General features: G+C 44.7%; 2 protein-coding genes across 3 annotated transcripts; both read right to left on the bottom strand.

Moving 5' to 3' along the window:
- Positions 1-3627: 3627 nt before the first annotated feature.
- On the bottom strand, positions 3628-97916 carry LOC140126525 (ranaspumin-like). Of its 2 annotated transcripts, XM_072146064.1 has the most exons (17): positions 97687-97916; positions 96179-96359; positions 95997-96058; positions 94994-95053; positions 92282-92338; positions 92136-92186; positions 88282-88347; positions 84925-84972; positions 73519-73563; positions 58201-58248; positions 57611-57655; positions 32579-32629; positions 30327-30377; positions 16808-16855; positions 16667-16697; positions 5250-5306; positions 3628-4087 (listed from the first exon to the last, which is right to left on the bottom strand). In XM_072146064.1, exons 2-16 carry the CDS (start codon positions 96264-96266, stop codon positions 5290-5292), a joined length of 768 nt encoding a protein of 255 aa, XP_072002165.1. In that variant the 5' UTR covers positions 96267-96359; positions 97687-97916; the 3' UTR covers positions 3628-4087; positions 5250-5289. The 2 variants fall into 2 exon arrangements, with proteins under 2 accessions (XP_072002165.1, XP_072002166.1); XM_072146065.1 differs by lacking the exon at positions 97687-97916 and having other exon boundaries at positions 96179-96371.
- On the bottom strand, positions 67609-70819 carry LOC140126522 (uncharacterized). Its single transcript, XM_072146062.1, has 2 exons — positions 68872-70819; positions 67609-68631 (listed from the first exon to the last, which is right to left on the bottom strand). Exons 1-2 carry the CDS (start codon positions 69782-69784, stop codon positions 67916-67918), a joined length of 1629 nt encoding a protein of 542 aa, XP_072002163.1. The 5' UTR covers positions 69785-70819; the 3' UTR covers positions 67609-67915.
- Positions 97917-121228: the final 23312 nt, after the last annotated feature.

The following is a 121228-nucleotide window of genomic DNA, read 5'->3' as shown; positions in this document are numbered from 1 at the left end:
CAGAGACTGTGATAGAGCAGCAGGAAAGCGATCACACTCCAGCTGACTGCTGCTTCACCGGTCACTGAAGTCTCTGCACAGGTTTCGGGCAGGGCCCTTCTCCTCCATCAGCCGACAAAGAACAACCCACCGGGAACCTTTCCCATAGAAAACATTGAGTCCGCCACTCCCTCCTGCTGGGCTGCGCTGCTATGAATGGATGCAGGAGGTGTGACGTCATGAGCCATAGAGGCATGTGTTACAGACACGGAGGATATTGATAGTACGGAGGATATTGCTAGCCACCGGCAGATCAACTGCTTGTGGGTGATTCGGGCGAATGCCAAAATCACCAACAGCTGTTTTGCCGCCTCCTTCAGGGCTCCGCATCTGCCATCTGAGGCAAAATTTTCATCCCTCCTCATGGCAGATGTGGCCCTGCCTGTACCATTTTATGCTCTTCTTTCTCTTAGCAGTTAGCAGTGTATCTGAAATTCCATACAAAGACCATAGATAAGAAAAGCTTGCTAAGGATAATCTCTTTCCATATCTAGGTAAAATTTTCCTTGGTGATTCAACTCAGGAGATTAGACTATCCATGGACTGTCTTTAAAGAGCTAAGTAATTGGAAACATTGGGGCAGATTTACTTACCCGGTCCTGTCCCTATCCCGCAGTGCTTCATCCGACGAGGATTCTGGTCCGGCGCGATTCACGTAACTCATGCGCCCGAGTTCCTGCATCCATCGCTTCTGCTCCGTGGTCCACCGGGGTTCACCTGCTTCTTCCCGGTGCATGTGAGTGCATGATCTTGCAACACAATTTGCTGTTTAAATTCTGCAGTTTGTCCGAATCCTTCGGGTTGTCCGACGGCCACGCCCCCGATTTCTGCCGCATGCAAGCCGGCGCCGATGCAACACAATCCGATTGGGTGTGGCAAAAACCCGGGGCAATTTGGCGTAAAACGGAAATAATCGCGAAAACCCGACGAAAGTGCGGCGTTCGGACCCTTTATGTGCCCCATTATCTGCTTCCTGTCAGTGGAGAACAATGCCACTTTCACTGTGTGCTCCAAATTAGACCTCTACTTTATTCTTTGTGTCAGTACATTCACCGAGATACTAAATTTATATAGTTTTGGCATTTGTAGATACCTTTAAAAAAGCTTAGCAAAAAAATTATTTTCTCCACAATATTCTGACAAACATAAACTTCTCATATTTTGGTGTATGAAGCTGGGCATGTTTTCATTTTTTGCAGGATGACCTGAAGTTTTTATTTATGCCATTTTGGGACCTATACACCCTTTTGATCAACGTTTATTCAAATATTTATGGGTTGGTGAAAAAGTGCCAATTCAGACATTTGCACAGAGCCTGACATTCAACCCGTCAGCAGGGAAAAATAAGGATGTTTCCGAAACATAGAAAAAAATCACAGAAAGGTAGAAACATCTAAAAAATAACTTTTAATAGATCCCTTTTAAAAAAGGAAACAAACTGTCTCCAAATAGACAACCAACATATACGTAACAACGCTAGTTAAAGGGGTATTCTCATCTGGGCATTCACATTCAGTTTCACTAATCTTCCATATATAAACATTTCTTCAATTGGATGTTATTAAAAAAAATGTTCCTGTGTGAAGATAATTTCCTATAAACATAGCCATGTTGTCCCTTAGAAACGAGATGGCTTCCTCGGTTACGACCACGTCACACTCTGGCAGCGGTGGCCAGACATGCTCTATAGAGTCCTGCCGGACCACCAGGATTCAGCAGTCATTACTACAGTACGGGTGTAGGACCTGCAGTAACTCCTGGACATTTCGTATACAAAAACTTTTTGTTTATCTGTGCAATCTCTCAGGCAGAGGTGGCCATATCCGGGGAAGCCATCTCGTTTCTAAGCGATAAAATGACTACATTTATGAGAAATTATCTTCACACAGGAACATTTTTTTTAATAACATCTAATTGAAGAAATGTTTATATATGGCAGATTTATCAAAATGAATGTAAATGCCCAGACGAGAATACTCCTTTAAGTCCTGGTACCTGTTAATTATTTATGAAAGGTCTCCATGCCAGGACATAACATGCTCGATTACACTATTTTCGGTATCCTATGGTATTGTTGCCACAATAGGATACATAAACTACTGGACCACTTAACCCTACGCGTTTCGCCGTTCTCACATAGCGGCTCCTCAGGGGTCTAAATGTGGGGAGGTAGAACCAAAAAAAACGGGTCCTCACACAAACTAATAGTGTATACAAGAAAGATAATTAAGATAAATTGAATCAAATCCGATTACAAGTCAGACATTTGGAAATGTTTTTTCTGTGAAAGTGTTAAAAACATGAGATATTATATTTTAGTAGATCTGAAATTTAAGGACACATTAGGGATACTTAATGGGGCACATTTACTTATCCGGTCGACAGAGTTCACCCTAAGTGCATTGTCCGACCGGAATGTACTTTGCCGCCATTAACTAATATTGTGCGCCCGATATCCTGCATGTGTGGCTTCCCCGCTCAGGTCTGACGGAGTTCACCATCTTCTTCCCGTGGGATGTAAGGACATTGGTTGCAACACAATTTGAATGTTAAGTCCCGCTCTGAGTCTGAATCAGTCGGATCGTCTGACGGCCCGGCTTACCCCCTCCCCCATTTCTGTCGCATGAAAGCCGGTGCAAAATTTGCTGGCTTGCGACACAATCCCCTGCTAAGTACCTGCCCCAGCGGCGCACATCCCAAACAATGTCGGGAAGTCAGACGAAAATAAGCCCCAATATGTTTATGATCTTACTTGTTTCTTTTTATTTGTGTTGGGGTGATATAAATGTTTACATTTTTAAAAACTTTTTTACATATTTTATTTTTAGCCCCAGGGCAGTGGTGACAAACCTGACAAGACTCAGGGCATCCTCCCCAAGTTCCAGGCATCCCAGGACATGTTCATTGCAATTTTAAAGCAACACACCCATAGCTCCCTGGGCCTGCAAGAAGAGTGAGAACATGGAACATGTAGACAGGGTTAGCTGATCATTTGAGCTCCTGAAGGTCCTTGGATTGTAGTTGCTTGGAGGCCTGGAAATAACTTCTAACCATAAATTGGATTCCCCCTCCAAATAGCTGCTTGAATTGCTATGTTGGCACTTGAGTTTTGAGTTCCAGTTTGAACACTCGGGAATGAATTTATCATACGCTGGAGCTCGTATAATAAAGGCCACACCCTCCATTTTGCAGCAGATACATGGCCTCTATGCCAGGTTTTAAGTAAAAAATATTTGTTCGCAGATTTTAAAAATTACACAGGCACAGGGCAGGAAACCCCATGCCAGACCACTCCGTCGGTGGCCGCTTCACACCATGCCCGCATGGCATGAAGGTGGTGTAGCCACAAAAATAATCGCCAGAAATGTTGATTATTTCAGTTCTTTTACACCAGTTCTTCTACACCGGAATTACATGGCTGTTTTCTTTTTATCTCTATGTAAACCTAAAATCTAAGTTCTAAATCTAGACCAGCGTGGTGATGTTTCCAGTGGATCATAGTTTTTTTTTCTTATCAGTACGGCCCCTTCAGTTTATTACATTATCATAATATTTATTATATCTGTTAAATGCAAAGAGAAGAAAATATGACAGTTGCCATGCTGCGCTTTTATTGGTCTACTGAAAGTACAGAAATTCATGAAGATAATAACAGGAGTAGTTTTCATGGAGACACACATTGTAGCAGATAGATCTATGGATTTTTCTAGTTACATTAGCCAACTAATAGGAGGTGAAAGGTAAGACTGGACAGATTAGTATAACTTTGCAGTGTCTTCTAGATACTTTTGATAAAACTGTCCCAATACATTGTTACAAGCCAGCGATGTGATTGTATAATCCTCAGGAAAATTTATAGACATCACAACATTGTGTTACATGCCACAAACTGGATCCTACAAAGTAATATTTTCAGACACTTGTATTAAAGTTGCAGAGAAGACATTTTGGCTATGAGGATATCCATGTGCGTCTGAAGAAGCAGTTTGTGACAATATCATTTTTTAAATTGGGGAGACGACCTTCATGTAGTAGATTAACACGGCAACTAAGTGTAAAAGAAAGAATTACAAATATTTAAGATAATTTAGAATAAATATGAATAAATATATGCAATGCTAGCTCAGGGCTGTTTTAATGCATTGATTGATCCAGGTTATAGGTTACAGGGTGGGCAGCCCGAGGGAAAATCTAATGTACAGGATAATTACCGTGTATACTCGAGTATAAGCTGACACAAGTATAAGCCGAGACCCCTAATTTTACCACCAAAAACTGGGAAAACGTATTGACTCGAGTATAAGCCAAGGGTGAGAGATGCAATGGTCACAGCCCCCCCCCCCAGTATATAGCCAGCAAGTCCCAAGTAGTATATAGCGAGCCAGCTCCCATTAGTATATAGCCAGCCAGCCCCATGTAGTATACAGCCAGCCAGCCCCCTGTAGCATACAGCCATCCTGCCCCCTGTAGCATACAGCCAGCCTGCCCCCAGTAATATACAGCCAGCCTACCCCCAGTAATATACTGCCAGCCCAGCCTGCCCCCAGTAGTATACTGCCAGCCTGCCCCCTGTAGTATACAGCCAGCCCAGCCTGCCCCCTCTAGTATACAGCCAGCCCAGCCTTCCCCCAGTAGTATACAGCCATCCCCCTGTAGTATACAGCCAGTCCACCCAGCCCCCTGCAGTATACAGCCAGCCCACCCAATAAACTTATATATTCACCCTCCGGTGGCCTAGATGCTCAGCGTGGCTCCTCTTCTGTCTTCCCAACAGCTTCTCTTTATTCTTTGGTCTTCCGTACGGCCGGCAGGGGCGCGGCCATGTTACCTTCCTGGCCGGCGCATACTATGACATCATCAGCGGTCACATCATAGTGTGCGCCGGACACTAAGATAACATGGCCGCGTCCCTGCCGGCTGTACAGAACACCGAAGAAAGAAGAGGAGCCGTGAGGAAGACAGAAGAGGAGCCGCGCCGACATCGGGAAGGCCCGCTGAGCATTAGGGCCGCCGGAGGCTGAGTATATACGTTTATTTTTTCATTGATTTGTGTATAATCCAAGGTGAGGTTTTTCAGCACATTTTTTTGTGCTGAAAAACTCGGCTTATACACGAGTATGTATGTTAATACTTGTACTGTGCTGTGCCCATATATATAGGTTAAAGGGAACCTGTCATCATGATTTATACTCGACTTCGCCGCCACTAACCTGTTATCAAGGACATTGGCAGATTCACAATGATGTCCTTCTAGACGGCAGGAGTCTCTGTATTAGGCAAAGAACAAGAAAAACCTATAAATGTTGCATAAAAATTACCTGAAATGCTGTATTCACATATATCAATTGTCATAAGTTTTTTTAGCCCCAAATCGGTATCTCTTCATCAGTTTTTATATTGCTTGTGCTGATTTTAGGTAAAAAAAAACCATGCCACTGATATATGTAAATGCCCCGTAACCCCTTAAGGACGCAGGGTATTTCCGCTCATATCTTGCTCTCCATCTTCAAAATCCATAACTTTTTCATTTTTCCGTGTACAGAGCTGTGTGAGGGCTTATTTTGTGCGTAACAAATTTTACTTTCCTGTGATGTTATTTATTATTCCCTGCCATCTAGTGGGAAGCCGGAAAAAAATTCCAGATGTGGAAAAATTGAAAAAAACCCTCATGTGCGTCACGTTCTTGTGGGCTCAGTTTTTACAACTTTGACTCTTCACTTCAAATAACACCTGTACTTTATTCTTTGGTTCGGTACGATCGCGGTAATACCAAATTTATACAGGTTTTATGGCGTTTTAATACATTTTCAAAAAATTAACTAATGTGTACTAAAAAGAAAAAAAGATTTTGCCATCTTCTGAAGCTAATAACTTTTTCATACTTTGGCGCACGGAGCTGTATGATGTGTCATTTTTTGCGAAATGAGCCGATGTTTTCACTGCTAACATTTTGAGGACTGTGCGACATTTTGATAAATTTTTTTTACATTTTTTATGTCATGTAAAAAGGTGTAAAAGTCGCATTTCAGCCATTTCCTGTCTCGGAGGTCACCGCCGGCCGTAACCGTTTTTATATTTTGATAGATCGGGCATTTTGGGACGCGGCACTACCTAATGTGTCTGTAATTTTTACAGTTTATTATGTTTTATATCCGTTCTAGGGAAAGGGGGGTTATTTGAACTTTTAATATTTAATTAATTTTTTTTTTCTTTTTTTTTTCACTATTTCTTAGACCCTCTAAGGTACATTAACCCTAGATGGTCAAATCGCTCCTACCATATACTGCAATACAACTATATCGCAGTTTATGGCATTTCTGCAAAGTATACATTACAATGAGCCACAGGCAGAAACCATGTAGCCTCGGGTCAAACGAAGACCCGAGGGTACCATGGCAACCGATCGCCGCTCCCCCCATGCCGTTCAGGGGAACGGCGATCGGAGGTAAGATGGCGGCGCCCAGTGCATAGAAAAGGTTAACACCCGCGATCGGGTGACAGCGAAGGGTCTTTGCTGCGATATGCAGCAAAGCCCATCTCTGTATGAAGAAGGCTAAGCCCGTGAGCCTTCTTCATACACCCTTCATAGCTCCATGACGGATATATCCGCCACGGACCGTGAAGGGGTTAAGGAGTCAAAGTGTTGGAGAAAAGTAATACATGTTTTACCCCCCCGGACTTACTTAATAACCAAGTACATTCAGCATCTGCCACCCTGACTTGTGATTGATTATAATTAACTGGTATATGACTGTGGTTTTCACAGTTCATAAACTTTGACTGTTAGGCCCTTTTCACACTTGCGTTTTTCACGTGCGTTCTCTGCACGTGCTTTTGACGTGCAGAACTTGCATTGCACTCTAACCCATTGTAATCAATGGGCTTTTTCAGACTTGCATTTTTTATCTCGGCATGCTCTACTTTTGCAAGTCACGCGCGTGAAAAAAGGAACCATACAAGTCTATGGAGACGCATCAAAAACGCATTGCACTCTGAGACACATGACGTGTGGATATGGGATGGACCCCCACTTTATTTTAAAACAGTGTATGGAACACGGTGTATGGAAAAAATACACAACCACATAACGTAATGGGTGAAATGGCCACAGCTTTATTTGAATCACAGGAATAAAACAATCAGAGGAGGAGTCAGGTGACATGCTAGGGGTGGGATTCCCCAATACCCCAATCTAAAGTTGCCTGACATACAGCCCCCGGCCAGACATCAACAAAGGGGGGCGGCACGCTCTGGCTTGCCATTCTAGCAGAGCCAGTACACTTTAAGGGCACCAATGACCCTGGTGAAGATTATCCATTGTGTGCTTCAACACCGTGCCCGCCCCTGGCTGCTTTTACCATTACCAGAGCCTTGAGGCTGGCCACTTCCAAAGCTCAGGCTGTTGACCACCATGAGCTTTTACATCCTCTATAAGTTAAATTAGTCCACCAATAACTTGCCTGCACCTTCCACCTGACTCCTCCACCGCAAAATCAAAGCTGCGACAGATAACAAAATGCCATACTTTGACTCCCATTCTATTTTTTTTTTTTTTTTTTTTAATACATATTCTTTTATTTATTTGTTTTTAATTTTATATCTACATTTTTATTTAGATATTTCTTTCTTCTTCCATTTTAAAGCCAGGAGCATAACATTGAGAATTTTTAATCTCCAGGCAGAAACTTTAAATATGTGCAACCTCCGACTCACAAAGAGTCATCCCACAGCGCTCAGGAGAGGAAAAACCCCCTTTGGAGGAAACCTCTAGGGAACCATGGCTGAAGGATCACCCTTCCCCTGGGCTTAGGAGGATAACGCCAACTTCATCTCATCAACAGTCAATTAAGAAATTTACATGGTACAAGATAAACAGTGTCAAAGTTCAAAAAACAAACGGACAATCATTTTCATAGAATTATACATGTAATTGGTAAATAACCAGTTGTAAATTAATGATAGTAAAGGGCGGGTGGGAGGGACATGTTTCTTTCTGTGCTTCTAGAGAGAGAAAGAGAAAGAGAGATACAGGACAGGGAGTGACATCTACCCCTAAGCCCCTCCCCTCTTACATCACTACACTATCCCACCCACTCTGTACTTTTAACAAGGACCATCATCTTACATCAATACTATCATCTAAATTCAGTCGTTATAGGTCCCCCCCTTACCACCGTCATGTTCCTGCTTCGCCTATGGCTCCGCTGTTGTCATGACGTGTGGATATGGGATGGACCCCCACTTTATTTTAAAACAGTGTATGGAACACGGTGTATGGAAAAAATACACAACCACATAAAGTAATGGGTGAAATGGCCACAGCTTTATTTGAATCACAGGAATAAAACAATCAGAGGAGGAGTCAGGTGACATGCTAGGGGTGGGATTCCCCAATACCCCAATCTAAAGTTGCCTGACATACAGCCCCCGGCCAGACATCAACAAAGGGGGGCGGCACACTCTGGCTTGCCATTCTAGCAGAGCCAGTACACTTTAAGGGCACCAATGACCCTGGTGAAGATTATCCATTGTGTGCTTCAACACCGTGCCCGCCCCTGGCTGCTTTTACCATTACCAGAGCCTTGAGGCTGGCCACTTCCAAAGCTCAGGCTGTTGACCACCATGAGCTTTTACATCCTCTATAAGTTAAATTAGTCCACCAATAACTTGCCTGCACCTTCCACCTGACTCCTCCACCGCCACAAAGAGGCCATTTGACACCTTAAATGGACTCGACCGCCACCAAACAACAAAAATCCCATCAATGGGAATGCAATGGGTTAACGAATAAAGTGTTGAGAAAATTACAAATACAATCCACATGCACAAAGTGGTAAAAACATTGCTAAACTCTAAACTTCTACAGATATACCAAACCGTGTCCAACAATATAGTGAAGCAGGATACCGTACAACCATGATGTGGAATAACTGCCCTCGGAACTAGATATATTCTGAAAAGACTAAGTACTAGACACCAAAAGCGTAGATTTATCTCCCCACCGAGTGGGAATATTGCTTACTGTATCTCCAGTATCTAGAGAACCACTAGTCATACTTCAATATATGTATCATGCATCAATACTATTGACAGAACAGACATGAAGAGGATAGGTAAAGAAGAAGAACGTTTACTTCTGTGCTCAGCTAATGCATAGGTAAGGGGGGGGGGGCAACCCCACTATGTGTCATAGCGTATGCACTGCCACGGCATAGCCCCTGACAAAATGTTCAAAATGCTGTGCGGTGTCTTCGCTCTTTTTTTTTTTTTTTTTTTTTTTTTTTTATATATATATAGTATTAGAATAACATAGTGAGCTTAGCCGAGATATACTCATCTCAAGCCTTATAGCAAACCAATGTAAAATTTATTTTGTAGTTGGCCTAGCACCAGCTCCATCTTGCTCCAATACAGAATACAGCGCAATAGCGGGCAAGTACTTGACAACAGAACAGCAAAGGCTTGTCCATTTTGACAACTAACTTCGCCCGGTATAATACTAAATAAATGTAACTTTGCTCAAAAAACACGCTCAGCGTGCAGAGAAACCACAACTACCATATCCACAAGCCGCAACCTCCTGGCAAGCGGCGAGAGCAGAATGTGGCCATATCAAGCCAAATCCATAAATATAATTTTTTGCTCAAAAACACGCTCAGCGTGTAGAGAAACCACACCTGCCATATCCACAAGCCGCAACCTCCTGGCAAATGGCGAGAGCAGAATGTGGCCATATCAAGCCAAATCCATAAATATAATTTTTTGCTCAAAAACACGCTCAGCGTGTAGAGAAACCATAACTACCATATCCACAAGCCGCAACCTCCTGGCAAGTGGCGAGAGCAGAATGTGGCCATATCAAACCAAATTCATAAATATAATTTTTTTTGCTCAAAAACACGCTCAGCGTGTAGAGAAACCACACCTGCCATATCCACAAGCCGCAACCTCCTGGCAAATGGCGAGAGCAGAATGTGGCCATATCAAGCCAAATCCATAAATATAATTTTTTGCTCAAAAACACGCTCAGCGTGTAGAGAAACCATAACTACCATATCCACAAGCCGCAACCTCCTGGCAAGTGGCGAGAGCAGAATGTGGCCATATCAAGCCAAATCCATAAATATAATTTTTTGCTCAAAAACACGCTCAGCGTGTAGAGAAACCATAACTACCATATCCACAAGCCGCAACCTCCTGGCAAGTGGCGAGAGCAGAATGTGGCCATATCAAGCCAAATCCATAAATATAATTTTTTTTGCTCAAAAACACGCTCAGCGTGTAGAGAAACCACACCTGCCATATCCACAAGCCGCAACCTCCTGGCAAGCGGCGAGAGCAGAATGTGGCCATATCAAGCCAAATCCATAAATATAATTTTTTGCTCAAAAAAACACGCTCAGCGTGTAGAGAAACCATAACTACCATATCCACAAGCCGCAACCTCCTGGCAAGTGGTGATATACAATGCACGCACAGCGTACAAAACCAACACTCTAGTGATCCACCAGCCGCTATCCTCTTAGCTAGTGGCGTAACTAGGTGTGGATAACCGAACCAGAACCATCTTCTCAGGGACCGCCCCTTAGAGAAGTGCATATATGTCTCCACATATAATCCACTAGCCACCAACCTCCAAGCTAGTGGTGTAACCAGGTGTGGAGAACTTGTCTCCCATAAACCATAATTACGCGCACAGCGCGCGAGAGCCACATCCCCAGCTCCACATAGCCGCCAACCTCCTAGCTAAGTGGCGAAAGAAGATGTGGCCCTAGACCAACCATTGGAGACAGTAACATCAACCACACATAAGACATTATATAAATGTACCAAGGGCCTGGATATATAGGATCCATTTATCTTACAGAATTAGGTGCAGCAGTAACACTGACCATGTGTCTGGCTAATTCTCCAGCCATTTCATGGGGCTAAATGTAATGTAACATTACAATGCTAATTCACCATTATAGTCTGAGGTGGCATGTAACCCCCTCAGTATTGTACCATGTACCACTCATGTAATCTAGAGTGTGTATATATATATATATATATATATGAGTGCACATAAGGTATACATGGACAGTCCATAATATAGAAGCCACAAATAAAGGCTAGTTATATATATATATATATATATGTAAGATACAGCCTGATCCATAACTACAATAAAGCAGTGATATGGAAGTCATGTACACTGCACCAGGCACATAAGCATCTGAATGCAACATGTGGTGACTATATAGCAATGACCTGGGATGGGCTACTATAGAATCCGTATGTATATCAGTGACATGGAGGTTTTATTCAGATAGCTAAACTCCCCATATCCAGCCACTACAATTACTCAGGTCAATGCTGGGCCATATAGACCAGGAATGTGGGGGACCTGCACCTATCATGGTCAGTAAATCACAGTAAGGTGTAGGCCACCAAGACTATAGAGAACCGAGATTATAAAAGACTAGTAATAATGCAGCCTCCATCTGTGATCCTGTACATGTGCTCTCTCTGGGCAGCTCCTCTCTCCCTAGTGTATAATACATGTAACCTCCCCATAACAAGCAGAGTAATGGTGGACATCTGCCCTCAGTCTCTATCCAAAAGGACAGAACTCCTGAAGAAGCTCCAGTATGGAACTTGTGATTGCTCTGCCATATCTGTGCCACGAGGATTCGTACTAAAATAGCCATGTGTACCTGTGTCATGAAGGTATAAATGTAACCTTAAACCGTATACAAGAGGTCATTACAGGCAGTCCCCGGGTTACATACAAGATAGGGACTGTAGGTTTGTTCTTAAGTTGAATTTGTATGTAAGTCGAAACTGTATACTTTATAATTGTAGTTCCCGACAATTTTTTTTTTTTTCCCCAGTGACAATTGGAGTTTCAAATTTTTTTGCTGTAATAGGACCAAGAATTATCAATAAAGCTTCATTGCAGACAATTTTAAGCTGATTATTGCAATCTGGGACTATTTTAAAGCATCCAGAGAGCTTCACCAGAGGTCACAGTGGGCAGAGGGGTCCGTCTGTAACTATGGGTTGTCTGTAAGTCGGGTGTCCTTAAGTAGGGGACCGCCTGTACCCTCATGTAAATTAGTGATATATGCAATGAGTGAGGTAAGTACACACTCATCACTAAACCTCATATAAATCAGTGATATGTACAGTGTGTGAGGTAAGTACACCTTCATATAAATTAGCGATATGTACAGTGTGCGAGGTAAGTACACCCTCATATAAATCAGCGATATGTACAGTATGTGAGGTAAGTACACCCTCATATATATCAGTGATATGTACAGTATGTGAGGTAAGTACACCCTCAAGTAATTCAGTGACCTCATATAAATCAGAGATAAGTACTGAGTGTGAGGTAGGTACATTCTCATATAAATCAGTGATATGTACAGTATGTGCGGTAAGTACACCCTCATATAGATCAGTGATATGTACAGTGTATGAGGTAACTACATCCTCATATACACCAGTGATATGTACAGTTTATGAGGTAACTACACCCTCATATATATCCGTGATATGTACAGTGTATGAGGTAACTACACCCTCATATATATCAGTGATATGTAAAGTGTATGAGGTAAGTACACCCTCATATAAATCAGTGATATGTACAGTTTATGAGGTAACTATATCCTCATATATATCAGTGATATGTACAGTGTATGAGGTAACTACACCCTCATATATATCAGTGATATGTACAGTGTATGAGGTAAGTACACCCTCATAGTGAGGTATAATCTGACAGATATCGCCGCCATAGCTGCAGGGTATAAGATGGCAGGGAGCAGACTCCTGAGGAGACTTGGCGGCTTCTTACATCCATGTGCACATGACATGAGGTAATGCTGCTCCCCTGTAACATTACCAGTCATATCTACAGTGTGTGAGTATAATCATACACATATCACAGACATCACTGCAGGGTATACTATAGCTAGGAGCAGACTCCTGAGGACACATGGCTGAGGAAACATGGCGGCTTCTTACATACCTTCAGCCATGTGCACATTACATGAGGTAATGCTGCTCCCCTGTAACATTACCAGTCATATCCCAGTGTGGGGTTATAAGCTCACACATATATCATAGCCAAAGCTGCCATGCGTGAGATAGCTGGGAGCAGGTACATGAGGAGACATGGAGACATGAACTCCTGTGGTAATGATTAATTCCTGAGGTAAAATCCTCTCATATATGATGTGTAAGCTGAGTCTACCCTGGTACATGATGTGTGAGGTGTATGTGGTGACAGCAGAGTGATATAAAGTGGTAACCCCAGTGTTATACCTTCTGAGTCTGTCAGACATGTTTCTTTCTGTGCTTCTAGAGAGAGAAAGAGAAAGAGAGATACAGGACAGGGAGTGACATCTACCCCTAAGCCCCTCCCCTCTTACATCACTACACTATCCCACCCACTCTGTACTTTTAACAAGGACCATCATCTTACATCAATACTATCATCTAAATTCAGTCGTTATAGGTCCCCCCCTTACCACCGTCATGTTCCTGCTTCGCCTATGGCTCCGCTGTTGTCATGCAAGTGCAATGCGTTTTTCATGCATCAATTGCCATAGAAAAGATAGAGCTCAACCCTGAGTCCTTTCACGCGCATTACCTGCGCGTGAAAAACGCATTAAAATTGCATTGAAAACGTGCGTGAAAAACTGAGACACTGAACAAACTCTGACTGAAAACTGATTGCACTCTGATGCAAATTGTCAGTTTTTCACTGACCAAACCCTGATCGCTCCCTGATCAAATTCTGACGTGATCTGCAACGCAAGTGTGGAAGGGGCCTAAATAGTACAGGTTTGTGATCAGGTGTGTAACTAGGAGAGGATGGGCCCCATAGCAGATTTCTAAAAAATCCCCCCCACATTCTGTTATAAAAAGAAATATATTTGTATACTCACACATATACAATCACACATTCATGCACTTTTAAACACATTTATGCATTCATATATAAATTTCTACACTTTTACATACAGTATATACAAATCAGATATAATTGCATTAGTATATATATTAGTATACACTAGTATACATTAGTCATTAGTATATACACTCACCGGCCACTTTATTAGGTACACCATGCTAGTAACGGGTTGGACCCCCTTTTGCCTTCAGAACTGCCTCAATTCTTCATGGCATAGATTCAACAAGGTGCTGGAAGCATTCCTCAGAGATTTTGGTACATATTGACATGATGGCATCACACAGTTGCCGCAGATTTGTCGGCTGCACATCCATGATGCGAATCTCCCGTTCCACCACATCCCAAAGATGCTCTATTGGATTGAGATCTGGTGACTGTGGAGGCCATTTGAGTACAGTGACCTCATTGTCATGTTCAAGAAACCAGTCTGAGATGATTCCAGCTTTATGACATGGCGCATTATCCTGCTGAAAGTAGCCATCAGATGTTAGGTACATTGTGGTCATAAAGGGATGGACATGGTCAGCAACAATACTCAGGTAGGCTGTGGCGTTGCAACGATGCTCAATTGGTACCAAGGGGCCCAAAGAGTGCCAAGAAAATATTCCCCACACTATGACACCACCAGCCTGAACCATTGATACAAGGCAGGATGGATCCATGCTTTCATGTTGTTGACGCCAAATTCTGACCCTACCATCCGAATGTCGCAGCAGAAATCGAGACTCATCAGACCAGGCAACGTTTTTCCAATCTTCTACTGTCCAATTTCGATGAGCTTGTGCAAATTGTAGCCTCAGTTTCCTGTTCTTAGCTGAAAGGAGTGGCACCGGTGTGGTCTTCTGCTGCTGTAGCCCATCTGCCTCAAAGTTTGACGTACTGTGCGTTCAGAGATGCTCTTCTGCCTACCTTGGTTGTAACGGGTGGCGATTTGAGTCACTGTTGCCTTTCTATCAGCTTGAACCAGTCTGCCCATTCTCCTCTGACCTCTGGCATCAACAAGGCATTTCTGCCCACAGAACTGCCGCTCACTGGATGTTTTTTCTTTTTCGGACCATTCTCTGTAAACCCTAGAGATGGTTGTGCGTGAAAATCCCAGTAGATCAGCAGTTTCTGAAATACTCAGACCAGCCCTTCTGGCACCAACAACCATGCCACGTTCAAAGGCACTCAAATCACCTTTCTTCCCCATGCTGATGCTCGGTTTGAACTGCAGGAGATTGTCTTGACCATGTCTACATGCCTAAATGTACTGAGTTGCCGCCATGTGATTGGCTGATTAGAAATTAAGTGTTAATGAGCAGTTGGACAGGTGTACCTAATAAAGTGGCCGGTGAGTGTACATACATCATTTAATTACACACACATCATATATGCACATGTATACAGTATAAACATACTATAACGGCCCTCCCCAAGCCCCAGCCCCAGCACACTGGTCCAGCAAATAAAAAAATAAACTAAGTACTCACCGGCTCCTCTTCTCCCCTCTTCTATCTTCAGCTATAGTGCTATCCAGCTCTGTGTGCTTTGCCTGCAAACACAATAGGGCACATATACTTACCTGGGCCTTGCGCGATCCCGGATCCGGAATGTCTGACGAGGATGAAGTCTGATGCAATTCACTATGAGCGTACGCCCGATATCGTGCATGTGTCGCTTCTCCGATCAGGTCCGCCGAAGATCACCTTCTTCTTCCTGGTGCATGTAAGTGCTTGGCTTGCGACACAATTGTAAATGTTAAATCCAGCGCGTCGGCCGACAGCCTGCCCCCGATTTGTGTTGAGTGACGCGATGGCGTCACAATCCCCGACGCGATCCCCAAAAAGTCGAGAAACCTGATGAAAATGTGGCCGTGGGACCCTTAGTAAATAAGCCCCACTATGTTCATAATTCAGCTTTTTGCTGTGGATTTTTTTCCTAATGTGTGTATGAGATTATCAAAAGCTACAATACACAGCTACTGTCTAAGACCACATGCACACAAGTGCAATATACGGGCCGCTAGCAATGGGCTGTGTGCCGTTACTTGAAGCCCGTCTGTCATTGGCTGGTGAACATGCACAAAGACATGCACCAGTCTATGCTGGTGTGTTCTAGCCACCGTTTCTGCAGCTACTTCACAGCACACAAATAAGGTCATGTGCATGAGACGTTACACTGTGAATTTGTAAAAGCTACACTGCAAATCCATAGATAATACATAACGTTTGAACAGAAAAATCCTTTGCATGTAAGGGGCTCCGGCCATAAATTGCCAATGGTGCCCGGCCTATCCTAGCTACTCCCCTGAAGGGAGAGGCAGCAATTCTATGTAAGGTGAAAATTTGGGTCTGTATATGCACAGGTGTCAGTTAAACATTTGTTGTCGGGCTCAGACATTTGTAGCTTTAAGTTTTAAGTAGGGCCTCATGCACAAGACTGAATGTCTGCTCAATCCCGTCCACTGCAAACTTTGTACAGAAGTGGCGTTCTTGCGATATTATAAAATATAATGGAAGGACATCCCGTCTGCAGGCCGGATTGCAGCTTCAGCAATGTATTAACTGTAACAGTCTAATAAGAAGGTCTCAACTGCCTCTTATTATTCCACATATACATATTATTTCAGGCATATGTATAGATTGGAAATATTAAAAATATAGAAAGAAACCTACTTACCAGGTAATGGAAGTGGAAGTAATATTTCCACCTACAAAATAGAAAAATGTATTAGTAATCTAAGATTGAGATATATAGATAGATAGATAGATAGATAGATAGATATATCCATAGATTACAAAAAGAGATGAAGAAACTTACTGCAACACAGAGAACATTTATGATAATGTCTCCTAATAGTGTGCCATTCTGTAAAAATAAAAATGGATAAAATAATGCATAAGACAGAGAATCTCTAAAGGTATTGATAAAAACATCGGAACATTTGAAAGATTTCCAATGTTATTGTGTAAAACACTTACTGAAAGTGAGGTCTTAAGTAGATATTTCTATATTAGGTACATGATATTGGATATTTGGTCCAAAATACAGTCTCTGTGATGTTAGGAGCCGCTGTGTTCTGTGCAGGGAAGGAAGACACTTCTCCACTTTATTTTATAATGGATGACCCTGTTTGGGTTTGAAGAGTGCCCCCGACTTTAACCCCTTAGCGCTCCGCGCCGTAGCTGTACTGCGCAGCTTCCGACGATTAGCGCTCAGCGCTGCACAGCTACGGCGCGAGCGCATAGGATTTTAGAATTGTCACCACGTCTCGCGACGTTGTGACATCGGGACGAGATTTGGGTGACAGAGGCAGCAGGAGTTCCTGTCTCCGTCACCCGACCAATCAAATCGGTCCCGCCCGCCGATCGCCGTGATTGGCCAGTCAAACCTGACTGGCCAATTACAGCGATTTTGGGCTAAAAAACTTGGTTTTAGCCCCTTCCTCTTCCTCCAGCGGCACCATCCCTATCTGTTTTTTCCTGTGTCCTGTGTGTTCCCTGTGTGATCGCCTTGTGTGATCCCACGTGTCTTCCGTTTTTCCCTGTCTGTCCCTTCTGAACCCAAACGCACTTTTCAGTGCGCTGTGTTAGCGTTGTTCTGCACTGGACGCACTTTTCAGTGCGCCGTGTGAATAGCGCTGCACAGAATCTTTAGCAGTCTTAGCGGTAGTTAGTTTGTCTTAGGGCAAGCTAGGTGCATTTGTAGCGCCTTTTTGCGCGGTGCACATAGGTTTTTTTTCGGTGCCTGGTAATATTTTTTTCCAGAGCGCCCGTACGTAGCTACTTTTTGTGTGTGCCATCTGTGCGGCTGGTCCGTGTGGTTTGGTGTGCATTATCTTTTTTTTTGTGTGCTATCTGTGCGGCTTGTCCGTGTAGTTTAGTGCGCATTATTTTTTTTGTGTGCTATCTGTGCGGCTTCTCCGTGTAGTTTAGTGCGCATTATTTTTTTTTGTGTGCTATCTGCGCGGCTTGTCCGTGTAGTTTAGTGCGCATTATTTTTTGTGTGCCATCTGTGCGGCTGGTCCGTGTGGTTTGGTGTGCATTATCTTTTTTTTTTTGTGTGCTATCTGTGCGGCTTGTCCGTGTAGTTTAGTGCGCATTATTTTTTGTGTGCTATCTGTGCGGCTTGTCCGTGTAGTTTAGTGCGCATTATTTTTGGTGTGTGCTATCTGTGCGGCTTGTCCGTGTAGTTTGGTGCGCATTATCTTTTTTTTTTTTGTGTGCTATCTGTGCGGCTTGTCCGTGTAGTTTAGTGCACATTATTTTTTGTGTGTGCCATCTGTGCGGCTTGTCCGTGTAGTTTGGTGTGCATTATCTTTTTTTTTTTTTTGTGTGCTATCTGTGCGGCTTGTCCGTGTAGTTTAGTGCACATTATTTTTTGTGTGTGCCATCTGTGCGGCTTGTCCGTGTAGTTTGGTGTGCATTATATTTTTTTTTTTGTGTGCCTGCTAGACGGTTTATCCGTGTAGTTTGGTGCACATTATCTAATTTTTCTAGTTCTCTATTTTTTTGTGTGCAATGTCTCAGAAGACGTACACCGTGTTGGAGGCATATAACATGCTTGCCTCTGACACCGAGTCAGCTAGTGGGGATGATGGTCCCTTTTACCTATCATCATCCTCCTGCTCATCTTCCAGTGACCTGGAAGGACCCCCAAGAAGGCGCCGTAGGGTTCCAGGGACATCTGCAGGAGAAGTGCCTGGGACTTCTGCAGGAGAAGTGCCTGGGACTTCTGCAGGAGAAGTGCCTGGGACTTCTGCAGGAGAAGTTTCTGGGACTTCTGCAGGAGAAGCGTCTGGGGCTTCCACTGACCCCACATGGGTAGCCCCAGATAATTATACCCCTCAGGTCCCTGACTTTTTGGGCCATCCTGGAATTAACTTTGACACGACAGGGCTCAGAGCTGTGGACTTTTTTAAGTTTTTTTTTGATGAGGAGCTGTTGAATTTAATTGTAGTCCAGACCAATCTCTATGCTGCACAACATATTGCCCAAAACCCCACGTCCTTTTATGCACAACCCTACAGGTGGACCCCTGTCACTGCAGCAGAGATGCACAAGTATTGGGGCATAATACTCCTTATGGGGATAGTAAAGAAGCCTTCAATCAGGGACTACTGGAGCACAGACATTCTGTACCACACCCCCATGTTCCGCATGGCAATGAGCAGGATGCGCTTTGAAGCCATCCATAAGTTTTTGCACTACACTGACAACACACAGTGCCCACCCAGAGGTGACCCCAGTTATGATCGGTTATTTAAGGTCAGGCCCATATTAGATCATTTTAGTGCCAAGTTTGCCCAGGCATATACCCCCGCCAAACATGTGAGCATAGACGAGTCCCTAGTACAATTCAAAGGGAGACTTCACTTCCGCCAGTACCTGCCCAATAAGAGGGCAAGGTATGGTGTGAAGATGTATAAGCTGTGCGAAAGTTCATCAGGGTACACATACAAGTTCAGGATATATGAAGGGAAGGACTCCACTATAGTGCCCCCAGAATGCCCCCCCTTCCTGGGTGTTACAGGGAAGATAGTGTGGGATTTAGTGCACCCACTGCTGGACCAGGGCTACCACCTCTACCTGGACAATTTCTACACCAGCACCACCCTGTTCAAGTACCTCACTTCCAGAAATACTGCGGCATGCGGCACTGTACGCAGAAATCAGAGAGGTCTCCCTAAGTCGCTGCTTGGGCAAAAACTTAAAAGGCACGAAAGCAGGGCACTATGCAGCGACTCTGTATTGTGTGTTAAGTACAAGGACAAGAGAGAAGTCCTTGTATTAACCACAATACATGAGCACACCACCACCCCTGTCCCAGTACGAGGTGCCAGTACAGAAACCCCCAAGCCAGACTGTATTTTAGATTATAACAAATACATGGGAGGGGTGGACTTGTCTGACCAGGTGCTTCAGCCGTACAATGCCATGCGGAAGTCGAGGGTGTGGTACAAGAAGCTGGCCGTGCACATGATGCAGATGGCATTGTATAATGCTTATGTGCTGCATCGATATGCCGGCCAGAGGGGAACTTTCCTGGAATTTCAAGAGGTGGTAATAAAGTACTTTCTTTTTGGAGACCAGGAAGGGGGGAGTGCTAGCACATCTGGAAGTGAGGCCCCAACACGTATTGTACCAGGGCAGCACTTTCCAGGAGTAGTTCCCCAAACAGCCAGCAAGGGAAGGACACAGAAGAGGTGCAGGGTGTGCTCCAAAAATGGCATTCGGAAGGACACCATTCATCACTGTGAGACATGCCCAGAAAAACCAGGGTTATGTATGAAAGATTGCTTCCGAATTTATCATACATCCCTGGATTTTTAGAGTACTCTGTTGCTACCCTGACGCACAGCTTATACATCATGCCACATGCCGCACCTTCCCTTCTAAGCCCTGCCATGTGCCCAGCCTGTAGATTACTGTCCCGTATGCTTTACCCGGGAAAACATGCATCATGATTTTTAGGGTGTTTGTCTCCCATGGCAGCAGCTGGGCACAAAATGACATAATAGATATTTTTTACTATGCACTATCCATTATGCACTTTTTCAGGGGTCCACCTGTGGGGTTAAAATGCTAATATACCCCTAGATTAATTCATGGAAGGGTGTAGTTTCCAAAATAGGGTCAGTTCTTAGGGATTTCTACTGTACTGGCCCCTATTGGCATCTACAAATCTTTCATGATGCCAAAAAGAAAAAAAAAATGTACAATGTCTGTGCTCCAACAAGTTATTCCCTTTTGAGCCCTACCGTGTCTCCATCCTACAGATTATTGCCTCCTATGGGGTATTGCCCTAACCGGGGTAACCCGCAGAATGATTTTTGATGTGTTTTTCCCCAGTGGCATGAGTTGGGCAAAATACTTTTGTCACTTCAATGGCATATTTGATAAATTGCAATACAATTGTTTCTCTGCACTACTCACTTTGTATTAAATTTTAGCCAGCACCTTAGGGGTTAAAATGCTCATACAAGCCTACATACATTCTTTGAGGGGTGCCCTTTCCAAAATGGGTTCACTACTTGGGGGTTTCTATTGTACTGGTACCTCGGGGGTACCCCCCATTACCAATCTAGTGAAAACGAAGCTTGAAAACCAAAATTGTGCTTCTTTCTTCCTGACCCCTGCAGTGTGCCCAGCCTGTAAATTATTGGCACATGTGTGGTATTGCTGTATTTGGGACAACCCGCAGAATGATTTTTGGGGTGTTTGTCTAAAGTGGCATGGGTTGGGCACAGTACACGAGGCACTAAAATGACATTTTTGAGATAAAAACACAATTTTTACTCTGCACCCTTTACTTTGCATTCAATTTTGGCCAGCGTGTTGGGGGTTAAAATGCTCATACAAGCCTACATACATTCTTTGAGGGGTGCCCTTTCCAAAATGGGTTCACTACTTGGGGGTTTCTATTGTACTGGTACCTCGGGGGTACCCCCCATTACCAATCTAGTGAAAACGAAGCTTGAAAACCAAAATTGTGCTTCTTTCTTCCTGACCCCTGCCGTGTGCCCAGCCTGTAAATTATTGGCACATGTGTGGTATTTCCGTACTCGGGACAACCCGCAGAATGATTTTTGGGGTGTTTGTCTAAAGTGGCATGGGTTGGGCACAGTATATGTGGCACTAAAATGACATTTTTGAGATAAAAACGCAATTTTTACTCTGCACCATTTACTCTACATTCAATTTTGACCAGCGTGTCGGGGGTTAAAATGCTCACCACAACCACCGATAATCAAAATTTCACTCCTTCCGTTCTCATCCCTTCTGTGTGCCCAGCCTGTAAATTATTGGCACATGTGTGGTATTGCCGTACTCGGGACAACCCGCAGAATGATTTTTGGGGTGTTTGTCTGAAGTGGCATGAGTTGGGCACAGTATATGAGGCACTAAAATGACATTTTTGAGATAAAAACGCAATTTTTACTCTGCACCATTTACTTTGCATTAAATTTTGACCAGTGTGTCGGGGGTTAAAATGCTCACCACAACCACCGATAAATTCTTTGAGGGGTCTAGTTTCCGTAATGGTATCATTTATTGGGGGTTTCTATTGCACTGGCACCTCACGGGCCCTGCCAACATGACATGGCACTCCAAATCCAAACGTGTGAAAACGGAGCTGGAAAATCAAAATTTCACTCCTTCCGTTCTCATCCCTTCTGTGTGCCCAGCCTGTAAATTATTGGCACATGTGTGGTATTGCCGTACTCGGGACAACCCGCAGAATGATTTTTGGGGTGTTTGTCTAAAGTGGCATGGGTTGGGCACAGTATATGAGGCACTAAAATGACATTTTTGAGATAAAAACGCAATTTTTACTCTGCACCATTTACTTTGCATTAAATTTTGACCAGCGTGTCGGGGGTTAAAATGCTCACCACAACCACCGATAAATTCTTTGAGGGGTCTAGTTTCCGAAATGGTGACATTTTGGGGGGTTTTCTATTGTACTTTTACTACAGGGGCTCTTCAATTACACTGTGGCACCACAAAATATTTGCAGCCAAATTGGCTTTCCAAATTCCCAGTATCGCTAACTCTGTTCTGGACATCGCTGTGCGGGGAAACAGCAGCTGACATCCACATGTCTGGTATCGCCGTACTCGGAAGAAGCAGGGCAAGAAATTAGGAATATATATTTACCTCAAATTCCTTCTGAATGTATCCATTTTAGGGCTAAATTGGAAAGATTGAAATCCAAAATTGAAATTTCAAAATTTCCACTCCATTTTCATATGCTTCCGGAAAAATAATTAAAGGGTTAACAGACTTCTTAAATGCTGATTTGAATAGGTTGAGATGTTAGGTTCATAAAATGGTGTTACTTGTGGGGGTATATAGTACATAAGCCTTTATACGGCACTTCCAAACTGAATTGATCACCAAAAAGTTCGCATTTTTCAAATTTCAAGAAAATCTGAGAAGTTGCTACTAAAACTTCAAACCTTCTCACATCCATAAAAAAAATGGAAACTTAAAACAAATAATGGATATAAAAAGAAGACCAATGGCAAAAGGTTTCTATAAAAAAAAATTTGTGGTATCACTTTTTGTCTAAAAAGTATAACATTTGAAACTTTGAAAATAGTCATTTTTTTCAAATTTTTCCTAAATTTTTGAATTTTTACCCCCCAAAAAAGGAACGGATCACCGAAATGACACTACTAACATAAACTACAATGTCTCACGAGAAAACAATCTCAAAATCACAGAGATATCTTAAAGCGTTGAAAAGTTATTACCACAGGAAGAGACACTGGTCAAATTTCAAAAAAAAGTTGCGAGCCTTAACCTGCAAACAGGCTGCGTCCTTAAGGGGTTAATAAGGAGGCACGGACTGGGATGTGGGTTTACAAAGGGTTAAAACTGGCCATTAGGGGTACGGTGCACTTTAAAAGGGGGGAGGTGTGACTGATCCCTCCTCCGGCTATATACTCCTCCTTCCCCCTGTATTATATAGTTGCCTGCGGGCCCAGGGGTGTACCTAGCCTTTCTGCTGCCTGAGGCGAACTTCAGAAAGACGCCCCCCCCCTTACCGCGACATATACAGTGGGATACATTGTGAATTCTCTCACCATATCATTACAATAGAGAAAATGCAGTGTGAACACGGCCTTATCTGCAGTACAAATTACACTTGGTAGCGGTAGCATTTGATATTCCATGCTGTGTGCTGGAAAAGTGGAGATAAATTCCATTTGCAAAACAACTGACACAAAAAAACGCAATTGCGACCTTTTCTTGTGGGCTGTTTTACAGCTGTCACTGTGCACCCCAAATTATATCTCCCCTTTAATCTTTGGGTCAATAAGATCAGGGAGATTCCAAATATGCTAACATATATGTAGGACCATTTCATACTTATGGAGCTTTAATACCATTTTAGAGATCCTACATCCAAATGATTGCTTTTTATTAACATTTTTATTCATGGCAAAATAGTTAGGACAATATATAGATGCAGTAGGGCTAAGTCGGTCAGGTGTAGTAGAGCTAAGTCGGTCAGGTGTAGTAGAGCTGAGTCGGTCAGGTGTAGTAGAGCTGAGTCGGTCAGGTGTAGAAGAGCTAAGTCGGTCAGGTGTAGTAGAAGTCTGAGTCGGTCAGGTGTAGTAGAAGTCTGAGTCGGTCAGGTGTAGTAGAAGTCTGAGTCGGTCAGGTGTAGTAGAAGTCTGAGTCGGTCAGGTGTAGTAGAAGTCTGAGTCGGTCAGGAGTAGTAGAAGTCTGAGTCGGTCAGGAGTAGTAGAAGTCTGAGTCGGTCAGGTGTAGTAGAAGTCTGAGTCGGTCAGGTGTAGTAGAAGTCTGAGTCGGTCAGGTGTAGTAGAAGTCTGAGTCGGTCAGGTGTAGTAGAAGTCTGAGTTGGTCAGGTGTAGTAGAAGTCTGAGTTGGTCAGGTGTAGTAGGGCTGAGACGGTCAGGTGTAGTAGAGCTGAGTTGGTCAGGTGTAGTAGAGCTGAGTTACACACATACAGTATATACACAAATAGACAGCATAAACATATATATTCACACTTCTACAGTATAGACACTCATGCAGCATGCATATACAGATATATATATACACCCTTCTAAAAATATAAAAAAGTACATACATTTGCTGGCAGTGTGCTGGCAACGCTGGGCCACAGATGAGAAAGACTTGGCGGGCGGCTGCGGATGGGCGGGCCTAACGTCCGCGTCTGGAACGGGTGCGGCGCGCTGCGGATGAGAAGTGGCCGGCGGCTATAGGTGGAAAAGCGGAGTGGCCGGCGGCCTATGGGATTAGCGCGCCGACTTGCCGCGAATGAGAAGGACGGGCAGCAGCCCGCGATGGAGGGGGCGGCGGCTGCAGATGTATAGCAGACCAGGCTGCAGAGGGAACGAGCGCGCAAGGCAGGAACAGGTGGGCCGGGCCGCGGAACGGAGGGGCCGGGCAGCCGCTGATGTGAAGGGCGGGCCCAGCCGAAGATCACATGGTTGGGCGGCTGCACATGTAAAGGGCGGGCCCGGCCACAGATGACATGGGGAGGCCGGGCTGTCGCGGATGAAGAAGGCAGGTCTGGCGCGGCGCCCCCGGATTAGATGGGCGGGCGCCAATTCAGGCCCCCTGTTGTTACGCCTCTGGGAGCCGGCTAGGAGAGGTATGATGGGGGGGAGGCTCTCCTCCTGCAGTCACAGGCAGCCAGGACGTGTCTGCACATTGTACAGTGACACGTCCTAGCTGAAAATGCCGCCCTTCACAACCAGCAGGAGGCGTGCCGCCTGAGGCGAGAATCTCAACTCGCCTCATGGTAGGTGCGCCCCTGTGCGGGCCCCCTCCTAGTTACTCTTTGTCTGCGCCTTGTATCTGAATTTGCCTTGCCTTTCCTGAATGTTGTGGTTTTTGTGTTGATGGTTTAGTATTTTGTAGTAAATATTCAAGTCACAGCTGGCGGAACTTTAGAAGATCATTTTGGAGTATTGCGTGTGCCGGGTGCGAGTCCGTCTGGGCAGACCGCTTCAGTGCACTCTTCTGGAGAGAAGAACATTGTGAAATAATGATTGTGAAAAAAAGTAAAAAAAAAAAGCTGTGACCTTCTACCATCCAAAAGGAAGTAGTCAGCCTCAAGTTATTTGTAAGATTTATATAGTTTTTTATGGTTATTTTTATAAGAGGTTTGTTAATTGGGTATATCCTTGTAAGTGACATTATGGCTTTAGGGTAACTATGCTGCTTTCCTACCACCAGGCTTTTTAGTTCCAGCAGAGAGAAATCTTAATGCTTCAACATACAAATATATTTTAGAGTATTGTAGCTTCCAACTATATGGAATCAATTTGTGGGATGTCACATGTGATTGTTGCAAATAGCACCCGTTCCTTGTCAGGGTCTATCTGGTGAGCCTGCGCAACTTAGCCAGAAGCTAATTCTAGGAAAACTTCGTAATTACAGCTGTAGCCACTGCAAGAGTTAGACTGTGAGATGTTACTGTCCAATGATGTTCTTGTAAAGCAAGCTGGAAGCTGATTGGAGAAGTGCTACCACCTGACCAAGGGAATATATAAAACCCTGGTGGATGAGAGCACATGGTCTTGGATTCCAGTCAGTAGAAAGAGAAGCAGGTCCAGTGTGCAGCTCCCTGCAGTGCTGCCCACCAGACCCACTATCAGGCAGAGGAGGTACGTCAGGCTGCTGCCTGATACCTGAGGGCAAGCCAGGAGACTTAGGTCCCAGAGCAGAGGCCCCCATTTCGACTCAGCTCCATCCCAACCAGCCCAGCAGTTCCAACCAGGCTGAGAGAACCTTCCTGCAGACCAGCTCTCACCAGCTTGCCGAATCGGCTGCTAAACTTGCTGTTTATCATCACCAGGCTGTTGTCTGCTGTTGAATAAAGAACTGTAAGTTGATTTGCACAATGTTGCTGCTTCCAGGCCACCAAGAAAAGGCTAGGTCCTGGTGGGGGATGTTGCAAATGGATGACTTTGGTTTGCAGAAACCTGACTGGCCTCCATTGCCCCATGTCCTCATTCAACCTATTGAACAACTTTAAACCCATGGACACACCTTAAAACCTTGCAGAAAGCCATCCCAGCAAACCTGTTTGAGATGTTAAAGTGCTTTAGACACTTCTATCATCGGTTATTACATGGTATTGTAGTTTATATAGTTAACTATAGGTTTTAGCTAAAATATGTTGATGAAATGACTGAAGAGAATATTGTATGTGTGTATGTCCTTTGCAGATGTGCAGGATAGTTGTGTGAGAATGCACATGTACTCTACCTTTAAAAACATAGTATACTGGACTTCAATGGTGAGACATGTGCTACAGTGGTATGGAGCAACATCCAGATGTGGCACAATGAACACATAGAAATAAAGGATAGATTGTACATGCAAATAGGCCCAATACCCTCGGACAGTGTTCCCGAACCTTTTTGTACCTGGGGATCTACAGCACCCAACATTTTTTACCAGGGACTGGGTAATCCTTTTACCATGCTCCCTGTAAAATAAAAAGTGCCTTAGAAATAGTCCCCTGGTCTACTGCCTCCCTTCACTAATAACATGCCCAGCAGCGACCTCCCTAACTAATAACATATCCAGCAGCAGCCTCCCCTCACTAACAACATGTCCAGCAGCGGCCTTCCTCACTAATAACATGTCCAGCAGCGGCCTCCCTTCAATTATAACATGTCCAGCAGTCTCCCCTCACTAATAAAATGTCCACAGCAGCCTCCACGCCATTAATGAAATGTCCTCAGCAGCCTCTCCCACATTAATGAAAAGTCCAAAGCAGAGCTCCCTAAAGCAATGCCCTCAGCAATGCTCCCTCCATAAATTGCCCCCAGCATTGCTCCCCCATAAAATGCCCCCAGCAGTGCTGCCACCCACAAAATGTCCCCAGCAATGCTGCCACACACAAAATGTCCCCAGCAATGCTGTCACCCGCAAAATTTCCCCAGCAGAGCTACCACCAGCCTCCAGTGCTCCTCTTCACCCCACGGCCCAAGCTGCTTCTGTGTTCAGCTTTCCAGCAGAGCGGGCAGAGGCGCGCCTATGCTCTCTGCCCACATGCACCTGCTATGACGTGACCATGTCGCCACCTGATTACATCTTCATAGTGGGTGTGTGCGGGCAGAGAGACTAAAGATGCCTCTGTCCAGACTGAGGGAAGTTGAGGACAGAAGAAGCTGTGTCCGCTGGGTAAAGAAGAGCGCCAGAGGTAAGTTCCGATTTTTTTTTTCCAAGTTTCATATACCAACGGTCTTCAACCAATGGACCACAGTAAGGGACCAGGTTTTCCGTTTGGAGCTAGTAACATGTGGAATGTGGACCTGATATGGAATAAAAAATGCCCAAAATATGGATCCTGAAGTGCGGTCACTTTACGAGGCACCAGACATGCACCAACTCTAGAACTGCTTGCGATTGGCCTGCGATTGGCCTAACTTATTTAACGGTATGGTAAAGCCTGAGAATAGAGAATCTCAAGCTTATGTCAGGCCTTGTTGACTAGTCAGATGAGCAACAAGTTCCCTGCTTCCAGTGTCAGACTTGTAGGCCAAGAGCCCACCAGTGAGATTGATTTTGGCAAGCCACCAAGTACTACATCAAAATATTACCTGCACATTTAGTGCAAATTACTACAGAATTCCGTCATTCACAATTGAATTGCATAAAATGAATTTTAAGCGCATGTGGAGAATCTCCTGTGTAGAGCTAAACACTTATGTTAGGTTAGTAGCAACATGTGTTTTGTTGAGTTAAAAAAAAAAACATTTTACTATTTACTGGACACAAGCATTTAGGTCTAAACACATCTGCGTTCGTGCCGGCCTGCAACACAGCTGCAGCCAGGGAACAATGATGATCAAGAGAGTTGATAGCTCTCTGCACCATAATCCTTTGCAACTCTCTCTGTGACCAGAGGATACAATAGAGTTGATGTCCGGGGACCACTCCACCCTGCCTACTTTCCACTTAAATTAATACTGGACTGGAAAGAGATTGGTTTCAGGAGAAATATAGTAAATATGAGCACAGGTATGGATACAGATATTTTGCTATCAACCCCCAAACCACATAGGGCTTTTCATGAAGATAACTCAGGAATCACTGTTATCTCTGCTGGCTTCTTGTACACAAGCCATAAGTACATGTTTAGCATTCTCATCTTTATCATCAGGCACTAACACACCCAAGGGAGTGCTATATAGCTTGGAGGGACCACACATTAAAGGACATCTACCACCAGGATAAAGGATTGTAAAACAAGCACACTTAGGCCTCTTGCACACTAGCGTTGCGTTTCACGTGCGGGTGCAATGCGTGAAAAACTGACGTTTTTGCTGCGTTTTTGTTTCATTTTTGTTCGCGTTTTTTTGCGTTTTCGGTGCGTTTTTCACGCGCGTTTTTTTAAGTCAATGGGACTTTTTCAAAGGGACCATGGTTCGGGAATAAAATGTTTTATTTAATTGAAAAATAATGTCTTCTGATAAGTTGCAAACATCTGCGATCTATTCTTCACTGTTCCGCGCGCATATATTATCTCCCGACAAGTTAGCAGATGTGAAGAACAGTGAAGAATAGAATAAAACCAGTGAACACAGTGAAAACAGTGACCACAGGATCATTTAAGATAAAAACACAGTGCAGAACACAGTGCAGAATAGATTACAGATGTTCGGCACATCTGCTTACTTGTCGGGAGATACGCGCGGAGCGCTGCGAACAAAATAGCATGTGAAGAACAATATATATGTGTGTAAAGAACACATTGCAGATGTTTCCATACATCTGCAATGTCTTCTTCACACATATATATTGTTCTTCACATGCTATTTTGTTCGCAGCGCTCCGCGCGTATCTCCCGACAAGTAAGCAGATGTGCCGAACATCTGTAATCTATTCTGCACTGTGTTCTGCACTGTGTTTTTATCTTAAATGATCCTGTGGTCACTGTGTTCACTGTGTTCACTGGTTTTATTCTATTCTTCACTGTTCTTCATTGTGTTTTTTTAATTAAATGATCGTTCGCGAGCAGGGGAAATACTGTTATACTGGTCACCTAGCAACCCTTACGTTTAAAACGCATTGCACTCGCATTGCACTTGCAATGTTTGCGAGTGCAATGCGTTTTTGATACGTCCCCATAGACTTGAATGGTGCGTGAAAAATGCGCGTGAATCGCAAAAATAGAGCATGCTGCGATTTTGACGCGCGTGCAAACGAACGCAAGCACGCGCGTTGAAAACCACGCAAATGGAGAAAGACCCATTGAATACAATGGGACAGAGTGCAATGCGAGTTCTGAGCGTCAAATGCACGCGCAGAACTCGCGCGTGAAAAACGCCAGTGGAGAAGGGGCCTTACATGCAGGTGTGTGCCCCTTTGGACAGGATATGCTCTTCTTTTATCTCCTAATGCCCTTGTTTTTACACAAAAGGATTAAAAAATTATGGAAATGAGCCTTAGGGGCTCCAGGCTCCATAGCTGTTAATTGAACTGTGGGCTCCTTTGCAGACTTAAAAGCTAGAAGAAGAATAGATCCTTCCAGAGGATGTTACTCCGTTGAGTGCCCTGTCCAGGGTCACTGCCAAAGAAGGATTCAATTGTACTATTTCTGAGTTCTTTGATCTCTGTTGCTTTCTACTACAATTGGGCAGCAGGGGCACTAAATAAGAGAACATAATCGAACAGTGGCACTAAAAAAGCCCTTTTGGGTACAGAAAACCGATTAGAGTAATGCTAATCTCTGCATAGTTCTCCATAATACAACATATTGCTGCTGTAAAATGATTCAAAAAGATCTAAATGTGGATATGGAAAATATTAGAGGAGGAACCAAAAGAAGCAACACATACCGGGCCAAATATCAAGCTTCCATCTTCTGCTTTTGTTATACCATTAGCAATCTATGGAATGAATAACAAAGATTGAGATTAGCCAACCTTATTTATACAATATGCTTCTGTGTTCAGCTTTCCAGCAGAGCGGGCAGAGGCGCGCCTATGCTCTTTGCCCACATGCACCTGCTATGACGCGACCATGTCACCACCACATCTTCATAGTGGGTGTGTGCGGGTGTGTACGAGTAGAAGCCAACCCGAATATAAGTCGAGGCCCCGGTATATAGCAGCAAGCAGCCCCCCCCCCAGTACATATAGAAGCCAGCAGCCCCCTGCCCCATTTTACAGCCAGCCAGTTTGCCCAATTCCTAAAAAAAAAAAAGTGAAAATGCACCTTTCCAGTGCCCCCCGCAGGTCTTCTGTTCCATCCGTCCGGAAACACAATACTATTGTAGCCACGGCTGATGTCAGAGCCTGTGTGTGTGCGAATAGGAGACCTGCGTGGGGCGCTGGAAAGGTGAGTTTTGAATTTCTTCTTTTTTTAATTCGAGTATAAGCCGAGTTTAAGTTTTGATTGATGACACACAAGCATTGTAGGATTTGTAGTATTAGCGGTACATGTGCTGTATACCAGCAGGCCAATGCTAGTAGAAATTTGGTAGTTTTTTTTTAAGCCAAATATAATTATACCAGGGGGCATAATGTTATATCCCTGTCATTGAATGGCTTTAAAATGCAAATTCAAGAGGGGGCGCTGCCTCTTCCCGGGACCGCCCCACCCACTCCATAGGCCGGCAGTGCCCCTAATCCCGCCCCCTCATGAATACATCATACCCCTTTGAGAGCAGTCCGACATTTCTAGTGTACATCGTGGCAGTGTCTGCTAGCGTTATTGGAGGTTTGTAGCTCTAGAGCACTAAAGTAAGCAGTTCCTAGTGCCGCTTTTAAGTGGTTAAATGGGTTTTCCCATGATAGAAAATTCTCAAATTTCAATCCACTAGTGATGTTTTGATAATTTTGATAAAGATAATTTTTAACCCTTTACTTCACAATTTTACTCACTTTTATTGCTAATTTAGCTCCTATCACTACCTAGGCTGGTCATTGTAAAATTTTAGGGTGTGGGCGGGGACTCTTAGCAAATACACTATGAATCCTCTAGTTCTGTGAGCTGAAAGTGTGGTTAGATTATTAGGCTACAGGTTTATATACACTTTCATTTAGCTTCTTAACATTGTACTAGTATATGACACATAGAAAGAGAGATGAAACAGATCAGAGATTATGAGATCCATGTGATCCATATAACAAACAATGACAGTCAGATATCCTATATCTCTGCTATTCCACAACACACTAGATCTCCTGTGCCAGTGTGAGCTTTGTCCTGGACTGCAGGGGGGCGGGGCTACAGTGCAGGGAGCAGAGAGACAGAAATCTCAGCTACACGGCCTCACACAGAAATCCAAGATGGTGGCCGACCCTAAGTCAGAAGTTACAGGATCGTGTCTAGGGGCAACTAAATTGTGTACACCAGGACTGATAGAGACAGGATGGAATTATATCTGTGAACTGCTGTATTTTTTTGTTAATAACAGTGAATTAGAGAATATGTTATTTTGTTATCCTGAGTACATTTAAGAAACTTGTCTTTGTGGGAATACTGTTGAGATGTAGGATCTTCAGGTCAAAAGAAAAGGCTTGTATTTATTTGAACAAAAAAATAAACAGAACATAGCAAGAACAAAATTGCAGACAATTCAGGGGTCAGGTTGCACCTACATTGGAACAAGCAGCTCCCCTATGGTCAGATCAGACAATCTGACCTAGAGACTACAGGTGTGAAGGGTCACACATTTAACAACAAACTTAACAAATAAGATACATCTCTCACATAAATAATGTATAAAACATTACAATACAGTCTGTCTCCCTTTTTAAAAAAGGGGAGCTTACAATACACACAAGTAACCAAATATAAGAAATGCAAACATTTATAGCATGGCTGCAGCTCTGCATCACCTGGCAGTAATCAGGTGCAGCTATATAACCCCAGCACGGCCTCTGTGCAGGTTGTGCACACACAGGTAACATCAGGTAATGCTGAGTGGTAAAAGCTGAACTAGTTTGTCTGTTGAAACAATAGTGGACAGAGACAAAGGTTTGCAGGCCTGCAGAAGGAGAAAAAGTACAAGTACACGGAAAGACAAATAGTTCATTATTCACCCCTCAACAAATACCCCTTTAAAGATTTACTAAAAACTTACTGCATCAATATCCAAATCAACACTGCCGTCAAGCACGCATGATGCCCTTGTCTAAAGAAATAAAATATGTTTTGAACATTATACATAGTTGTCATATAAATTCATGCTAAACAGTAATGGACTTTAATAGGGGTTCTCTACCTTCACAGGAAAAATCCTGTGGGTGTGGAAGAAGGTAAAATAATAACATGTACTTACCCTGTTCTAGCTCAATGTTGCCTTGATGGAGCCCCTGAAAAAAATCTCTGCTGCAGGCACCTGGTAACCTCAAATGTGATAGGAACAGGAATGGGGAATTTTCAAGTACCATATTTTCTTTCAGCTCTGCTACTATACATGTGTGCATACCTAGCTCAGCTACATGCAAGCCCTCCAGATCCTCATACCCTGGTATAACCAGCCTCCACTTCTCCTGCAAGTTTCCTCCAGTTCCTCTTCCCCTCAGTATAACCAGCCTCCACTTCTCCTGCACGTTCCCTCCCGCACCTCATTCGCCCCCCTTTCTCCTGCACATTCCCTCCAGCTCCTCATCCCCTCAGTATAACCAGCCTCCCCTTCTCCTGCACATTCCCTCCAGCTCCTCATCCCCTCAGTATAACCAGCCTCCCCTTCTCCAGCACATTCCCTCAGTATAACCAGCCTCCCCTTCTCCTGCACATTCCCTGCAGCTCCTTATTCCCTCAGTATAACCAGCCTCCCCTTCTCCTGCACATTCCCTCCAGCTCCTCATCCCCTCAGTATAACTAGCCTCCCCTTCTCCTGCACATTCCCTCCAGCTCCTTATCCCATCAGTACAACCAGCCTCCCCTTCTCCTACACATTCCCTGCAGCTCCTCATCCCCTCAGTATAACCAGCCTCCCCTTCTCCTGCACATTCCCTCCAGATTCTCATCCCCTCAGTATAACCAGCCTCCCCTTCTCCTGCACATTCCCTCCAGCTCCTCATCCCCTCAGTATATCCAGCCTCCCCTTCTCCCGCACATTCCATCCAGCTCGTCATCCCCTCAGTATAATCAGCCTCCCTTTCTCCTGCACATTCCCTCCAGCTCCTCTTCCCCTCAGTATAACCAGCCTCCCCTTCTCCTGCACATTCTCTCCAGCTCCTCATCCCCTCAGTATAACCAGCCTCCCCTTCTCCTGCACATTGCTTCCAGCTCCTTATCCCCTCAGTATAACCAGCCTCCCCTTCTCCTGCACATTCCCTCCAGCTCCTCATCCCCTCAGTATAACCAGCCTCCCCTTCTCCGGCACATTCCATCCAGCTCCTCATCCCCTCAGTATAACCAGCCTCCCCCTCCCTGCACATTCCCTCCAGCTCCTCATCCCCTCAGTATAACCAGCCTCCCTTTCTCCTGCACATTCCCACCAGCTCCTCATCCTCTCAGTACAGCGTCGGACTGGCCCACCGGAGCACTGGAGAAACCTCCGACGCCTGACATCCTGTGCTCAGGTGCCTGCTAGGCCCCGGCATCCAAGGCCTGCCAGGCCCTGGCGTCTGGTGCCAGACATCCTGTTCTTCGGCGCCTGCTAGGCCCCGGCGTCAAAGGCCTGCTAGGCCCCGGGACCTGACATCTTGTGCTCCGGCGACTGCTAGGCCCTGGTGTCTGGCACCTGCTGGGCCCCCGTGCCCGGCGCCTGCTGGGCCCCCATGCCTGAATTCGGGGCCCCAGCACCTGACACCGTGTGCTGCGACGACTGCTAGGCCCCGGCGCCTGCTAGGCCCCCGCACCTGACATCCTGTGCCCCCTGGCGCCTGCTAGGCCTTGAACGCACGCATCAGACGCCGGGGCCTAGCAGGCTTCAGACGCTGTGGCACAGCGGGCACTCAGTCTTGAAGCGTCTTGGTGAGTGTAAGGCCCTTGGGTGAAGGGAGGCCCTATATCTATACTGGGGTAAGGGAGGCCCTATATCTACATTGGGGTGAAGGGAGGCCCTATATCTATACTGGGCTAAGGGGAGGCCCTGTATCTGTACTGGGTTGAAGGGAGGCCCTTTATACTGGGAAGAGGAAAGGCCCTGTATCTATACTGGGATGAAGGGAGGCCCTGTATCTATACAGGGATGAAGGGAGGCCCTATATCTATACTGGGCTAAGGAGAGGCCCTGTATCTATACTGGGGTGAGGGGATTACCTATATCTATACTGGGGTGAGGGGGGGGCCCTGTTTCTATACTGGGGTGAGGGGATAACCTATATCTATACTGGGGTGAGGGGAGGCCCTGTTTCTATACTGGGGTGAGGGGAGGCCCTGTTTCTATACTGGGGTGAGGGGAGGCGCTGTTTCTATACTGGGGTGAGGGGAGGCCCGGGACTATGCTGGCTACTGGGGGGAGGCCCGGTGGACTATGCTGGCTACTGGGGGGAGGCCCGGTGACTATCCTGTCTATTGGGGGGAGGCCCTGTGACTATGCTGGCTACTGGAGGGAGGCCCGGTGACTATGCTGGCTACTGGGGGGAGGCCCGGTGACAATATTGGCCACGATAACAATACTGGCTACAGTGGGGTCATCATTGTAAAATTGCCCACTTTGGGAACTGTTTATGAATTGAGGAGCCTAAAATGTTTTTGTGTTCTACAGAATCTACAGAAAAAAAGCTTGGGGGCTTCATGAAGCTGACACAGCAGGCTAGGTAATAGAAGAAGCTGAAAGCTAGATTTATAGTAAGTGTTGGTGTTACCCCTAAACTCACAATGCTGCACCATCTCTCCTGTGCTGTGTTATTTTCTCCTAAGAGGTGAAAATCAGACTTTTACTCAAAGAGCTACAGCCACAGTACATAGCCACACATGGAGCTACAGCCGCAGTACATAGCCACACATGGAGCTACAGCCACAGTATACAGCCGTACATGAAGCTACAGCCGCAGTACACAGCCATACATGGAGCTACAGCAGAATTACACAGCCATACATGGAGCTACAGGAGCAGTACACAGCCGTACATGGAGCTACAGACACCGTACACAGCCACACATGGAGCTACAGCCACAGTACATTGCCACACATGGAGCTACAGCCGCAGTACACAGCCATACATGGTGCTAAAGCCGCAGTACACAGCCACACATGGAGCTACAGGAGTAGTACACAGCCACACATGGAGCTACAGGAGTAGTACACAGCCACACATGGAGCTACAGCCGCAGTACATAGCCACACATGGAGCTACAGCCGCAGTACATAGCCACACATGGAGCTACAGCCGCAGTACACAGCTATACATGGTGCCACAGCCGCAGTACACAGCCATACATGGTGCCACAGCCGCAGTACACAGCCGTACATGGAGTTACAGTCACAGTACACAGCCATACATGGAGCTACAGGAGCAGTACACAGCCATACATGGAGCTACAGCCACAGTACACAGCCATACATGGAGCTACAGGCGCAGTACACAGCCACACATGGAGCTACAGCTGCAGTACACAGCCGTACATGGAGCTACAGACACCGTACATAGCCACACATGGAGCTACAGCCACAGTACATAGCCACACATGGAGCTACAGCCGCAGTACACAGCCATACATGGTGCTACAGCCTCAGTACACAGCTATACATAATGCCACAGCCGCAGTACACAGCCATACATGGTGCCACAGCCGCAGTACACAGCCGTACATGGAGTTACAGTCACAGTACACAGCCATACATGGAGCTACAGTCACAGTACACATGCATACATGGAGCTACAGCCGCAGTACACAGCCATACATGGAGCTACAGCCGCAGTACACAGCCATACATGGAGCTACAGCCGCAGTACATAGCCACACATGGTGCTACAGCCGAAGTACATAGCCACACATGGAGCTACAGCCGCAGTACACAGCCATACATGGTGCTAAAGCCGCAGTACACAGCCACACATGGAGCTACAGGAGTAGTACACAGCCACACATGGAGCTACAGGAGTAGTACACAGCCACACATGGAGCTACAGCCGCAGTACATAGCCACACATGGAGCTACAGCCGCAGTACATAGCCACACATGGAGCTACAGCCGCAGTACACAGCTATACATGGTGCCACAGCCGCAGTACACAGCCATACATGGTGCCACAGCCGCAGTACACAGCCGTACATGGAGTTACAGTCACAGTACACAGCCATACATGGAGCTACAGGAGCAGTACACAGCCATACATGGAGCTACAGCCACAGTACACAGCCATACATGGAGCTACAGGCGCAGTACACAGCCACACATGGAGCTACAGCTGCAGTACACAGCCGTACATGGAGCTACAGACACCGTACATAGCCACACATGGAGCTACAGCCACAGTACATAGCCACACATGGAGCTACAGCCGCAGTACACAGCCATACATGGTGCTACAGCCTCAGTACACAGCTATACATAATGCCACAGCCGCAGTACACAACCATACATGGTGCCACAGCCGCAGTACACAGCCGTACATGGAGTTACAGTCACAGTACACAGCCATACATGGAGCTACAGTCACAGTACACATGCATACATGGAGCTACAGCCGCAGTACACAGCCATACATGGAGCTACAGCCGCAGTACACAGCCATACATGGAGCTACAGCCGCAGTACATAGCCACACATGGTGCTACAGCCGAAGTACATAGCCACACATGGTGCTACAGCCGCAGTACATAGTCACACATGGTGCTACAGCCGCAGTACATAGCCATACATGGTGCTACAGCCGCAGTACACAGCCATACATGGAGCTACAGTCACAGTACACAGCCGTAAATGGTTCCACAGCCGCAGTACATAGCCATATATGGGGCTACAGCCGCAGTACACAGCCATACATGGTCATACAGCCGCAGTACACAGCCATACATGGGGCTACAGCCGCAGTACACAGCCATACATGGTCATACAGCCGCAGTACACAGCCATACATGGAGCTACAGCCACAGTACACAACCATACATGGTGCTACAGCCACAGTACACACCATACATGGTGCTACAGTCGCAGTACACAGCACCACTCCTTACTAATAATAAATTCGCCAGAGCGTGTTTAACACTTCAATTACGAGAAGTCTGATAGACTTTCTTTTTACATGAAGGGTGGGCCCCCCAAAAAATTTTCTCTGGTGGGCCCAAGGCACTCCAGTCCGACACTGTCTCAGTATAACCAGCCTCCCCTCTCTAGAACATTCCCCCCAGCTCCTCTTCCCCTCAGTATAACCAGCCTCCCCTTCCCCTGCACATTCCCTCCAGCTCCTCATTCCCTCAGTATTACCAGCCTCCACATCTTCTGCACATTCCCTCCAGCTCCTCATCCCTTCAGTATAACCAGCCTCCACTTCCCCTGCACATGATGTGGGGACTCCCCATTCAGTTGGCGTCATCTAATCCCATTATTACTTACGTTCCTACCCCGCCCTAAGCGGGCCCCCCCCAATAATACAACCGGACACCAATTGACAGTGGAATGTGGCGGCCACAGCAGCCTAATTTTAATAACAAATATTTTAGGTACAAGAATATAAATAACATAAATAACATGTCATAACAGTATAACAATATACAACATTGCAAAAAATTGCCAGTAGAAAGAGGTCTATGAGGGCCAGTGAAATAAGAGTGTCCGCAGGGGTTTTATTACCCCCCCCCACGCCGCACCGCTCCGGCTCGTGGGGGTGACAAATAGTCACGGACACCCGAAAACATATATTCCCTGGTCCACCCGTGGGGTGTGACCAACCTCACTTTATTCCAACCACCACTGACCACTTGTTAATGCTGCACTTCCCACCGGCCCTCCTAGACCCCGCCAAAGGCTGCGTGACAGTAAATACATTTACCCAGCTCACCAGAAGGGGGAGGGCGGGCGGGCGTTCGTTCCCTGATGTCGCAGCAAGAGGAAGAGGAGGAGGAGCCCACATCCTTTTAAACCCGGCGGGGGAGCGACGCTCGCGCGAGACTCTCCCACCCCCCGCGAGCGCCCTCCCCCCGCCGCAGTAACTTAACCCCGGAACTTCCGGGTCACCCCCATCACGGCGGGCCTGCGCTACAGGCTCCGCCGGACCCTGCGCTCCGGCCCTAACTTTCCCTCCAGCTCCTCATCCCCTCAGTATTACCGGCCTCCCCGCCCCCTGCACATTCCCTCCAGGTCCTCATCCTCTCAGTATAACCAGCCTCCTATTCTCTTGAAGATTCCCTCTAGCTCCTCATGCAATCAGTAGAACCAAACCCCTTCTCCTGCACAGCTCCCTCCAGCTCCCCATCCCAAAGGATAACCAACCCCCCCTTCTCCTGCACATTCCCTGCAGCTCCTCATCCCCTCAGTATAACCAGCCTTTCCTTCTCCTGCACATTCCCACCAGCTCCTCATCTACTCAGTATAACCAGCCTCCCCCTTTCCTGCACAGCTCCCTGCAGCTCCTCATCCTCTTGGTTTAAACCAGCCTCCCTTTCTCCTGCACCTTCCCTCCAGGTCCTCTTCCCCTCAGTTTAACCAGCCTCCCCTTCTCCTGCACCTTCCCTCCAGGTCCTCTTCTCCTCAGTTTAACCAGCCTCCCCTTCTCCTGCTCCTTCCCGCCAGGTCCTCTTCTCCTCAGCATAACCAGCCACCCCTTCTCCTGCACCTTCCCTCCAGGTCCTCTTCTCATCAGCATAACTAGCCTCCCCTTCTCCTGCACAGCTCCTTCCAGCTTCTCATCCCCAAAATATAACCAACCCCCATTCTCCTGCACATTCCCTGCAGCTACTCATCCCCTCTATACCCAGCCTCCCCTTCTCCTGCACATTCCCTTGCGCTATTCATTCCCTGTTATAATTAGGCCCCCCCATTCTCCTACACATTCCCTCCAGCTCCTGTTCCCCTCAGTATAACCAGCCCCCCTTTCTCCTGCACATTCCCTCCAGCTCCTCATCCCCTCAGTATAACCAGCGTCCCCTTCTCCTGCACATCCCCTCCAGCTCCTCATCCCCTCAGTATAACCAGCCTCCCCTTCTCCTGCACATTCCCTCCAGCTCCTGTTCCCCTCAGTATAACCAGCCTCCCCTTCTCCAGCACATGCCCCCCCAGCTCCTCTTCCCCTTGGTGTAACCAGCCTCCTCTTCTCCTACACAGCTCCCTCCAGTTCCTCATCCCCAAAATATAACCAGCCTCCCCTTCTCCTGCACATTCCCTGCAGCTCCTCATCCCCTCAGTATAACCAGCCTCCCCCTCTCCTGTACAGCTCCCTGCAGCTCCTCATCCACTCAGTATAACCAGCCTCCCCCTCTCCTGCACAATCCCTCCAGCTTCTCATCCCCTCAGTATAACCAGCCTCCCCTTCTCCTGCACATTCCCTCCAGCTCCTCATCCTCTCAGTATAACCAGCCTCCTATTCTCTTGAACATTCCCTATAGCTCCTCATGCAATCAGTCTAACCAAACCCCTTCTCCTGCACATTCCCTCCAGGTCCTCATCCCCTCAGTATAACCAGCCTCCCCTTCTCCTGCACATTCCCTCCAGCTCCTCATCCCCTCAGTATAACCAGCCTCCCCTTCTCCTGCACATTCCCTCCAGCTCCTCATCCCCTCAGTATAACCAGCCTCCTCTTATCCTGCACAATCCATCCAGCTCCTCATCCCCTCAGAATAACCAGCCTCCCCTTCTCCTGCACATTCCCTCCAACTCCTCATCCCCTCAGTATAACCAGCCTCCCCTTCTCCTGCACATTCCCTCCAACTCCTCATCCCCTCAGTATAACCAGCCTCCCCTTCTCCTGCACATTCCCTCCAACTCCTCATCCCCTCAGTATAACCAGCCTCCCCTTCTCCTGCACATTCCCTCCAGCTCCTCATCCTCTCAGTATAACCAGCCTCCTATTCTCTTGAACATTCCCTATAGCTCCTCATGCAATCAGTCTAACCAAACCCCTTCTCCTGCACAGCTCCCTCCAGCTCCTCATCCTCTCATTATAACCAGCCTCCTCTTATCCTGCACATTCCATCCAGCTCCTCATCCCCTCAGAATAACCAGCCTCCCTTTCTCCTGCACATTCCCTCCAGCTCCTCATCCCCTCAGAATAACCAGCCTCCCTTTCTGTTGCACAATCCCTCCAGCTCTTCATCCCCAAAGTATAACTAACCCCCCTTCTCCTGCACATTCGCTCCAGCTCCTCATCCTCTCAGTGTAACCAGCCTCCCCCTCTGTTGCACATTTCCTCCAGCTCTTCATCCCCACAGTATAACCAGCCTCCCTTTCTCCTGCACATTCCCTTCAACTCCTCACCCCCTTTAATATAACCAGCATCCCCTTCTCCTGCACAGCTCCCTCCAGCTCCTCATCCCCAAAATATTACCAACCCCCATTCTCCTTGACTTTCACTCAAGCTCCTCATCCCCAAAGTATAACCAACCCCCCTTCTCCTGCACATTCCCTCCAGCTCCTCATCCCCTCAGTAAAACCAGCCTCCGCTTCTCCTGCACAGCTCCATCCAGCTCCTCATACCCTGGTATAACCAGCCTCCACTTCTCCTGCACATTCCCTCCAGCTCCTCATCCCCTCAGTATAACCAGCCTCCCTCTCTCCTGCACATTCCCTCCAGCTCCTCATCCCCTCAGTATAACCAGCCTCCCTCTCTCCTGCACATTCCCTCCAGCTCCTCATCCCCTCAGTATAACCAGCCTCCCCTTCTCCTGCACAGCTCCCTGCAGCTCCTCATCCCCTCAGTATAACCAGCCTCCAATTCTCCTGCACATTCCATCCAACTCCTCATCCCCTTTAATATAACCAGCCTCCTCTTCTCCTGCACAGCTCCCTCCAGCTCATCATCCCCAAAATATAACCAAACCCCATCCTCCTGCACATTCCCTACAGCTCCTTATCCTCTCAGTATAACCAGCCTCCCCTTCTCCTGCACATTCCCTCCAGCTCTATATTTCCTCAGTATAACCAGCCTCCCCTTCTCCTGCACATTCCCTGCAGCTCCTCATCCCCTCAGTATAACCAGCCTCCCCTTCTCCTGTACATTCCCTCCAGCTCCTCATCCCTTCAGTATAACCAGCCTCCCCTTCTCCTGCACATTCCCCTCCAGCTCCTCATCCCCTCAGTATAACCAGCCTCCCCCTCCCTGCACATTCCCACCAGCTCCTCATCCCCTCAGTATAACCAGCCTCCCGCCCCCTGCACATTCCCTCCAGCTCCTCATCCCCTCAGTATAACCAGCCTCCCCTTCTCCTGTACATTCCATCCAGCTCCTCATCCTCTCAGTATAACCAGCCTCCTATTCTCTTGAACATTGCCTCATTCCCTTTAGCTCCTTATGCAATCATTATAACCAAACCCCTTCTCCTGCACATTCCCTCCAGCTCCTCATCCCCTCAGTATAACCAGCGTCCCCTTCTCCTGCACATTCCCTCCAGCTCCTCATCCCCTCAGTATAACCAGCCTCCCCTTCTCCTGCACATTCCCTCCAGCTCCTCATCCCCTCAGTATAACCCGCCTCCCCTTCTCCTGCACATTCCCTCCAGGTCCTCATCCTCTCAGTATAACCAGCCTCCCCCTCTCCTGCACAATCCCTACAGCTCCTCATCCCCTCAGTACAACCAGCCTCCCCTTCTCCTGCACATTCCCTCCAGCTCCTCATCCACTCAGTATAACCAAACCCCTTCTCCTGCACATTCTGCCCAACTCCTCATCCCCTTAAATATAACCAGCCTCCTCTTCTCCTGCACAGCTCTTTCCAGCTTCTCATCCCCAAAATATAACCAACCCCCATTCTCCTGCACATTCCCTGCAGCTCCTCATCCCCTCTATACCCAGCCTCCCCTTCTCCTGCACATTCCCTTGCGCTCTTCATTCCCTGTTATAATTAGGCCCCCCCTTTCTCCTGCACATTCCCTCCAGCTCCTGTTCCCCTCAGTATAACCATCCTCCCCTTCTCCTGCACATTCCCTCCAGCTCCTCATCACCTCAGTATAACCAGCCTCCCCTACTCCAGCACATGCCCCCCAGCTCCTCTTCCCCTTAGTATAACCAGCCTCCTCTTCTCCTACACAGCTCCCTCCAGTTCCTCATCCCCAAAATATAACCAGCCTCCCCTTCTCCTGCACATTCCCTGCAGCTCCTCATCCCCTCAGTATAACCAGCCTCCCCTTCTCCTGTACAGCTCCCTGCAGCTCATAATCCACTCAGTACAACCAGCCTCCCCCTCTCCTGCACATTTCCTCCAGCTCCTCATCCCCTCAGTATAACCAGCCTCCCACTCTCCTGCACAATCCCTCCAGCATCTCATCCCCTCAGTATAACCAGCCTCCCCCTCTCCTGCACATTCCCTCCAGCTCCTCATCCTCTCAGTATAACCAGCCTCCTATTCTCTTGAACATTCCCTATAGCTCCTCATGCAATCAGTCTAACCGAACCCCTTCTCCTGAACAGCTCCCTCCAGCTCCTCATCCTCTCAGTATAACCAGCCTCCCCTTCTCCTACACATTCCCTCCAGCTCCTCATCCCCTCAGTATAACCAGCCTCCCCTTCTCCTGCACATTCCCTTCAGCTCCTCATCCCCTCAGTATAACCAGCCTCCCCTTCTCCTACACATTCCATGCAGCTCCTCATCCCCTCAGTATAACCAGCCTCCCATTCTCCTGCACATTCCCTCCAGCTCCTCATCCCCTCAGTATAACCAAACCCCTTCTCTTGCACATTCCCTCCAGCTCCTCATCCCCAAAGTATAACTAACCCCCCTTCTCCTGCACATTTGCTCCAGCTCCTCATCCTCTCAGTGTAACCAGCCTCCCCTCTCCTGCACAGCGCCCTCCAGCTCTTCATCCCCACAGTATAACCAGCCTCCCTTTCTCCTGCACATTCCCTCCAGCTCCTCATCCCCTCAGTATAACCAAACCCCTTCTCTTGCACATTCCCTCCAGCTCCTCATCCCCAAAGTATAACTAACCCCCCTTCTCCTGCACATTCACTCCAGCTCCTCATCCTCTCAGTGTAACCAGCCTCCCCTCTCCTGCACAGCGCCCTCCTGCTCTTCATCCCCACAGTATAACCAGCCTCCCCCTCTCCTGCACATTCCCTCCAGCTCCTCATCCTCTCAGTACAACCAGCCTCCTCTTCTCCTGCACAGCTCCCTCCAGCTCCTCATCCCCAAAATATTACCAACCCCCAGTCTCCTTCACATTCACTCAAGCTCCTCATCCCCCCAGTATAACCAAACCCCTTCTCTTGCACAGCTCCCTCCAGCTCCTCATCCACAAAGTATAACCACCCACATTCTCCTGCACATTCCCTCCAGCTCCTCATCCCCTCAGTATAACCAGCCTCCCCTTCTCCTGCACATTCCCTCCAGCTCCTCATCCCCTCAGTATAACCAGCCTCCCTCTCTCCTGCACAGCTCCCTGCAGCTCCTCATCCCCTCAGTGTAACTAGCCTCCAATTCTTCTGCACATTCCATCCAACTCCTCATCCCCTATAATATAACCAGCCTCCTCTTCTACTGCACAGCTCCCTCCAGCTCATCATCCCCAAAATATAACCAAACCCCATCCTCCTGCACATTCCCTCCAGCTCTATATTCCCTCAGTATAACCAGCCTCCCCTTCTCCTGCACATTCCCTGCAGCTCCTCATCCCCTCAGTATAACCAGCCTCCACTTCTACTGAACATTCCATCCACCTCCTCATACCCTCAGTATAACCAGCCTCCCCTTCTCCTGTACATTCGATCCAGCTCCTCATCCTCTCAGTATAACCAGCCTCCCCTTCTCCTACACATTCCATGCAGCTCCTCATCCTCTCAGTATAACCAGCCTCCCACTCTCCTGCACATTCCCTCCAGCTCCTCATCCCCTCAGTATAAACAGCCTCCCCTTCTCCTGCACATTCCCACCAGCTCCTCATCCCCTCAGTATAACCAGCCTCCACTTCTCCCGCACATTCCCTCCAGTTTTCCGTCCTCTCAGTATAAACAGCCTCCCATTGTCCTGCACATTCCCTCCAGCTCCTCTTCCCTTCAGTATAACCAGCCTCCACTTCTCCCACACATTCCCTCCAGTTTTCCGTCCTCTCAGTATAACCAGCCTCCCATTCTCCTGCACATTCCCACCAGCTCCTCATTCCCTTAGTATAACCAGCCTCTCTTCTCCTGCACATTCCCACCAGCTCCTCATCCCCTCAGTATAACCAGCCTCCACTTCTCCTGCACATTCCCTCCAGCTCCTCATCCTCTCAGTATAACCAGCCTCCCCTTCTCCTGCACATTCCCTACAGCTCCTCTTCCCCTCAGTATAGCCAGCCTCCCCTTCTCCTGCACATTCCCTCCATCTTCTCATCCCCTCAGTATAACCAGCCATTCCTTCTCCTGCACATTCCCTCCAGCTCCTCATCCCCTCAGTATAACCAGCCTCCTCTTCTCCTGCACAGCTCCATCCAGCTCCTCATACCCTGGTATAACCAGCCTCCACTTCTCCTGCACATTCCCTCCAGCTCCTCATCCCCTCAGTATAACCAGCCTCCACTTCTCCTGCAAATTCCCTCCAGCTCCTCATCCCCTCAGTATAACCAGCCTCCACTTCTCCCGCACATTCCCTCCAGTTTTCCGTCTTCTCAGTATAAACAGCCTCCCATTCTCCCGCACATTCCCTCCAGTTTGCCGTCCTCTCAGTATAAACAGCCTCCCATTCTCCTGCACATTCCCACCAGCTCCTCATTCCCTCAGTATAACCAGCCTCCCCTTCTCCTGCACATTCCCACCAGCTCCTTATTCCCTCAGTATAACCAGCCTCCCCTTCTCCTGCACATTCCCAACAGTTCCTCTTCCCCTCAGTATAGCCAGCCTCCCCTTCTCCTGCACATTCCCTCCAGCTCCTCATCCCCTCAGTATAACCAGCCTCCCCTTTTCCTGCACATTCCCACCAGCTCCTTATTCCCTCAGTATAACCCGCCTCCCCTTCTCCTGCACATTCCCTCCAGCTCCTCTTCCCCTCAGTATAACCAGCCTCCCCTTCTCCTGCACATTCCCTCCAGCTCCTCTTCCCCTCAGTATAACCAGCCTCCACTTCTCCTGCACGTTCCCTAGAGCAGTTCTGTTCTCAGACACTTCTGATAAATATCCCCAATTGTATCTATTCTGTGGTAATGCACCTCACGGCATTACCACGGCATTGTTTTTAGTCTAGAGAAATAGACCATGTTGACAGCTCACAGATTACTGAGCTGCTGATGCAGCAGAGCCAAAATGGCTGCAAAAGAGACAAAGCCAGTGTAGTTGACTCATAGACTGAGGTATTGTATCCAGGTTACATCCCTGCCTGCTGTTAACATCTTGGACCTCCTTTCGGCAACTGCCCAAGATTAACCCCAGATACACTAGGAATGCCCCAGTAGAATATCTAATACGTCACGGTCTCCCCCTCCTTTTCTTGCTTCTACCCTGCTCGCCCTGACAGTGGTGGACAATGCCTAGTTTAGGACAAAGCTACCATGACACTGGCCTCAAGGTAACTACCAAACCAGGCCCTCTAGTCCTAACCACATTAATGCCCCCATTCACTGTCGGTCTCCAGTAGGGTATTTTGCACATAGAAATTCCTTTATAGAACTCAATAAGTTAGCTCCACATAATTTCTGGAATATAAGTAAGTGCCTGCCTATAGCTCTATATAAGCGCTGCAGCAATTTATAAAATAAAATACAAACTAGAAAAACATTGGCAACCCCTCAGTATAGCCAGCCTCCCCTTCTCCTGCACATTCCCTCCATCTTCTCATCCCCTCAGTATAACCAGCCTTTCCTTCTCCTGCACATTCCCTCCAGCTCCTCATCCCCTCAGTATAACCAGCCTCCTCTTCTCCTGCACAGCTCCATCCAGCTCCTCATACCCTGGTATAACCAGCCTCCACTTCTCCTGCACATTCCCTCCAGCTCCTCTTCCCCTCAGTATAACCAGCCTCCACTTCTCCTGCACATTCCCTCCAGCTCCTCATCCCCTCAGTATAACCAGCCTCCACTTCTCCCGCACATTCCCTCCAGTTTTCCGTCTTCTCAGTATAAACAGCCTCCCATTCTCCCGCACATTCCCTCCAGTTTTCCGTCCTCTCAGTATAAACAGCCTCCCATTCTCCTGCACATTCCCACCAGCTCCTCATTCCCTCAGTATAACCAGCCTCCCCTTCTCCTGCACATTCCCACCAGCTCCTTATTCCCTCAGTATAACCAGCCTCCCCTTCTCCTGCACATTCCCAACAGTTCCTCTTCCCCTCAGTATAGCCAGCCTCCCCTTCTCCTGCACATTCCCTCCAGCTCCTCATCCCCTCAGTATAACCAGCCTCCCCTTCTCCTGCACATTCCCACCAGCTCCTTATTCCCTCAGTATAACCAGCCTCCCCTTCTCCTGCACATTCCCTCCAGCTCCTCATCCCCTCAGTATAACCAGCCTCCCCTTCTCCTGCACATTCCCTCCAGCTCCTCATCCCCTCAGTGTAACCAGCCTCCCCTTCTCCTGCACATTCCCACCAGCTCCTTATTCCCTCAGTATAACCAGCCTCCCCTTCTCCTGCACATTCCCTCCAGCTCCTCTTCCCCTCACTATAACCAGCCTCCACTTCTCCTGCACGTTCCCTAGAGCAGTTCTGTTCTCAGACACTTCTGATAAATATCCCCAATTGTATCTATTCTGTGGTAATGCACCTCACGGCATTACCACGGCATTGTTTTTAGTCTAGAGAAATAGACCATGTTGACAGCTCACAGATTACTGAGCTGCTGATGCAGCAGAGCCAAAATGGCTGCAAAAGAGACAAAGCCAGTGTAGTTGACTCATAGACTGAGGTATTGTATCCAGGTTACATCCCTGCCTGCTGTTAACATCTTGGACCTCCTTTCGGCAACTGCCCAAGATTAACCCCAGATACACTAGGAATGCCCCAGTAGAATATCTAATACGTCACGGTCTCCCCCTCCTTTTCTTGCTTCTACCCTGCTCGCCCTGACAGTGGTGGACAATGCCTAGTTTAGCACAAAGCTACCATGACACTGGCCTCAAGGTAACTACCAAACCAGGCCCTCTAGTCCTAACCACATTAATGCCCCCATTCACTGTCGGTCTCCAGTAGGGTATTTTGCACATAGAAATTCCTTTATAGAACTCAATAAGTTAGCTCCACATAATTTCTGGAATATAAGTAAGTGCCTGCCTATAGCTCTATATAAGCGCTGGAGCAATTTATAAAATAAAATACAAACTAGAAAAACATTGGCAATACTACATCTTTAAGCCCAAAATTTTAATAATGACACTAATATAGAAATCAATATTGTTTTTGGGATTGGGGGATGGGAATGTTAAGTTAAAACTGAAAAAAAAAACATTTAACAAAAAATATTTCATAAATATTTTGTAGAACATTTTAACCCCTACGGGACACAGCATCTTTTGGCCTAAAGGACGCGGCCCCATTTTTCAAATCTGGCCTGTGTCACTATAAGTGGTTATAGCGTGGGAACGCTGTGAGATATCCAGGGGATTTTGAGATTGTTTTCTCGTGACACATTGTACTTCAAATTAGTTTAAAAATTTGGATGAAATCTTTTTATGAGGCTCAGAATTTGGGTGCCATTTTTCACATTTTTTGTAAAATCACCAAAACCTGTATTTAGAAGGACCTGCTCAGTTTCTAATTGACACTGAGAGGCCTAAATAATAGCGAGACTCGTAAATTACCCCATTGTGGAAACTACACCCCTCAACGTATGAAAAACCACTTTTAAGAAGTTTGTTAACCCTTTACGTGTTTTATAGGGGTTAAAACAAAATGGAGGTGGAGTCTGCAAATTGTAATATTTTTTCACAATACACTCATTTGGGTTGAAAATTAAACATTTGTAATGGATAAAATGAAAAAAGGCTCCACAAAGTTTGATACGCAATTTCTCCCGAGTACACCGATACCCTATATGTGGTGGTAACCTGCTGTTTGGGCGCACGGCCGGGCATAGAAGGGAAGGAGGCGCCATTCAAATCAGATTTGCTATGTCACATTGTACAGGCTATAATTTTTTTCTTTTTTTTATTGAGGACTAGAGATGAGCGAACATGCTCGTCCGAGCTTGATGCTCGGTCGAGCATTAGGGTACTCGAAACTGCTCGTTACTCGGACGAATACTTCGCCCGCTCGAGAAAATGGCAGCTCCCGCCGTTTTGCTTTTTGGCGGCCAGAAACAGAGCCAATCACAAGCCAGGAGACTCTGCACTCCACCCAGCATGACGTGGTACCCTTACACGTCGATAGCAGTGGTTGGCTGGCCAGATCAGGTGACCCTGGGATAGACTAGCCGCTGGCCGCGCTGCTCGGATCATTCTGTCTCTGGATGCCGCTAGGGAGAGAGCTGCTGCTGGTCAGGGAAAGCGTTAGGGTGTTCTATTAGCTTACTGTTAGGCAGGAGTGATTCTCAAAGAACCCAACAGCCCTTCTTAGGGCTACAATAACGTTCTACTTTTTTTATTTTAATTTGCATCTTTTACCATTTTGTGAGGAATTAGCAGGGGGACTTGCTACCGTTGTGTTTAGCTCTTAGTGGCACACATATCCATAGCAAAGACCGAAGTGGGAAAATTCAGTAGGGGTTGGATTTCTATTAGGCAATAACTCAGTGTCATCTCATCTGGCATAGTAGTGTGCTTCCTTTGATACTTGGCTAGAAAATAGCCATAGGAGAATACAAACAGCTTCTTGAAGCCTACAGTAGCGTTCTATATATTTGATTTCTGGTTGATCTGCTGGTGGCTGTAGTTTCTGCAGTGCATGTACTTGCCAATTCTGAGCAATTTGTAGTGAGACTTGCGACCGCTGTGTTCTGCGCTTAGTGGCGCACATATCCATAGCAAAGGCCGAAGTGGCAAAATTCAGTAGGGGTTGGATTTCTATTAGGCAATAACTCAGTGTCATCTCATCTGGCATAGTAGTGTGCTTCCTTTGATACTTGGCTAGAAAATAGCCATAGGAGAATACAAACAGCTTCTTGAAGCCTACAGTAGCGTTCTATATATTTGATTTCTGGTTGATCTGCTGGTGGCTGTAGTTTCTGCAGTGCATGTACTTGCCAATTCTGAGCAATTTGTAGTGAGACTTGCGACCGCTGTGTTCTGCGCTTAGTGGCGCACATATCCATAGCAAAGGCCGAAGTGGCAAAATTCAGTAGGGGTTGGATTTCTATTAGGCAATAACTCAGTGTCATCTCATCTGGCATAGTAGTGTGCTTCCTTTGATACTTGGCTAGAAAATAGCCATAGGAGAATACAAACAGCTTCTTGAAGCCTACAGTAGCGTTCTATATATTTGATTTCTGGTTGATCTGCTGGTGGCTGTAGTTTCTGCAGTGCATGTACTTGCCAATTCTGAGCAATTTGTAGTGAGACTTGCGACCGCTGTGTTCTGCGCTTAGTGGCGCACATATCCATAGCAAAGGCCGAAGTGGCAAAATTCAGTAGGGGTTTGATTTCTATTAGGCAATAACTCAGTGTCATCTCATCTGGCATAGTAGTGTGCTTCCTTTGATACTTGGCTAGAAAATAGCCATAGCAATAGGATAGGATTGTTTGGTTTTAAAAACTCAAAAAAAAACAAAAAACACAAAAAAAAAAAAAAAACACAAAAAAACACCAAAAAAAACAAAAAGAAGTAAAAAAAAAAAAAAAGTTATAACTCTCATTTTAAAAATGTTTAACCCGAGGGCTAGGGGTAGAGGACGAGGGCGGGGACGTGGGCGTCCAACTACTGCAGGGGTCAGAGGCCGTGGTCCTGGGCGGGGTGAGACACCACCTGCTGATGAGGGAGCAGGGGAACGCCGCAGAGCTACACTCCCTAGGTTCATGTCTGAAGTTACTGGGACTCGTGGTAGAGCACTGTTGAGGCCAGAACAGTGCGAACAGGTGATGTCGTGGATTGCTGACAATGCTTCGAGCAATTTGTCCACCACCAGTCAGTCTTCCACGCAGTCCACCCATGTCACCGAAATCCCCACTCCTCCAGCTCCTGCACCTCAGCCTCCTCCCCCCCAGTCTGCCCCCTCCCAGGAAAATTTGGCATTTGAACCGGCATACTCTGAGGAACTGTTTTCTGGACCCTTCCCACAGTCACAAACCACTTGTCCGGTTGCTGCTGAGCAATTTTCCGATGCCCAGGTTTTCCACCAGTCACAGTCTGTGGGTGATGATGACCTTCTTGACGTAGTGGAAGTGTGTAAAGAGGTGTCCGACGATGAGGAGACACGGTTGTCAGACAGTGGGGAAGTTGTTGTCAGGGCAGGAAGTCCGAGGGGGGAGCAGACTGAGGGATCGGAGGATGATGAGGTGACAGACCCAAGCTGGGTTGAGAGGCCGGGTGAACACAGTGCTTCTGAGACGGAGGAGAGTCCTCGACCTGAACAGGTTGGAAGAGGCAGTGGTGGGGCCAGACGGAGAGGCAGGGCCAGAGCTGGTGCATCAGCGCCACTGTCAACTAGTGAAGCTCCCGTGGTGAGGGCTCTTGCGGCGAGGGCTAGATCTTCAGAAGTGTGGAGGTTCTTTAAGGAAACACCGGATGACCGACGGACTGTGGTGTGCAACATTTGCCAAACCAGGCTCAGCAGGGGTTCCACCACTACTAGCTTAACTACCACCAGTATGCGCAGGCATATGAATGCTAAGCACCCCACTCAGTGGCAACAAGCCCGTTCACCTCCGGCCGTGCACACCACTGCTCCTTCCCCTGTGTCAGCTGCTAGTCAGCCCCCTGCCCAGGACCCTGGCACAAAAACCCCATCGTCGCCTCCACGATCCTCCACAGCATCCACCAGCGTTCAGCTCTCCATACCCCAGACGCTGGAGCGGAAACGCAAATATAGTGCAACCCACCCGCACGCCCAAGCCCTTAATGTGCACATCTCCAGATTGCTTAGCCTGGAGATGCTGCCCTATAGGCTAGTAGAGACCGAGGCCTTTCGCAACCTCATGGCGGCGGCCGCCCCTCGGTATTCGGTCCCCAGCCGCCACTACTTTTCCCGATGTGCCGTCCCAGCCCTGCACCAGCACGTGTCAGACAACATCATCCGTGCCCTGACCAACGCCGTTTCTGACAAGGTCCACCTGACCACGGACACGTGGACGAGTGCTGCCGGGCAGGGCCACTATATATCGCTGACGGCACATTGGGTTAACTTGGTGGAGGCTGGGACCGAGTCTGACCCTGGGGCTGCTCATATACTGCCGACGCCGAGGATTGCGGGGCCTACCTCGGTCCAGGTGTTTCAGGCCTACTATGCCTCCTCCTCCTCCCACCCCTCCTCCACCTCCTCCTCCGAACTACCATCCGTGGGCACGGCGCCATCAGTCGGTAGCTCTAGGCACAGCAGCAGTGCCGTCGCTAAGCGACAGCAGGCGGTGCTCAAACTGCTGAGCCTAGGCGACAAAAGGCACACCGCCCAAGAGCTATTACAGGGCATCACGGCGCAGACTGATCTGTGGCTGGCACCGCTGAACCTCAAGCCGGGAATGGTTGTGTGTGACAACGGCCGTAACCTGGTGGCGGCTCTGCAACTCGGCAGACTGACACATGTGCCATGCCTGGCCCATGTGTTAAATCTGATAGTGCAGCGTTTCCTCAAGACATACCCCAATCTGTCTGATTTGCTCACGAAGGTGCGCCGCATCTGTGCGCATTTCAGGAAGTCCAGCCCAGATGCTGCCACTCTCAGGGCAGCGCAGCGCCGCCTCCAACTGCCCGCTCACCGACTGTTGTGCGACGTGCCCACGAGGTGGAATTCAACACTGACCATGTTATCCAGAGTTTACCAGCAGCGCAGAGCGATTGTAGACTGCCAGATGTCAACTTCCACCAGAACTGGTAGTCAGGTCAGTCAGCTTCCTCAAGTCTACAATGAGGAGTGGACGTGGATGTCTGATATCTGTCAGGTGCTGAGTAACTTTGAGGAGTCAACACAGATGGTCAGTGGCGATGCCGCCATCATCAGCCTCACCATCCCGCTGCTTGGCCTGTTGAAAAACTCTCTGGTCAGCATGAAGTCGGAAGCTTTGCGCTCGTCACAAGAGACGGGGGAAGAATATTCCCTTGTTGATAGCCAAAGCACCCTGAGGTCTGTTTCTCAGCGCATATCGGAGGAGGTGGAGGTGGAGGAGGATGAGGAGGAAGAGGAGGAGAATGTTGGCGAGACACAAGAGGGGACCATTGTTGAGTCCTTCACTGTTCAGCGTGTATGGGCAGAAGAAGAGGAGTTGGAGGAGTTGGAGGAGGAGGAAATGGACAGTCAGGCCAGTGAGGGGAGTGAATTCTTACGCGTTGGTACTCTGGCGCATATGGCAGATTTCATGCTAGGCTGCCTATCCCGTGACCCTCGCGTTCAAAGAATTTATTCCAGCACCGATTACTGGGTGTTCACTCTCCTGGACCCACGGTACAAGCAAAATCTTCCCACTCTCATCCCTGGAGAGGAAAGGAGTGTGAGAATGCATGAATACCAGCAGGCCCTGGTGCACAAGCTGAAACAGTATTTCCCTTCTGACAGCGCTAGCGGCAGAGTGCGTAGTTCTGCGGGACAAGTAGCGAGGGAGAGTAGGCGAGCAGGCAGCTTGTCCAGCACTGGCAAGGGTACGCTTTACAAGGCTTTTGCCAGCTTTATGTCATCCCAGCAAGACACTGTCACCTGTCCCCAGTCTCGGCAGAGTAGGGCTGATCTTTACAGAAAGATGGTGAGGGAGTACGTAGCTGACCATACCATCGTCCTAAATGATCACACAGCTCCCTACAACTACTGGGTTTCAAAGCTGGACATGTGGCACGAACTGGCGCTGTACGCCTTGGAGGTTCTTGCCTGCCCTGCCGCTAGCGTCTTGTCCGAGCGGGTTTTCAGTGCAGCTGGTGGCATCATCACCGATAAGCGTACACGCCTGTCGACTGACAGCGCTGACAGGCTGACGCTTATTAAAATGAATAAAGGCTGGATTTCTCAGAATTTCCAATCTCCACCAGGTGAAGGAAGCTCAACCTGAATAATTGATCCACTCCTCCTCCTCCTCCTCATTTTCCTCCTTCTCCTCCTCTTTGTACAGTAAAGCAGAGGAAAATGGCTATTTTTTGACAGGGCCCACTGGCTCTTGCTATAGTACTTCATGCATTTAATTTTTCTGGAGGGCCACCTACCCGGTCCTCTGTTTGAAACAATTTTTGTGAGTGCCACATACAGGCACTCAATCTATTCCATTTTTCTGGAGGGCCACCTACCCGGTCCTCTGTTTTAAAAAATTTTTGGGACTGCCACATACAGGCACTCAATCTATTCCATTTTACTGCAGGGCCACCTACCTGCTCCTCTGGTTTGAACAATTTTTGGGACTGCCACATACAGGCACTCAATCTATTCCATTTTACTGGAGGGCCACCTACCTGCTCCTCTGGTTTGAAACATTTTTGGGACTGCCACATACAGGCACTCAATCTATTCCATTTTACTGCAGGGCCACCTACCTGCTCCTCTGGTTTGAACAATTTTTGGGACTGCCACATACAGGCACTCAATCTATTCCATTTTACTGCAGGGCCACCTACCTGCTCCTCTGGTTTGAACAATTTTTGGGACTGCCACATACAGGCACTCAATCTATTCCATTTTACTGGAGGGCCACCTACCTGCTCCTCTGGTTTGAAACATTTTTGGGACTGCCACATACAGGCACTCAATCTATCCCATTTTACTGGAGGGCCACCTACCTGCTCCTCTGGTTTGAAAAATGTTTGGGACTGCCACATACAGGCACTATCCAAATTAAATTGTCTCCATAGCAGCCTCCACATGTTGTCTCCATTGCTACCTCCAAAAGTCGTCCATATAGCTGCCTCCATACATCGTCCCTTTATCAAACGAGGTGTGTCAGGCAGAAATTTGGGTTGTTTTCATGGATTCCACATCAAAGTTGTTAACTTTGTCGCCACCCTGCTGTGTTATCCACAAAATATACTGGCAAACTTTTACCATTTAGGGATATTATTTCAGCGCTTCTTGCGCATCTGTTTACATTCCCCTCACCCGGCATATCCTAAACTTATAAGAACGCTACTACACTTGATCTTATACAAAAGGTTCTTAGAAGTGCTGTTTGGGGAGTAGCCTAGAGACAGGGGCTTGGATTGGCGAAAGCTCGCCTGGCAGCGGAACGCCAGCTCCATGCGCATCATGCGCTTCTTGCGCATCTGTTTACATTCCCCTCACCCGCCATATCCCAAACTTATAAGAACGCTACTACACTTAACTTGGTGCAGGCTGGGACCGAGTCTGACCCTGGGGCTGGTCATATACTGCCGACGCAGAGAATTGCGGGGCCTACCTCGGTCCAGGTCTCAAAGGCCTACTATACCTCCTCCCACCCCTCCTCCACCTCCTCCTCCTCCGAATTACCATCCGTGGGCATGGCGCCATCAGTCGGTAGCTCTAGGCACAGCAGCAGTGCCGTCGCTAAGCGACAGCAGGCGGTGCTGAAACTGCTGAGCCTAGGCGATAAAAGGCACACCGCCCAAGAGCTATTACAGGGCATTCCACATCAAAGTTGTTAACTTTGTCGCCACCCTGCTGTGTAATCCCCAAAATATACTTGCAAACTTTTACCATTTAGGGATATTATTTCAGCGCTTCTTGCGCATCTGTTTACATTCCCCTCACCCGCCATATCCTAAACTTATAAGAACGCTACTACACTTGATCTTATACAAAAGGTTCTTAGAAGTGCTGTTTGGGGAGTAGCCTATAGACAGGGGCTTGGATTGGCGAAAGCTCGCCTGGCAGCGGAGCGCCAGCTCCATGCCAAGATCCAACTAACATAGTTTTAACTGCAGCACCTTTAATCTACTACTAGTTCACTGCCTCCATACATGGTCCCCTTATCAAACGAGCTGTGTCAGGCAGAATTTTGGGTTGTTTTCATGGCTTCCATGTTAACTTTGTCGCCACCCTGCTGTGTAATCCACAAAATATACTGGCAAACTTTTATCATGTACCGATATTATTTGAGCGCTTCTTGCTCACCTCCTTTGGTTCCTCTCTGCCACCCATTGGTTTGAAGCCTGAGTCCATTTAGGGTATGTCGCCATGACACTCTCTAGCCTGCTGCCGCTGCCTCTGCATGCCGTCCCCTATAGTGTCAGGGTCAATTATTGGATGTTTTAGATGCTATCTAGCTTCATTCTGTCACTCTGTCATGGCCATGCTGTTGCCCATAATTTTGGCATAATGGTGCGATTATGCAGCCTCAGAGGCATCCATGCATGCTGCCCCTGCTGTTTCCTGTCCATTTCCGTGGTGTTTCCATCCTTTTCTGAGGTTCCCAGGTGTTTGGCCAAGCTTCCCTGTGCAGAGCCTTGGTCCCCTTGAAAAATGCTCGAGTCTCCCATTGACTTCAATGGGGTTCGTTATTCGAGACGAGCACTCGAGCATCGGGAAAAGTTTGTCTCGAATAACGAGTACCCGAGCATTTTAGTGTTCGCTCATCTCTATTGAGGACCTATAGGGGCTTATTTCTTTTGCCACATGAGATGCACTTTTCTAATACATAATTTTGGGGCATCTATAGCTAATTGGTGAGATTTAATTAACTCTTTGTTGGTGGAGGAAATGAAAATCATCAATTTTTAGGAAAATTTTTATGTGTTTTTTTTTTTGGACGTTAACCATACCATGAAAATAGTATATTATTTTTATTCTATGGGTCGCCACGTTTATGAAAATACTTCATTTATATATATTTTTTTATTTTTTCCCATTTTTACTGAATAAAAAGTAATTTGGCAACTTTTTTATTTTTCACCTCACAAATCTGTTTAAGGGCTTATTTTTTGCAAGAATGATAGCTCTTTTTAGTGGTCTTATTTTAGATTGCGTAACTTTTTAAAATCACTTTTTTAGAGCATTTTTAAAGGGCATTAATAAAAAATCATCTTTATCAGAGAGTTTTTTTAGGTTGTTTTTTACGGGGTTCACTTTGCGGATCTAATAACGATTCTGTTTTATTATACAGATTGTTACGGACGCAGTGATACCAAATATGTGGGTTTTTTTGTATTTTATTCAATTGTACTGAATAAAAACTAATTTGGAGAAAATCTTATTCATTTTAGCATCACCATCTTTTTATATGCATAACTTTTTTATTTTTTGGCAGATAAATCTTGTTAGGGGCTTATTTTTTGCGAGAACAGTTGTTCTTTTTAGTGGGCTTATTTTGGATAGGGTATTAATAAAAAATTATCTTTTTTCGGAATGTTTTTTGCGTTTTTTTCCTCCGGCGTTTACCGTGCGGGTCCAGTAACAATTCTGTTTTATTATGCAGATTGTTACGGACGCGGCAATACCAAATTTGCGGGGTTTTTTTGTGTTTTTATGTTTTTTATACTTTATTAAGTTTTTTTTATGGGAAAGTGACATTTTAGGGGCTTATATTTTTATGTATTTATTTTTTATTTATTATAATGTGTAGTGTTAAGTGTTTTTGCATATTTTTACTTATACATACTTGAACTTAAACCAGTGATGCTCTGATCACTGGTTTAAGTCCAATACACTGCTCTACAATACTATTTTATTGTAGAGCAGTGTAAACTGTCTGAGCAAGCTTGCGCATGCTCAGACAGTTTACAGCCAGACCCGGAAGGGGTCTGGCTGCCATGGAGACCGGGCAGCTCCGGGGCACATGCCAGTCCTCGGAGCTGCCCAGAAGTGGATCGGATCCCCCGGTAAGCGGCACGGGGGATCCGATCCACAGCGCAAACACCCTTACACGCCGCGGTCATGTTTGACCGCGGCGTGTAAGGGGCTAACACCCGCGATCGGAGCCGGCTCCGATTGCGGGTGTTAGCGCAGGCTGTCAGCTGTACTAGACAGCTGACAGCCGCTGCTTCTGGTACCGGCTCCGTTCGTGAGCCGGTGCCAGAAGCAGGACGTTATAGAACGTCCCCGTGCGCTAAGCATCTAGCCCCGGGGACGTACTATAACGTCCTGGTGCGCCTAGGGGTTAAAATGAAATATAATAATGAAAGGATTCTTACCAGAATACCTATAATATCTTTAATAACAACTTCTTTGTTGGACCCCTATAAAGGAATGATAATAACATGTTATTTCTCTTTTTTATTTTTTTAAAAGAATTTACACACATACACAGAACCAATACTAAGCATTTAGATCTCAAATGAAATCATGTGTCAAGATGTATTACAGTGCTTCAATAGGTCATATATTCATGACTCACATGCTGATGTCCATAGCAAATGACTGCCCATGCAGGAATAGGACATGCCCTATAATGTGCAACGGTGTTACATGATGCCAGTGCCAAGTTGTAGCTGAGGCCAATAGAAAGTAGTGGGGCATTGAGTTAGCCGCTGTTTGTTAGGCTAACTCACTGACAAAGCACATTGGGGCAAATTTATCAAGCTGTCCAAAAGCAAAAATGTTCTTATTTGCCCCTGGCAGCCAATTACAGCCCCACTTTAAAATATTCATGAGCACTGGTAAAATGAAAGCTGAGCTGTAATTGGTTGCCATGGACAACTATGAACAGTCTTACTTTTGGACAGCTTGATAAATCTCCCCCATTACGCAGGTAGATTTCCAATGTTATCATGTGGTTACTTACCTTACATGCCTGTGTTTTTAAGTCAATTAGAAGTTGTGGAACATCTCCCTGGAAATGAAAGAACATATTATTATCACCTATTTGTTTGTAGGTTCAGTAAATTATTTATATAAATCCAATTTCTACTTCTGGTCCAGTAATGACAGCCAAGGGAATTGTTATTGCTGAAGCCATGGAGGGGCCCGGTCACTTTATATACAATTTCCTATTAATGGAAAAGTATAAAGCTCTATCATTCAACAGCTATTGGATATTGTCTGCCCTAGTAGCAGCACAGTCCATGTAAATTACACACACACTTAATGTCACCTGAAGTGTATTTTTCTATCACTGCAGTTTTTTTTCTTACTCTATGTTTCATAGTAACACAGATCTGGCAACTATTGAAATATACAGTGTGTGGCCTGTAAATAACTATGATTTGTAAAAAAAATAATAATAAATTACAATGTAACTGACCTTAAAGTGTTACATGAAGCATTTTATTGCAGTAATGAAAAGTGCAGATGCAAATAGTAAACATTGTAATATACTTAACCCCTTAAGGACGCAGCCATTTTACAGCTTAAGGCTCAGCCCGATTTTTTGGATTCTGACTTGCTTCGCTTTATATGGTTATAACTTTTGAACACTGTTACTTATCAAAACGATTCTGAGATTGTTTTTTCCCCACATGTTGTACTTCAGTTTAGTGGTAAATTTTGGCAGATAAGTTTTGCGTTTATTTACAAAAAAAAGAAAATATGATAAATTTTTTGAAAAATTTGCCATTTTCGAAATTCTAAATCATTGCGTTTTCAGGCAGATAGATTTACCACCTAAATAAGTTGCTGAATAACATTTCCCATTTGTCTACTTTACATTTTCATAATTTCTGAAATGTCTGGATAATTTATTTTGATGTCACGCGGCTTACAAATAGAATAGCGATTTTCCGGATTTTCAGAATTGACTATTTTGGGGATAAATACAGTTTTGAATGAAATTTTACATATTTAGCATCAAAACCCCCTATATAATCTACCCATTTTCAAATCTGCACCCCTCAAGCTATCAGAAACAGCTTTTACGAAGATTGTTAACCCCTTGAGATCTTCATAGTAATTGAATCAAAATGGAGGTGAAATTTAGAATGGTCATACTGTTCCCTTATACGTTCATTTAGCACTAAAATTTACACATTTCCAAAATATAAAAAGAGAAAACCCACCATACAATTTGTTCTGCAATTTCTCCTGAGTACAAAGACCCCCCACATGTGGCTGTGACTTGTTTTATGGGCGCACAGCAAGGCGCAGAAGGGAAGGAGGGCGCTGCAGCTGCCAGGATTTTAGTTTCCTCATTGGCCCCTTTTGAAGGCTATAAAATTTTCGCTTTTTCGTTATTTGGGCCATGTGACGGCATTTTTTTGCGGGATGAGATGCTTTTTCCAATGTTACCATTTTGGGGTTGGTATCACCTATTGTTGAAAATTTAGGAACTTTTTTTGAGGGCAGGAGTAGAAAAGCATCAATTCTGTACTGGATTTTTGACTCTTTTTTTTTTGGTGTTCACCGTATAGACTAATAATCATGTTAGCTTTATTCTATGGGTTGATACGATTACGGGGATACCAGACATGAATATATTTTCTTACGTTTTACTAAATTTGTCAAACAAAACCCTAATGTGGGGAAAAATCTATAATTTTTGTATTGCCATCTTCCAAGTGGCATAACTTTGTTACATTTTTGTAAATGGCTGATGGCTTGTTTTTTGCGGGACATGTTGTACTTTGCACCAGTATCATGTCTGAGTACATATGGTTTTTTGGTCGCATTTTATAGCATTTTTTGTGGGATTGAAAAGGTAAAAATCATAATTTTTGGAGGGTTTATAACAGTTTTTTTTTACGGCGTTTATCGTGGGGGTTCAATAATGATTTACTTTTATTCTACGGGTTGTTACGGACGCGGTGATACTATATATGTGGGGTTTGTGTTATGATTTAGACTTTTTTTTTGAGTTATATGTCTCTTTATATGTTTTGGGGGTTTGGGGCATTTTTAGTGATTTATGACTTTATTTTTTTATTGAATAACTTTTTTTTTTACTTTTTCACTTTTATACCATGGGATATGAACAAGCAATCATCTGATTGCTTGTTCATGATAATATTCTGCAATACTCATGTATTGCAGAGTATTATCAGTGTCAGCCTATGCACTTGCATAGGCTGGCACTTTGCCAGTAAGATGACGTCACAGACGCCATCTTACTGGCAATTCTTGCTAGTAACTCTGGGGTCCAGATCGGACCCCAGAGTTACTATAGCAACGATCGGCGCCCCCCGAAAACGGTTCGGGGGGGCCGATCGTGGGGGAAAGATCCCCAGATACTTGTTAGATGCCGCGGTCGCAGAGCCGCAGCCGGCATAAGCGCCGAGCCGGCATAAGCGCCGTGGCGGATATATCCGCCACTGAGCGCTAAGTCACTGCGCTCCGTGGCGGATATATCCGCCGCGGAGCGTGAAGGGGTTAAAGGGGTATTCCCATTCCAGCAAATAAATGTTATTGTTTCTATAATGAAAAGTTGAACAATTTTCAAATTTACTTTCTGTATTAATTCCTCTTGATCTTCCAGATCTTTGCTTGCTGTCATTTTATAGAAAGCTTCTTGGTTTATTTCCAGTGCACAGAAATCTGACCATGGTCACACAAGTGCTCGACTCGTTATATCCCACAGCTCTGATGACTCTCTGTGAAACTAAAGAGCCACACACCTGTGTATTCATGGTCAGATTTCTGTCCACTGGAACATAGAAGCTTTCTATAGAACGACAGCAAGCAGAGATCTAGAAAACCGCAAGGAATTGATACAGAAAGTATATTGGAAAAATGGATAATTTTGCAATTTTCAAACAATTACATTAGTTTGACCAATTTTAATTAAATTTAATTCCTTTAATTAAAGGAAATCTACTTTCAAAATCAAACATGATAAACCAGAGATACTAACTCGTGGTAATCTACTTACATTTGTTATTCATTGCCTCCTTTCTTCTATAATGAACTTTTAAAATGATGGTAATACCCTAGCCCCTATGTGATCTGGCTTATATCAATCAAGTATCATGGTATCAAAACATATGGTTCCTACAAAATTGTATACACAATACTGTCGAAAGGGCTCCACAACCAGATAATTAGATTGTGTAGTAAAAACAGCAGGAAAAAAACACAGGCATCCCTCACAGTGGTGGCAGTAGAGATAGGCACTGCAGTGGTAATGGAGAAGAAGCCCCTTCCTTCTCTGGGCATTCTCAACGCAGCTGTCTGCTTTAATAAATGTGAGCTACTCTGCAGTTTATACAACTACAGGATGAGAGTAGTACTTTTTAGTGCCCTTGTAGGCGGAATAAGAACAGTTCTCTACAGGGCATTGGTCGGGGGTTTGGCTGTCAATGTACAAAGCATCCAATAATCATTTAAAGGGGTTTGCCCACAAAAGAAAATGCTCAAATTTTAATCCCCTAGTGATGTTTACACAATAAGGATAATTTTTAACCCCTTACTTTACCTTTTCACTTTTTTTAGTTTTAGCTCATATCACTCTCTAAGCAGACACTTGCTTCCTCTGTGCTATGAGATGCTGTGTGCTAACAATCTGCTTATATTATCAGAGTACAGGTTTATATACACTTTAATTTAGCTTCTGAACATTCTACTAGTATCTGACACTTGGAAAGAGAGAGATGAGACAGATCAGAGATAAGAGATGATGAGATCCATGAGATGCATATTACACATGACATTCTTTGCTCTGCATAGCCAAAACATACTGTCAGCTCTACTATATACCTCTCTCCATCTGCCCTGGATAAAGAACTTATCTGCCAGTAGCTTGTAGGATTACACTACTTACGTTGCTGCTAGCAGTGTCTGTGTCAGTGAGAGCTCCATCCTGGAATGCAAAGGATGGAGACCCTGAAGGGAGCAGCGGGAGAGACAAGCTGAAGACAAGTCAGAAGATAGAGGGTTGGAAACCAGGGGCAACTGAAATTGTATACAACTGACTGATAGAGACAGGTTGGAGTTATATCTGTGAAATACTGTATTTCTGTTAATAATATTGAATTAGAGAATGTATTATTTTGTTATCCTGAGTATATTTAACTCCTACGCGCACGTGGACATAATAATACGTCCCTGCTTGACGATACTACCCACAAAGGGACATTCTGGCATTGGTATATTACAGCTGACATCGCACCGTTTGCGAATGTTAACCCCTTACAAGCCACGGTCAAGCATGACCGTGGCGTGTAAGGGTCTTCACCCTATGGTTCAGATCCCCCGTGCCGCTTACTAAAAAAGTTATGCATATGAAAAGATGGTGCTGCTAAAATGAACAAGATTTTCTCCAAATTAGCTTTTATTCAGTAAAATTGAATAAAATACACAAAACACCCAAATATTTGGTATAACTGTATCTGTGACAATCTGCATAATAAAACGGAATTGTTATTAGATCTGCAAAGTGAACCTCGTAAAAATACTACCCCAAAAAAGGCTCAGAAAAAAAAGAATTGTATAATTAATACCCTTTAAAAAATGCTCTAAAAAGTGATTAAAAAATGATACGCACTGTAAAACAAGACCACTAAAAAGAACAATGCTTCTCGCCAAAAATAAGCCCTTAACCAAATTTGTCAGACGAAAAATAAAAAAGTTATGCATATGAAAATCGGTGATGCTAAAATTTACAACATTTTCACTTAATTACTTTTTATTCAGTAAAAATTGGGAAAAAAGAAAAAAAATCAATATAAATGAGGTTTTTTCGTGACCGTGGCGACCCATAGAATAAAAATAATATATTTATGGTATGGTAAACGGCCAAAAATCCCCCCCCCTCAAAGATCTTCTGAAAACTTGAGGATTTTCATTCCCTCCACCAACTAAGAGTTAATAAAATCTCACCAATTCACTACAGATGCTCCAAAATTATGTACCAGAAAAGTGCATCTCATGTGGCAAAAAAATAAGCCCCTATAGGTCCACATTAAAAAAAGAAAAAAAATTATAGCCTGTACAATGTGACAGTGCAAATCTGCTCTGCAAGGCGCCTCCTTCCCTTCTATGCCCGGCTGTGCGCCCATATAGCAGGTTACCACCTCATATGGGGTATCAGTGTACTCGGGAGAAATAGGGTATCAAACTTAGTGGAGCCTTTTTCAATTTAATCCATTGCAAATGTTTAATTTTCCACCCAAAATGATTGTATTGTCAAAAAATATTTCAATTTGTAGAACGCACCTCCATTTTGTTTTAACCCCTTTAAAACACCTAAAGGGTAAACAAACTTCTTAAAAGTGCTTTTTCATATGTTGAGGGGTGTAGTTTCCATAATGGGGAAACTTACAAGTCTAGCTATCATTTAGGCCTCTCACAGTGAATTAAAAGTTGAGCAGGTCCATCTTAATGCAGTTTTTTAGTGATTTTCCCAAAAATTTGAAAAATGGCACCCAAATTCTAAGCCTCATTCTAGTAAAATATGGGGAACCTTAAAAAACCATGGCAACATAAAGCAGACATTTAGGAAATGTAAGTTATGAATTTATTTGGGTGCTATGACTATGTGCATCAAAAGTAGAGAAGGAGTGCGCGTAGGAGTTAAATATACTCAGGATAACAAAATAACACATTCTCTAATTCAATTTTATTAACAAAAATACAGTATTTCACAGATATAACTCCAACCTGTCTCTATCAGTCAGTTGTATACAATTTCAGTTGCCCCTGGTTTCCAACCCTCTATCTTCTGACTTGTCTTCAGCTTGTCTCTCCCGCTGCTCCCTTCAGGGTCTCCAACCTTTGCATTCCAGGATGGAGCTCTCACTGACACAGACACTGCTAGCAGCAACGTAAGTAGTGTAAATCCTACAAGCTACAGGCAGATAAGTTCTTAATTCAGGGCAGATGGAGAGAGGTATATAGTAGAGCTGACAGTATGTTTTGGCTATGCAGAGCGAAGAATGTCATGTGTAATATGCATCTCATGGATCTCATCAAATGACAAATTTGTTGACAAATCTGTCCATCTAAACAGTCAATTTAAAATGTACCGTATATACGTGTATATAAGCCGAGGTTTTCAGCACAAAAAATGTGCTGATAAACCTCACCACGGCTTATACACGAGTCAATTAAAAAAAAAAAATCAATACTCACCCTCCGATTCCCAGATCCTTGGTGCGGCTCCCAATCCTCGGCGCGGTTCCCGGTGGCTCCTCTTCTTTCTTCTATTTCTTCTCTAGCCGGCAGAGTCACGTTCATGTGATTTCCCGGCCGAGACCACTTAAATTGGGATAAATCAATACATTAGTTATTGAAACTTATGCTAGTGTTAATGTGTTCACTGCCTGTGAGATCGGACACTGAACATGGGAATAATAACCTCAATAAAATTTGCGTATATAATGTATAAGGACAGTATCGTATTTTTGTATTTGGTATTGCGAGCTGTGCAGGTTAAAGTAATTAGAACCATGACACATAGAAAAGATACAGCAGGAAACACCATTCTCCACACAAAACGGTACCACCCAAAACATATGATACGAGCTACACCGGTGGGGGAAATTATGTGAGCTATAATTCTCCTCATATGTACAGTTCCTTTTAAGAGGGAAGCTTCCCAAATAAAACAAAGGTTAAGGGGCAACCCTGAGTGGATACTAAATCGAGCTGAGAGAATTGTGGATAATAAAAATAGGGAAGACACGTTAACAAGGAAACTTCGTGATTTAAAAAAAGGATAGCAAAACATTGTACCTGGTGTTAGATTATAGTAATCAATTTATGGAAATTAAAAAATTGATTCACAGATTTTTGCCTGTACTACTGTAGTGCATGTTATTAGGTGTACGAAATGCAACAAAATGTACATAGGGAGCACTATCCGACAGCTTAAGAAAAGGTTCTTAGAACATATGAATGATATTCATTTTCTCAAAAAGAGACGCACGGATCAAAGACAAAAACAAGAAGGCCATTTCTAATGTAACGAGACATTTTTATGAAAAGCATGATGGGAAAAACGGAAGGCCTAGAAGTTTTTGCAATAGAACAAATACATATGAACAAAAGAGGAGGGGATGAAGAAATAATACTGAGCTATCCAGAGGGGTTCAATTTCAGAAATGAGATTATGTTTCATTATTGAAATCTTGTGGTAATGTCATCATTTTTGGGCACTTTGGGCACTGTATGTGGGAGAAGAAGGATAATTCGATCTTGCATACAGTGAACACATTAACACTAACATAAGTTTCAATAGTTAATGTTTTGATTTATCACAATTTAAGTGGTCTCATATAGATCTTACAAAGTGTGACTTGTTGCCCTCATCTATGAAATTGATATCGTACTAATCCCAGTGTAAATACCTAACAGCACAATGTAATCAGTAATCTGTATATTCTTTACATACCTAATGATAGCGTAGTCTTCACATCGATGGGATGCTCGATTGACTATGTATACGTAGCATTCTTTCTTAACAAACACAGTCTATCGGACATGAAGTTAAGATGATCTGTGGTAAGGTAGCAGCGCATGCGTGGCTTCCTATTACCCTGGTTACCGAACTCTTTGGACGCATGCGCATGCACCGCTCCTCAGGACCATAGGGTTGAGTAGCTTGAGTGAAAGACAGGGGGAGTGGCGCATGCGTGCCATCCTGTCTCCTGGGTTACAGGATCATGTAACCACACAAGTATGATACAGGGGGGAGTGGGAGGTAACTATAATAGGACTGTGTTCACATATGCGGTAACACCTGAGCGAGAGCTAAATAATAGAACTATAATATCCAGCAACATGGGAAGCATATATTGGATGCCGAAAGCACACCAATGCAATCTATGGTGGTTGGCGGATAAAATAATGAATATTAAATAAAGAAAAAGAGCAGCATTAACCAGCGAAAGGGGTATAAGTAAATATATCTAATTTATGAATTCTATCTTGTGTGAAGCATATTGAAATCGGTAATTTGTCGGTTTTTAACAGATACAGGCAGTCCCTGGGTTACATACAACATAGGGTCTGTAGATTTGTTCTTAAGTTGAATTTGTATGTAAGTCGGAACTGTATATTTTATCATTGTAATCCCAGCCAGAACTTTTTTGGTGACAATTGGATTTTAAAATTGTTAGGTTGTCATAAGAACCAGAATTAACAATAAAGCGTCATTACAGACACCTGTGATAACTGTTACAGCTGATCATTGTAGCCTAGGACTAAAGTACAATAAATTACCAATATCCAGAGGTCCGTTTGTAACTAGGGGTTGTATGTAAGTTGAGTGTTCTTAAGTAGAAGACCACCTGTAGTTTGCCTCCATGTATTTTATGATGTATGGGAAGCACGCAGGTAGGAAGTGGCGGAGAGATAAGATCAGGTGGTGTAATGAGTGAGACACCCAACAGCCCTTATAGTATGTGTGCCCTATTACCATTTGCAACACAGCCATGAGGAAGGACGCATAGTGCATTTGAAATGCATTGCCGATGTTTAAGCTGTTACGTTGGAATTTTGTAACTTGACTACGGTCCGAAAATAAAAGCATGAAGTTTTATCTTTGAAGTATTGGCGTCTGTTTGCTGGATCAACAAATAAGTGTGGAATACGGGTCTAAGCGTTCTCCAGTCCAGGAGCGATTTACAGCACGGATCAGAACCCACATGCGATGGATCAGTGAGCAGACTTTACATTTCTTCATTAAAAGAAAGAACATGTTCCTTCTTTTTACCTGTGTACATCCCCATGACGGTCGTGTGAATGTAGCCTAAGGCCCCTTCTACACTGGCGTTTTTCACGCGCGAGTTCTGCGCGTGCATTTGACGCGCAGAACTTGCATTGCACTCTGTCCCATTGTATTCAATGGGTCTTTCTTCAATTGCGTTGTTTTGCAGGCGCGTGCTTGCGTTCGTTTGCACGCGCGTCAAAATCGCAGCATGCTCTATTTTTGCGATTCACGCGCATTTTTCACGCCCCATTCAAGTCTATGGGGACGTATCAAAAACGCATTGCACTCGCAAACATTGCAAGTGCAATGCGAGTGCAATGCGTTTTAAACGTAAGGGTTGCTAGGTGACCAGTATAACAGTATTTCCCCTGCTCGCGAACGATCATTTAATTAAAAAAACACAATGAAGAACAGTGAAGAATAGAATAAAAACAGTGAACACAGTGAACACAGGATCATTTAAGAGAAAAACACAGTGCAGAACACAGTGCAGAATAGATTACAGATGTTCGGCACATCTGCTTACTTGTCGGGAGATACGCGCGGAGCGGTGCGAACAAAATGGTGAATTAGTACTCACCGGTAATTCGGTTTCCATCTAGTCCTCCATGACGGCCCACTTGGAGGATGCCCCTTGACCTCTGTAGGGACAGGAAGCAGAGAGGTTAAAAGCCTCCCCCCCGCATCCTCCCGCCAGTGTCTACCAAATAACTACACCGGTGGAAGGTAACAAAAAAATTTTTTATTTGTATGTTAAATATTCACATACATCTTATGGTACAGCAAAACCATAGGGAGGGAAATATATAGGCCGTCATGGAGGACTAGATGGAAACCGAATTACCGGTGAGTACTAATTCACCATTTCCAAAACGTCCTCCATGACGGCCCACTTGGAGATCTACCAGATTAGTAGAAACTCTTAGGGTGGGATAACTGCCTGTAGAACCTTCCTTCCGAAGGAGAGGTCTTGCGAACTTGGTAAATCCAGACGATAGTGTTTAATGAATGTGGATGTTGACGCCCAGGTGGCTGCTTTGCAGATCTGCTCAAGTGATGCGCCTCTTCTTTCGGCCCAGGAGGCTGACATAGCCCTGGTGGAATGAGCCTTTAGACTAGAAGGAACTTCCTTCCCTTGTAAGGTATAGCATGTGGAAATGGCCGACTTAAGCCATCTTGCTATTGAGATCTTGGAAGCTTTTCTCCCCTTATTTTTCCCCTGGAATTGAATAAATAAGTTATGATCAATGCGCCAGGGTTCTGTAGCCTGCAGATAAGCTAGTACAACCCTTCTTACGTCTAGAAGATGCCATGAGGCTTCGTCATTCGAAGAAGGATTTTCGTAGAAGGACGGGAGGGTAATCTCCTGGTTCCGGTGGAAATCTGATACCACTTTGGGAACGAACCCGGGGTCTAGAGTAAGAACAATACGGTCAGGAAGAATGCGCATATATGGTTCCCTGATGGAAATAGCCTGGAGCTCCCCCAACCTCTTGGCTGTGGTAACAGCAATCAGTAGAGTAGTTTTTAGCGTTAAATTTTTAATGTTAGAACTCTCCAGAGGTTCGAAAGGAGGTCTGGAAAGAGCGTCTAACACTAGGGTGAGATCCCACGTAGGGGTCCTCCTGAGAACCTGAGGTCTGATTCTGGAGGAGGCCGAGATAAAACGCTTGACCCACCTGTGGTCCGCTAAGGGGAAATCGAAAAAGGCTCCCAGGGCCGAGACCTGCACCTTCAAGGTGCTAGTGGATAGGCCCAATTCCAGGCCCTTCTGAAGAAAGTCCAGGATCTGGAAAATATTTGGGTTGAGTTGAGATGGAGGATTATCCCCACAGAAAGACACAAATTTCTTCCAAATTTTGTGATATATGTTAAAAGTAACTTTTTTCCTACTTGCCTTGAGTGTGGTTACCACCGCTCTGGAGAGGCCCTGTGATCTTAAAAAATCGGACTCAGGATCCACGCCGCCAATTGTAGCTTCTCCGGGTCTGGATGGAAGATAGGACCCTGACGTAGAAGATCCTTCCTTGGAGGCAATATCACAGGTTGTTGGATGGCCAGGGATGTCAGCAAAGGGTACCAACCCTTTTTTGGCCAGTTCGGGCAGATGAGTATTACCCTTGCCTGGTCCATAAGGATCTTCCTGAGGACCCTTGCGACCAAGGGAATAGGGGGAAAGGCGTAGGAGAGAGGTTCGGTCCAAGGATGACTGAAGGCGTCTAGTCGATCCTTCGGCTCCCTTGCCTCCAGAGAGAAGTATAGATGACACATTGAATTCTCTCTTGTGGCGAATAAGTCGACTTGCGGAGTGCCCCAGAGCTCTGTCAACTGGCTGAAGATTTCCTGATTTAAGCACCATTCGTTGGGAGAAATCACTCTCCTGCTGAGGAAGTCTGCCTCCGTATTCAAAACTCCTCTTAAGTGAGTTGCGGAAAGAGATAGTAGGTTCTCTTCTGCCCAGAAAAAGATGGTGCGAGTCAGGGAGGAAAGAGCTACTGACCTCGTACCTCCTTGTCGCCTTAGGTAAGACACCACCGTGGTGTTGTCTGTTAGGATATGGACATGTCGATTCTTCACTAGAAGAGGGTTGGATTTTAAGGCTTCCCAGACGGCTCGTAGTTCCCGATAGTTTGAAGGTTTCTTTGCAAGTGAAGGGGTCCAGGGTCCCTGGGCGTAATGCGAAGGGAAGACTGCTCCCCAGCCTAGGCTGCTTGCATCGGTCGTGATGGTCAGACACGGAAGGCAGTGCCAGGCAACCCCTTTCTCCAGATGTTTTGTTCCCAACCACCATTGCAGATCTCTTTTTACCGAGGATGGAATGATGATTTTCCTGTCCAATCCCGAGGTTCTCCGGTTCCAAGAACGGAGAATCCAGCTTTGCAGAGTGCGACAATGGCTCTGGCTCCAAGCTACGGATGAAATGCAGGCCGTGAGGAGACCCAGGATTTTCATTGCTCCTCTGATTGTAATGGAGGTCTTCCTCCTGAAGGAGCGGATCTGGAGTCTTAACCCGTCGGCTTTTTCCTGAGGGAGAAAGGACATCATGAGAGTAGAGTTCAACATTACCCCTAGGAACTTCTTGTGAGTGGAGGGAGACAGATCGGATTTTTGGGTGTTGATTATCCACCCCAGATCTGAGAGTTTTCTCATGGTAAAATCTCTTGCTGTGATAAGATCTGATCTGTTCTTCCCTATAATCAGAAGGTCGTCTAAATATGGTACAATAGACACCCTCTGTAGCCTCAGGAAAGCAACAACCTCCACCATGACTTTTGTAAAAACTCTCGGAGCTGAAGAAATACCAAAGGGTAGAGCCCGGAATTGAAAGTGGAGGATAGAACCCTCTGGAGAGAAGACTGAAAATCTGAGGAACTTTTGAGAGGAGTGGTGAATAGGAATGTGGTAGTAGGCGTCCCGAAGGTCTATCGTGCACATATAGTGGTCGGTATATATAAGCTGAGTAGCGGATCTTACCGATTCCATATGAAATCTCCTGTAAGTGATGAAGTTGTTTAGGGATTTCAGATTTATAATCAGCCTGTTCGACCCGTTTGGTTTCTTGACCAGGAATAGTGGAGAGTAGAAGCCCGACTTTTCTTGGTCCTGCGGAACTGGAATCACCACTCCGGATTGAATAAGGGATGATACCTCCTGCCAAATAAGAAAATGGGTAGAAGGAGAAGTATAGGATGATGGCGAGACAAATCTTGAGGGGGGGTAGGTGCTGAATTCTATTTTGTAACCGGAACTGATGATGTTCAAGACCCAAGGATTTGAGGTGATATTTGTCCACTGAGTGATGAACTGTAGAAGACGCCCCCCCACTCTGGCGTCATTGCTTCTTTCCCCCCGAGTTGTCTGGGGGATTGGAGAACAGAAACCCCCTACCTCTGCCTCCCTTAGGGTAGCTCCAGCGCCCCTGTTTACCTTTCCCGCGAAAGGAATCTTTAGGGTTCTTGAAGGGACGAAAGGAAGGTTTCCTGGAGGATGTCTTGTTTTCTGGAAACCCCTTCTTCTTATCAGAGGCTTTTTCTAGGATGTTGTCTAATTCAGGACCGAAAACGAAATCTCCTGTGAACGGGATGCTGCAGAGTTTTGATTTTGATCGTATATCGCCGCCCCACTGTTTCAGCCATAAGGCTCTTCTTGCTGCGTTTGTTAATGCTCCTTCCTTTGCAGCGAAGCGGACGCCCTCGGCGGAGGCATCTGCTAAGAATGCCGTGGCGGATCTTAGGAGCGGAATGCTGTCCAGTAAGGATGCTCTGGGGGTACCTTCTCTAATATGTGATTCCAGCTCGTTCAGCCAGAAGTAGAGGGTCCTTGCAACTGATGTAGCTGATATGTTAGATTTTAAGCTAAGCATCGACGTCTCCCAGGCTTTTTTAAGAAGCGCGTCAGATTTTCGGTCCATAGGATCCCTGAGCTGAGCGGAGTCCTCGAAGGGAAGGTCTGTTTTTTTGACCACCTTTGTCACCTGTACATCTACTTTCGGAACGGAGTCCCAAACTTTAGAGACCTCTTGATCAAAGACGAGGCGTCTCTTAAAGCTCTTAGAGGTTAGGATCTTCTTCTCTGGGTCTTTCCATTCCTCTGTAATCAACCCTTTCAAGGTTTCGTTAACCGGAAAAACACGTTGTTTTTTAGCCCTTAGGCCCCCGAACAACTCGTCCTCCCGAGACATACAGGGAACTTCTTCTTCGATATTCAAAGTTTCGCGGATTGCCTTCAAGAGGTTATCCAGATCATCTATCTGGAACAGGTGACGAGAATCCAATCTCTGACTGAAGTCCTGGGAATCTTGCTCCTCAGTATCTGCCAGGGAACAAGACGGACCCTCTGAATCATAGGTTTCTTCATCTGATGAAGAGATGTCCGCCAGTCTAGGTTTTTTAGGAGGAGGATCTTTTTGTGTAGCTGACGCCACAGATGCTGTCACTTTATCTTCAATAAAGGATTTTAACTCATCCATGAAAGAAACTTTTTCAGACCGCATAAATTCATCAATACATGGTCTGCATATAGGTTTTACATATGATTCGGGCAAAACCTGGAGGCACATATTACATTTCCTAGCAGGGGTCCTACTCTTGATAGGACGGTCGGACTTGCTGGATTTCTCAGACCTCTCAGGTCTGTCCTCTTTGCCTTTCCCCTTAGACCCTTGTTCTTTATCCTAAGGGGGAAAGGTGAGGAAATTTAACTAACTTGGGGTTCAATATGTATCATAGATACCATAAGACCATGCCATACAGCACCACTTACGTGACCAGAAGGGTGGAGTAGGCCCAAGTCTGCCTCATCAGCCATAGTAAGGAAGTCTGGGACGGCACAACCACAGTACACTGTAACACTACGAGTGAACGCCAAAACTAGCAACCCACCTCGTTAAAATACCTTATCGGGGAGCCCATCCCCCATGCAGGTGGCGGTACAGCGGTACAGCAGTCCTCCGTGACGATTCGGCCTACTTCCGGTCGCGACCGGAAGTCGTCACGGAGCGCAAAGGACGCCTGGGAACGGAAGTTCCCCCAGGCGCCGCGCGTCCTCGCGTAAGCCCTGCTCGGCCGCGGGTGAAGACGGAAGATCCGGATCCACCTAGAGCCAGGGAGGAGCCCCCGGGGAAGAGTCCAGCCGCGGCCCCGATCCGGAGGGGAACTACGACCTGCAATAGGTCGGCGTAACCCCAGGTAAGTGCTCTCTTGCACAGGAACAAACGTCCCTCCCCCCCCACTTGGAGGAGAGAGAGACCCTCTCTACCTGCCCTCTGTAGGGACAGGAAGACACTGGCGGGAGGATGCGGGGGGGAGGCTTTTAACCTCTCTGCTTCCTGTCCCTACAGAGGTCAAGGGGCATCCTCCAAGTGGGCCGTCATGGAGGACGTTTTGGAAATAGCATGTGAAGAACAATATATATGTGTGAAGAAGACATTGCAGATGTATGGAAACATCTGCAATGTGTTCTTTACACACATATATATTGTTCTTCACATGCTATTTTGTTCGCACCGCTCCGCGCGTATCTCCCGACAAGTAAGCAGATGTGCCGAACATCTGTAATCTATTCTGCACTGTGTTCTGCACTGTGTTTTTATCTTAAATGATCCTGTGTTCACTGTGTTCACTGTGTTCACTGTTTTTATTCTATTCTTCACTGTTCTTCACATCTGCTAACTTGTCGGGAGATAATATACGCGCGCGGAACAGTGAAGAATAGATCGCAGATGTTTGCAACTTATCAGAAGACATTATTTTTCAATTAAATAAAACATTTTATTCCCGAACCTTGGTCCCTTTGAAAAAGTCCCATTGACTTAAAAAAACGCGCGTGAAAAACGCACCGAAAACGCAAAAAAACGCGAACAAAAATGAAACAAAAACGCAGCAAAAACGTCAGTTTTTCACGCATTGCACCCTGACGTGAAACGCAACGCTAGTGTGCAAGAGGCCTAACACTGTAGGGTGACTTTACAGCTATGATGAAATGTACTTTGTACACTTTTTTAAATAAAGAATGAATCATACTTACACCTAAAAGCAAAGGAAAACAATCGGGTTTGAGCAGTTTTTCTGTCTGGAATAAAATAAGAATGTGGAAATTACTACTTTATGTTACATATTGATTGTCTTTTAAAATGCAAACCAAATTTCAATGCAACTGGGACTTTACTCTCCAGAACATTGTCATATGTCCAAGCTAAATATATTCATATTTTATGTGTTTCCAGCACTCAATATACTGTAATATTAAAAGATAAACAAAATGAGTCCATAATTTCGGTAAATTAGGCTGAATTCATACGACGTTGTATATATGGAAGAAAGTGGCTTTGTACTTTGTTTCTAATATTTCCCTAGTTCTCAGGTAAATGACAAGTATTTATACTTCAAAGAAGAACATATAAACCGGTAAAGTCTCCTGACAAATACCTCTTATATGCACTTTGACTTTATAAACCAAACCCTGAGCCAACATGCGGAAGATTTGTACCAAACAAGGAAGATGTATCACTATTAAAGGAAATCTACTATCAAAATCCATCATGATAAAGCAGGGACACTTACTCATACATGCAGACCAGGGCCGATTCTAGCCTTTTTGCTGCCTGAGGCGAAATTTGAAAATGCTGCCCCCCGACCTCCCGCCGCACGCGTACAAGCGCACACGCGCACGTGCGTGTCCCTGGTGATGCTACCTTACACACTAGTAGTCATTAGACACAGATATTAGTGACCTCTAGTACCTTACAGGTGACCATCTACTCCATCTGGAAGGGTATTTCTTTACGCTTTCTTCTGGCCTTGGTTTTCCTCTGAAGTCACTTACAGTATAATGGATTGTGATTCCAATATATATTATCCTCACAACACAACTGAACAAACTATTCCCAACATAAAACATCCTTTAGTCACCCAAATTAGAGCATATAGAGCAATTCAATTAGGTGCCCTAATTTAGGCTCCCCCTATATTGAACAGCCACCCCCCCCCCACCCCCCGTATACACAGCCTCATCCCCAGCCCCCTCAGTAAGTAATGTGCCTCACACAGTCCCCCCAGTAAGTAATGTGCCTCACACACAGCCCCCCAGTAAGTAATGTGCCTCACACACAGCCCCCCAGTAAGTAATGTGCCTCACACACAGCCCCCCAGTAAGTAATGTGCCTCACACACAGCCCCCCAGTAAGTAATGTGCCTCACACACAGCCCCCCAGTAAGTAATGTGCCTCACACACAGCCCCCCAGTAAGTAATGTGCCTCACACACAGCCCCCCAGTAAGTAATGTGCCTCACACACAGCCCCCCAGTAAGTAATGTGCCTCACACACAGCCCCCCAGTAAGTAATGTGCCTCACACACAGCCCCCCAGTAAGTAATGTGCCTCACACACAGCCCCCCAGTAAGTAATGTGCCTCACACACAGCCCCCCAGTAAGTAATGTGCCTCACACACAGCCCCCCAGTAAGTAATGTGCCTCACACACAGCCCCCCAGTAAGTAATGTGCCTCACACACAGCCCCTCAGTAAGTAATGTGCCTCACACACAGCCCCCCAGTAAGTAATGTGCCTCACACACAGCCCCCCAGTAAGTAATGTGCCTCACACACAGCCCCCCAGTAAGTAATGTGCCTCACACACAGCCCCCCAGTAAGTAATGTGCCTCACACACAGCCCCCCACTAAGTAATGTGCCTCACACACAGCCCCCCACTAAGTAATGTGCCTCACACACAGCCCCCCACTAAGTAATGTGCCTCACACACAGCCCCCCAGTAAGTAATGTGCCTCACACACAGCCCCCCAGTAAGTAATGTGCCTCACACACAGCCCCCCAGTAAGTAATGTGCCTCACACACAGCCCCTCAGTAAGTAATGTGCCTCACACACAGCCCCCCAGTAAGTAATGTGCCTCACACACAGCCCCCCAGTAAGTAATGTGCCTCACACACAGCCCCCCAGTAAGTAATGTGCCTCACACACAGCCCCCCAGTAAGTAATGTGCCTCACACACAGCCCCCCAGTAAGTAATGTGCCTCACACACAGCCCCCCACTAAGTAATGTGCCTCACACACAGCCCCCCACTAAGTAATGTGCCTCACACACAGCCCCCCACTAAGTAATGTGCCTCACACACAGCCCCCCACTAAGTAATGTGCCTCACACACAGCCCCCCACTAAGTAATGTGCCTCACACACAGCCCCCCACTAAGTAATGTGCCTCACACACAGCCCCCCAGTAAGTAATGTGCCTCACACAGCCCCCCCAGTAAGTAATGTGCCTCACACACAGCCCCCCAGTAAGTAATGTGCCTCACACAGCCCCCCCAGTAAGTAATGTGCCTCACACAGCCCCCAGTAAGTAATGTGCCTCACACACAGCCCCCCAGTAAGTAATGTGTCTCACACAGCCCTCCACTAAGTAATGTGCCTCACACAGCCCCCAGTAAGTAATGTGCCTCACACAGCCCCCAGTAAGTAATGTGCCTCACACACAGCCCCCCAGTAAGTAATGTGCCTCACACACAGCCCCCCAGTAAGTAATGTGCCTCACACAGCCCCCAGTAAGTAATGTCCTCACACAGCCCCCCAGTAAGTAATGTGCCTCACACACAGCCCCCCAGTAAGTAATGTGCCTTACACACAGCCCCCAGTAAGTAATGTGCCTCACACACAGCCCCCCAGTAAGTAATGTGCCTCACACAGCCCCCCCAGTAAGTACTGTGCTTCACACACAGCCCCCGCCAGTAAGTACTGTGCCTCACACACAGCCCCCTGGTAAGTACTGTGCCTCACACACAGCCCCCCGGTAAGTACTGTGCCTCACACACAGCCCCCCAGTAATGTGCCTCACACACAGCCCCCCAGTAAGTAATGTCCTCACACACAGCCCCCCAGTAAGTACTGTGCCTCACACAGCCCCCCAGTAAGTAATGTGCCTCACACACAGCCCCCCAGTAAGTAATGTGCCTCACACAGCCCCCAGTAAGTAATGTCCTCACACAGCCCCCCAGTAAGTAATGTGCCTCACACACAGCCCCCCAGTAAGTAATGTGCCTTACACACAGCCCCCAGTAAGTAATGTGCCTCACACACAGCCCCCCAGTAAGTAATGTGCCTCACACAGCCCCCCCAGTAAGTACTGTGCTTCACACACAGCCCCCGCCAGTAAGTACTGTGCCTCACACACAGCCCCCTGGTAAGTACTGTGCCTCACACACAGCCCCCCGGTAAGTACTGTGCCTCACACACAGCCCCCCAGTAATGTGCCTCACACACAGCCCCCCAGTAAGTAATGTCCTCACACACAGCCCCCCAGTAAGTACTGTGCCTCACACAGCCCCCCAGTAAGTAATGTGCCTCACACACAGCCCCCCAGTAAGTAATGTGCCTCACACACAGCCCCCCAGTAAGTAATGTGCCTCACACACAGCCCCCCAGTAAGTAATGTGCCTCACACACAGCCCCCCCAGTAAGTAATGTGCCTCACACAGCCCCCCCAGTAAGTACTGTGCTTCACACACAGCCCCCGCCAGTAAGTACTGTGCCTCACACACAGCCCCCTGGTAAGTACTGTGCCTCACACACAGCCCCCCAGTAAGTAATGTCCTCACACACAGCCCCCCAGTAAGTAATGTCCTCACACACAGCCCCCCAGTAAGTACTGTGCCTCACACAGCCCCCCAGTAAGTAATGTGCCTCACACACAGCCCCCCAGTAAGTAATGTGCCTCACACACAGCCCCCCAGTAAGTAATGTGCCTCACACACAGCCCCCCAGTAAGTAATGTGCCTCACACACAGCCCCCCAGTAAGTAATGTGCCTCACACACAGCCCCCCAGTAAGTAATGTGCCTCACACACAGCCCCCCAGTAAGTAATGTGCCTCACACAGCCCCCCAGTAAATAATGTGCCTCACACAGTCCCCCCAGTAAGTAATGTGCCTCACACACAGCCCCCAGTAAGTAATGTGCCTCACACACAGCCCCCCAGTAAGTAATGTGCCTCACACACAGCCCCCCAGTAAGTAATGTGCCTCACACACAGCCCCCCAGTAAGTAATGTGCCTCACACAGCCCCCCAGTAAATAATGTGCCTCACACAGTCCCCCCAGTAAGTAATGTGCCTCACACACAGCCCCCCAGTAAGTAATGTGCCTCACACAGCCCCCCAGTAAGTAATGTGCCTCACACACAGCCCCCCAGTAAGTAATGTGCCTCACACACAGCCCCCCAGTAAGTAATGTGCCTCACACACAGCCCCCCAGTAAGTAATGTGCCTCACACAGCCCCCCAGTAAATAATGTGCCTCACACAGTCCCCCCAGTAAGTAATGTGCCTCACACACAGCCCCCAGTAAGTAATGTGCCTCACACACAGCCCCCCAGTAAGTACTGTGCCTCACACACAGCCCCCCAGTAAGTACTGTGCCTCACACAGCCCCCCAGTAAGTAATGTGCCTCACACACAGCCCCCCAGTAAGTAATGTGCCTCACACACAGCCCCCCAGTAAGTAATGTGCCTCACACACAGCCCCCAGTAAGTAATGTGCCTCACACACAGCCCCCCAGTAAGTAATGTGCCTCACACACAGCCCCCCAGTAAGTAATGTGCCTCACACACAGCCCCCCAGTAAGTAATGTGCCTCACACACAGCCCCCCACTAAGTAATGTGCCTCACACACAGCCCCCCACTAAGTAATGTGCCTCACACACAGCCCCCCACTAAGTAATGTGCCTCACACACAGCCCCCCAGTAAGTAATGTGCCTCACACACAGCCCCCCACTAAGTAATGTGCCTCACACACAGCCCCCCACTAAGTAATGTGCCTCACACACAGCCCCCCACTAAGTAATGTGCCTCACACACAGCCCCCCACTAAGTAATGTGCCTCACACACAGCCCCCCACTAAGTAATGTGCCTCACACACAGCCCCCCAGTAAGTAATGTGCCTCACACAGCCCCCCCAGTAAGTAATGTGCCTCACACACAGCCCCCCAGTAAGTAATGTGCCTCACACAGCCCCCCCAGTAAGTAATGTGCCTCACACAGCCCCCAGTAAGTAATGTGCCTCACACACAGCCCCCCAGTAAGTAATGTGTCTCACACAGCCCTCCACTAAGTAATGTGCCTCACACAGCCCCCAGTAAGTAATGTGCCTCACACAGCCCCCAGTAAGTAATGTGCCTCACACACAGCCCCCCAGTAAGTAATGTGCCTCACACACAGCCCCCCAGTAAGTAATGTGCCTCACACAGCCCCCAGTAAGTAATGTCCTCACACAGCCCCCCAGTAAGTAATGTGCCTCACACACAGCCCCCCAGTAAGTAATGTGCCTTACACACAGCCCCCAGTAAGTAATGTGCCTCACACACAGCCCCCCAGTAAGTAATGTGCCTCACACAGCCCCCCCAGTAAGTACTGTGCTTCACACACAGCCCCCGCCAGTAAGTACTGTGCCTCACACACAGCCCCCTGGTAAGTACTGTGCCTCACACACAGCCCCCCGGTAAGTACTGTGCCTCACACACAGCCCCCCAGTAATGTGCCTCACACACAGCCCCCCAGTAAGTAATGTCCTCACACACAGCCCCCCAGTAAGTACTGTGCCTCACACAGCCCCCCAGTAAGTAATGTGCCTCACACACAGCCCCCCAGTAAGTAATGTGCCTCACACAGCCCCCAGTAAGTAATGTCCTCACACAGCCCCCCAGTAAGTAATGTGCCTCACACACAGCCCCCCAGTAAGTAATGTGCCTTACACACAGCCCCCAGTAAGTAATGTGCCTCACACACAGCCCCCCAGTAAGTAATGTGCCTCACACAGCCCCCCCAGTAAGTACTGTGCTTCACACACAGCCCCCGCCAGTAAGTACTGTGCCTCACACACAGCCCCCTGGTAAGTACTGTGCCTCACACACAGCCCCCCGGTAAGTACTGTGCCTCACACACAGCCCCCCAGTAATGTGCCTCACACACAGCCCCCCAGTAAGTAATGTCCTCACACACAGCCCCCCAGTAAGTACTGTGCCTCACACAGCCCCCCAGTAAGTAATGTGCCTCACACACAGCCCCCCAGTAAGTAATGTGCCTCACACACAGCCCCCCAGTAAGTAATGTGCCTCACACACAGCCCCCCAGTAAGTAATGTGCCTCACACACAGCCCCCCCAGTAAGTAATGTGCCTCACACACAGCCCCCAGTAAGTAATGTGCCTCACACACAGCCCCCCAGTAAGTACTGTGCCTCACACACAGCCCCCCAGTAAGTACTGTGCCTCACACAGCCCCCCAGTAAGTAATGTGCCTCACACACAGCCCCCCAGTAAGTAATGTGCCTCACACACAGCCCCCCAGTAAGTAATGTGCCTCACACACAGCCCCCAGTAAGTAATGTGCCTCACACACAGCCCCCCAGTAAGTAATGTGCCTCACACACAGCCCCCCAGTAAGTAATGTGCCTCACACACAGCCCCCCAGTAAGTAATGTGCCTCACACACAGCCCCCCAGTAAGTAATGTGCCTCACACACAGCCCCCCACTAAGTAATGTGCCTCACACACAGCCCCCCAGTAAGTAATGTGCCTCACACACAGCCCCCCACTAAGTAATGTGCCTCACACACAGCCCCCCAGTAAGTACTGTGCCTCACACAGCCCCCCAGTAAGTAATGTGCCTCACACAGCCCCCCAGTAAGTACTGTGCCTCACACAGCCCCCCAGTAAGTAATGTGCCTCACACACAGCCCCCCACTAAGTAATGTGCCTTACACAGCCCCCCATGTTCTCCCCCACCTCTGTCATGCCTCCCCCCTCACCTCACAGATGCAGCTCTCCTGTGTGGTCACTGCTTTCCCCGGCAGGTCATGTGACCATGACATCACCAAAGGTCCTTCAGCCTTCAGCCTCCGGGGGACTTATACTCCCGGAGGGTGAAGCTACTGCTGGGGAAAGCAGTGACTAGACATGGTCTCATCACGATGTGTGTCCTGAGGATACACATCGTGATGAGAGGATGTTCTAGTGATCTCCCTACTGCACTCACCATTCAGTGCTCCCACGCAGCTCCCTCGTCTTCTCCAGCCCGCAGCCGCTCTGTGAAGGGACACAGGTCGGCACGTGGTGACGTCATCACGCCGACCTGTGTCCTGCAGAGCGGTGCGCACAGGCGGGATGTGCTGCATCGCTCTGCCTATAAATTACATCGCCGCCTTAAAGGCGGCGATGTAATTTATTTTACAGGTGGCACGGACCTGCCAGTCATTGGCAAGTCTGTGCTACCAGCGGCAAAATGCCGCTTTTAAATGGGGTCCGCTATTTGCCGCCTGAGGCGGGGACTTCACCTCGCCTCATGGCAGGAGCGGCCCTGATGCAGACTGTGGTAACCTTCTCATACTTCTTATCAATGGTCTCCTTCCTTCTTTTAAAATTAGGAAGTAGGGCTAAGAGGGGGTTGCCAAAGCCCCTCAGTGCTCTAGTTTCACAGACTGTTACACTGTCTCCATCTCCCCTCCTGTTCCCGCAGCACTACACCCCCCCCCCCCCCTCTGTTTCTGCATCAGTTTAGCTACAGCATTCTCAAAGTATGCATGAAAACAAATGGTAGATTTTCTTTAATTTTCTATTCACTATGTCTACTTTTGTCTTTTTTATATAAGCTCTCCTTGCACCCTATGGATTCATTAGATATAGCCCCATCTGGGGTGTGTCCTATAGTAAGGAGCGTCTTATAGTAATGTTTAACTTTGTACGGTAATGTTTAAACTTTGTGGAGCTTTTCTTCATTAATCCATTTTAGGCTACATTCACATGGCCGTTTGGGGACGTGTATACTGTCGACATATATACGGCGTAAATATGTCCCCCATAGACAGCAAAGGGTGCACAGCACCATATGGGAGAGGTACAGTGCAGCACACTTGCGGCACTATACCGTTCTGTAGCCTGGGAAAAGATGGACATGTCCTATCTTTCCCCATAATCCCGCCGTGCGCCATACATCGTCGGGGTGTGGGATGGGAGTGAGCAGCACTCCTGTCCCGGGCGCTGACATGTGCCCACCATGCTACGGTACGGCGACAATGTCGTGTGAATGTAGCCATAGTGAATGACCAGCATCTGCCTCTACTCAATAGCTGACCAGCAGCAGCCTCTACTCAGTAAATGACCAGCAGCAGCCTCTACTCAGTAAATGACCAGATGCAGCCTCTACTCAGTAAATGATCAGCTGCAGCCTCTAATAAGTAAATAACCAGCAACAGTCTCTACTCAGAAAATGTCCAGCAGCAGCCTCCACTCAGCAAATGACCAATAGTGGCCTCCACACATTAAATGTCCATCAAAAGTCTCTACTGGAGTAAATGTCTAGCAGCAGCCTCCCCTCAGTAATTTACCAGCAACAGCCTCTACTCAGTAATTGTGCAGCAATGGCCTCCACTCAGTAAATGACCAGCAACAGTTTCTACTCAGTAAATGTCCAGCAGCAGCCTCCACTCAATAAATGACCAGCTGCAGCCTCTACTCAATAAAACACCAGCAGCGGCCTCCACTTAGTAAATAACTAGCAGTGGCCTCCACTCAGTAAATTACCAGCAGCGTCCTTCACTCAGTAAATGTCTAGCAGCGGCCTCCACTCAGTAAATGACCAGCAGCGGCCTCCACTCAGTAATTGACCAGTAGCGGCCTCCACACAGTAAATGACCAATACCTGTATCAATTTACAGTAACAGTATAAGATTATTTTAGGTATACACGTGTGGTGGTGAATAAATAGAGACTCACAATGGGCAAGTTTTATTCCCATCTAAATGAACCCATATGGAATTTCTGCAACCAATTAAAATGAAAGTTTCTTATATGCAATACACACAGTGGTGTATCTAGAAGATGCTGAGCCCCATAGGAGAATTTTTAATCCCCTCACACCTTAAAAACATATTTTATTTACTCACACACATATACAGTATAAACACATTTATACACTGTTATAAATACACTTGTATATATACACATTCATACTTTTACAGTCTTATGCAGTCACATTTACACACTCATGCATACAGTATATATATATATATATATATATATATATATATATATATATATATATACAAAATTAGAAAAGAAGTTTGGAGTGCTGCCGTTTTCTTTTTCGTATATATATATATATATATATATATATATATATATATATATATATACTCACCGGCCACTTTATTAGGTACACCGGTCCAACTGCTCGTTAACACTTAATTTCTAATCAGCCAATCACATGACGGCAACTCAGTGCATTTAGGCATGTAGACATGGTCAAGACAATCTCCTGCAGTTCAAACCGAGCATCAGTATGGGGAAGAAAGGTGATTTGAGTGCCTTTGAACGTGGCATGGTTGTTGGTGCCAGAAGGGCTGGTCTGAGTATTTCAGAAACTGCTGATCTACTGGAATTTTCACGCACAACCATCTCTAGGGTTTACAGAGAATGGTCCGAAAAAGAAAAAACATCCAGTGAGCGGCAGTTTTGTGGGCTGAAATGCCTTGCTGATGCCAGAGGTCAGAGGAGAATGGGCAGACTGGTTCGAGCTGATAGAAAGGCAACAGTGACTCAAATCGCCACCCTTTACAACCAAGGTAGGCAGAAGAGCATCTCTGAATGCACAGTACGTCAAACTTTGAGGCAGATGGGCTACAGCAGCAGAAGACCACACCGGGTGCCACTCCTTTCAGCTAAGAACAGGAAACTGAGGCTACAATTTGCACAAGCTCATCAAAATTGGACAGTAGAAGATTGGAAAAACGTTGCCTGGTCTGATGAGTCTCGATTTCTGCTGCGACATTTGGATGGTAGGGTCAGAATTTGCCGTCAACAACATGAAAGCATGGATCCATCCTGCCTTGTATCAACGGTTCAGGCTGGTGGTGGTGGTGTCATGGTGTGGGGAATATTTTCTTGGCACTCTTTGGGCCCCTTGGTACCAATTGAGCATTGTTGCAACGCCACAGCCTACCTGAGTATTGTTGCTGACCATGTCCATCCCTTTATGACCACAATGTACCCAACATCTGATGGCTACTTTCAGCAGGATAATGCGCCATGTCATAAAGCTGGAATCATCTCAGACTGGTTTCTTGAACATGACAATTAGGTCACTGTACTCAAATGGCCTCCACAGTCACCAGATCTCAATCCAATAGAGCATCTTTGGGATGTGGTGGAATGGGAGATTCGCATCATGGATGTGCAGCCGACAAATCTGCGGCAACTGTGTGATGCCATCATGTCAATATGGACCAAAATCTCTGAGGAATGCTTCCAGCACCTTGTTGAATCTCTGCCACGAAGAATTGAGGCAGTTCTGAAGGCAAAAGAGGGTCCAACCTGTTACTAGCATGGTGTACCTAATAAAGTGGCCGGTGAGTGTGTATATATATATATATATATATATATATATATATATATTATATATATTCACACATTTATAAACATACATGTTGTATGTGCACATCGTATATATACTATATATTCATCAGATGGACACATATATAGTATCTACACATCATATACTCATACAGCATATATTCTGAGGCTTATAACATACAGACACACACATATAGTATATATAATAAATAAACAACATATACACACACAGCATATACACTCATACATCTTATACATATTCACACACAGTCATATATTATCTTGTAGTTTGCACTAAGACACTTACTTTCACACTTAGGGTACATTCACACAGCCGTATGCCCGCCTGGCCGTCTGAATGCACCCTTAATTTAATAAGGGCTAGTACCAATACTAGGAGCGCTGGTCTAACGTATTAGTGTAATAGATATTGGTGGCAGGGGATCGGGGCCTTGAGGTTCATGGCGGTGGGACTCAATTTTGTGAGTATTGATAAATTTATGAACTATATTAATTGCCTTTAGGACAAATGTATTTTGGAACCCTTGGAAAAATCGCTAATTGTACTTTTTGATTTTCTATAATTAGATACAGTGGGGCACATTTACTAAGGGTTTCCCGAATGTTTCCATTTTTCGCCGAATTCCACCGGGATTTTGGTGCACACGTTCGGATTACACGTTACAGAAATCGGGGGGGGGGGGGGGTGGCCGAAAACCCGACGAATTCAGAAAAACCGCAGAATTTAAAAAATGAATTGTGTCGCAAAATCATTCACTCACATGCACCAGGAATAGGTTAGTGAACTCCAGCAGACCCCGGCGGACCTCGGCGCAGCAGCGACACCGGGTGGACATCGGGCGCACGACCTTAGTGAATCGCTGGAAGACCCGAATCCTCGTTGGAGAACGCGCCGCTGGATCGCGACAGGACCGGGTAAATAAATGAGCCCCAGTGGATGCGTTTTGTTGCATAGAGAAGTTCATGTATAAAATAAAACAAAGAGAAGTCCGTGTCTTACCAGTTTACAGGATGTGTCCATAACAAGCTTGCTGACCCCAGTGCTGTCCTATGTTAGAAAAATGATACAAAATATCCTAAATAAACAAGTAGAAGCTTAGGCAATAATTAAAAGCCAATAGATTTAGGCAAAGCTTTTTTTCCCTACAGGTACCTGAAGGGACAGTCCCATAATGGGGTAGAGCCCACTGTCGTTGGCAATCATTACAGTGATATATCAATAGCAGTGGATGGTTTCTCAGAACTGTTCACAATGTTTAAGAACAATCTTTAAATTTAATATCTATGATTAAAGGAAAACTACCACTTGGGTAGTTAGGATTTAAACTATATATATTTATGGGTCGGACTTTAGTGCTATGTAAAGAAATATGTTTACATTAAGCTTTAGATGCCAGGATCCCAGTGAAAAACAACTTTTAAAAATATGTTATTTAGCACTAGGCGCTGAAGAGCACGTAGCAAAGACATCTAGTATTATTGGACGCCAGATGATGTCACCGGCTCCCGGGCAGATGGATGGAGGGAAGTGGGTGTGAAGTGAAAGCATGGGGTTGTACATAATTACCATATATACTCAACCTCTAATTTTAACACAAAAAACTGGGAAAACATATTGACTCGAGTATAAGCCTAGCCTAGTATAAGCATGCCAACTCATGCCCCCAGTACATACCCAGAAGCCCCTTGCTCCCAGTATAAAGACAGCCAACTCATGGCCCCAGTAAACAGCCAGACCTTTGCCCCTAGTATACAGCCAGTCCTTTGCCCCCAGTATAGAACCAGCCCTTTGCCCCCAATAAACAGCCAGCCCTTTGTCCCCAGTATGCAGCCAGCCCTTTGACCCTCAGTATATAGCTGCAGCCTCTGACCCCCCTGCTTATAGCCTGCAGCCCCTGCCCACCCAACTTTTAGTTTGAAGCCCCTGCCCCCTCAGCTTTTAGCTTTCAGCCCCTGCCCCCCCCCCACAGTTTATAGTCTGCAGCCCCTGCCCCACCCAGATTATAGCCTTCAGCCCCTGTCCCCCAGTTTATAGCCTGCAGCCCCACCAGTTTATAGCCTGCAACCCCTCCCCCCAGTACATAGCAAGCAGCCCTTGAGAACCCCCCCCCCCCCCCGGTATATAGCCTGTAGGATAAAAACAAAATGTTTACTTACCTTTCCGCCGCCGCCCGTCAGGCCATCTTCTTTCCATTGATGTCCGGCATCGGCTCTGTACCGACGCATGGTCTGTCGCACGCACCATGACATCAGCCGCTTGCTGACATCATAGTGTGTGCCAATGGTGGGGCACACACTAGAATGTCAGCAAATGGCTGACATCATGATGCGTGTGACGGACAGCGTGCTGACAGAAGAGGACCTGCCGAGGGGGGGTACACATTGTGTTTTTTTTCTGGACTCAAGAATAAGCCAAGTTAAGGTTTTTCAGCGCAGTTTTTGTGCCAAAAAATGTGGCTTATACTCAGGTATATACGGTACTAGATCTTCCTCTTTCCTTCTTGCCTTCTCCCTCCTGCAGCTTATAGCCGACAGAGTTTTGCTTGGAGAATAGGGTCTCCCTAATGCTAAGAGTTGCATTAGGGATGAATGTGTGAAGGAAAGAGAGGAGTGCGAAGTAGTGCAAGCAGTGCAGAGAGGAGATAATGATGATGATGCGGATTGAAGCCTTGCACAGATGCCTCCATAACTTGATGCAGTTTGCTGGCAGGGAGCCAGATATTGTCAGCACCTTCCCAGCAACTGTGCAACCACCACCACTAGATAAACGGTTAAGACTGAACTAGATATCACAGAGGACTGAATCTAGAGATCGCAGGAGACAGAAAAAATTAACCAGCAAGGAGTCCAGGCTAAACTGGGCACTTATAGGAACTAGGCACTGCCTCAGGTGGAAGGAGCAAGCAATTACAGGTCCAGAGTATTAACTCTTGCAAGACATAAACACAAACATTAAGGCACAGTGCACACACATATTAACGCCACCTACGGATAGTGCGGCGTTTTGGCATGAACTTGACAGATATACTTTGAAAAGTGAGTGTAAGCATTAATGCTGAAGCTAAAAGTGAATTGGGAAATGGTTTTTAAAAAGGCATAATTATTAAAACCTGTAGTTCCTGATAACAGGTTCCATTTAAACAGGAATAAAAGGACCTTTTGTGATAACTTGGGTCAGATCCCAAAGGTCAGACCCCTACTAAGTCTAGTTTGTGGCACAACCCCTTTAAAGGGAATCTGTCACCTCAATCTACAAACTCAAACTAGCACTGTGTTATGTACTGTATTTTTCGGTCTATAAGATGCACTTTTTAGCAAGAACATATCTTACTAAAAAGTGCATGTGTCTTGTAGCCCTAAGATCAGGAGGATCCAGCAGTGCCAGACCCTCTTGACCACTGTAATGGAGATCGGGTGAAGGGCTGACATAGCGCTGCACCCAATCTTCTAGAGATTAGAGTCTCCACACTGCTCCCTCCTCTCCTGGGTGTACCGACATGGTCAAAGCCTACAGGATCTCTAGTGATGTCAGAAGCATGTGATGGATCACATGCTTCCTACATCACAGAAGGTCCTTATGCTGCCAAGAATGGGGGAGAGAAGAAGTTAAGCGCTGGGACAGGGTAAGAAGAAGAGGTTCTATGTGTGTGTTTTAATGTGTATAGAGTTACCCAGGGTGTTCCTTTTGTGTATATAGCAGAGCTGTGAGTATGTGTTTATGTGTATGTTTATGTGTATAGCTGTGCCCAGTGTATTCCTTATGTGTGTATGGCCGAGCTGTGTGTGTTTATGTGTATACTAGTGCCCAGAGTGTAGTGCAGAGCTCTGTGTGTTTAGGTGTATTGTAGTGCCCAGTCTGTTCCTTATGTATAGCTTGTATAGCAGAGCTGTGTGTGTTTATGTGCATATAAGTGCCCAGTGTGTTCCTTATGTTTGTATAGCAGAGATGTGTGTGTTTATGTGTATATAAGTGCCCAGTGTGCTCCTTATGTTTGTATAGCAGAGCTGTGTGTGTTTATATGTATAGTAGTGGCTAGTGTGTTCCTTATGTGTGTATAGCAGAGCTTTGTATTCCTTATGTGTGTATAGCATTGCTGTGTGTGTGTGTGTTTGTGTATATAAGTGCCCAGTGTGCTCCTTATGTTTGTATAGCAGAGCTGTGTGTGTTTATATGTATAGTTGTGCCCAGTGTGTTCCTTATGTGTATAGCAGAGCTTTGTGTGTGTTTATGTGTATAGCAGTCCAAAAAATATAGTAGTGCTATGGCCACATTTTCTGATAGGATCATTTTCCGCTTCTTACATGCCGAATCTTATACATATGCTTATACATACTGTATATTATGAAAAAAACATACCAAAACAGGTCTAAAGGTTTCAACAAGGAATTCCACAATCTCTGCAGTAGATTTTCCAAGGGCTTCCTGAAATTAGAAATTAATATTTTGATTTACAGAAATGCAGTACTGTCTTGTGCTCACAGACTATAAATCCTGATGTCCACCTTCTGTACAATTGGCAATGTGGACTCTGCCTTATTAAACAACAGTTTTATAATGTTGTCTCCCTCTCTGTACAGCCTCTCCATTCTTCACAGGAGGAATGAATAATTGACAATGAACTGCTTTTTCTAACTCTTTTTTTTCCAGTGATCCCGGCATGTCAGGATTAAAGAAGACAAGTAACGGGACAATAAGTCAGTATGTGTAGTTTAATTTTGCATTATGTTAGCGATAAATTTCCTTTAAATACATTGCTCCAAATAGATGGCGCACTGGAAAGAAAATTATACTGGGTGCACCTAACAATAGGGCGCAAAAAAAAAAAAAAACCTCCTATGTGCACTGCACAAAAAGGCGCTAAAAAATGCACCTAGCTAGTAATGAGGATACTTAAAGAGGAACCATCATTTCAGATGATTTTTGATATTGTGGGGAGGGAGCAGTAAACATACAATATACTTCATTACCAAATTCTCCTTAGTTTGTAAGTTAACAGACTGTACAGTGCCCCCTAGTTACAGCGTTACTTCTACGTTGATAGGGCAATTCTGTGTACAAGAATGAAGACAGATCTCTCTTCTCTCCTGTTTTCTTCCCAGTTATGAGTGTTAACCCTTTCTGCTCTCTCCCTGGATGTATGCTTTATTTCACTACGATTCACTAAGATCGTGCGCCCTATTTCCTGCATGTGTCGCTCTGATCCGCCGGAGTTCACCTTCTTCTTCCCGGTGCATGTAAGTGCTTGATCTTAGGACACAAATTTAAAGTTAAATCCCACGGTTTGTCCGAATCCGTCAGATCGTTCGACGGCCCGCCTCCCCCCTTCCCCCAATTTGTGCGACACAATGCACTTCTAAATATCTTTCCCGATGGTGCGATCCCCAAAAACTCAGAAACCTCGATGGAAATAAGCCCCACAATGTTACATGCTGGAATACGCATCTCTGTAGGAGGGAGTAGCTTTTTTTTTTTTTTAAACTAAGCAAAATTTTCTAACAAAGTATATTAGAAAATACACTAATATATAAAATTTATTATGTAAAAACTGTAATTGGCCAGTCAGATTTCACAGAGCTTGCCGGGGCTGATGTGGGCAGGAGATTCTCCTGACTTCGCCTACTTCAGCCAAGTTATATCGCAACATGGTGATATGGGATGTAAGAAGTAGCCCAGCGTGGAGCACTATTTGCCAATCTCTATGCCGTAATAGTACATCAAGGAGCAACAACAGGTTAATAAATATATTGAAAAGTTGATTATGATCTCCTGCAATATTCAGTTCTGCAATAAAAGAAATATTATTCAAAGGTTTACTCACATTCTTAATAAGGTTTTGTTCTCTCAGGAGGAATGGGCAAAAATTCCTACTGACTATTGAGAGAAGCTTGTGGAAGGATTTCCAAAATGTTTGACCCAGATCATACAGTTTAACCCCTTAACGCTCTGCGCCGTAGCTCTACGGCGCAGAGGTGCAGAGAATGTATGAAGACGGTTCACGGGCTGAGTCCTCTTCATACAAGGGTGGGGGTTGTTGCATATTGCAGCAAACCCCCTCCGCTAATAACCGCGGTCGGTGGTTGCACCGATCGCGGCTATTAACCCTTCCGTTGCCGCCGGCGATTGGTTGCCATGGTAGCCGCGGGCCTTCGTTTGACCTGAGGCTAAATGGCTTATGCAGATTCGTTAGAATGAGCCAGTGGCTCATTGTAACGGATAACATTCAAAAATGTCATATTTTGCAATACAGAAGTATTGCAGTATATGGTAGGAACGATCTGACCATCTAGGGTTATTGTACCCTAGATGGTCTAAGAAATAGTTAAAAAAAAAGAAAAAAAAAGTTAAAAAAAATAAAAAAAATTAATAAAATATAAAAAATTCAATTCACCCCCCTTTCCCTAGAACTGATATAAAACATAACAAAAAGTAAAAATCACAAACACCTTAGGTATCCCTGCGTCTAAAAATGCCCAATCAAAATAGAAAACGGTTACGGCCGGCGGTGACCTCCAAGACGGGAAATGGCGCCCGTCCAAAATAAAAAATGGAATAAAAAGTGATCAAAATGTCGCACAAAAATGTCCTCAAAATGGTAGCAATGAAAATGTTGGCTCATTTCGCAAAATTTTTTTTTTCTTTTTTGTACACATTCGTTTCATTTTTGAAAATGTATTAAAACCCAATAAAACCTGTATAAATTTGGTATCACCGCGATCGGACCGAACCAAAGAATAAAGGAGAGGTGTTATTTGGAACGCACAGTCAAAGTCGTAAAAACTGAGCCCACAAGAACTTGACACACCTGCGTTCTTTTTTCAATTTTTCTGCCGATCCTCGGCGGCGGCTCTTGGTCCTCAGCGTCGCCTTCAGCTTCTCTCTGCATTCTTCACTAGCCTGCAGTCGCGTCCATGTGAGCTGCCGGCGGGCCCACACTATGATGCGGCGGTGTCATAGTGTGGGCCCGCCGGCAGCTCGCATAGACGCGACTGCCGGCTAGTGAAGAATGCAGAGAGAAGCCGCCGCCGAGGATCCGGGAGCCGTGCCGAGTATTAAAGCTGAGTATCGTCGGAGGGTGAGTATTAAGTTTATTTTTTTTATTAGCTTGGCATACTTGGGGCACGCTGTATACCACTTGGGGCAAGGCAGGCTGTATACCACTTGGGGCAGGGCAGGCTGTATACCACTTGGGGCAGGGCAGGCTGTATACTACTTGGGGCAGGGCAGGCTGTATACTACACCCTCGGCTTATACTTGAGTCAATAGGTTTTCCCAGTTTTTGGTGGTAAAATTAGGGGTCTCGGCTTATACTCGGGTCGGCTTATAGTCGAGTATATACGGTAACATTACGGGAAAGTAAAATTTGTTACGCACAAAATAAGCCCTTACACAGGTCTGTACACGTAAAAATGAAAAAGTTATGGATTTTTGAAGGTGGAGAGCGAGAAATGAGCGAAAAAACCCTGCGTCCTTAAAGGGTTAAGGGCAATGGTGCAAAATACCATATTTTTCGGACTATAAGGCGAACAAACAATCTTTAGATTTTCTCAGAAATCAAAGGTGCGCCTTATAGTCCAGTGCGCCTTATATATGAACCTTACTTACAAACAACAGATGCCTTGAACTGTGCAAAGGTCTGCCACCTGCTGGTCCTTCCTCCTTATAATCAGGTGTGCCTCATAGTCCAGTGCACCCTATATATGAACCTAGACATTTTAGCAGGCATTTATTGATCGTGCGCCTTATACTCCGGTGCGCTTTATAGTCCGAAAAATACTGCACTAGTGAAATGTTTGTCAACATCATTCTGGCAAATAAAATGATTTTGGTAATCCTAGTACACCTAAAATGGGAATTTTAGGTCAGATTACATGTCAGATAGTGAGTCAGATTGTGTATGTATCTTTTTATATAGTGTATGTAAAGTTCTGGTTTCCACTGTATATTGCAAAGTTGAATATGATCACCTGCACTCTACCCAAATGTAAGAAAAATACTTCAAAGATTTTGTTAAATTAGGTATTGGTTATACTGGACCTTTTCCAACACAACTCTATATCAGTAGGTGCATCTGCTCCTGCTAGTCTGGAGCGTCAGACAACTGGTGCATTTGCAGCTTTTAACTCCTCCATTGAGCCTTCAAATGATGGTTGTCCAATGTTTCATTCAATTACTATAGATATTAAATACTTGAATAACAGAGAAATATTTACCAGATTATCAACGTCTCCTAAGATGGTAGAAATTGCACAAGGCGTATCTTTCTGAAAAGGGAAATTACAAATTGTTGAATTGTTTGAGGTCATTATTACACAATTTATCACATTCTTCATTATATCTCAAAAAAAAAAAAACTTACCAAAACCTCTTCTAATGAATTATAAAGAGATTTCCAATTGTCATCATTCAGTTGGCTCTGCGACACAACACAAAGATTATTAGAACTTTTATTTCCATCTATTTTACTGTAATACTACACAATTTACTTGAACAATTAAATAACCTATACACAGTAAGGGTTATTTAATCCTACTTAATTGCACTTAACCCATTGAGATAGCATGTGTATATTCAAACCCAATTTAAACAGCTATACCTTCTCAACCATGGCATCTAAAACACATTTCTGGTGACATTTTAAAGAGGAAAATATAGATGGCACAGAAACGGAGATATTCACTGTTAAAATAGCAGTAAGAAATGCAATTTTTTTATTTAGATTCCATTCCCGACTGTAACTTAAACACTTCTAATGTTCTGTGGTACCTAATTAGGGGGCATTTAAGGGAAGATTCTTTAAATTGACATCAGAACTGTGTTTTTAAGTACCACAATTCAGAAGATCTAACAATGGCAGCACCTGTATGAGATGTTTCACTGTATCAGATATGTGATATACCTGTGCGTACATGTATGAGATGTATCTTATACCTGTGTGTACATGTATGAGATGTATCCTATACCTGTGTGTACATGTATGAGATGTATCCTATACCTGTGTGTACATGTATGAGACATCTCATACATGTACACACAGGTATAGGATACATCTCATACATGTACACACAGGTATAGGATACATCTCATACATGTGTAGGATACATGTGTAGGATACATGTGTAGGATACATCTCATACATGTACACAAACAAATAGGATACATCTCATACATGTACACACAGGTATAGGATACACATGTATGTGCACATGTATGAGATGTATCCTATACCTGTGTGTACATGTATGAGATGTATCCTATTTGTTTGTGTACATGTATGAGATGTATCCTACACCTGTGTGCACATGTATGAGATGTATCCTATACCTGTGTGTACATGTATGAGATGTATCCTTTACCTGTGTGTACTGGTATGAGATGTATAATATACCTGTGTGTACATGTATTAGATGTATCCTATACCTTTGTGTACATGTATGAGATGTATCCTATACCTGTGTGTACATGTATGAGATGTATCCTATACCTGTGTGTACATGTATGAGATGTATCCTATACCTGTGTGTACATGTATGAGATGTATCCTATACATGTGTGTACATGTATGAGATGTATTCTATACCTGTGTGTACATGTATGAGATGTATCCTATACCTGTGTGTACATTGTATGAGATGTATCCTATACCTGTGTGTACATGTATGAGATGTATCCTATACCTGAGTGTACATGTATGAGATGTATCATTTACCTGTGTGTACATGTATGAGATGTATCCTATATCTGTGTGTACATGTATGAGATGTATCCTATACCTGAGTGTACATGTATGAGATGTATCCTATACCTGTGTGTACATGTATGAGATGTATCCTATACCTGTGTGTACTGGTATGAGATGTATCCTATACCTGTGTGTACATGTATGAGATGTATCCTATACCTCTGTGTACATGTATGAGATGTATCATTTACCTGTGTGTACATGTATGAGATGTATCCTATACCTGTGTGCACATGTATGAGATGTATCCTATACCTGTGTGTACATGTATGAGATGTATCCTTTACCTGTGTGTACATGTATGAGATGTATAATATACCTGTGTGTACATGTATTAGATGTATCCTATACCTTTGTGTACATGTATGAGATGTATCCTATACCTGTGTGCACATGTAGGAGATGTATACTATACCTGTGTGTACATGTATGAGATGTATCCTATACCTTTGTGTACTGATATGAGATGTATCCTATACCTGTGTATACATGTATGAGATGTATCCTATACCTGTGTGTACATGTATGAGATGCATCCTATACCTGTGTGTACATGTATGAGATGTATCCTATACCTGTGTGTACATGTATGAGATGTCTCCTATACCTGTGTGTACATGTATGAGATGTATCCTATACCTGTGTGTACATGTATGAGATGCATCCTATACCTGTGTGTACATGTATGAGATGTATCCTATACCTGTGTGTAAACGTATGAGATGTATCCTATACCTGTGTGTAAACGTATGAGATGTATCCTATACCTGTGTGTACTGGTATGAGATGTATCCTATACTTATGTGCAGATGTATGAGATGTATCCTACACCTGTGTGTACATGTATGAGATGTATCCTATACCTGTGTGTACATGTATGAGATGTATCCTATACCTGTGTGTACATGTATGAGATGTATCCTATACCTGTGTGTACATGTATGAGATGTATCCTATACCTGTGTGTACATGTATGAGATGTATCCTATACCTGTGTGTACATGTATGAGATGTATCCTATACCTGTGTGTACATGTATAAGATGTATCCTATACTTATGTGCAGATGTATGAGATGTATCCTATACCTGTGTGTACACGTATGAGATGTATCCTATACCTGTGTGTACATGTATGAGATGTATCCTATACATGTGTGTACATGTATGAGATGTATTCTATACCTGTGTGTACATGTATGAGATGTGTCCTATACCTGTGTGTAAGGGGGTCCTGGCTGACAGATTACTATCTGTACTATATTTAGTGCGGGCCCCCACCAGATCTTTTGCACGGGGTATACATATATCTTAGGCGGACATATATTTACCTTTCCCTGGTCATAGGTGCATATTAATATTGCCAGTCTTAAAAGAAGTATACTGGATTCCTGTTTGAAAATAGAGACAGAAATGATGTAATGAAATGCATTCCTTCTATAGTTACTTTTATAGAATGTATTATGCTTTATACGAAGCTGCTAAGGGTTTGAAGAATATATGACAAGGAGTAAGAAGTGGTCTTACACAGGGACAACTTGAGAGGGTGTAGGTGCACCAGAGGCCGGAGCCTTATGGGCTCATTACATGTCTCATCCCCTGCAAATAGTTTAGTTTTATCTAAATAATAATAAATTAAACATTTTGGGGACCTGGTTAAGATTTGGTATGGGTACCCAGAAACGTAAAGCTACATCTCTGGTCTTACAATAGAAAAAAACTGTTCAAAAGTATAAGGTTTACAAAAATAAGGTAAAATATGTATAGATTTAGGATAAGTAACAGAACATAAGTAAAATATTGGTGTAATATTTCTTACACTTACAGGGCATAAAGCTTTAGAGGGTAATACCAGGCTACTTGTGAGGAACTATGCCTTGTAGGTGTAAATAATATGCTACTGATTATTTGTTCTCTTATAACAGAATATGAAGTGATTGGGGAGGAATGATTCTAGAAATGTTCCAGAAAGTTGTATGTGGGGTCATTCTGTGTCATTGTCTGCAGGGTATAATCAGACTCCAGACATTTTAGTTCAGATTCTTTCATACTGTAAGTAGTATGACAAACAAACCACTCACCCTCATACAGGTTACATGTTCTGCATTCTGCATGTCTAATGAGATATTGCTAATTTTTCAGATAATTGTTTGCCCTTTTTGACAGGACTGTTAAGAATGACCGTTCCTAGAAATTGCCCTTTTGATGTTAGGACAGTGGAAAATTGCATCTACTTATTCTATTGATATGATGAATAAACAATTCAATCAATTGTAGAAATTGATTACATAATTAAAATGAGAATTATATAATAAAAAAAAATGAATACAGAACCTTTAGAGTTTTGATTAGGCAGAGATTCAAAGCATCTGGAATATTTACATCACCGGGAAGTCCTAAAGCATAAAAGAGTAATTGGAGCACAATTATATAACATTATATAAAACAGAAGGGAACTTTTTATGGTAGACATGTATTCCAGTACATATCAGTTTCAGTAATAACAGGAACCTCACCAGGAACGTCATCAACAGAACCGGCCCCAGAAAGCTGTCCGCTGCAGCTGCTTACAGCTATGACTAAGAGTACAACCGCAATCTTCATCCTGAAATCGAAGTCAGCTCAGCCTGTTCAAGATGAATATGACTCGAAGGGAACGCGACGTTCAATTTATACTGTCAAGCAGCACTGAAGACGCTGAAAAAACACATATTAATATCTTCTGCTCAAAAGTTTGTTTAAACAATTGGCAACACCTAAGTAAACAGCACAGATTTGCCGGTGACTGTGACGTCCTCTATGATGTACAAAATATTAGCTTAGGAGGGTACAATGTCAGTCATATCTTCTTCAAAGACAAATATAACAAATCTTTCATTGTTCCAGCCTCCTCTTTTTATGTTACCAAAGATGAGAAGTATGAAAGCCATAAGGACAAGTTATTTTTCATGCCGGGGTCTATGTACAATAGTGTTGCTACCCCTTGCTTGTCAGAGCTCTTCAGCATTTTAACTGTTACTCTACATGACTGTGTTATCTGATCCTATATCTTGTCTGTGGATTCTAAACTGAGGCTTTTGGTCCATCTCTACCTGGTAGATGAAATGAATGCTTTGCTGTTAAGAGAAAATAAATAATGAACTTTAATTAATTAAATTATGAATTAAGAACTGATATATGTAGGAAACCCCTTTAAGGGCTTGTCCAGTATTTATAAAACAAAGTTTTAAATGTAACATTTACTGGGACATGTAACTAAAATACAGTATGTGATGAAACTCCCACTTTTGAGTGATGTCAGTGGTTCACCTATACTAGAGACTCAACTTTAACACAAAAAGCCCCGTCCACCTATGCAAGATGATGCCTTTACTTTAAACTTTACTCTCCTAGCCCTGGTGCTCACTTAATTTCCTCACTTTCCTTGCTGCCAGCACCCACTTTTAAATTAATAATTACTATTAAGAAGGCAATTAGGTGCCCGTCTACATAAATCCCTCAACAATTTAGAAACCCAAATTAAAGATTTAAAAATTACATAATCCTCTGTACAATTACTAAAAATGAATCCTAGTAGCGCTGCCTCTTCACAAGCTTAGATTCTATAAGACTCCAAGCAGAGACTTATTAAGTTTTAATTTGTTAAAATGTTAACATATTTGGTATATTTAATTTTTTAAAATTTTAATATACAAAAAATACAGTGCATACATAAAAACAAATACAGTATTTTTCGGACTATAAGGCGCACCGGAGTATAAGGCGCACCATCAATAAATGCCTGCTAAAACGTCTAGGTTCATATATAAGGCACACCGGAGTATAAGGCGCACCTGGTTATAAGGATGAATGACCAGTGCACAGTTCAAGGCAGCTATAAGGCGCACCTTTGATTTCTGAGAAAATCAAAGGATTTTTAGTGCGCCTTATAGTCAGAAAAATACGGTAATACACATGATAATACAATATACACATGACACATATACAAACAGTTGCTAAATGAAAAAGGGAATAAATGAATTACCTTATTAATAAAATAGAAGCAGTGTTTTCCACTCTGAGACTCAACTAAGAATTCCTTTGGGCATCCTTCTATGTGTTATTTTGTAGTCTTAAGATGACTGACCCTTTCCATTAGCAAAGGACTATAATTTATAGATGGTATAATTTGCATTTTTCAGAGATTGCCATTATTGTGGCTAACATAATAGATATATTATCAGAACCAAGCTTATGACATTGATGACCAGAACAAAGGAGCAGATTTATCAAGTGTCTGAAAGTCAGAATATTTCCAGTTGCCCATGGCGACCAATCACAGCTCCCCTTTGAAATATTCATGAGCACTGGTAAAATGAAAGCTGAGCTGTGATTGGTTGCCATGGGCAACTGGAAATATTCTGACTTTGACACTTGATAAATCTGCCCCAAAGTTTTCCACATAGTTACAGTACCAGCACCAAGCTATACACTTCTTAAAACTGCAGTTAGAGAGGGCCCTTAGATCACAGGTCCATGAGAAGGGATAGGAACCACCTATGACACAGTTAGTGTGCATCGCGTCACCTGGGTACTGTACAGGAAGATGGCAGATTCTAGCTTGATTTTCACACAAATATTGTGCCAGAAAATGAAATCCTCCTTGTGACTCTCAAAAACAGTAACCTAAAACACAGCATCACCCTCACAATTTAGGGCACAACACAATAATTACACAATAGTAACAAATAGGTCTATAGGATAACATAATGGGGGTAATTTACTAAAGACCCGATTCGCATTTTCCCGACGTGTTACCCAAATATTTCCGATTTGCGCCGATTTCCCCTGAATTGCCCTGGGATTTTGGCGCACGCGATCGGATTGTGGCGCATCGGCGCTGGCATGCACGCAACGGAAATCGGGGGGGGGCGTGGCCGAACGAAAACCTGACGGATTCGGAAAAACCGCCGCATTTAAAACAAAAAATCTGTCGCGGAGCTTGCACTTACCTTCACTCAGCCCGAGCCGGTGAACTCCAGCGCGTTCCGATGCTTTTCAGCGCAGCAGCGCCACCTGGTGGACGGCGGAGGAACTGCCTTAATAAATCCAGGCCGGACCCAAATCCATCGCAGAGAACGCGCCGCTGGATCGCGAATGGACCGGGTAAGTAAATCTGCCCCAATGACTCTTAAAGAGGACCTGTCACCTATAAAAATGGTAATTTGAGCTGCTTACTAAAGTAAGTAGCTCCTAGTGCCAAAACAGACACAGTAGTGTTACACTTCTAGCATTATCGGAAACCTCCGATAATGCAAACAAACACTGCCATGCTGTACCCTAGAAATGCCAGACTGTGCTGGAAATGGTCCGGGGTATTCATGAGGGGATGGTCTGAGGTGCTGCCTCTTCACCGGACCGCCCCTCCCACTCCATAGGCCAGCGGTGACTGACGCGTGTCATGCCGACCCTTAACCCGCCTTCTCATGAATACGCTTCCAGCACGGTCCGGCGTTTCTTGTGTACAGTGTGGCATTGTTTTTTAGCATTATCGGAGGTTTCCGATAACGCTAGCAGTGTCAGACTGCTGTGTCTGTTTTAGCAAAGTACCAAAGTAAGCAGCTCCTAGTGCCATTTTTATAGGTCACAGGTCCTCTTTAAAGCTTGTATCAGAAGTAGGATCCACAACATGCAATCTCTCTTATCTCCTTTATGTGCAGCTGTCTTGCTAGCTCTGGCTCCAGGAAGTTTCAGGACTGTAGAATCAGCGTTACTATGTCAAGCTGCCTGTGCCCTGAGCTTGCCCCAACCTCTGTCCCTTCCTTTAGCCCCTCCACCCTAAACCGTGGGACGACTACTTGAAGACTCGAAATACACTGGATAAGTGTGGGAAGGGAAAAACAAACAGACTGACAACCATAAAACACAAAAGAGAGGTAAACTAGCCGGAGTCACAACGAGAGGGTACGTCAAGAACAAAATCAGTAAGCAAAGAGTCAATGTCAAAAATCTTGCCGAGGTCACAACAATTCAGACACAGAGCAAGTCAAACCTAATGCAGAGAGCGAGTGAAGAAAGGGATTTCAAACACTGGCACAGGTGACAAGTGAAGCTGCAATTTATGCAGCCAGAACTCCACCTCCAGAACCTGATAGGAGCTGGACAACTTCTGAGAAATAACCCCTGACGGTGTGTACGGTGAAACGTCAAGAATACTAAATCTAGTAATGAGACCTTCTGTTTTATTTTCAATATTTGGGCTGACAGAGGATCAGCATCTGGACCCAAAATATGACATCCTGCTTATCAAAATTATGCATCTAGCTTGCATCTGTATTTCCCGAAAATGGGGAGACAGAACTGCACCCTCGATGCATGAATGGCAAAATTTAGTCAAAAGTGTAAGAAGATTTGAAAGGATCAGGACGGTAGGAACTAAGAGTTTACAAAAATTGGTTAAAACTTGGGGATTATGGCAACAAACAGAGTAAGAATTGGCTGGGATATGGTAATATTACTTATTTAACTTTTCTTTTTTCCTTGGTGTTTTTTTTTTTGTTTTGTTTTGTTGTTGGTCCCCAGTGGAGGAATGTCGGAGGGCGGAGGGGGTTAAAGTTCCACAAATGTTTGAAATCATTATAGACAGGTAATGTAAAGACCTTTTTTCTAGTTAAATAAGATGAAAGATGAACTTAAGCATGTGTAATTAGATGAAATACCGATAATTGTATATGTAACTACTATATAACATGTATTTGAAAACTTTTTTTTACTGTCTTAAGTGAAATTTGATGATCGTGAAACTGTTTTATCAAAGAATTATTTTTATGTAAATTTGAAGATATGAAATAAAGAGATTTTGGAAAAAAAAAAAAAAAGGGTAGCTACAGAATTCTCTAAGTATGTTTGGTTCATAATGTATAAAAGCAAATGGTAGATTTCCTTTAACCCCTTAAGGACGGAGGGTTTTTCGCCTCATTTCTCGCTCTCCAACTTCAAAAATCCATAACTTTTTCATTTTTCCGTGTACAGACCTGTGTGAGGGCTTATTTTGTGCGTAACAAATTTTACTTTCCCGTAATGATATTTATTTTAACATGCCATGTACTGCAAAGCTGAAAAAAAATTCCAAATGTGGAAAAATTGAAAAAAAACCGCACGTGCGTCACGTTCTTGTGGGCTCAGTTTTTACGACTTTCACTCTTCGCTCCAAATAACACGCCTACTTTATTCTTTGGTTCGGTGCGATCGCGGTGATACCAAATTTATACAGGTTTTATTGTGTTTTAATACATTTTCAAAAATTAAACGAATGTGTACAAAAAAGAAAAAAATTTTTTTGCCATCTTCTGACGCTAATAACTTTTTCATACTTTGGCGCACGGAGATGTGTGAGGGGTCATTTTTTGCGAAATGAGGCGACGTTTTCATTGCTACCATTTTGAGGTCTGTGCGACATTTTGATCATTTTTTATTTCATTTTTTATGTTATGTAAAAAGGTGTAAAAGTCGCATTTCGGACATTTGGGCGCCATTTCCCGCCTCGGAGGTCACCGCCGGTCGTAACCGTTTTTATATTTTGATAGATCGGGCATTTTGGGACGCGGCGATACCTAATATGTCTGTGATTTTTACTGTTTGTTATGTTTTATATCCGTTCTAGGGAAAGGGGGGTGATTTGAACTTTTAATATTTTATTAATTTTTTTTATTTTTTAAACTTTTTTTTTTCTTTTTTTTTTCACTATCTTTTAGACCATCTAGGGTACATTAACCCTAGATAGTCAGATCGCTGCTACCATATACTGCAATACTTCTGTATTGCAATATATGGCATTTTTGCAGCACATTCATTACAATGAGCCACTGGCTCATTGTAACGAATATGCAGCTGCCAGATAGCCTCGTGTCAAAAGAAGACACGAGGCTACCATAGCAACTGATCGCCGCCCCCCGATGACGTTCGGGGGCGTGGCGATCGAAAAAAAGATGGCGGCGCCCACGCGCCGCCGTCTTTTAAACGCCGCCGGCGACTTTGCCGGCGGCGTTTAGGGGGTTAATAGCCGCGATCGGTGCAAGCACCGACCGCGGTTATTAGCGGTGGGGGTTTTGTGCAAAATGCAAAAACCCCCACCTTTGTATGAAGAGGACTCAGCCCGTGAGCCCTCTTCATACATCCCTTATACCTCTGCGCCGTAGAGCTACGGCGCAGAGCGTTAAGGGGTTAAACTACTACTAGGTCTTGAACTTTGTAACTTCTGCCCTCTTGTGGGTAGTTTATATCACTACTAGATATTACCCTGAAAGTCTGATTGATGTATGGAGCTTGTAGGGCAGTTAGCCTATATGTTTTAGCTGATATTAATTATTCTAATTCAGGCAGTATAATAAATAGGTTATACATAAAATACATCACCCAACATCACCTAGATTAGTACTGTAGAGCTGGTCACACTGGTCAGGGGTCAGATAAAGTGTCTAGGTTCGCGATGCCACGATGAGCAGGCCATTACAGATACAGTACAAGAAACAAATTGAATACATTGTACAATACCAGAACCAAACTACATGGAAACTTGACCGGACCCACAAATAAAGTTTATTAATTTAGATCATTGCATTATGTATTCTTTCTCTCTAAATGTTGGCCCTTATTGTGTTCGCCGAATGTATATTGCCTACCATGACTTTATAATGAGCCCCTATATTGTCCGGCACTCTGCACGGTATAATACTCCATATTGTGCCCTCTAAACACTAAATCGCTTGTTATGACCCCACTATTTAAATTGCTAATAATTAATCCTTTTGAAGCCCCCACACAAAGTACCGGCTATTGTTGCCCTTATCCTTTATAATGATTCTCAAGTCCCCACACTTTATCAACGTGAAGACTATCTTAAAGAGAAATTAGCAGAGGCGGAATGTTGCCTAAGAAGCAATCCGACTGAGGAAAAAAGGATACTAGCAGTAGAAGCACAAAAAGAGTATAGAGAGTTCTTGGATACAAAAAACCAACATAAGACTTTTTTTCAGGGGTACCTTTGTGGAAGGTGGTAGGATGGGGAAAAATTTAGCCAATAAGATCCAGAACCCACAAAAGAATAGTTATATTGCAGCAATTAGAGGTAAGGATGGACAGGTCAAAAAGGAACAAGTACAGATGGAACAACAATTTACAACCTTCTATGAGGAACTATATAGATCTTCAATGAAGGGGTCGGATTCAGATCTGTGGGAATACCTCTCAAAGATCCACTTTCCTAAACTTAAAATAGACCAGATAGAGTATCTTGAAAGCCCTATCCTGATAGAAGAATTAAAAGAGACGATACTTGCTTGCAATAAAGATACCTCTCCAGGTCCGGATGGCCTTCCATTTGCCTTCTACAGGGAGAACTTAGAGGCAATCCTTCCTTATTTGTATGAAACAATCAATGAAATCTTTACGTTAGGCAAAGTATCTGACTCCATGGCAGAGGCCAATATTAGCCTTATCCTTAAAAAGGACAAGGACCCAATGGATATGGGTTCATATAGGCCCATCTCTCTTTTAAATACCGATATTAAAATTTTGGCAAAATTATTAGTTAACCGCTTGCAAAGAGTAATATTAGACATAATACATACGGACCAAAATGGTTTTTTGCCAGGAAGGAAAGCAAGTGATTGTATGCAGCGTTTGTACGCAGCAATGGACATGGGTGAAGGAGAGCTCCGCTCCATCCTGTCACTGGATGCTGTAAAGGCGTTCGACAGGGTGGAGTGGAGGTTCCTCTGGGGAACATTGAGGAGATTTGGCTTTGGTCCACGGTTTATACATTGGGTACAATGTCTATATAGTACTCCTAAGGCAAGGGTCATAGTTAACAACTGGGCATCTACCCAGTTCAACCTTTTTAGAGGGACTAGACAGGGTTGTCCGCTGTCTCCATTGCTCTTCGCACTATTTATCGAGCCTCTAGCGATATTAATACGAGAAGATCCAAGAATTGAGGGATGTGGGTGTGGAGGCATAGAGGACAAACTCTGCCTATACGCAGATGATATCATCCTTTATTTACGGGAAACACCGAGGTCAGTGCGTGGGGTGATGGAGACAGTGGAGAGATTCGGCCATTGGTCAGGATTGAGCATTAATTGGAGTAAATCTCAGCTTCTACCTCTAGAAACAGTAACGGATTGGGACTTGGGGGGGGGGGGTTAATATAGACATTTGTAAAACTCAATTTAAATACTTCGGGATTTTGGTATCCGCCAGAACTGAAGATTATATTAATTTAAATTTATCCCCTTTAATTACCAGGATAAGACATAAGACAAGAAGTTGGTGTAAACTACCGTTGACTCGATCAGACAGGATTGGACTGGTGAAAATGGTTCTATTACCGCAATTATTGTTTGTTTTGTCAGCTAGCCCTATGTGGATTCCTGACTCCTTTTTTAAACTAATAGAGGCAATAATGAATGATCTTATTTGGGGGTCGCAAAAAAGTAAGGATGAAAATCTCACATATGTATAAAAAGACCGGAGAAGGAGGGTTGGGACTACCTTTTTTTTTGGTTATTTTGTTAGCTCACAAGTTAGTAGATTAAAAATGTGGGAGCGAAATATAGTTTTAAACACACTAGTAGGACATACGAATATGAATACAGTTTTTGCGTGTTTGGAAGGGGGAGTCTTTTTGGGAAATAGATTTAAGGGGAAGGTAGTGTGTAAAGCCATTCACGTGGTATGGGGGAAATTGAAACAGTTACTGCACATAGGAGGGATGTTATACGATACCCCACTTTAGGAAAATTTTCACCTCCCAGAGTTATTGTCCATCCCTGATGTCCCCTTTTGGCGGGGCCGGGGTATAGAGTACGTGTCACAAGTTTTAGAGGAAGGTAAAATGTTAAGTTTTGATGTAATGAAAAGTAAATATGGATTAAGAGCGGGAGATTTTCTAAGATACCTGCAACTTTCACACGCGATTAAAATAAGTAAAAAGAAGAATAATTTTTCAATAAGCTCACATGAATGTATTGAGTTTTTGCACAACTGCACAAACACTGGTAAAGTAATAGCAAAAGTGTATAAGTTTGTGTTGGCCGGACATATGACCAACTGGAAACACGGTTCACGAATAAAATGGGAAAATGAGGTTGGGGCAATATCGGACCACACATGGTTGCGGGTATATAAAAAATTGTTCCTTTAACTGGAACCATAGAGTTATTCAACACAATTTTATTTTTAGACTTTATTATACTACAGTAGACCTCATAAAAATGGGATTTCGAGGTAACATTGGATGTAAAAAATGCGGAGCAGTGACAGCTGGTTATCTCCATATGATATGGGAATGCCCCAAGATAGCAGAATTTTGGGAAAGTGTGTACGGTGAAACGTCAAGAATACTAAATCTAGTAATGAGACCTTCAGTTTTATTTTCAATATTTGGGCTGACAGAGGATCAGCATCTGAACCCAAAATATGACATCCTGCTTATCAAAATTATGCATCTAGCTTGCATCTGTATTTCCCGAAAATGGGGAGACAGAACTGCACCCTCGATGCATGAATGGCAAAATTTAGTCAAAAGTGTAAGAAGATTTGAAAGGATCAGGACGGTAGGAACTAAGAGTTTACAAAAATGGGTTAAAACTTGGGGATTATGGCAACAAACAGAGTAAGAATTGGCTGGAATATGGTAATATTATTTATTTAACTTTTCTTTTTTCCTTGGTGTTCTTTTTTTGTTTTGTTTTGTTGTTGGTCCCCAGTGGAGGAATGTCGGAGGGCGGAGGGGGCTAAAGTTCCACAAATGTTTGAAATCATTATAGACAGGTAATGTAAAGACCTTTTTTCTAGTTAAATAAGATGAAAGATGAACTTAAGCATATGTAATTAGATGAAATACCGATAATTGTATATGTAACTACTATATAACATGTATTGGAAAACTCTTTTTTACTGTCTTAAGTGAAATTTGATGATCGTGAAACTGTTTTATCAAAGAATTATTTTTATGTAAATTTGAAGATATGAAATAAAGAGATTTTGGAAAAAAAAAAAAAAAAGCTACAGAATTCTCTAAGTATGTTTGGTTCATAATGTATAAAAGCAAATGGTAGATTTCCTTTAACCTCTTAACGCTCAGCGTCCGATATATCGGACGCTGAGCTCAGTGACTTAGCACTCAGCGTCCGATATATCGGACGCTGAGCCGATACCGGTTCAGCTCAAGGTCTGAGCCGAACCGGCATCGGGAAACACGGGGTGCCGGCTGTGACTGATAGCCGGCACCCCAGTGTAACACCCGCGATCGGAGTTGTCTCTGATCGCGGGTGATTAACCCGTTAAATGCCGCGGTCATCGCGACCGCGGCATCTAACATGCATATGGGGTGTCTTTCCCCCACGATCGCCCCCCCCGAATCATTTTCGGGGGGCACCGATCACTGCTACGGTATCACTGGGGTCCGATCTGGACCCCAGTGTTACCTGCAGGAACTGCCGGTAAGATGGCGTCTGTGACGTCATCTTACTGGCACAGTGCCAGCCTATGCAAGTGCATAGGCTGACACTGATAATGCCCTGCAATACATAAGTATTGCAGGGTATTATTATGAACAAGCAATCAGATGATTGCTTGTTCATTTCCCATGGTGGAAAAAGTGAAAAAGTAAAAAAAAAAAATATTCAATAAAAAAATAAAGTAATAAATCACCAAAAATGCCCAAAAGCCCCAAAACATATAAAGAGACATATAACTAAAAAAAAAGTCTAAATCATAACACAAACCCCACATATATAGTATCACCGCGTCCGTAACAACCCGTAGAATAAAAATAAATAATTATTGAACCCGCACGATGAACGCCGTAAAAGAAAACTGTTATAAACCCTCCAAAAATTATGATTTTTACCTATTCAATCCCACAAAAAATGCTATAAAAAGTGATCAAAAAAACATATGTACTCTAGAATGATAGTGGGGATGGGGAGGGGGCTGCTGTTATAGGGGAAAAAATGGCTAGAAGGTTGGAGGAGTGTTTAAACTAGAGACCTGGGGGGAGGGCAACTACACTTGTGCAGGGCAAATAGACGGTGTACATAGAGAGCTGGGTAGAGTCATAGTCCATGGGGGTAGAAGGGGGGCTGGAATGAGATTGGGGAATAAGAACAAAAGGAATACGGACAGGGAAAACCATATAAAGTGTATGTTCACAAATGCCAGAAGCCTCACAAACAAAATGGAGGAACTGGAACTCTTGATGTTGGAACGGAAATATGATATAGTGGGTATCAGCGAGACATGGCTGGACAGTAGCTATGACTGGGCTGTTACTATAGATGGTTATAGTCTTTTCAGAAAGGATCGTATAAATAAAAAAGGGGGAGGGGTTTGTTTATATGTGAATTCTTGCCTCAAGCCCGTCTTGCGAGATGACATCAGTAACGCAAATGTGGAGTCCCTATGGGTGGAGATAAGAGGAGGGAAAAATAAAAATAAAATATTACTAGGGGTTTGTTATAAGGCTCCAAATATAATGGAGGCAGGAGAGGAAATGCTGATAAGTGAAATGTATGCAGCTTCAAAGCATGGTGAAGTACTTATCATGGGGGACTTCAATTACCCAGATATTGACTGGGGGGCAGAAACCTGCAGGTCCTTCAAAGGTAGCAGGTTCTTGTCAACAACAAAAGACAATTACCTGTCGCAACTAGTCCTGGAGCCAACAAGAGGGGGGGCACTGCTGGACCTTATCCTTACCAACAGACCTGATAGGGTATCAAAACTACAGGTTGGGGGGAACCTGGGGAATAGTGATCATAATATCATTGATTTTGTATTACGCTTTACTAAGCACGTTAGTGAAGGGGCAACCAACACTCTAAACTTCAGGAGGGCAAATTTTCATCAACTAAGGGAAGACCTTAAAGGCATAGACTGGGATAATGCTCTCAAAGACAAAATCCCCCCCCAAAAATGGGACTTTTTCTCATATATTCTGAAAAAGTCCTGTGAGAAACACATACCTTATGGGAAAAAGCATAAAAGGAACAACAAAAAGCCTATGTGGCTAACTAGTCTTGTAAGGAAAGCAATAAGCGAGAAAGATAAAGCGTTTAAGGTGCTAAAACGTGAAGGTAGCGATGAGGCATTACAGGATTATAGAGAGAAAAATAAATCCTGTAAAAAGCAGATAAAGGCCGCAAAAATAGAGACTGAAAGAAATATTGCCAGGGAGAGCAAAAATAATCCCAAATTATTTTTCAAGTATATAAATGATAAGAAACTAAAAACAGAGAGTGTGGGTCCCCTTAAAAATAACATGGGGGTCATGCTGGAAGGAGATGAGGAAAGGGCCAATCTACTGAATGTCGCCTTCTCAACTGTCTTTACCCAGGAAAATCCCCTGGTGGAAGACACAATGAGGAATAATGTAAATTCTTTTTATAATGTCAACAATTTAACCCAGGAAGAGGTACGGCGCCGCCTCGCAACCACTAAGATAGCTAAATCACCTGGGCCAGATGGCATACACCCCCGGGTTCTGCATGAATTATGTACGGTGATAGACAGACCGTAATTTTTAATATTTGAAGATTCACTGAGGACTGGTTATGTTCCACAAGAATGGCGCATAGCAAATGTGGTACCAATATACAAAAAAGGATCAAATAGCGATCCTGGAAACTACAGACCCGTAAGTCTAAGGGGGAAAATATTTGAGGGGTTTATTAGAGATGCTATCCTGGAATATCTCACTGTGCACAACCTTATAACCCAGCGTCAGCATGGGTTTATGAGAGATCGGTCCTGTCAGACTAATCTGATTGGTTTCTACGAGGAGGTAAGTTCAAGACTGGATCTGGGGGACGCTGTGGATGTTGTATATCTGGACTTTTCAAAGGCATTTGACACCGTGCCACATAAAAGGTTGGTATATAAAATGAGACTGCTGGGAATAGGAGAAAATCTGTGTATCTGGGTAAGTAATTGGCTTAGTGATAGAAAACAGAGGGTGGTCATTAATGGCACATTCTCAGATTGGGTTGATGTTACCAGTGGAGTGCCACAGGGGTCAGTATTGGGGCCACTTCTTTTTAATATTTTTATTAATGACCTTGTAGTGGGTTTACACAGTCAAGTTTCAATATTTGCAGATGATACTAAGCTGTGTAAAGTAATAAATACTGAGGTCGATAGTTTAGCATTACAGAGGGATTTGTGGAAGCTTGAGGGATGGGCAGAGAAATGGTTGATGAGGTTTAATGTAGATAAATGTAAAGTTATGCACTTGGGCCATGGAAACAAAAAGTATAATTATGTTCTAAACGGTCAATTACTTAGTAAAACTGAAGCTGAAAAGGACTTGGGGGTATTGGTGGATGGTAAACTTAATTTTAGTGACCAGAGCCAGGCGGCTGCTGCTAAAGCAAATAAAATAATGGGATGTATCAAGAGAGGAATAGATTCTCATGATAAAGACATAGTTCTGCCCTTATACAAATCCCTGGTCAGACCACACATGGAATATTGTGTACAGTTTTGGGCACCAGTATATAAAAAGGATATAGTAGAGCTGGAACGGGTGCAGAGGAGAGCAACCAGGATTATTAGGGGAATGGGGGGACTAGAATACAATGACAGATTACAAAATTTGGGATTATTCAGTTTAGAAAAAAGACGACTGAGGGGAGACCTCATTACAATGTACAAATACCTGAACGGACAGTACAAGGATCTCTCCAAAGATCTTTTTATACCTCGGCCTGTGACCAGGACAAGGGGGCATCCTCTACGCCTAGAGGAGAGGCGATTCTACCATCACCATAGACAAAGGTTCTTTACTGTAAGAGCAGTGAGGCTGTGGAACTCTCTGCCGCAGGAGGTTGTTATGGCGGACTCTATGTACATGTTCAAGAGAGGCCTGGATGCCTTTCTGGAGAGAAAAAATATCACGGGTTATGGGGATAAAACATTTATTTAATTCTTGAAGGTTGGACTTGATGGACTTGCGTCTCCTTCCAGCCTTATATACTATGATACTATGATACTATGAAAGTACAACGTGTCCCGCAAAAAACAAGCCATCAACCAGCTCCGTAGCCTAAAACGTAACAAAGTTATGCTACTTGGAAGATGGCAATACAAAAATGATAGATTTTTCCCCACAATAGGGTTTTATTTTACAAATTTAGTAAAACGCAAGAAAATATATTCGTGTCTGGTATCCCCGTTATCGTATCGACCCATAGAATGAAGATAACAGGATTATTAGTCTATACGGTGAACACCACAAAAAAAAAAGTAAAAAAAACAGTAGAGAATTGATGCTTTTCTACTCCTGCTCTCAAAAAGAAGTTCCTAAATTTTCAACAATAGGTGATACCAACCCCAAAATGGTAACATTGGAAAAAGCATCTCATCCCGCAAAAAAAATGTCGTCACATGACCCTAATAGCGCAAAAGCGAAAATTTTACAGCCTTCAAAAGAGGCCAATGAGGAAACTAAAATCCTGGCAGCTGCAGGGCTCTCCTTCCCTTCTGCGTCTCGCTGTGCGCCCATAAAACAAGTCACGGCCACATGTAGTAACATCAAAATAAATTATCCAGACATTTCAAAAATGGTGAAAATGTAAAGTAGACAAATTTTTTTTTGTAAATAAACGCAAAACTTATCAGCCAAAATTTACCACTAAAATGAAGTACAACATGTGGGGAAAAAACAATCTCAGAATCGTTTTGATAAGTAACAGTGTTCAAAAGTTATAACCATATAAAGCGACGCATGTCAGAATCCAAAAAATGGGACTGAGCCTTAAGCTACAAAATGGCTGCGTCCTTAAGGGGTTAAACTACTACTAGGTCTTGAACTTTGTAACTTCTGCCCTCTTGTGGGTAGTTTATATCACTACTAGATATTACCCTGAAAGTCTGATTGATGTATGGAGCTTGTAGGGCAGTTAGCCTATATGTTTTAGCTGATATTAATTATTCTAATTCAGGCAGTATAATAAATAGGTTATACATAAAATACATCACCCAACATCACCTAGATTAGTACTGTAGAGCTGGTCACACTGGTCAGGGGTCAGATAAAGTGTCTAGGTTCGCGATGCCACGATGAGCAGGCCATTACAGATACAGTACAAGAAACAAATTGAATACATTGTACAATACCAGAACCAAACTACATGGAAACTTAACCGGACCCACAAATAAAGTTTATTAATTTAGATCATTGCATTATGTATTCTTTCTCTCTAAATGTTGGCCCATATTGTGTTCGCCGAATGTATATTGCCTACCATGACTTTATAATGAGCCCCTATATTGTCCGGCACTCTGCACGGTATAATACTCCATATTGTGCCCTCTAAACACTAAATCGCTTGTTATGACCCCACTATTTAAATTGCTAATAATTAATCCTTTTGAAGTAGCCACACAAAGTACCGGCTATTGTTGCCCTTATCCTTTATAATGATTCTCAAGTCCCCACACTTTATCATGACTCCCAATACCTTCCCACAATTTATAAAGCCCCTCTTTGTTGTAGACTCCATACTTGATATCTGCCATTGTACCTTACTAGTTTCACCATTGTGCCCCCATACTGTCCCCATATGTCTCCCACCAAAAGAAATTATACATATCTGTCCCCTTTATCCTTATTCTCTAACCTTATCCCAGAGATAAACTTGGAGGTTGATAAACCAGGAGGTTACAATGTTGTGGTGTCATCGTTCCTCCTGTTGGACACGGTCTTCATTGTGTCCCATAGTTTATAATAAACCCCTTATAGTTTTCCTAAATTTCTGTCTCCACACAGTTTTATGTTCAGTACATGTTCAGATATAGTACAGGAACCAAGATAATTAGATAGCTATTGTACCAGAACTAAACTTAGTATATAGATAGTAATAGGTGGATAGAGCTTCAGAGTACAATGTTCATAAAAGACCTATAACATTTTATCAGTGTTGCTTCAGTCTCCAAATAAATGGACAGCAGTGATTGAGTGGGTTAATAATAATAATAATTCTTTATTTATATAGCGCCTACAGATTAAGCAGCACTGCACAAAGCTTGCTAAATTGGACCCTGTCCCCATGGGGCTCACAATCTAAACAACCTACCAGTATGTTTTGGAGTGTGGGAGGAAACCCACACAAACACATAGTAAACATACAAACTCTTTGTAGATTTGACCTACATGGGACTAGAACCCAGGACTCCAGCGCTGCAAGGCAGTAGTGCTACAAACTCAGCCACCGTGCTGTCTACAAGTGATAATAGTGTTATGAACAAGATGGTGGAGATATAAAGGTGGCCCCCAAGTGGTGTAAACCTAATAGAGAACTCTGTTTGTATACAAAGGATCAGTGGTCATGATCTTTGGTCAGAGCACATCTCCCACAGCCTAAGGCTGCATGCACACTGCCGTGAGCCCGCTGCACCGTAGTACGGCGGGCACATGGCAGCGCGGGGAGAGGAGGAGGAGGTGAGCGCAGCTCACCCACGCCCCTCTCCATAGCGATGTATGGCCGTGGCGCCGTAAAACATGCAAACTGCTTGTACATGTATTTATAATGGGGCTCATTTACTAAGGATTTGGAAAAACTGCCGAATTTAAAAAACGTTTTGTGTCGCAAGGTCAAGCACTCACATGCACCGGGAAGAAGAAGGTGAACTCCGGCGGACCTTGGCGACCCAGCGACACCTGGTGGATATCGGGCGCACGACCTTACTGAATCCCGGCACACCCGAATCCTCGTCGGACAACGCGCCGCGGGATCGGGACTGGACCGGGTAAGTAAATGAGCCCCAATGTGTCTGCACCAGTTTTGTGTTGTGGCTGCACTGTGCCTGCCAAAAATTTGCAGCAAAAGGGGCTGTTACTGCTTAGCTGGACTGTGCGCCACAATTCTGCCTGCACCACAATTCCGCAGCATGAACAAAGTGCACCATAAAAAAAATGATGTAACAAAATAGAAAATAATTCTTCAGCTCACCCCTTTAAGATGTCCGCTGTGCTGTAGGGCCGTTGCTCGGACGTGCTGTGCGGGGACCAGCAATAACTTCAGAGAAAGAAAAACGGGTTGTCCAGCATCCAGCCTACGACTAAGGACTGATGTTAGTCCGAAACACGTCAGTTTGATTATGTTTTAGACGTCTTTATGATTTTAAAGAATATTCAATAAAAGTTGAATTTTAATCAATTCACAAGCTACTCTCATTGCCTGGATGCTGGACAACCCGTTTTTCTTTCTCATAAAAAAAATGATGCTTTCTGCTGGAGAAGTGCAGGAGGCGCCAGATTCATGAAGACCGTGCAACACATTTCATGAATGTGTGCCATTATGATAAAAAACACAGGGAAATTACTCTGCACCTAAGGGTGCTCTGGAAAAAAATAATACCAGCCCCCCAAAAAACCCTACGTCCCCTATGACACCCTAGCTACCGCTAAAGGTACTGTGCAGCGCTATTCACACAACACACTGAAAAGTGCATCCAGTGCAGAACAATGCTAACACAGCGCACTGAAAAGTGTATGAAGGTTCGAAAGGGAAAGACAAGAGATGGAAAAAATGGAGGACAAGTGTGATTGCGCAAGGAATATACAGAACGCAGGGGGGAACAGACATGGATCAGACAGTGTGATAATGTTTTTGTGGTAAAAGTAACACTCAGCTCCTCACTCCAGTGATACCTAACCAAAGTGGTGCAGCTGGAGGGAGGAGGACACTTCCAAGCTGAATTGGTCACCAAAAATTTGGCGTTTTTCAAATCTCTTGAAAAATTAAGAACTTGCTACTAAAACTATAAACCTTCTAACATCCGTAAAAAATTTGGAAATATAAAGAAGACAAATGGCAAAAGGTTTCTACAAAAAAAACTGTGGTATGACATTTGAAAGTTTGAAAATTGTAAATTTTTTACATTTTTCCAAACTTATCGAATTTTTACCCCTCCAAAAAAGTAACTGATCAGCGGCCCACATGCCTTTCAATTGACACATGTTCTCTAAATGATCAATTGCCATTAATGTCACCCTGAACAAGACAATGCAGACCCCCAAGACCTCTAATAGATGCCGATTGCTATCTCTGCATTGTCTCTACAGCCTACTTAGTCCATTCCCCCAGCTTCCCTCTCTATAAACAGTCAGCAAGCAGAGATATTGGGGTCAGGCTTTTAAAGGGAGTGTGACAACACAGCAGAGTTTAGATTTTCTGAAATGACCAGTGCACCCTACAGCGTTGTGGCCACAACCAGAAAGTACAGAAAGAACAGTGTGGCAGCCAGAGAGAGGGCTATGTCATGTGGTGCAACACTAACCAATATTTATACATGCATGTACCTTAGGACCTCACATCGAGTAGACATGAGGATGCATTTGCTGTTTTGCCTGCCCTCAGATAATATTTGGTTCCATAAATAATTGACAGAGCCGCATAGGAGGTTACCAGAGGCATGCAGAAAAATAACCTATGTAAAGGTTTATTCAATGTACTCAAATTACTACTTTCAAGAATATGACAAAATCCTTCAGTCTGAGAGTAGCTTGTCTCATCAAACCCACAGAAAAGCTAATTTTGTGGAACCTGCTGAAAAGCTTATTGCTGGCTACAAAAAAGGATGTCAGTATACATGAAATATTGCAGCTTGATGCATAGGGGACTGCATGGCCACTGTCTAGTAAGTGTCTACCTCCAAAAATAATGAGCACGTGTAATAGAACAGTGGAAGAAGTTGGTTGGGTCAGATGATTGACATCATGTGGATGGAGATGGTGGATAAGTATTTGTACTAAAGGGAAAGAAGGTTTCAGGATGCTACGGGAGGAAAGCAAGTTAGTGGAAGCTCAAGGTAATGTGTGGATGGGAATTTTATGTCCCGGTTTTCAAGTAGATGCAAAAGTACAAACTGTCCTCAGTGCAAACTTAGTACATGACTTTATTGCAAGAACATTTAATGAAAGGATTAAAAGACACCAATGCCTCTAAGCAAGATCCTGCATCCGAAAGGCAAACAAATCTTAAAGAACAGTGGGTACATAAACACACGGGTGCCAGCTACGACAGGTGTGCCGCACTTTCTTCCAAGAACGGTTTCAAACTATGAGCTGCTCTTTTGTCAAGGACACAGTTTGCGTGACACATTTTATTTACCAGGTTCATCAAATAGATCTTTAGCACATCAAAGTCCTGCATCTAGATCCTGTTCTTCATAAGGAAACCGCTGCTTTGTGCTATATTGGCATGTGAACCCATCTTCATCTGGAAAAAACAAGTACACGTAGCCCCATATGTGACAAATAGAGAAATAAAATGCTACCACACTGTACAGTCCATTTCAACTGAATTCATTTATAATAAATGTTCATTCATAACAGAACTGTGCTCCTGCTGTAAGGGCCAAGATCACAGAATGACCGCAGACCAGGGCCACATCTGCTAAGGGATGGGATGATGTGGGATTAAGCCAAACCAGTGTATCAATTCCAGAAGGAACATATTCCCAACTGTAGACAGCACTGTTTCAACCTGGTTGGGGCTGCCTTTCAAGGTGGCAAAAGGAGGCATTGTTTCCCGTTTAACACCTTGGAAAACATATTTGCATACTTCCCAGAATTCCCTACTGGAGCATCAGTGGCCTTAAGTCTCCACACGCCTATAAGCAGTGGCCTACCTATCGCGGCCACAGGGGGTGCAGTTGAGACCGGGCCCTCCTGCTCACCGGCACAGCCGGCAGCCCTCCCCCACAGCCCAGCAGCACAGCCCCCACTCTCCCTCCTGCCCGATTAGAACACTGGCCACTCTTCCCCCAGCTCTCCGCTGCCCACGTTCTCCCTACCCCCTCCTCCCCCATGGACGACACAGCCGACAGCCTCCTGGATGCCTTGTCTGCCAACGGACTACGGAGCACCCGCCGGCCTGCCCCTCCGCTCCACCACTCCTCCGCTTCTCCGGGCTTCCGCTTCTCCACTCCTCCTGCCGAATGCGACAGCCAACCGACAGTCGACTGTAAGTCCCCCTATGTATGTGCTGTGTGAGTGTTAATGTGCTGTGTGTGTATGTGTTGTGTATGTGCTGTGTAAGTGCATGTGCTGTGTTGTGTATATGGTGTGTGTGTGCCCTGTGAGTGTATGTGCTGTGTGAGTGTATGAATATGCTGTTTGTATGTATGTGCTGTGTGAGTGTTTGTGCTGTTTGTGTATGGTGTGTGCGGTTGCGCTGTGAGTGTATATGGTGTGTGAGTGTATGTGCTGTGTGAGTGTATGTGCTGTGTGAGTGTATGTGGTGTATGAGCTGTGTATGTGCTGTGTGAGTGTATATGGTGTATGAGCTGTGTATGTGCTGTGTGAGTGTATATGGTGTATGAGCTGTGTATGTGCTGTGTGAGTGTATCTGCTGTGTGAGTGTATGTGCTGTGTGAGTGTATATGCTGTTTGTGTATGGTGTGTGCGCTCTGTGAGTGTGTGAATGTGGTGTGTGCAAGTGCGCTGTAAGTGTATATGGTGTGTGTGCACTGTGAGTGTATGAATGTGCTGTGTGAGTTATGTGCTGTATATACTGTACGTATGTGTATTTGTTTTATGTGTATGCAGCATGTCTGTATATATTGTATGTGTGTATATGCTGTATGTGGGTGTGTACATAAATGTGTGGGTATAAGTGTATACATGTATGCGTGTAAAAGTATAGAAATGTGTGTAAATGCATAAACGTGTACAAATATGTATGTATATTTTTTTTACATTCACACGGCCATTAGGGGACGTATATACGGCCGCCGTATATATATGTTCCCTAGTGGCCGGCAACGGGCACACAGCGGGGTATGGTGCCGCACCGTTCCGTTCCGTACCCGGGGAAAAGATAGGACATGTCCTACCTTTCCCGTAATACAGCGCTGTGCGCCATGTATCTGCATGTAGAGGGATGGGGGCGAGCAGCGTTCACTACCTCCTCCTGTCCCGCGACAACGCGTGCCTACCGTTCTACAGTATTGCGCCCTAAGGGGAAGGGGGGCCCCATGCGGAAGTTCGTCAAGGGGCCCAGTCTCTTCTAGTTACGCCACTGCCTATTAGTTGGCAAACTCTCCATAAGGAGAACTGTTTGAAAAAGCCCATTGATTGCAATGAGTCAGAGTGCAATACAAGTTCTGCATGTCAAAAGTATGTGCAGAATACACGCGTGAAAACGTAAGTATAGAAGGGGCCTTACTTTCTGAGCAGAGGCGGGATGAAAATTCTGTCACAGGCAGCAGATGCGGAGCCCTGAATGGGGCGGCTAACCAGATGTTGGTGAATTTTTGGTGTGTGAGTGTATGTGCTGTGTGAGTGTATGTGCTGTGTGAGTGTATGTGGTGTATGAGCTGTGTATGTGCTGTGTGAGTGTATATGGTGTATGAGCTGTGTATGTGCTGTGTGAGTGTATCTGCTGTGTGAGTGTATGTGCTGTGTGAGTGTATATGCTGTTTGTGTATGGTGTGTGCGCTCTGTGAGTGTGTGAATGTGGTGTGTGCAAGTGCGCTGTAAGTGTATATGGTGTGTGTGCACTGTGAGTGTATGAATGTGCTGTGTGAGTTATGTGCTGTATATACTGTACGTATGTGTATTTGTTTTATGTGTATGCAGCATGTCTGTATATATTGTATGTGTGTATATGCTGTATGTGGGTGTGTACATAAATGTGTGGGTATAAGTGTATACATGTATGCGTGTAAAAGTATAGAAATGTGTGTAAATGCATAAACGTGTACAAATATGTATGTATATTTTTTTTACATTCACACGGCCATTAGGGGACGTATATACGGCCGCCGTATATATATGTTCCCTAGTGGCCGGCAACGGGCACACAGCGGGGTATGGTGCCGCACCGTTCCGTTCCGTACCCGGGGAAAAGATAGGACATGTCCTACCTTTCCCGTAATACAGCGCTGTGCGCCATGTATCTGCATGTAGAGGGATGGGGGCGAGCAGCGTTCACTACCTCCTCCTGTCCCGCGACAACGCGTGCCTACCGTTCTACAGTATTGCGCCCTAAGGGGAAGGGGGGCCCCATGCGGAAGTTCGTCAAGGGGCCCAGTCTCTTCTAGTTACGCCACTGCCTATTAGTTGGCAAACTCTCCATAAGGAGAACTGTTTGAAAAAGCCCATTGATTGCAATGAGTCAGAGTGCAATACAAGTTCTGCATGTCAAAAGTATGTGCAGAATACACGCGTGAAAACGTAAGTATAGAAGGGGCCTTACTTTCTGAGCAGAGGCGGGATGAAAATTCTGTCACAGGCAGCAGATGCGGAGCCCTGAATGGGGCGGCTAACCAGATGTTGGTGAATTTTTGGGACCCCTACGGAAATCCATACTGTCCGATCACTATCACTTTCCTATGTGTCCTACAGTAGTAGAGTTAGGCAGAGCAGCTTTACTCTATTGCTCTGGAGGACACAGGCGGAGTTTGATGACATCACATGATTGCCTCCATGGAAGGAATCGCTGGCCAGCAGAAGACCCGGGAGAAGAGGACCTCAGTGTGGGAGGAGGTAAGTAAAAGTTTTATTATTTTTAAACTGGCCATATTAATAATAAAATTATTTGTGGGGAGAGGGAGGGTTAAATATTGGAACCAGATCCTAACTAAATTGTGAGCGGGGGAACATTATGGGGCTTTATATATGACAAAACAAAACAAATCAGTTTGGTGCACATGATTAAAATGGGGTGGGGGCTCTATATAACTAAACGGAGGGTGAAGGGGGCTTTTTTTATGAGGAATGAATTTCAATTGAATAGGGGGGATGGGTTGATGGGGTACTGAATATAACCTAAATGGGACTATCGTATATGTTAGACAAATCTTAAAAGGGGGCAATCATGGAGAGGGCTGTTATAGGGTACAGTATATCATTAAAGTGGGGGTTTCTATCTATGGCGGGCAGTCTTTTATTACATGGTGGCTGTATATGGGTTCTGTATGTTACTTTATTGGGGGCTATGTATACAGTAAAGGCATTAGGGTGGTGTTTTATATATTCATTTATTAGGGTGGCACTATTTATTAAATTATTAGGGGTCTGTATATTAAATGTGTGTAGTTTGGGATAAATACAACTTAGGAGCACAGTGTTGCTATCCATGGGACATTTTATTTTAAGTCATATTTTTACTAACACAGTGTGGGGAGACTGCACTGAGCTGAAGACATCTGAAGATTAATCCAACAGTGATTGTCATGGACGGGAGAGATCATAATGTCCTCTTCCAGATCATCAGTGTGAGGATATCGTTCGTAATTAATCAGGTTTTAAATGCTTTTTTAGATGTCTGAAAATCATGAGTTTTGTTCTGTGTGCATAGACACAGTATGCAGCTGAAACTCCCTCTAGTGACCAACAGTGGGAAATATTCATAACTATTATATACCGGTAATATTTTTTCCAGAAATGTGTAAGAAAATGAAGAAAAAAATCTCCCAGATTTACATTAATAAAATTAGATTTTTTTGTTGCACATTTATCTTAACCTCTGCAAAATGCATCCAGGTGTTGCCTTCTTGATTGGTGTCCAGTGGCGTAACTCGAAGCTGATGGGCCCCAGTGCAAAGTCTGTGCCAGGCCCCCGACTATAATGTATGGTTTATAGTAATAGTCTTCTCATATGGGAAAGTGACACCTTAAGGGCCCCCTAAACCTCTTGGGCCCTGGTGCGATCGCAACCTCTGCACCCCCTAAAGCAACGCCCCTGCTGGTGTCATTTGTGGTGCCTGAAACTTGAAGCTAGCAATTGTCTTTAGATCAGTCTGATCCTGATGATATTTGTATGGTGGATTTATATAGGTTTTTTTTTTGCATACTTGCAACAAGTCACTGAACACTTAACACTTTGTGCCATAGTTTTGTTAATATGTCATAAAGAAGTTCATAGTTTTAGGGTGACTTTGTTGTCACAGTGGTAATTGACTACAGCATCATAAGGGTTAACAGCTGCAATGAGAACTCCCTCTTATTATAGTTAACGGTGGTTATGCGCTTTATAACACAGTAGGCACCACCTGAATGTGATGTGTACTTGGATATTGATGCCCTATTCCCCTCATGCATCGACATGTAAGTTTTGGATCTTGTAAATTTCTGATCTATTCGACATTCATAATGCTACTTTTTTCATCTTTTCGTCTAAAGATAAAAACACAGCAATTACCACAATCAAAGGTTAAAATGACCAGAATTGTAGTATATTAGGGTTATAATGTAACTATGTGATTCAAACCTATAAAGCTCCCCCTTGTGGCTATAATTCAGATTGCCTTTAATTTTACAAATGTTGAAAGAATTTAACTCTTGACAATATCTATCCATTTTATTCTAGGCCTTTACTGTATGTGAATCATGCTATTATATTCTGTCTGTGATCTAGGTTAATAATATGACAGTTCATAAACTGTATCCTTATAGAGTATCTACAATAAACAATCCTTATGCAGAAGGGGCAAATAAAGGTCCAGAATAGAATCATGGGGCATACCCTCTACATACAGCATACCACCTTAAGTTGCTGCATGCGTACTGTTTAACCCCCTAAGGAACTAAGCCACTTTAGGGATTTTGGACCAAGCCTCATATTTTAAATCTGCCCTGTGTCACTATATGTAGTTATAATCTACAAATGCTTTAACATAACCAGATGATTTTAAGATTGTTTTTTTATAACACATTGTACTTCAAATCAGTGGAAACATTTTGATGATATCTTTTGCATTTAATTATTAAAAATGGAATTTTATGCTTTATGTTTGCATGGTTTTTATGCCTCCTTTCATTTCTTCAGGATCCTTTACAGGGGTTAAAACAAAATATAGGTGGAAATTACAATCTTTAATTTTTCTAGAATACATTTCTCTTTGCCCAAAACCTAAAAATTAACAATGGATTAAATGACAAGAAACTCCACAAAGTTTAATACCCAAGTACGCCGATACCACATATGTGTTTGTAAACTGCTGTATGGGCGAATGGCTGGGCATAGCCTTTCAGAGCAGATTTGCATTCTCATATTTTACAAGCTATAAAATGTTTATATTTTTTGTAATGTGAACATATGGGGGCTTATGTTTTCGGGTATGAGATCCACTTTTCAGGTACATCATTTAGGGGGTTTAAATAGCTAATTGATGAGAATTTATTAACTGTTGCCTGGTGGGGATAAGGAAATCATTAATTCTGGTTTAGGGTTTATAGTTTTTTTTGTTGGCTGTACATCAAACTATAAAAAAATATATATTATCTTTATTCTGTGAGTCACCACAATTACGGGGATACCCCATTTATATAGCTTTCTTATGGTTGACTTTAGCAGAGTATAGAACTCATTTGTTGAGAAATTCGCTCACTTTTGCATCGCCATGTTCTAAGAAGCATAACATTTTTATTTTTTTTTGTATACGGAGCTGTTTTACAGCTTGTTTTTTAAGGGAGCCTGGCTCTCACATGCTGCTGGGATCCTGCAGTAATCGCAGACACACAGCTTCTGAGACTGTGCGATCATTATGACGTACGTCATGGTGCGGCAACTGCG

The sequence above is a fragment of the Engystomops pustulosus genome, chromosome 4 (assembly GCF_040894005.1).
Source record: "Engystomops pustulosus chromosome 4, aEngPut4.maternal, whole genome shotgun sequence".
NCBI lineage: Eukaryota > Metazoa > Chordata > Amphibia > Anura > Leptodactylidae > Engystomops > Engystomops pustulosus.
This window is presented reverse-complemented; position numbering and strand designations above follow the sequence as displayed.

Coding starts and splice junctions, on each gene's coding strand:
- LOC140126522 (XM_072146062.1), bottom strand. CDS start 69,784: ATGGTGGTTGGGAACAAAACATCTGGAGAAAGGGGTTGCCTGGCACTG. Junction 68,632..68,871: donor GGCAAGTAGGAAAAAAGTTA/CTTTTAACATAT, acceptor CCAGAATCAGAC/CTCAGGTTCTCAGGAGGACC.
- LOC140126525 (XM_072146064.1), bottom strand. CDS start 96,266: ATGAAGATTGCGGTTGTACTCTTAGTCATAGCTGTAAGCAGCTGCAGC. Junction 92,187..92,281: donor ATTCATTAGAAGAGGTTTTG/GTAAGTTTTTTT, acceptor TTCCCTTTTCAG/AAAGATACGCCTTGTGCAAT. Junction 58,249..73,518: donor GTTTTCCTTTGCTTTTAGGT/GTAAGTATGATT, acceptor TTTCATTTCCAG/GGAGATGTTCCACAACTTCT.